Below are 118,008 nucleotides of genomic sequence, written 5' to 3' on the forward strand. Positions count from 1 at the left end.
TTGTTTTATATTCACATTTAGGCCTCTAATCACTTTCACAGTAATTTTTGTCTGCGGTGTGAGGTAAGGGTGATGATTCATGCTTTTTCCATATGGATGTCTGTCTGACCCTACACCACTTACTGAAAAAACCATCTTTCCCCCCACTGAATTTCAGTGACACAATCATTGACCATGCAAATGTGGGTCTGTTTCTGAACTGTATTCTAGTCACTGATCTCTTTGTTCATCCTTACACCACCAAAAAACCATCTTAATTACTGTATGTTTATAGAAACTCTCAGTATCTGGTAACGTAAGTCCTCCTACTTCACTTTTCTTTTTTAAGACCATTACAGCTATTTTAGGTCCTTTGCATTTCCGGATGAATTTAGAACCAACTTGGCAATTCCTACAACAAACTTGGAATTTTTATTGTTGTTGGATTGACTCTAGATCATTTTGGGCAGAATAACATGCTAACAATATTGCATCTTCTTTTTAAAAAAAAATTTTTGTGGGGGAGGGACAGAGGGAGAGAGAGAATCCCAAGCAGGCTCCCCACTGAGCGTGGAGCCTAACGCCGGGCTCGATCTCATGACACTGAGATCATGACCTGAGTCCAGATCAAGAGTCCAATGCTTTACCGACTGAGGCACCCAGGTTCCCAACAATATTTCATCTTCTAAGTGCCATGGTGTATCTCTCTGTTTATTTAGGTCTCCTTCAATGTCTCTTGAAAATGTTCTGTAGTTTTCAGTGTGTTTGGAAGCTGCAGCTGGGAGCGGGGTCCTGGGGAGCAGGCTCAGCTGTCCTGGCACAAATCAACCACCACTGTGTTACTTGTCACCTGCTGCCACATTGTGAGGCGATGAAGTCTTTGTTTCTCAGTGAAAGGTGGCCCCCAAAGAGGCCAGCTGCTAGCATGAAAGTCTGAGGAAAAAACAAAGGAAAGAGGGTGGTTTTTGTTCAGAAAGTGGCAATGGTAGATGGGGTAAAGCTTGAACCAGGGAGCTCAGCAGGGCTCGGCTCTCTGGGAGACTGTGCCCCCATGTACTCTGGTCTTTGGTGATTAGAAAGTGGTGGGACTGTCTTAGTACGGGCCTCCATCAGAAAGGGGTCATGGAGAGAAAGGCCAAACCTCAGAGAACGTGCAGGGATGAGAGGGGCCTGGGGGCTGGGTTATGACGGGCACCGGCTCTGGGGAGGAGTCATGAGGCTCCCAGCTTGCCTGCCAGGAGGGTCCCGTGGCGGGGCGTGTGTTTGTGTGTGTGCATGTGTGTGTGTGTGTGTGTGCACATGCAGGAGGCACGGGGACACGGGGCACATGCACAAGCGCTCCCTCTCACTTGTTCACATCTCTGCATCTCTGCGCTGGTTTTCCTTGATCACCATCGGTCCTGGGCACCTTCCACTCCCTGCTCTCCAGCCCCACCTGGCTTCTTTTCTTCTCTCTGACATTGTTCTGTGGCATTGCTTTGCCTTACTGGTCTCTCCTTAGAACATGAGCTCTAGCAGCACCGGACTGCACTCCTTCCTTCCTGTTCTAGCAGTGTGGAGCTCCCCACTCCCACCCCAGTGCCCCACAATATCTATGGAATGACTGTGGGAGTGAAAGGGCTTGAGGTCCCAGAGGCCTCTTGGCCAGGGTCTGGGCTCTAGCAGGAATTCCTCGCCTCCCCCCAGAACTTTCCCACAGGTTCCACCAACATCCCAACTACCAGGGGGTACCTCCCCACACACCACCTCAGTGGTCTTTGCTGAGGCTTTGCGTCTGGTCCAGGGCTGTGTGGAAACAACAGGCCCAGGCTCTACCAGCCCAAGACTCACAGCCCACAGGGGCAGAAGGGGCTCTAGCCCAAGTGTCTGGTTGAGAGGCATAGTCAAACCTGGGAGGTGAGGAATGGACTCCCAGAGCAGGCAATGCCAGAGGCGTGGGGTGGGGTTAGGGAAGGGCTCCCTGGAGAAGGGTCAGTATAAGCTAGTCCTGGAGAAGGTAGTCAGGATGGAAGAGCATTGGTGGGGTGAAGGAAATTGCATAAGCAGGGTGTGGACAAGACAGATGCCTTTAAACTAGAGAGCTGGTGCTGAAACTGGGACCGTAGAAGTTGGGGAGAGGGTCCTCAGCCACTGGTGACCTGGTCCAGCCCCTGCAGTGTGTAGAGAAGGAAGTCATGTACCCTAGGTCACAACATAAAAGTGACAAAACTGGGACTCAAACCTAAGCCTCCTGACTCCAAACCTGAGCTCAGCCTCCAGTCCTGAGATTAGAGGGAGGGAAGAACCCTGCCCCTGGTGGTAGGTTTAGCGCATCTGATGCTTTTGGTCTGTCCTTACCAAGGTTGTCTTAAAAAGCAGGGATGAAGAGTGCCTCCTCCTCCAGGAAGCGTTCCCTTCAGGTCCTATCTTCCCACAGCCCCTTCATGATCTCCTTCTCACTTTATTAGTCTGTAACATCTGTAAACCCCGTCTCCCTGGAGGGGACAGATCTGCCTGAGCCCTGGGTCCTCAGAGGTTGGCACCGTGCACGTTGGCGACCTGTCCTGCTGATTGGATGTTGCGCCAGACCTGAGCCTGCCTTGCTTGCAGCCCCAGGCCTGCCGAGGCTGCACACTCCCCCTTTAGCAACTGGCACTACTCCTTGATGAGGACATGCACTTCCAAAGTCACATCTGGCCCCACCTTTGGGTCCGGTTTGCAATCACCCTATGCCCCTTGCAGAGCCACCCTCAGGACACTCCCCAGGCATCAGTTCCACCACCATGCCTAGCTGGCATGGACACCGGACCCAGGCACGCTCATTCTCCCAGGGCAGGCCTTTGTAAAATGACTTGTGTTTGGGCTCAAGTGGGACCAGCAAGACAGAAGAGGCAAGAAGAGCTGGGGAGGGGTTTGCACTGCTGTCTCCTGAGGGTCTGGGGACACATCAGCCAGGCTGACACAAGGCCCCCCGCCCACCCCTCCCCACAGAACATGTACTGAGCAGTGGAAGGACTGAAGGACAAACTTTATTAGAAACGCTCCTCATTCATCGGTCGAATTCACATTAAAGTGGGGGGAGGCAGTGCCGTCTGGGGCTCTGGAATCCCCCTGCTGTGACAATTTCCAGTTAAAAATGGGTCTGGGCAGAGGGCTTCAGAAACACATGAGAGATTCCCAATGGCGGAGGTGGAGGCGGCGGCGGCAGCATCGTCTCCAGCAGGGGACCGGACTGGGAACAGGCGGAGAAGCTGCTGCCCATGGCCACCCTGCCAGCGACAGGGCTGCCCCTGCAGCCCCAAGCTGATAAATAAAGAGCACATCACACGCACACTGGAAACAGAAACTCGTACATGTCTCCCAAAGTGAAAAAATAATTCGCACAAATAAAGCTTTGTGGCCGCGAGGCACCTCCGGAATGGGCGGTTGCCTAGAGACCCCCAGCACCCCGGGAAGGCTCCCCAACCTGAGGACATCATCCATTTGTGTGGCACAATGCCCCAAATTCCCCCATTAGCACCTTTGGACTAAGTACTGCCCTCACCACATTCCTCTTTTAAAATGCAGCGTGACTCAAGATAATAATAACAATAATAATAATAATAATAAGGATACACTCTGTCCCTGGGGTGAATTAGTCAGACTCAGCTTCCCTGAGGTGCCTGGGGTAGCCAGAGAACTGGGGTAGAGGTGCCTGGGGTAGCCAGAGAACTGTGGGTCCGCGCAGGGGTGGGGTGCGTGGGGAACAGAAGGCGGTGACGGGGTTAAGTAAACAATGTTCCAAGAGGTAAGCTGGAAGGTGTGGAAACACAGCTCTGTCCACGTGCCAATTCCGCAGCTGGACAACCCTGGGTAAGAGTCTTGCAAAGGGGCACAAAGTCCTAAAGTGTCAAGGGGTGGGGACCCACAGGGGCACCCGCATCCGGCTGTTTTCGTCATTTATTATTCAGAGGCAATTTGCTCCCGGAGTTGGCCAGTTTCCCCCGGCCCTGTCTGCACCAGGACACGCAACAGAAGTCTCCTGCCCAGATGTTTTATTCATTCTCTTGACTAAGGAGACAGGCTTCCTGGTCAATACCGGTGGCCGCTGGGTCTCGGTCGGTGGGCAGGATCTCGGCCGCGTGCAGGTTCGGGGCTCTGCACGGCTTCCGAGGAGGTGCCTGACTTAGAAGGGCCGCCTTCAAGGCAGCGAATACTGTTGGCAAGAGATATTTCATTTTCCGAGGTGGGAACGCGTCCCCGTCCTTTCAAGGAACTGAGTGTCCTGGCGCTCTGGGGCGAGGAGGAGCACCCCTTCCTGAAGGTACCGCGTGACCAGGAGATGCCAGGCCCTGCTGTGTGTGCGTACCCACTGCTGCTCCGCAGCCTCACTGGTACTGCAGATAGTTTTTGAGAGACTGAGGCAGGGGCAGGGCGCCGATGTCCCGCAGGCGCTGGCGGCCCAGGGCCAGGCGGATGGATCTCCGGCACAGGTCCATCAGCGGCAGGGGCTCGGCTGCAACGAGAGGGGAATGGGTTAGTCTCGCTGGTGCCTTGCACACTTGCTCGCCCCCGCCTACCCTCTGCCCACCACTGGCGCACGGGCTCCTCACAGCTGAAGTTCAGGGCCTAGGGCTCCTCCTCCGAGAAGCCGCCTCTGGTTATATTAGCTGAGGGCTTAGAGCAGTGTTTTTCAAACTGTGGGAAACAACCGGTTAGACTAAAGAATGGTGAAATCAGTTCACTGGACGGTGACCAGCGAAAGAAGGAAGGAAGAAAGAAAGGAAGGAAGGAAGGAAGGAAGGAAGGAAAGACAAGAAAAAAGAAAAGAAAGAGTAAGTGGACAGCAATGACCATAACAAGGGTAAATATCATTCCATGAAAACTTTGTCTCTGATGTGGGTGCTCAGTGTGTCTCAATGGAAAAAATACCTTTCGTTGCAGGTCGTGGTAAAAATGAAATCTTCTGACCTAGGAGGGGATCTGCAGGGGGCTTCCTTTTAGAAACAGGTTAAGCTTAGGGAGACTGTTTGAAATTCCTCTGAACCCTCACACTTAACATCTTTTGATGATCAGCAGAGGGATGCATTTTCTTTTAATATCCAGTTCTGGAAAATTTCATGAATTAAAGACCACAAGCCATAGAACCTTTGGATGTAGGACCAAGTTTACTTAGTTTTACTGCAGACATGTTTATTAAGCTCTTAGTCTCTTCCATGCCCTCTGATTGGACCCAGGGATACAGAGATAACAAAGCCAAGGCCAGAGGCAGCCCTGGAAGCAGAGGAAGCCTGGTGGTCCCAAATTAAAATGGGTGAATAATCTGAGTAGAGTATAATATACGCAATAATTCTTAAATGCACAGGGGACAGAAACCAGGCAGTTCCTATGCAAGAACTGTTTGAAAGCTTTAAAGGAGAATAACTGAATGAAGTTTTGAAGGGTGAGTAGGAGCTTTATGTAATGTTAGGGAGGAGAGTGCTCTAGGCCAAGAGAATAGGCAGAGGGAGAGAGGCATAAGACAGGACAGGCCGAGAGATCTAGAGAGAGAGGAATGGTGCTGGTCTGCTGGATCAAGAATGAAGATGGAGGTGGTGACAGTTATCTCACCTGGCTTGCACAGGCTTGGTTTCCCCAAGCCTGCAGGAACATGCTAGAGGCCGGAAGCTGCATCTTCCCACTTTCTTTGGTAACAGAATAAGTGATAATTTAAAAGCATTCTATAATATACTAAGATGCAATTGAGCTGTAAGTAGCAAATAACTAACATAAGAGCTATGAGAGGAGTAATATCATAAGGGATGGAAAAGCAGTCAAGAGTGTGTTTATGGAAATTTTAATTTACTAGAGCTGCATAGTTCATATAGAGAGCCATTTAGAACTAAGGCAGGACTTGGCTGGTGCCCTGGAAGCCTCACCCTGAAGTGTGTCCGGCTCTCCTTCACTGGGGGCGAGGCTGCACGGTCGCATATCTGCACGGGGTATTGGTGGCTTTAAATATTCTCCCCTCAGTGCCCTCTTATCCTCATATAAACCCTCGCTGTTGGCCAGGGAGGACCAGGCATCCCGTTTTTCAGGCCCAGAAAGCAGATGGTCCCATAGTCACCACGCCCAGACCAATACTTGACACCCCTCCTGACGTGCCCCCCCCAGCCTCCCTCAGCTACACCCCTGTACCCAGCGCTCTTTCTCCCTGCCCCCAACCTGGTTCTGAGCCAAGCTTTGCACTGCCCTCCAGATCATGCCTCTGTGAACACCCCCTTCTCAAACCCAAATCCTCATGTCTGATTGTAAATTTTTGTTTATTTATATATTTTGTATTTAAGCATTGCTGACACACAATTTACATTAGTTTCAGGTTGACTGTAGTTACTCTTCTTTTTTTTAAATATTTTATTTATTTATTTGACAGAGAGAGAGAGAGATCACAAGCAAGCAGAGAGAGAGGGAAGGAAGCAGGCTCCCCACCGAGCAGAGAGCCCGACTCAGGGCTCGATCCCAGGACCCTGGGATCATGACCTGAGCCGAAGGCAGAGGCTTAACCAACTGAGCCACCCAGACGCCCCTGTAGTTACTCTTTATTGAAGACTTTTTATGGGGGCACCTGGGTAGCTCAGTTGGTTAAGCGTCTGGCTTTGGCTCAGGTCATGATCCCTAGGGCCCTGGGATGGAGCCCCGGGGTAGGTTCAGTGCCCAGCCAGGAGCCTGCCTGTCCCTTCCCCCTGCTTGTGCTCTCTCTCTGTCTCTCTCTCAAATAAATAAATAAAATCTTAAAAAAAAAAAAAAGACTTATTATGTGGTCAGGTGGTTTAGAACCAGGTGTTTAGAACCACCTGACCACATAATAAGTTTTTTTTTTTTTAAGATTTATGTATTTATTTTGTAGCTTTATTTGTAGCTGCTTGTACGCTTGTATGTGTCAAACTCATATCACAACGAAACTTTGGGGTAGGATTGCTTTATGACTATTACTCTTACCCCATTTTAAGGAGGAGGAAACTGAAGCACAAAGAGGGTGATTCACTTGCCCAAGGACACACAGCTGGCCTGAGCTAGAAGCTGGTCCCCACACGTGGCATGTCGGCAGGACACAGGTGGGCGCTGTGCCTAAGGTGTATGGAGCCAAAGTGTGCTCTCCTTCCAGTTGGACAGATGTGGCAAGGATGCTCTGTCCTATTCACTGAACAAGGAATGGGTACAAAGTGACTGTAAGCTTCTTAAAGGATGTGACCCTGACTCACCCGTCTTAGGATCTACAGCCCTCAGTCTGCTCCCATCACAGGTGAACGTCCCAGACACTGTTAAATGAACAAGTTGATGTTCTGTTCCTGGGCATGTCTTCTCCAGATGTTTCAAGCAATTGGAATGAATTACTTTTGCCTGGCAGCATTTCCATCTTAGCTCCCCACTTCCCTATAAATCCCTCAAGAACTGAGTAGGTTTTAATTGACAAGAGGCTTGTGGTGAGGAGTCAGTGAGCCAGTGTGACGCCCTTAGCACAGTGCCCAGCATATAGTAGGTGTTCACCGTAAGCCACTTCTACCTCCCTCCTTCCCATCCAGGCATTTTCGTGGTTGCCCTTGGGGACGATAAGCTTGAGGAGGGCTGGTAATGAGGTAGGCTCTGGCTGGGAGGCCAGAAGTTCCTTCCCTGAATGAGGGGAGATGGGCTTGCACTTTGCATCAGGAAAATTTTGAGTTGATCATCACTGCCAGACCTTGAGAGCTCTCTTAAATATTTTAAAGCTCTAGGCACACATTAGGTCCTCAGTGTCCAAAATGCTAAGCCTCATCAACAAACCCAATTCCCTGTGTGTTCCCTGCCTAGTTAGGGTCTGGGAGAAGGGAAGAACTCTGTTTATTGTTATTCCTCTGCAGTCACGGAGATCCATTCTAGAGCCCAACTCTCAAGGAAGTGACAAAGTGTTTGGGGTAGAGCCCAGGGGACATCGTTAGTGCTAAGTGTGATACAAATCATCTCTTCTCATTTCTTGAGGGACCTTTACACGGACAGCCACACAGCAGTGCCCAAGTGCACAGGGCAAGTCCTTGCAGTGGCTGTGAAACTCCCAAAGCTCAGGGGACGCCCTGTGGCAGCTGGGCCCACCCCCTGACTCCTCTTTGCTGACTCCCCTTGGCTTCAGAAGCCTTCTTCGAGCAGCCAAATGCCAGAAATGATCAACCAGGTGGCAAGAGAAACCTAGGATCTTTCAGCCTAGGAGTCATTTTCAGAAATGTTTTCCAACTAAAACAAAAATTTTTGAAAAAGGAATCCTTGTTCCCCAAAAGTGAATATCCAAATGGCCAATAAGTTCCTGAAAAAAATGCTTGACTTCATGACTCATCAGAGAAGTGCAGATTAGTGCCACGATGTGAGTCTGCTACACGCCAACCCGAACAGCCCAAATGCGAACAAGACAACAGCAAGTGCAGACAAGGATGTGGTGAAACAGGGACTCTCGTAACGCCGAGAACATGCAACCGGGCACAACTACTCCAGGCACCTAAAGCCGGGCCTCTTGCCTGCAGTTAAACTTCAGGTGCACCAGGGCTCCCAAATGCACATGCAGGAATGCTCACAGAAGCATTATTTGTAAGAGCACCGATCTGGAAACTACAGTTCTATGGTCTGCCAACAGGGGAACGCACACATAAACTGTGTCTGCATAGAGCAGAACACTAAGCAGCCACGAGAAGGAAGGACCCATGAGGACATGCAAACACGTGGATGCATCACAAACATATTCATGAGTGAAAGAGAGGCACATCATGTGTGACTTCACTTATAAGCTTCCAAAGCCAGGATGATGAAGCAAGGGCAGTGCCAATACTGGGCAGGAGGTGATAAGGGAGGCAGGAGGACACTCCTGGGAGGTAGACACTATCCTGTTGAGTTCTAGTTGTACTAGTGTGTTCAGCTGGTGAAAACCATCAAACTTAGTCCCCTGACTTTCTGTCTATTTATACTTAAAAAACACATGTACATTAAGAAAAATAAGTCACAGGCTGAGTTGGGGGTGGGGGCTCTACTCCCTGCTGGGTGGGTGTGGATCCAACACAAGCCAGGCATCCCCCACCCTGCCCCAACAGGGTAAAGTGGGGAGAAGAGGCCGGTGTGGAGTCCCTGCTCCTGCTCCCACCGCCATTGGGCAATGGCTGGCTCACCTTCTTAGACCCACATATTCCTCCTCTGTAAAGAAGGGGAGAGCAACACCTCCATCCGCGTGTTGCAGTGATGGTATGACACTGCACACTCTTTGCCTTAAAGATGTCTTATTTCAGGCCATCAGCCTAAAGGGTACCTTTAAAAATAGTAATAGTTTACTTACTGTAGTTCTAAAAATGCCTCGGTACCTTGTCCTAATTGACAGCAACACTTGGTTCTTGATGAAGATTTATTGGAGCTGGGGCTGAATGTCCCAAATATCCCAAGGCAATCATCTCCAAGGTTCTACAGTGACCTGAATTTTCCATAATTCTCTGCCACAAACCTCCTGTACGACCAACCCCAAGTAAGCCACGGAACTTCCCAGGGACTCTGTTTTGCTGGTAATAAAATGGGGGAAGTTAGATCAACTGGCTTAGATAGTCCATGTCTGTGATGGAAGTGTAGAGATTTTCCTCAGGGACTGGTGGCTGAAGCAGCTCTCCTGGGTCCCTTGACAGTCTCCTTTCCCTGCAGCAGAAGATGCCAAGATGTGAGTCACCAGACCCTACTCCCATCCCTATGTTTATATTTTGAAAAAAGAGCAACATTTTAAGGTCAGGAGGTGAAATTCTTTTGCAACTGTTTTAGACAATGGTCAGCAGATGGAGGAAGATTTGAGTGACAGCCGTGACATCTGAACTCAAGTAGACCTGGGTACCTTTTGTTTTCAGGAAAAGAAATGAGAAGACACACATGCAGACAAGCACACACACACACACACACACACACACACACACACGCACGCACACATCCATGTGCCGTACACTGTGCTAATAGCTTATCCATAGACTAAGGTTTTGGTGTTGGAAGACTTGGAGGATTGCCTGCAGGCCCCTGGGACTCCCCTCATGCTGCTTCTCCAGCTGGAAGACCCTCCCCTGCATCGCCTGCTAGAAACGTGCCTCCTCGGTAGGACCCCTACCAAGGGTCACCTCCTCCCCAAAGACTTGGCTCCCCTACCCTTGGCATCCACATCTGTCAGGTGTCACTCCACTCGGTTTATTACACCAATAGACAAATACATAATCACCTGCTCACTTCCAAAATATATGGCATCCCTATACCGACGACCCCTGTCATGGTCGACAGGGACCTAATCTCCACCTAGAAAGCATTTAGAATCTGGACTTTTCTCTTTGCAAGCTTCGCGGTCTCCCCAGCAAAAAGGGCTGTGACTACAGCTGGGACTAAGCAGTGTTTTCTGATGAACTCTGGGCCAGCAAGCGTCCCTGGCACAGATGGGCCCCACATTTTTCCCTGAGATAGAGAGTGAGTGAGTCCCCTTGTGAGCATAGGAGTGCCGCACAGCAGAGTGGTCCTAAATAATGCATGGCCCTCCCTAGCAACACTGCGGAGGGAGGACGTGGGAAACCTCCAAAGGGGAGAACCCAGGACAAAAAGTGCTAGAAAATGCCACCTGAACTGCATGGGACTGTGTTCCAGGGGGCAGCCTGGGCTGTGTGCTCATATCCATCCCAGCCCCGTCTCCCTGAAAGGGCAGAAGAAAGGTAGTTAGCAACCGAGATGTTCGGGTAAATTCCAGGAAGACACGGGCAGGTGGGACAGGTTGATGGGAAATTTAAACAGAACTGGTGGCCTTGTATGCCAGGGCTGGACGTGGTTCTCACCCGAGGAACCCTGGAGGAGCCCCGAGCTCCAGCAACAGAGGGCAGACTGGACACAGAGCAAACATCGGGGTACTCCCTTGAAGAACTCTGAGCTTGGCATCGGGGGCAGCTGAAGCCCAGGCCTGCGCTCGGGGTCAGGTGGACAGCCCAGGGAAAGCTCCTGCTCAGCACTGCGGTTGAATAGAGAGGTCCCGTGGAGCCCAAGCCAGTGGAGGGCACGGGGGCTGGTGGGAGGAGGCTTCCATCTGGATGAAGTCCCTGTGGGTCTGGCACGCCTTCCAGCTCCCTGGCCAGGACCCGGCCCAGCAGAACACACTCCCCCCACCAAGACTCCACAGTGCTCCCAGATGCAGGGGAATGGCCCCACATAGCACACAGGGATGAACTCCAGCAAAATGAAAAACGAATCCAACAAACAGGATGGTACGAGATTCCAGGACAAGAGAGGAGAAAAATAGAACATGGATGTGAAGGAAGGCAGAGCCATTGGATCCCCTGTCTATGGCCATCGCTTCTCTCAAGTGCCATCCTCCCCTTCATGCTCTGTGCCCCCTCGCCTCTCACCCCAGCCCTCAGCGAATCTCCCAGAGTCCCAGCTCTCTGGACTGCAGTTTTACAACAGAAAATTGCACCCTGACTTCTCTGAGACCTCCCCCCACTTCCTGCCTTAAGTGCATGGAGTCTTGTCCCCCAGACTCCCCTGAGGAGGCTGTCTGTACCTTCAGGCCCAGGAGGCGGGGCATGACTTTCTGCTCCCTCTTGCCACATCCGAAGCTCTGCACCCGCCATCTGCTTGTGAGAAGTCCCGGCTCCCCCGTGGCTCACAGCGCTGGGCTGACCTCTTGTCAGGGCTCTGGCCCGCACATGCACTGGCCACCCCTGACTGACGGACTCCCCCACGGACACAGCCTCTCATTGCTCAGGCTCCTGGTTCTGCACTGCCTCGTGCTCAGGACACTCTCCTCCACCCAGCTGCCCACCCCTGGGCCAGGCCAGGGAGCTCAGCCACATTCCTAAAAGCCCATTCCGGCACCCCAGTCTCTGACCCCTGGATCAGCCACCTGCACTGTGGCTACTCTTTCCTCTCCGAGAAGCCTCTGGGCCCTAGGACACTCTCCTTTTGTGCTCTATTCATCCACATCCCTTTCCTTCACTTTCCTCCTCCCCCAGCTGAATGACAAAGGGTATGGAGACAGGCTGAGAGGTGGGTAGCCAGGGAGTGGCTGGGGTCTGAGAACACACTGGAACAGGGAGCACCTTGTGACTGGTTCATCTCTGTTCAGTTCCTTTGCAGGCCCTCCTGGCCCTGACCCTGCTGTACAGTCGAGTGTGAAGTGCCTGAACAGCTGGCAGCCCAGGGCCCGACCTGGCCTCAGCCACCAGCTGGCAGAGCAGCTCTGCCTTCGGAGGGGGCCCAGGGTCCCTGCCCCTGTCAGCACGGCAAGGGGCTTGGCAAGAAGCCTTAGGGTCCCTTCCACCGCTGACGCTTGCTTGGCAGAACAGAAATCACACTGAATCCTGGCAGCGGAAGGACTAACTGAACCCACTGAGATTAGGCTTAAATGTACATGAACAAGTGAATGGCTGGGCTGGTGAAGCCTGTGAGATGAACGTTAGATGAGCCTCGGAGACCTAGGGCTGTGGCTCCCAGGCTGCTAGCACAGGCCGGGTGGGCTTCCTGGAGGAGGTGATACCTGGCTGGCCATAACCTGCCATATTATCAAAGGCAGGGCTGGCTGCTCAGAGGCTGCACTCCGGTTTACCAAGTGAGGCTTGTTTTAGCCGCAGGCTCACATTAGCACTGTCAAAGGAATGAAGAATCTGGTAACCTAAATCCTTCATCTGAGGGTCTTTCCTCCACAGGTGTCCTCTGCCCTCTTGGCTAAGATCTCAGCAGGGCTGGGGCTGTCTGCTCACTTCGCTGGTATGCCCTGGCCCCCCAAAGCCAGTGGATGGGTGTGAGTTGTGAGGAAGAATGAATGGCTCCGGGCAGGTGCTGGGGACTTGGGCCTCCCTGGGGGATCTGTGGCCTCAGCTCTTTTTGGGGCCCCCTCAGCTTCTAAGCAGATGCAGCCTGCAGAAACCTCTTTGTGTTTAGGCTGGGAAGGACTGGGGAGATGGGAAGGGGTCCCCTCACCTGCCCAGACTCAGAGCCTGGCAGCACTGTGGAGAGCTGTACCGGAGAGAAGGCCTAGCTTGGCTTCTACCCTAGTCCGAGGCCAAGGTCAGGCTCTATTGACAGCAAACTTGAAATCTCCCCAAGCAGTGTAAGACATCTTCACTGGCCCATTCTGCAGATGGGGAAATCAAAGCATGAGAACATCACTGTTTTAATCAACGTCTTCTTAACAAGGATTTGAAGGGGGGCGCCTGGGTGGCTTAGTCAATTAAGCATCTGCCCTCAGCTCAGGTCATGATCCCAGGGTTCTAGGATCCTGGGATCAAGTCCCACCTCAGGATCCTTGCTCAGCAAGGAGTCTGCTTCTCCCTCTGCCTGCCACTGCCACTGCTTCTGCTTGTGTTTTCCTTCTCTCTAATAAAAAAAAAGACAGGTTTGGAGGGATACCAGAGTCCCAGTGTCATTTTGTGGACTTTAAGGATAAAGTCTTGTTCCTCTGGTGCGATGAGGAGTCACACACACACGCAGTCATCGTACTTCTACTTACACATGTACTTTGCAAGACCTGAGCAGGGAGCTGGGCACCCAGGGGCTCAGAGGGCTACAGATAGAACAGAAAGACTGGAATAAATGGTGGAAACCCAGACAGGTTTGTGTTTACTGGCAGGAAATATAAGGGGAGTTGGAAGAGCCAAGAAGAGGATCACCTAACTCAGCCTGGGGGTACCTGGGATGGCTTCCTGGAGGAAGCAGCAGGTAAGAGAAGTTTTAGAAAATTAATGAGTTAGCTAGCTCTACCATGGAGTGAGGATGCTTATCGCCTCCAAAGGCTTATCTCTTAGAAATGTTCAAAGAATCTCATTTGTCCAACAATGGGAAAAGTTCATAGTTTTCTCAAATGATGCTTTGAGGAAACAAAATTCAATTGTGGAAGATCTAGTGTGTTAAAATAGAAAGTGTCCTCACCTCACTGTGAGCAGAGGCTGTACCCCTAGATCCTAGCCAAGTGTCCATACAGGTGACCATGCATGTCCCAGGGATGAAAGAGCACTGTGAAATGGTGTGTGCCTCACTCTTCTAATGAAAACATTTCCAAAAAGGCATGTGTCCCTTCCCAGTTTCATGTCCCGGAATTCTGACTGGAATGATCCATACGGGTATTCTGGTATTCCTGAAGACTGAGGTACTTTCATTTTAGAGGGGAACTAAAGTGACTACAGACCTCAACTCAGCAGGGACTGGGCACCTGCTATTACCCGAACCGGGGACAGTGTCCCACCACCTTACCCCAGCTCCAGTCTGGGACCCCAGTGAGCATCCACGAACCAGCAGCATCAGCTTCCCCCAGGAGCCTGTTGGGAATGGGGGATCTCAAGCCCACCCAGCACAACTCCATCAGAACCAGCAACTTCACAAGGTTCCCAGTGATTCCAATACAGTGGTCAGGCTTGGACCATGGGGTTGCTCCACACACATCCCAATGCCCAGCAGAGAAACCAAACACTTATCCCAGCCCATCTGCCTCACCGCTGTGCTTCTCTGGTGGGATCCCTGCCCTAGAGACCACGTCTTAGGCTCCCAAGCCCTCCTCCGCCCTCCCAATTGGCCTACCAGCAAGCCCTTCCATGCCTATCTTCTAAACATCTGTGACCCATCCTGACTTTCTACCTTCACCACCAGCCCGTTGTTCACTTCCTGGCTCCACCAGGAAAAGCAGCCTTGTGAGGGTCTCCCCGTGTCTGCCCTCTTGCCTTCCAGCATGGCTCCCTCTCTCTGGGGGATGAGATTCCCTCTTGTCCCCCAAATCGCCCTCCCCAGCAGAGGCCTTTGAGTGGTTCTCATCATTATGGTGACTCACCTGAGGAGTTTATGAGACAACCCCTGTCGGAAATATTCTGTCCTGCTGCCAGACATCATTGTCTAATTTTTAGATGGGGAAATGCGGTTTCTCTAACCCCCAACTGTGATAAATCTTGGACCACCCTGAATTGCTCTAGAATCATTTCCTGTTGTTGGTGCTGGCTTCACCCCTGTAGACTGTGGGCTCCCACAGGTAGGGACTGGCTCTTGTCCTTGCCACCCAGCCCTCATGGCCCTGCTCTGGACGTCATGGGTGCTTGGTCCGTGGGAATGAGCAGGCTGGCGTCTGGAGTAGAGGATGCAGCTGCTCTAAGTCTCATCTTTCAAATGAAATTGCAGCCCAGCTCTTCTGGTACGAGGAACGAATTTTAAAAAGCAGCCCCTTTACACTGCCCTAAGCCAGCTAAAGAACCCTCCAGCGAGGTCCCCACAGGCAGACAGAATTAGTAACACACTGCGCCAGTTCCTGGTCTGGTGGAGGGATGTTCCTGACTCAGCTGAAAAATTTCCCAGAAAATCTGCCTGTTTTCAACTTGGAGCTCGCCCTGGGGAGCAGCCTGATGGCTGGACATCCTGGCTTTGGCTGAGGATAGCCCCTGGGCATGCAGGGAGAGCCTCAGGGAGGTGGGGGGAGCTCTCTGGCCATTATCCACTCTGCACCATGCATCATCCCAATGTCTCCAGTCCTGGGAAAACCTGGTTACCCCTACGGATATTGGAAAAAACACACCCCACATGGGACGACCTCAGAAGGGAGCAGAATGGTCCTTCAGAGAGAGCTGGGACATGCCCCAATCAGGGCAGTGTTGGGGCCTTCAGGGATGGGCCCCTCTCCTCATGGTGTATGCTCTTCTAAAGAAGGAGGAGTGTGGGAGCGGCAGGACTTGCTGACCAGATAAAAAGACCTACTTAAAACTGTAGCAATGAATACAGAGTGGTATTGGAACAAAGTAGAAAGCTCAAGAACAACTAAATGAGTCATTCTTTAGCCATATAAGTAGAAAAATCTATAAGGCACAATAAACACAAAATTCAGAGAAGTGACGGTGGGCAGCTCTGAACCAGGGAAGGACACACAGGTATCAAACTGCCCATGTTCCAGTCCTTGGGTTGGGGGTGGATTCACGGTAACATTAAATTATAAAGAAGTAAATACCTAAATAAGTGAATTAGAATGAAAAAGGACTATGCGTGGGACCAAGGACGGTGTATTACAAGGAAGGATTATGTTGAATCCAATTCTGTGTGTCAGAGGTCCTGTCAAAAACAGAGAAGGAGAGTAAAAGTGAGAGAGAGAAGTTATGGACTGGCCCCTCTCTGGCCAGAAGACAGATCACATCTGAATGCTAGCTGCTGAGTAATAAAGGGGTCATTCTTGCCTGCCAGGAACTTAGCACTGCTCGGGGGAAGGCACCGCTGGTAGGAGAGGCAGCCCAGGCTGGGAGCTGACCGTTGGCTTTAAATGGCTGGCTGCTTCCTCCGCAGCATGGGGACAACGCCTGCATTGGGAGGCGTAGGGGCACAAGATGAGGGCCACGGGCTTAGGCCCTGGCGTTGCGGGGCCATTACTCGTGACAACTACTGTTGTTTCAGCTGCTCCTTTAGAACAAAGTGGAAATGGGCAGCGGGTGTGGAGAGCAGGACGGACACCCCCTGAAGGAGGTCTCTGTCTCAGTAAACAGATGATTCCAACCAGAGGTTGGAGGAGACCAGAGCAGCTTGGGCCCCAGGACGCCGGGGAGCGAGTCTAGCTCTGTGGAGTCCCACGCACCAGCCCAGCTCACCCACCCTTCTACTCTGGGGCTCTTCCTGCCCATCTTCTCATCAGAAGCAGAAGCGTGAGGAAAGTCCTGAGTGTGGATCTATTTACTTTCAAAGTCTGTCTTTGTGCCCTCCTGAGCTCTTTGGTAGATTTTTGGGAACAATAGCAATAAAAATGTAAACAGAGCAAGGATGCATATAGCACTTCTTAGGCCGGGGGATGGTCTGAGTTTTCCCATACTTACTCCTCACTGTGACTCAGTGAGGTAACTACTATTATGCATGCCCACTCCCCGGCTGAGGGAACTGAGGCACAGAGAGAAGTCAGGCAGCTTGCTTAGAGCCACAGCGAAGTGGTGAAATGGGGCTGCAACTGCAACTGGGACGCGCTTTCTGTTGGCAGACCCTCCTGGGGAGGTGGGGTGACAGGCACGGGGAAAGGAACCCAGCTCTGCTGATTGCCACCCAGCCTCGATGCCCCCACACCCCACCCCTCAGCCTCGCTCGCTGTGTGTGTGGGGTGGGTAGTTCTGTCTCCTTGCGTGGAGACCTCCAGATGGACTGGAGGTGAGCCCCTGGCCCAACACAGCCCTTGGCCAGCCGGCAAGTGGAGAGATTGGGCACAGACGAGGGACCCTATCCAGGAGCGGGCAACTACTAACGGGTCATCCAATCCACCTGGTTCCACCTGGGATTTGGCCTCAACAGTTTGGAAAAAAGAAAGCCAAAGCAGCCTGCACGCGGGGGCTTCTCCCCTCCAGGAGGAACGACCAGCACTACCGCCATCCCTTCCCAAAACAGCCCTGGGCCGTGCACCCTGCAACCATCGGGGCTAACTGGCACAGTTAACTCCTGTTTCCTAGCAAACAGCCGAGGTCAGGCAATCTTCCTTCCACTTGGGAAATGTCATCACTCTAGCCTCTCGCTGAACAGCATAAGCCCCGGGGGTTTAATATGAAGGCCTTCTAATGGATGTATTGAGTTTATTTGACCTTTCCAAGTGTGAGCTCAGAAACAGGCCCCGAGGAGGATGGTGGAAACTTGTTTTTCTTAAGTTAAGCAAAACTGATGAGTAAACTGAATTCTTGGATGGAGTCTGCCTAGTTTTCTCAGCCTGGCTCCCCGCTCCTTTAGTCAGAGGATCCAAGTAGCCCAAGAGGAGCCCCGTATTTAGGGGATGGCTTGGGAAGGGAAAAAGTGTCTAGTAAAAAGTGGGAAGTGATGAGGTCTGTAAATAAATATTTTCTGTGTGTAAAGAGCTGTGATACAGTATAATAGCTAACAAATTTGGAAACTACTGTCCTATTTCTGTTTCTCAAGGCCAATGGCTTCTTGCTTTAGGTAACTTTTAAAAAAAAAGTTAATGGTCAGTGGCTGAATGAAAACCACTTCCAGTATGACAGATATGTTTGGATTTTAGATCAGAGGCTGCAAACTCCAAGGCCTAGGGGCCAGGTGGGGTAACCTAAGTGACTGGCAAGAGCAGGTGTTAGCAGGGGGTGTGGGAGAGCTGGAGGGGGGTGGGGAGGAGGCTGTGGACACCAGAGGACAGACACAAGCTCTGGCATGGGCTCCAAGCAGGAAGGTGGACCTGGTGTCACAGATTTCTTGCTCTTTCCAAAAAACCTGAAATTCAGAATTTTATGGGAAATTTTGGGTTATTTTAATTTAGGACAGCTAAACATGACATTTTGAGGCCCAGACACAGACCCCAGCTAATAGGGTGGCCTCTCCCATGCAGGGATGCTCCTTCACCACCTTGCCAGAATTCACCAGCTGGGGGGCAGCCCGGCCTCACAAGCTGCTGGCAGGTCTGCGCCAGCCCTGGAGGCATAGACTCAGTGGGGTCCAGCGGTTGGCTCCCTGTGCTTCCGCAGTGAGGAGGACTCTAGCTGCAAGAGACCCGAACTGCCTGAACACCCATTCTCTCTCTCTCCATGATCACTCAGCATGGAATCTAGTGAGTATCCAGATTGGGAAAGACTGCACTCACTTGGACACCAAACATATCTACTCTTTCTTCACACCCGATTTTCCTTGTATGGACACCAGGTGGGTGAAATGTACAATGTGCTAGGCAGGGTTCTGATACCTGTGAGTCAAGGGGCACTGCAGGAACCAACACAGAGTAACAGTAATAACCACTGCCACTACCCCACCTGTGATAATCACAGCTAACACGGATCTCGTCCCAAGCACTAGACACCTGCCCTTTGGTAACTCATTCAGTCCTCACGGCATCCTACGGAAGCAGGCACCTTGTTTACCTTCATTTTAGAGACGAGAAACTCAGGCAGAGCGAGGTCGTGTGATTCCCAAGGTCACCTAGAAGCAAAGGGCAGAGCTGTCGGCTCCAGAGTCTGTTCCTCCCAAGACAATGTTCAATGCCTAGGACACTGATATATTTGATGTAAAATGCCCATATCTACTTTCCCATAAATTCAGACACCTTCTTATTTCTTATTTTACTCCAGACAAGGGATAGCAGATGGTGGAGGTTTATGAACAAAAACACATTAGTAGAGAAAAATGACAGACAAAATTAACTTTTTTTGCTAGCATGAGCTGGAAAAAGGCAGGAAAATATCTTAGTTCAGGCTGTGGCAAAACCAGCTTCCTGAAGGAACCTAGATGGAGAATCCTCTTGACCAATCTTTCAAGTGGCCAAGAGAATAGATCTTGAATATTCCCACCACCAAAGAGAACAGGTAATTAGGTGATGATGGAGGTGTCAGCTTACCCTGCAGAGGGAATACTTTTGCCATATGTAAGTGTATCAAATCCACATGCAGTTCACCTTGAACTTACACAACGTTATATGTCAATTATATCTCAATACAGCTGGGCAGGGGGAGGCTTGTTTCCCAATTTAAATAATAATAATAATAATAGTAATAATAATAAAACCACCACCACCTAAGGTGAGCAACTGCCCTCTGCTGGGCCCCACCTGCATGAGAGGCATCACCTCACTGGGCCAACAGAGCAAGTCCAGACACAGCACCGTCTTCCCGTGCTGTTTCTCAGGGAGGAAGACAAGCTGTGGGTCTGTCCCCGCAGACCCAGCGAGTGGCGGGTGGCACTGTTGTGTATTCAACTACGCCCCAGAGTTCCATGTCTCCTGAGGATCCGCTGTGTGCAAAGCCAGGTGCTGGGGAATCGGAAATGAGTCAGACACACTCAGTGTGGGGAGCACACAGTTTCCTGGGAGTCAGGGGGAATAAAGGAGCTCTCCAGAGCCAAGCTCAAGGGGAGTGAGTCCCCCCAGTGAACACATTCTGCATCAGCACAGTTGCCCTGTTGACTGAAGCCTGTGGACGGCTGCCTTGCAATAAATTTATTAATTTTTTAAGATTTTATTTATTTTTCTGACAGAGAGAGACACAACAAAAGAGGGAACACAAGCAGGGGGAGTGGGAGAGGGAGCCGGGAGCCTGATGCAGGCCTCGGTCCCAGAACCCTGGGATTATGGCCTGAGCTGAAGGCAGACGGCCAACGACTGAACCCCACCAGGTGCCCAGATAAATTTATTTTTTAATTGAAGGAAGGTTTAGATAACATAAAATTAACTGTTTTAACTATAATTCAATGGCATTTAATACATTCACAGTGTTGAACGACCGCTGTCTCTCTCAAGTTCCGAACATTTGTGATCACCCCAAAGGAGATCCTGTACCCATGAAGCAGTTACTCTCCCCTCCCCACATTCCTCCTTGCTCCAGGCTCTGGCAGCCACTAACTGCCTTCCTCCTCTATGGATTTATCTGTTTTGGATATCCCATATAAATGGCATCAGACAGTATATGGCCTCTCATATCTGGCTCCTTTCACTTAGCTACAATGTCCCCGGAACTCCTCCACGCTGCAGCAGGTATCAGACTTTCCTTCCTTTTTAGGGCTAAATAATATTCTGTTGTATTCATGCCCCACATTTTGCTTATCCATCTAGTGATGGACATTTCAGGTGATTTCTACTTTTTGGCTATTGTGAGCAGTGTGTCTGTGTATATTGGGGGACAAGTATTTGTTTGAATACCTACTTTCATTTTCTTGGGTATATAGCGAGGAGTGGAATTGCTGGGTCATATGTTGATTCTATGTTTAACATTTTGAGGAGACCCCAAACTTTTTTCCACGGTGGCTGCGTCATTTTCCATCCCCACCAGCAATTTCCTCATATCCTTGTCGACACTTATTTTCAGAAACGTGCATTTAGTTGGACAAGACCCCTGGAGTGAGAGACAGAAGACCCCAGTGTCAACTCTGCCACAAACTTTCTATGACATAATATGAATAGCAGCCCACGTCCCTAGTGTGCATGTGTGGCACCAGGCGCCACCTCAAGGCCTTTCCACAAATTAGCTCGATTAGTCCTCACAACCATCAGACGAGGAAAGGAAGTCACATGCAGCTCACAACCTGCCCAAGATCTCGCAGCTGGTGAGGGGCTGAGGAGGGATTCCAGCAGGGTCACCCAAGCGTCCAAGCACCGCATACTGTGCTCTCTGGGTTGGAGCTCTTTGTCTATGTGAAGGGAAAAGGCAGGACTCTGGGCAAAAGCAACAGAATTTCCTGTCAGATGAATTTTCAGGTAAAACTCCGGTCTATTTAGTGGGCAGAAGGGAAGATGTTCAGAGTGAAGACTGGGGTCTCGGGTTCTGCCTGAGGACTTCAGAGGAACAGGGTTTTGGAACTCCCTTCCAAGATCCACGATTCTGAGATGTGAATGATAAGACAAAAACTCAGGCTCTTGCCCAATCGTGCCTTATTTGATATATCTCACACTTACAAAATGTGTTGTTTCTTCTCTGAGGACCTTCACAAACATTTGCTATCAGGGTGAATCATTCCAAAATCACACTCAAGGATTTATGAGGCCCTAAAGAATGTCTGTTTCCTAGGATAGAATTTTCAGGAACCAGGGAGATCTGATTTCAGTGAAGGGCAAACCAGAGCATTCCCACTCTTTTCATGCTTTGGTTTCAGCTCCCGGGACCATCTCTCCCAAGCAGGCACCTCTTTCCTGTCCTGTCAGTTCGATCTTGGGACCTAGAATAATCAATTGGGACCAATGAATAATCAACCAATTATTTGAGCACTTACTACGCGCTGGGCCTAGTGCTCAGAATTTGTGACACATCATTTCCCGTAATCCTCACTGCAACCCCTGGAGGGAAGTGCTACAGATCCATGGTCCCTTATCCAAAACCCTGGGGCCAGACTATTCCAGAATTGAGAGAGTTCCAGAGTTTAGTAATGAAGTTGCTTATGCCAAGCACTGCATAATATCCCTGTGGTCTGGGGCCGTGCTTGCAATCAAATACATTAATATTTCTATAGTGAAACCTATGAATATTCACACTGAGTGAAAGAAGGAAGGACTATAAATGGCTCACACCCGTTCGGATTGAGTCTGGATGCCAAATGAGTTTGCCTCAAATTTAGGAATAAAGTTTTGGTTTTCAGATCACAGTACTGCACTAGGATTTTTATTTTACAGAGAAACGAGGCTCCGAGAGGCTACATGACTTGCTACCTGGGGTAACACAGCTAGTGAATACTGGAGATATAATTCGAGCCAGAAGTCTCTCTTTAGCACCTGTGTCTATAACCACTTTGTGATATGGGGAAAGAACCCAGAATTCTGGGGAAAACAGCGGAATGTTCAAATCTCTGCTCTGCTACTTAGGAGCTGTGGGCTCTGGGGAAATCACTCACCATTGACCCTGTTTTCAAATATTCCAGCTTTCCCTTTCTAGGCACGGGAACAGCTTTCCCCTTCCCTGCTCATTTGAAGGTAGGTGTGGCCATGCACGGACTTCGGCTAATGGCCAGTGCAGTGTGTCACCTCCAAGTGGAAGCTCGAGGACCCGGTATGTGCATTGCTGCCTTCTCTTTTCCCTTAGTAACCGCTCGAGGTTGTTCCTTTTGCCCTGGACCTGAAAGACACAGACCTTGCAGAATAGAGCCTCTAGCTGATCAGCGATGGGCATGCAGCAAGGGCAAAAACAAACCTCAGTTGTTCAGTCAGTGCAATTCAGATTTGTCTATTACAGCAGCGAGACTTGGCCTACCCTGACTGAAACAGGCTCCTCCTCTCTAGAAAACAAGGTGGAAGACCGAATGAGGTGGCATGCTGTGACACTCCAAGACAGTGCCTGGCAAGGAATGTTAGCTAATTCCTCTGCCATCCCTAGCCTGAATTCCCCGGCTGTGAGGAATGGGGCCCAAGAGTTCTCCTGCTCTGCTGGAAGGAGTAAAACTGCTTGTTAAAACCATGAGGCTTTAATGGAAAGGCTTCTGTGGATGTGTACTTACGTATTCAGTTATACATGTCCCTCACCCCACTCTGGTTTTGATGGAGAGGCCCGGGGAGGGGTGAGGAGGGGATGCTGGGGACAGAATCCCAGCCTGAGACAAATGGCCACCCAGGGACTTCAGGTTCCTGATGGAAATGACAGCTGGGGACCAAATATCCCCAGAGACGGGATTGCAATGGGCCCGCTTGTGTCAGGAGGAGGTCAGGAGGGCCAGGCAGTCTGCTGACAGCTGCTGAGCACAGAGAAGGCATGGTTCCCCCCAGGAGGGGCTGCCAGGCGAGCCCACTCAGGCCGACAGATGGAGGGAGAGAGGCTGCGGGGAGGAGATTCTCCGTGATGAAAATGTGCAGTTGCCACGGGCCTTGCATTAAGACCCCATTTAGCAACACCGATTAAGGAGCTATAAATAGCACCTGGGCTCTCTCACAGGCCATAAAACACACTTCCCTGCACTGCTCCCAGCCTGCGGCCTGCCCTGCTTAATTGGAGCTCAAAATAAAATACCTGGAAGGCCACTTTTGATGGAAGGCTCTTGTTGTCATAGTGACCGGTTGCTGGGCTAGGGATGGGCCAGAGGCTGGACACAGGGCCGCTGAGGCAAAGATGGGGAGGAGAAAGCTGAGCAGGAGGAAGGGGAAGAGAGGGAAAGGAGGAGGGGAGGAAAAGGGGGAGGGGAGGGAAGGATGACAAAGGTTACTATGGAAGTCAGGAAGAACACATCAAGAGGCCCGTGGCTACATCAGCCCAGTGCCCCAGTGACTATAAAAAATGGCTGGCTCACCCATCACCTTTTCCAACTGATGGCCTGACGATGAGGGCCATCAAGGCAAGGAAGTTGCCTGGCTGGCCTTGGGTACATATGAGAAACAGAAGACTTGAGTTTGAGTCCTGGCTCATTCACAGAACAGCTGGAAGATCTTGGGTGGGCTTCCTACTTCTCTGGGCTTCTGGTCTTTGCCACCAGCAACAAGGGACTGGATGAGAAGGTCTCTAAGCTCTTGATGCCCATATGGGACTCTACAGATGAACCCCCACCACTGTAAAGAAGAACGAAGAAGTCCTCTATGTGCTGAGTCACCTCCAAAATATATGAAGTGGAGGGGCACCTGGGTGGTTCAGTCAGTTAAGCGCCTTCAGCTCAGGTCATGATCTTGGGGTCCTGGGATTTAGCCCCATATCAGGCTCCCTGCTTTGTGGGGAGCCTAGTTCTCCCTTCCCCTTTAATCCCCCCCCCCCCCCACCGGCCAGGCCGGGCTCTCTCTCTCTTTTGTTACTCTCTCAAATAAAAAAAAAAAAAAAAAAAAAAAAATATATATATATATATATATATATATATATATATATATATATATATATATACACACACACACACACATATATACATATGTGTGTGTGTGTATTTATATATAGTGAAGAAAGCAAGGTGCACATCAGGGCATGAGGGGAATGCCACTGTTTGTGTATTTGTGAAAAATATCCTGGAAGAAAATGCAAGAATCCGACAGTCATGGCTACCTCTGGGGAGGGTGGCAGGGGAAAATGGTGGGCAGAGGACTTATCACGGTCATATTTTAATTCAACTTTGTAAGTGTATTTAATATAAATAAAATCTAAATAAAAAAAAATACAGGACTTCAGAAGGCCCATGTTTTAATGAATGAATAAATGACCAGCTAGACCAGTGGAGTCATCCTATGTGACTCCTGTCTGCTTCATGTGCTCCTTGAACTTGCAGTCTGCTCCTCTTAGCTGTGTGTTTTAATTGGGGGCCTTTGCACGTGCTCTACCCACCCCTGAAATGCCTTTCTCAGCCTTTCCACCTAGTAACATCTTTAAATCTTAACTCCGCTATCCCTCCTCTGTGAGCACATCCTAGACGCCAGGGCTTCCCCAAACACTTGTTACTCTCTCCACTGCACTTCTTAGAGCACTTGATTAATCTGATCTCACTGAATTACCATGATCTGTGTGGCTGCTCCAATAAACAAGGAGCTTCTTGAGGCTGCCCCCACGTCTGATTTCAGAGAGTATCCCAGGCGCTAGCACAGAACGCTGTTCAGTGCAACACTCTGCATCTCTGAGGGATGGAACAGACACAGAGCATCCATTCCAGATGATTGCCCGGGGTTTATCTGCTAAAAGTCAAGTCTCTGCTTTCACACCCCCTGCTCTCTTGGCCTCATTTGAATGTGCTAGGTAAGTTCATTTTTAACAGTATTTTTAAACAAAATACAACTGGGAAGTGTTGCTCCACAGCCAGAAACAATCGCAGTAGATGCACCCAGCCACAGCGAGGGCCTGCCCCACGCTTCTGCCTGACTGAAGAGAAATGATTTTGTGGAGTATTCAGGCCTTCACCTCGGCTGTCTTCCTGCCTGGTTACTCAGAGATCCCACGGTCATGAGGCAGCCACAGGAAGGGGCTCCCATGCACAGGGTCTTGGCTCTGCAACTTAACTGGCTGAGTGGCTTTGGCAAGCCCCCGACTCTCATTGGTCCCCATCTGCAGCATGAGGGCCTGCTCATTCGAAATCTCTATCCGGAATTTTCAACATCGGTCCAGGCAGGACAGCACAGTGAGTGGAACCTATTCCAGACAGACAAATAAAATCTCTGAGTGAACACCAGAGACCAGAGGAGGGGATGTGAGGATGTCCCAGTAGTTACAGGATGGTAACCCATGCAAGACACGCTCCCATGGGTAAACCCAGAAACCTCAAAAAATGCCTCCCTTTTTCCAGGTCTCTGAATTGAAGTCATCACTGAAATGCGCCTTCATCTGGCTGCCCCCTGCGGTTGTCTCTGTGGGGAGGTCGGGATCCCCTGGTATGGAGTGAAACCTCTGAGGCAACCAAGTGAGGTTATCAGAAGGATAGCTTTGATTATCACCCTGATCTGTTCGAAAGATCATTTATAAATTTTCATTCCATTAATCCTTGTTAGTTACTAATGAATCTTTGGTAGTTTTGCCTCCGGCATCTTTTCTTGCCTCTTCGAATTCCCTTGAGGATCCTGTGTGTTCCCAAGTCTACTCCATGTCTCCATGGGTGGAGACTGGGACGGGGTTGGGGGGGGGGGGGCCCTCAGCCAATCAGCGCATTCCAATCCAGTGACCACAGTGATTGGCTCAGGAGTGGGCATGTGACCCGAGCAGGGCCAATTAGAATGCATTCTAGGACGTGCTGGCAAGGCAGTTACAAACGTGCTGGCTCCTGCAAGATAAGGAGGGAGCCGGACCTTGCAATCATTCTGTTACTTGAGAAGGAAAACCCCAATTATGGGGCCTCTAGAATGCGTGTGTAGAAGGGGTGAAGGGTGGTGGTCTGTGGGATGGGAGATCTAGGGATCAGGGAGAATCATTGTCCTTATTTAGATTTCATGTAGCCTGAGAGTATGAGAACCTAAAGCCCCATGAAATACCCCTGAGGTGCCAATAGGCACAAGGGAAGAAGATCTGAGAAATGGAGAGAGAGAAACTTGATCCTGGCAATGGTGTTTGAACCCTGGATGTAGGTGACGCTGAAGCCTCATTTACCGAAGTACTAGTCAATGATAAAAGCATACACATTCCCTTTATTAACACAAGGTACTTTGGGTCAGGTTTGCTGTTCCTTACAAGAGAATACAACTAATAAACCACCCTTCCTGGGTTAGGCCTTCTCTAACCCTGGACTTGAGTTCCTGGACAATGATCAGAGTTAATTCCTGTTGGAGACACCACAGTGGGTGGGAAAGGATCTCTGGCCCAGTGAAGAAAGGCAGGGAGTGAGAATGGACCTTTAAGAGTCCAGGAGTCAGGGGCACCTGGATGGCTCAGTGGGTTAAGCCTCTGCCTTCGGCTCAGGTCATGATCTCAGGGTCCTGGGATAGAGCCCCGCCTCAGGTTCTCTGCTCAGCGGGGAGCCTGCTTCCCCCTCTATCTCTGCCTGCTGCTCTGCCTACTTGTGACCTCTCTCTCTGTGTCAAATAAATAAATAAAATCTTAAGGGAAAAAAAAAAAAAAAGAGCCCTGGAGTCAGAGAAGTTTCCAGAGAGGTATGAAACTCATTGTGGGCCAAGCCACACACTTGGAGGAGGGCTCTGGAAAGTCCTGCTTGCCCAACACCAGTTTTTCCACTGGTTCCTGAAAATCCACCTGAGCATTCATTTCTCCCTTGAGTTCAATGCAACCTAAGAGACAAGGAGTCCAGGAATGTACGTGTTAGAAGGGATCTCCAGGGATCCCAGTCCACCAGGTACTGCACAATCAAGGATCTGCTGCCCAGAGAGCTGAAGTGGCTGCCTCAGTGCCCACGTGGTCAGTCTAGGCCAGATTATAGGCCAGGACCCTGAGACATGGTGTCCCTTCCACTGACCCATAGCCAATGCCTAGTTCAGTCTTCGCTCGTCTCAAACTCTCTCCCCTGCTATGTGACAGTTCTGCCACCAGGTGGCGATGCGGAGTTACCGCATGCCTTGAGGCCTTGAGGTCGGTGGCCATCATGGATTTGCTTTTAAGAAAATGTATCTTTATGCATCTCAAAAGATAATTAGCATACAAAACTATGATTAATTTGAGCATAACTTCAAAGACAAACCAAAGAATTATAACTAAGGCTACATACATTGTTTCTTCTTTGCTAATTATTTGCCTTTTCTAACCTGGCCAGTGAGGGAGTAGAGAGAAGCCAGGCCCTGACTTCAGACTGGCCTGGCTTTCAAATGCAGCTCTGCCATAGAGTAGCTGCCTGTCTCTGGCAAGTCATTTTTCTTTTTCTTTTTTTTTTAAGATTTTATTTATTTATTTGTCAGAGTGAGAGAGGGAGAGAGAGCGAGCACAGGCAGACAGAATGGCAGGCAGAGGAAGAGGGAGAAGCAGGCTCCCCGCCAAGCAAGGAGTCCGATGCGGGACTCGATCCCAGGACGCTGGGATCATGACCTGGGCCGAAGGCAGCTGCTCAACCAACTGAGCCACCCAGGCGTCCAGCAAGTCATTTTTCTATGAGCTCAACTTATTCATCTGTAACAATGGGTTCACTGCTACTATAAGTAGTGCTCTTGTAAAGGAGACTTTCATCACCACGTTCTCAAGGGCCTGCATGTAGTAGGTTTTCAATAAGCCTCAGTTGAAGACAAGGACATGGTGCCTAATGAAGTGCTTGGCATAGAATAGCAAGTACCCAATGACACTTACTACTAGAGGCAAAAGGGATGTAGGTCTACCAACGAAATTCTAGGACATGGTCAGTAAGAATGGGAGCTTTGTAGGGGACATAGGAACTCACTGGGAAAGCTAGAAATCAGAGAATATTGGTGGCTGGCCACTTGCTTACTACGTAAAACTGATACTTTCCAACCTCTCTGTATAACATCCCCTCCTACCAGGGAGAAACCCTTCTAGAAACCTTGTGGCCTTGTGGGCAAGTTCTGCAGGAGAATGCCCATCTACCCTTCTCTGTGACCTCCCTGGCCTCACCTGTGAATAAGGGGCTAAACAGTCCCCAAAAGCCCAGTGCTAAAGAAGATTCTCGGGGAAATGGCTCTCTTCTTCTAACACCATCTCCCTGGCTGACTTTCCAGGCTTATGGCCTCATTCTCTCTATCTGCAAAACCTGCAGCTGACTTGGACGGTGCCCACATCCCCTCCAGAGGTGGGATCCTGGGAACACCCCTCCCCCTCAGGCTGACAGGCCTTCCCAGGGGTGCAGAATTCCCCTAACTTCAATCTTCCTCAGCTCTAACGGAGCAAATTATGTGACGCTTTATTTTTCCCAGCTTGAATGGGCAGAGCTAGCACCTCATAAAGTGACAGGGAAAATATTTGGCTGGTTTCGTAAACCAGGACCACAAAGGCTCACTTGTGATGGGCGGCTCTGCCCATCTGGGCAGTGAGGTCCGCAGACACCACTGCCCGCCTGACACCGGCCACCTGTGTGTAGACCACGAGGCCTGGCAGCCTCTCAGCCCCTCCAGGCCATCTCCTCCCACGCACTTCCCGACCCTGAGCTGCCAAAAACAACCCAGGCCCTCAGCTCTCTGCAGGGCATTCTCAGGGGCATGCCTGGGAGGCCCTCAAAGAAGCTTCTGTGGACCGGTCAGTGGCAGCCGCCGGGAGATGTGTGCAGTGTCCGGGTCACAGTCTGGCCCTGGCAGGCTCTGCTCAAGGAACCCACCCACAAACTTCCCTCCTGCAGACTGAGCGCTTTGCAGCCTTCCTGTCTGCGCTCCTGCCATTTAGCCTGCCTGCAGCACCTCTCCCGCCCTCTCTCTCCCGCCCTCTCTCTCCAGCGGGTTCCTACTGGCAGGTTCCTACTGTAGGTTGGCCAGGGCATCACTCCGGAACTCTGTGCCCCCGGGGCGATCCCTTTCCACAGGCCGACAACACTCATTGCTTGTGCCCTCATTAGAGAATTAATCACACCCTTCTCGGAGTGTCTATTATTTAATGCTGGCGTTACTTCACTGACAACTCATTTATTCGAAACAGGGAAAGAGCTTTTTCAACATCAGTGAATTCTTCTGATAAATTATCCTTTTAAGGACCAACATCCTTTTAGTTTGATCTCTTTGGGTGGGAATTTTTCTAAAACGCGTTACGCCTTCATCTTTAAAAACTGTCCAGTTTTACTGAGATATAATGAACATAGGACACTGCATAGGTTTAAGGTGAACCACCGTGACTTAATATACGCATAGCTCATGAGACGATATTCTGCCCCCCAATCTAAAGCCAGCCACCCTAAACATAATGGAATCCACTTTTGAGGATTCCGCTGGAAAAGAAAGCTCCCCTTTCGGTCCCGTGACTGTGGGTTTGTCCTGCTTGGCTGGGCGGATGGGGACTGCGTGCCCCAGTGCTGTGCTCTGAGACCCCGTGCTCCGGTCCTCTCTCCTAAGCACTTGATACGGAGATGGGGGCCCTGTTATGGGTGGTGGTCCAGGCTGCGGGCCGCGTTCTGGGAGGCACGTCTCCGCCTGCTCCTGCGCGGGGGGCCTCCAGCCTCACAGGCCTCACCTCCCACTCTCACGGCAAGCCCCTTGGAGGGGAATGGAGTGGGAGCTGACTACCAGGCTGATGTACACGCTACTGAGGTGTTGGGGAACAGAAAATAGGGTCTCAGATCTTTCTCTAAACTCCAAAACAGAAATGGGGTTCCTTTCAAGGCCCTTTCCATTTATTCTCGGGGGTGAGGTTGTGTGGAGCCAAGGACACCGAACACACGTGCGGTTCCTATGTGGCTGCGTCCTTCAGTTGAGGTGTGGGTTCTGCAGCACCCACTCTGTGTGTGGCCCCGAGTAGCTCGGGACTAAGACCCAGCTGACTTGCTCCGGAGGAGCTCAGTCCTTGCTTTAGAATTAACTGCGCCTGGAAAGGGCAGGCGGGCTCAGCCTCGTCAGTGCCTCAGAAGGGCCATGGCTGCAGGTGGCCGCGGCGGCTGGCTCCAGGGGATGATGCAGGGGACATTTCTAAATCCTCTGGAGTTACTTGTGTCTGGTCTCTGGTTGCTGGAAAACAGAGATGTCAGATAACTTTATATGGCATGCAGGACAGGCATGGCCGCCTACGGGCCCTTTCCTTTCTTGTAAGTTACCACAGCGGGTGTAGGTTGCAGAAAATCCTTTTTTTTAGGGCACATGAATGGAGGGGCTGGCTGGAGAGCGGGCTGGGCATGGTGGTGGCTACACATGCAGGATTCAGAGACGGTAGGAAGGAAGGATCTGGGAAGCTCTTGGAGTCCAGGTAGGAGGTGGAGGCAGACGGGTGGCCTCTTACCCACAGGCAGATGCCTGGCTGTCCTGAAACTTGGTGACTTCTGCCAAGGGTGTTCTCCTCCCAGGCGATGCTTCCCTTAGGCAGCCACTTGGACCAAGAGGCATCTCCAAGGTGCTGCTTGGCCATCTGGCCTTGGGCACTGTTCATGAGTTTGTAATCTCATCACACCCCAAATTATCCTCACTAAAAAGTCTTATAGATGCAAAGCTTTAGTTCCTGCTTGCTCCCTTTAACCTTCCCGAGACCCTGCCTGCCCCTCCAGCCTTATTTCCTGCCGTACTCCATGCCTGCCTCTTGTCTTCTTGGTCCCTAAATTATACCAAGTTCCTTCTCTCCTCAGGGCCTTTGCATATGTTGCTCCTTCTTCCTGGAATACCTTTTCCCTCACTCGCACCCTGCAATAGACACCTTGTTAGTTAATTCCTCCTCTAAACTTAGAGGTCCCTGAGATTGGCTGTTTCTGACTCCTAAGACACACCAGAGCCCACTCACACCATCTCCCAGCACTCTCTGCTTGCCCTGTGTGCCACCCAACACCACAGTAACCCCAGGATAATTTCTGTCATTGGCTGTGACATGTCTCCCTGCTGATTTCCCAGTTCCTGTTCCCTGGCTGTGCTGCTTAGCACCTAGCACAGGACCTGGCACATAGAACATGGTTAGGAAATATTTAATCAATCACTACACCCTCCACTCCAAACCTGGCCAAGCCGAGCTGCCCCCAGACCCAGAGCCCTCTCATGACCGCAATTTCTTGCTCTTTCTTCCTGGATACACCTTTCTCGCCTAGGTAATTCCTGCTCTTCGGTGAAGGAAGGAGCAAATCAATGAAAGCATGAACAAATGGACAAACTATTAGGATTTCAATTAATTTATATGGGAATCATGAGTCCTTCCACTGCACTGTAGAGGCTCTGAACGTGTGGCTGGAGAAGCATTCACAGAGGAAAGAGCCTGGAGTGGAAGTATGGCTCGTAACAAAGCAGAATGAGTTTACAAGCATCCCTGAAAATGCTTTCGGGAAATCCTAAAAAGTCTCTGGTGAGCAAGGGCTGGTGAGTGGAAATGAATAGTGCAGAACCTATTATGATTAATTTAAGATGAGCATGCGTCATTGATGCCTCTCATGTTTGGCGAGCTATCTGTTGTTCAGCTTAAGGGAAAGGAAATATTCGCAAGGTGGACAGAACTGAGGTGTCCATCAATCGGAGAGTATTATGCAGGTAATGATAATTCCCTGGCAGTGATCACTTCCACATGCCAGGGCCGTGCTGGGCAGTGTATATCCATTATATCATTTCACCCTCAGGAGAACTTGGACAGGAGGGAATCTATCTCCATTTTATAGATGAGAAGATGGAGGCTCAGAGAGGTTGAATAGGCTCCAGGCCCATCTCAGGGTTGCTGAGTCCTGGCATCCAGCATGCTCGCTTTCTGGGTTGTGCTACCCCCATGCCCCTCCTCACTCTCGGCCTTGCCTGTTGAAGCCATCGTCACGCATCCTTCTGAGCACATAGAGGCCTTTGCTTCATGTCGGTTGAACAGAGGAGCCTTTACCCTGTGCGTTTGTTTGCTCACTCTGCCAGAACACAGTGCCATGGACCAGGGAGGCTAAAGCCACAGAAATTCATTGTCTCACAGTTCTGGAGGCCATGGGTCCAAGATCAGGGCATCAGCAGGGAGGGCTCCCTCAGGGGCTATGAGGAGAATCTGTTCTTGGCCTCTCACCTAGCTTCTGGTGGTTTGCCAGCGATCTTTGGTGGTTCTTGGGTTGTAGACTTGCACCCTGACCCCACCACCTTCTTGTTCACATGGCCTTCTCCCAGTGTCCGCGTCTCTGTGTCTGAATTTCCCTTTGTATAAGGACACCAGTCATATTAGACTGGTGACCTTAGCTTAACTTACTATATCTTATTGCCAAATAAGCTCATATTCTGTGATTCTGGGGGTTAGGGCTTAAACATAAAAATTTTAGGGGAACACAATTAAGCCCATACCGCTGTGTTTACTTTCTGCAAGGACAGCTGAGGGCTACTCAGGAGGAACAAGACCGGCCCAGGGTCTGGCACCTCTGCAGAGCCAGGAAAGAGGGAGACATATGTACAAAGGACAGCACAGAGGGGCAGGGCCCCACAGCTGCTGTGTGGCAGACGATGACTTGGGCCACAGATCTGGGGCTTCTGGGGCCTAGGCAAGACCAGTCAGGACAATACTGGACACATGCCCAATGCTAGTGTAGTTTACAACAGTCCCCAGCAGAGGGGATTCTCAGAAGAAGGTAAATCTAGGCTCTGCAGCTCAGGGGACCCCCAAGAACCCAGACTTGGCCTCAGCATGAGCCCATTCTGATGCCACAATCTCTTGTTCTGAACTAAGCCTGAGTTGACTATGAAATGCCTTACCGACAGGCTGAATAGCCAACCTTACTTAGTATACATCCCCTCTAAGAAAATGGTCCCTTAGTCCTGAGATTCTGCAAGGCACTAGCTAGCGTTCGAAGCTTTCACATAGACACGTTTAATTAATCAGAGAAACCCTTTCTGGAAAACCCATTGGCACTCAGTATCCACAATCTCAGAAACAGTTCATACTCCTTGACCTATTATTTTTATTCCTAATGACCTACCATGCTGATATAAATGAAAAGGACAGCAGGTGTTAAACAAACTCATTCACTGCAATGTTACTTATAAGAGGGAAAAGTTGGAAACAACTAAATGTATACGATCGAGGGCAGTTAATTAAATTATGATATCATTAAATGGTGATGTACAATTTAGTTATTAAAAATTATGTCATCCTACCAACACCACTACTACTTATCACTGCTCTGGAAGTACCAGCCAAACAATTAGATAAGAGAAAGATGGCCAAGTTGTCATTTTCTGCAGACGGTTTGTTTGTATACCTATAACACCCAAGAGAACCAAAAGAGAAGCTTTGAGAGAAATAAGAATTCAGTGAGGCAGAAAATTACTGGTCATCAAAAATCAACAGCTTCCCTGTAGACATATAACAAGTTGGGAAATATAATGGAAGGTAGGGTTCCTTTCATAATAACAGCAAAAAAAAAAACAACCCAAAACTTAAGGGATAAACACAACAAGAAATGTGTAAGGCTTATAAGGGTGAAAATGTGAATCACACTAAAGGACATAACAGAAAACTTGAATAAATGCGTGGACCACAGTCTTCAATAACTCAAAGATGTAGATTGTCCCCTAAAATAATCTGTAAATGTAGTATGATCTCAATTAAAATACTGATGGAATTGGGGGGGGGAACTTTACCAAAATGATTAACTAAAGTTTATCTGGAAAAGTAAACACAAAAGAAGAAAGAGAAAAATACTAAAATAAAGAATAATGAGATGGGATACCATCCTACAGGCTATTAAAACAGGTATTTAATCATTGCATTACAGTAATGAAAACCAGTTGGCACTGGTGAAGGTCTAGGCAGACTGATGGTAAATACCTGCTACGGGGGGAGAAAGTGGGCTGGTGGGGAGACAAGGACAGGGCTCTGATACGCAGACAGACCTGGGCTGTCCTCCCAGCCTGTGTGGTCTCGGTTGCCTACGGTACCTGTTCTGAGCCTATGGTTTCACGGGAGTATGGGGAGAATTCAAGGTACTGTGAACTCAGAGTAGGGGCTCAGAGGTCAGGGGGCCTCACTGAAGGGCCACTATTATTACCAGTAATTTATTCTTTTTTATTTTAAAATTATTTTAATGATTGGGGGCAGCTGGGTGGCTCAGTTAAACAGCTGGCTCTTGATTTTTGGCTCAGGTTATGAGCTCAGGGTCCTGGGATTGAGCCCCACATCAGGCTCCACACTCAGAGGGGAATCTGAGATTCTCTCTCTCTCTCTGTCCTTCCCCACCACTTGCATGTTCTCTCTCTCTCTCTAAAATGAATAAATACATCCCTAAAAAATACAATTATTTTAATGATTGGATTACTTTAATTATTTTAAGTTACTGAATTTAACTTTGGATGGACCACGCTGCCACCCAGTCAGAGGCTCGCCAGCCGCATCCCAGCACCTCTGGTCCTCCCTTCTGGGTATGGCTACCTGCAAGCCCCCGTGCCTCTCCCTCCTCCTTTAACAGTGACAAGGCCAGTCTCTCTCTCCCGGGGGAGACAAGCAGAAAGTCAAAGTGGAGGCCTTAGGAGATATTCCCAAGAAAATACCAAGACTACAGGAAATGTGAGTCTTTGGAGAGAAATATGAGCAGCCTCAGAAACAGTCTCTATTGTTGGAAAGCTTCTGTTAGGGGCCCAGGATGATATTATTGAAGACCATCCCATTCCCAGGCTGAGAGAGACCAGGAGCAATGGTGGACATGAAGGAAGCAGCATGGGGGTCCAAGGGCCAATAAAAGCCCTGGCCTGACTTCAGGAATGGCCTGTGTTAAGGCAGAGGGGACCTTGGGTCACTCTAGAGCTGGGAGTGGGTGATGGAAAGGCCCCAAGCAGGCTGAGTGATCTGGCCTGGTTCTAGCTCCAACCCAGACTGTCAAGAAGGGTAGAACAAAAAGAAATGGCATTTCAGGGTGATGAGTCTGGAAACCATGTATAGAAGACGCCAGGTTGAGGACAGGGAACCGAGAGATAGGCAGTTCAGCTGGGAGGCTGATGCAGCTGACCTGGAAAGAGGGGGCGGAATGACAGGCCTGTTTTAACCATGCAGCATTCCAGGCACATGGCTCTCCATTACACATCGCCCCAGATCCTTAAAATATGTTTGAGATGGGGGTAGATTTATTGGTTCATTTATTGGTAAACTTATTTATTGAAAGAAGGATGCAAAATTAAAATTAATACATTTAATTAAGTATCTACCCTAGAAAAAAGAGCATTGTGTCAGGAAGTCAAGCACAGTACAACACAACTCAACTCACCATTACACCTTCATTATGTTTAGCAAAGGAGGTTGGATATTTTAATGTGTCTGTTGTAATGTTACCAAATATGTAAGAAGCACAAGCTAGAAATCATAGATGATACCCAGTATGGAATTAGAAATCCAAATGATCTGCACACTCTAGGAAATTTGGCATAGTGCAATAAGATGGAACCCATCAGGGTTTCCTATAAAGTCCTACTTTCAAGACTTGGAAATAAATCCAACTGGCAGGAAAGGAGAGCTGGCCTGGCAGTATATTCTGTGAAACAGAGTCATAAGCTCCCTGGGACTGGACAGTGTGAGCTGGGTGCTTAGTTAGCTGAGACTAATAGAGGCTGCATCAAAAGGAGTATGACGTCCAGATGAAAGGAGGTGAGGTCCCACTATAACCTGTGTTGAAGAGGCCCTGACTATCTACCATACCATCTACCTCCTTTGGACACTAAACTCACTTGCTGTCTTATGAACCCATTCAGCTGCTTCTGTGTATAGCCCTGGGGGGTCATCACCTCCCAGGTTTGGCTCCTCTTCCAGAGGCAAGCATAGACGGTGCCTCCACTTCTAACACTTAGGTGTTATTTCTACTTGTATGCCCTTCTTACGGTTTTTCCAAATCAGGTCTAGACTCCCAGCCCAGACTCAGTCACAGGGCTCTCGTGGCTGTCCACCAGTTTGGACCCAGGATCTCTATCATCTTGGGAGAGTCCCTCTGCCCACAGTGCCACCCCCACCCTGGTTAGCCCCCAGCCCAGCCTCCAGAGCAGAAGGCAATGGTGCAGATGACCTGAAACTTTCCAGGGGGAAGGGCACAAAGGATCCCTTGCCATCCCTGTGTTCCAGGCCCCAGCTGCTTGCCAGGAAGTCTGGGTGGACACGGGCCCTCCCCATTGATTCCCCTCATTTACAGAGGAAAGTGGAAATTCCCTCTTTTCCCCTGATGTCTGGGGCCTTGCCGACAACAGAGCCAGATGACACTGGGATTTATATGAGTTTTGACAACACCAAGTCCCAGAGAAGTCTCCGGGGAGCCGGGCAGGGAGCAGGTGGGGGAGCGAGGGATGAATAAGTCTGTTCTGAGCCCCAGGACTGCCTCTTCCATCATGCATTTGTATTCATCCCGTAGCCATGGCGCTCCAGGCAGCCGCCCAAACAGTACAGAGCGCACAGCTGTCGAGGAGCTTACAGTCTCAAATTTTCCGCCTCAGAGTAGCCCGGAAATCCTTTCCTGAACATGCCCTCCACAGTCTTGCCCAGAGTGCTCCTCCCCCTCACGCCCAGCAGCAGGGCCGCAGCCCCTGTGCCCTCGGAGCAGGCCCGAGAAGGGCCAGACGCCCTTCAAGTGGGGACATGACATACCAGTTACGCCCCACTGGGGAGCGGGCTACACGGCTGGATAGTCGGGACTTTCCTTAACACCTTTTCTCATCAAGGGCTTCCTGGGTGGCCCCCGAGGTGCTTCTAAATCCCCCGTGTTCTCTGAGGCCGACAGTGCAGCCACAGAGAAAACATGCAGCATAGGGGACAAGGGAATCACGGGCAGGTGGGCAGGGAAGGGACACTTGGGTGGGCTGTGTTCTTCGGCCAGCTCGCTGTGAAAGAAGGGGCGTACCCCAAGGAGCCAGAAGGCACCCTAAGAGTGATCCTACCTGAGGACAGGGAAGCTGGGGAGTCTCTACACCAACCTCCAGATGGTGACAGAGGGGTGTTCTCAGGAGCAATCAGGTGTCCAGTCAGCTCCACAGCGCCAGGACACCTTCGGTACTGGTGGGGACACTGAGGTTAGGCCATGGGGTGCAGAGAGTACGGGGCCAGTCAGCTCAGGCTCTGGGAGTGGTGACGGGTCCCAGACTAGAGTCTCAGTCCTAGCCTGTGACAGCTTCCTCCTCAGGGCGCAGTAGAGTGGTTTCGACTTCAAAGCTTTTTGTTACAGGACTTTTGGGGTTGGCTGAAAGAAAAAGGCCAGGAGCAAACGTAAGATCCGATTGGATCTGTGTTCATTTCAGGCCAACTCAAAAATTGCAGAGGTGTGTGTGGGAGGAATAGCTGCCCAGCTCGGCTTCCCCTCGAGGTGGGTGTGCAGGCGAGGAGCTGCCCGTAGGGGGATGCTGATGGACTCGCTCTGAGGACGCCCTGTGGTAGTCAGCACAGATCTGCGTGGAGCCAGAACACGAATTCGACCACTCCCCAAGTTTCCCAGCACCTACTGTGTGCCGTGCCATGGAGGACGGAGGAGGGATGGACGGTGCCTGGTCAGGTGGACACAGCTGAGGCAGGTGAAGAGGGGCTGCCGGGGGGAGCCACAGGAGGATGAGGAAGATGGACACGAGCTCCCTCTGCAGAGGCAGACTGCTGTACTCCTGCTGGCCCCAGGCAGCAAGACTGCCGCAAACACTATTCTGGAAACAGAATGAGCGTGCCCAGCTACTGATCACTAAAGAGAACCAGGCCAGGCCTGGGTGGCATTTGTTAAATGTCGACTGGGCGCTGGGCATGTGGCTGGCTTTTTTATAGACACCACCGCACTAAAAACACCCCTGTCATCCCAGAGGGAGATGCTGCTAGCCCCTCTTTCCCAGAAGAGGAAACTAAGGCCCAGAAGTTGGCAATGACTTGTACGAGGTCATATAGAATGTTTCTGTGGTGTTAGAGGAGGAGGCCGTTTGGCCGGAGTTCAGGGAGTGGGCACACGGCTCTTCATACCCAGCTGGTAAGGAAGACCCTTGGCTTCCAGTTTGAGTCCCTTGCAGAAGTTTGAGCTGCTCATAAAAATATATGTGAGTGTGATAAATATGTATGTGGAAGGAGGGAAGAAGGGAGCCCAGCCGGGCCCTGGCAGCTGGCACACAGCCCTTCTCCATCAGTGCCTGGTGGTAAGGTGGCTCTGGAGATCCGGAAGCTTCCCCAGCTGTGACTAATCCACTGTGGGCCTCACGCCCAGCTTAACCTCTCTGGGCCTCCTCTTTGTCCCTTAAGATCAAACATTCTGACGAATTAAATTATACCTCAGTTGGTATAACAGAAGGAGCATGTTTTTGAAATGAGACAGACTGGGTTTGGATCCTGGCTCTACCACTTATTAGCTGAGCGACCTTGGGCAAATTAAGTGACCTCTCTGAGTCCCAATTACCTCATCTACAAAGGAGAAAAGAAAATAGCGTCTACTCGGCAGATTTGCTGGGAAGATTTACAACGTGAAAAGTGCCTACCACAATATATGGCATTATTATGTATTTTATTATTGTTGTTGTCATTACAGCCAGCTGGCGTTTTTAGGTTCAGGTTCCAAGAAGCCTGGATTTCTCCCTACAGACTCTATTATGAGAAAGAACATTTCATTTCCCTGCATGGCCTCTGCTACTGTTCCCACATCACCGGGGCTGCCCTATCTTGTGCCTCCTCATCTCCGTTCCAAGTAGGGATCCTGGCACCTTTCATTTCATCTCCAGGCAGGTCAGGCTCAGCCCCACCACTGCGCCCTGCCCTGAGCCCATCGCTGAAACCCGCCCTGCAGGCCGGCAGCCCTGGTGTGGCCCACAACCCCCTCTGATGGCAAAGGGAGGGAGGCAGAGGAGAAAGAGCAGGAGCGCAAGCATCAGACTGGCCTTGAGACAACTGTGTGGTCACAGGCAAGTTGCTTCACCTCTCTGAGCCTCTTAAGATGGGAAGAGCAGCTGCTCTCTACAGTGGAGCAGGGGTGAAGGCATCTATAAGTGTATGCTGGACACAGGAAGGGGTCCCTCCCAGTGGAAGTGGAGGGAGGCATGGCCCCCTCTCTCTCCTTGCCTTGAGACCATGCCCAGGCTGTGTCCCCATCCTTAGCTTCCCTCCCTGCTCTCCCCGTGTCAGGGTGCTGAGGGCTGGAGTCCCACTCTAATGCGATCAGCAAGCTTGAGAGGCCCTTGGAGCCGGAGGCTGAGCTCCCTTGTGGGTCATTTCCCCCAGAGGGCCAGCTCATGGGCAGGACAGCGGTCAAGCCAGCAGCTGGCTCCCTGCTTCCAGCTCCACTCCTGGGGCCCAGCGGCACACAGGTATCGGCCGCATCAGTGACGGAGGCTTTGATTGTAGAGGATTCCAGTCAGTACCTCTTGTTTGATCTATTGTTGATAGCAGAGAACAGCAGCTGTGGTTAGTGAAGGAAAAGGGCTCTGGTTCAATGTAGGTAGGTTGATTTCCCCCTGAACGTTTTCATTTTGTTGGCTGATAGTGCCAATGCTAATAATAATCATCATACCACCACCTTCTATTTATCAAGCTCTGTTGCGTGCCACTCACTCTACATGTTATTTCTAGTCCCTAAACATGCTGGGAACCAAGGGTGACCCCCCACCCCCCCACCTGACAGAAGAGAGAGCAGAAGCTCAAAGAGGTCAAATAACTTGTACCAGGTCCCCAGCGGGGAATCAAGGAAGTTGAGATCTGAACCCAGCTCAGCTTGACTCAAGGCCAAACCCAGCCTCCCCACAAACCTCCCAGGCTGTGGAGTCTGGGTTCACAGCCTCTCTGAGTTCGTCGGCTGCTGCGTCGGGCGATGCACTGACTGCTAAGAAAAGCAGCATCAGCCGGCCTGGCTCTGCTTCTCGCCGGTTTTGCTGAATAGAGCTAGAATGGGAATGAGCTCTACGGCTTCGGCTGCTTCCTGAGGCACCCTGCCCTGTCACTGTCTCTGTAGGCTTTAGCCTGTGTGCCCGGCCATGGAGCATGAACCTGGGCCACTGGTACCACCACGGGGAGTCCTGCCGTTGGGGCTCGTCCTGAGGAAAGCTGCCATCCACACTCTCACTGGCAAGCAGGATCTGTGCTGCTGGATCGAGTCGTTTGTCAGCCTTGGTTTCTAAGCATGGTGGTGACCAAGGGCGTGGTCCTGGGACCCCTTGCCTTAGCAGCTGCTCTCATTCCCTGGGGAACTTCACACTGTGTTGTGGCTATAAGAGCCACCTGTATGTTGGACCTGTCCCCTGCACCCCAGAGACACCTGCTACGTAGCACCTCCTCTTGAATGCCCTATGGGCATCCTAACACCCACATGTCCAAGGTCAGGCTCCTGATTGCTACCCCAACCTGGGGCATCCTTATCTCAGTTAATGGCACCTCTACCCTTCCAGTTGCTCGGAGCCAAAACCTGGGGTTGTCCCTGACTACTTGACCCCCTTCTCTTTCTCTCACCCACTCCAGCAAATGCTTCTGGGATTTTCCCAAAATATATCCAGCATTCGGCTTCTTCTCATCACCTGTTACCTTCCTGATCCAGGCCACCAACCTCTCTCACTTGTACTGCAGTAGCCTCTGAAGTGATCTCCACTTGTGTACCCTGCCCACCCTGCAGTCTATTCTCAAGACCACAGTTAAAGTGATTCCACTAGCACCTAAGGCAAATCACGTCGCACCCCCCTTCCCAGGAGTCTATAGTGACGCTGCACCTCACTCAGAGAAAAGGCCAAATGTCATACCTGATCTGCCTATCCCTGTGTCTATCCCCTCTCTGGCTTTATACCCTACTCCTGTACCCTTCCCAGCACATGTGCCTCAGGGCATTTGCACTTGCTGTTACTGCTGCCTGGATGACCCTTCCCAGATACACCCACAAGGCTCACTGCTGCTCCTGTTTCAGGTTCTTGGCTCACATGTCTCTTCCTCAGCAAGGCCTCCTCCAACACATTCTTACCCTTCCTCTACCTTATTTTTCTCCACAGCACTTATCACTAGCTAACATTTTATTCATTTATTGCCTGATTGTCTATCTCCACCACTAAAATATAAGCTTCACAAGGACAGAGTTTTTTTCTGTTTTGCCTCTGCTGTTGTATCCCAAGTACCTACTAGTAACTGTCACATAGTAGGTGCTCAATTAATATGTGCAGAATCAACGAATTTTTAAAAAATGACTTGTGCAGGGTCACATGGTGGTAGAGTTGGGGTTTAAATTCTGGGCTGATCCTAATGTGTATTCCCAATCTGGGAGGCAGCGGGAAAGAGAGAGAGAGAAAAAAAAAAGAGAGAGACAACTCTTCTGCTTATCCCTTAGTTCATAAGCAGTCTGGAAGGGGGGGCAGGAGCTGAAAGAAGGGGTGGGTAGCCAGCATCATCTCAGACAAGTATTCATGAATGTCCCCCGCCTCCCTCCCCAACACACAAACAGCTACACTCAGATTCGGTCAGCTGTGTTTGAAAAAGCAAAAAGGCTCTAAAGTGACTTCCCCAGGGTCACCTAGCTGATTAGCGGCAGAGCTGTCAACACTCACAAATTCTGGAATGATTTCTGTAAAATCCCTGAAAATTGGTTTTTCAAAGATAACTGGCTTTTGACAAATTCCCCAAAGAATGAAGGAAGGGCTTCTGTCCAAACGCGTCCATCATCCCCTCTGTTCCTGACCCCAAGGCTGCTGGCAGACACAGGCCTGCTTGTGAAAGTCAAGGGAAAGGATAGGCTGAGTCATGAGAAACACCACATCTGCTCCCTGTCCTACCTCCCCCACACCTTCTTTCTTGCCTTCATACCTTGGCCTGCCTCGCTCTTTCAGGCTCTACTGCGCCTGGTGGACACCCAGACTTCGGGACTCAGAGGTCCCTTCCTCCGCAGAACTCTCCTTTATCTGCCATCTGTGCCCCTGGAGTGCCCTTTCTGCACTGAGGTCTCTGGGAACCTGTGGCTCCCACCACACTGTTCTGCTTCTGCTGGACAAATAGGGAGGACCATGTGGGCCCATCTTTGCAGCTGCAAAGCCCAGCCCGGATCTGGCCTGGGGGAGGTAGAGAAGATGCAGTCAGTGTTCGGACAGTGACTACTGACCTGCTGGATGAGGACAAGGCTGTGTCACACCTCCCTCTCCTTGAGGACCTGTAAACTCTAGCTGGGATTGGTCCCATCCTTGGGGGACGTGGGTGCCCACGGAGAGCTGGATCAAGGCCGCCCGGAAGGGCTGCTAGGTGCGTCAGCCAGCACCTGAAATCCCACTGCGGTGTGGCCCTGAGTCACCAAGGAAGCAAGCTGCAGAGTGGTAGGGACCATCTGGACCCAGTTGTGCTTTGTGAGAAAGTAGGTGGGCATGTTCGTGTTTAGATATGGATACAGATGTGCTTGTATTGCCCTAGATTGTGATCTATAAGACATTGGTCAGAGTGGGCTTGGCTTAGTTGGGGAGCCCCTGAGATGAGGCTTTGGAAGCAGACAGTCAGGGGGGAGATGATCTCTGAAAATGCCAAGGAGAGAGCAGAGCACGCAAGGGATGGGAAGAAGACAAGCGGGGGTATGTTAACGAGCTGACACAGATGGGGCAACAGGGCTTATCCTCTTAGGAGCCTCTGAGCAATGGTGTAAAACGTAACTCAGAACCGTCTTGGAGGCTGGGGAGCTGGGGGCCTTTATCTACTGCCCCTCTCTGCACAATGGTTGAGAGATACCCCCAGGTTGTAGCTGCATCCTGCAGAGTGGACGCCTACAGTTGGGGATGGAACAGCGTGGGCCAAAACAGTTGGCCTGGGGACTGCCTGCACCAGGAGCTCTAGAACAGGGGCACAGGGGATGAGGTGCAGACACCCCAAGAATCTGCTAGGAAGCAGGCATAGATGGGGCGTACCTTTTATATCCCTGTGGGCATGATGATGTGCAGGGTACATTAAGCACAAAGAAGCAGGAAACTCAGCTCTCCTCTTGCCCACCTAGAAGTAACCTTCGATAACCTGTTTGGAGAAGAATGCTCTAGCATTGTTTTTTATAGTCTGGATTTGCACATATTTATTTAGCACTTGTGCATCTATGTATGTATAATCCTGTGCCCTTTCTATGTTCTCTGTGTAATAACACTGGCAACACCTTCCCTTGAAGCCGGTGCTAATGGCCCCTGCAGTCCCGGGGAGTGGGTGGCTGGCCACCCCATCCCCTTCTAAGTTGGGCTGGCAGGAGGTTTGCTTCCCGATGGATGGAACGCAGAGAGCTGGGAGACCCCAGGAGGCCCAGTCCCCACCTCCCGGCACAGAGCGGATTTATCGCTCTGACGCTGGGCTCCCAAGCTATTAAACACAGCTGCCTAAACGGCCAACAGGGCTTTAAATCTCTGCTCCAGGGTCACTTCCATTTTCCTGCTCACTGAGCACAACCAAACTTTTGCTTCCTAAAGAAAAGTCTATTCCTTAAGGTTGTAAACATAGAAGTGTCCCCGTCCCCCCCCGCCACCTCTACCGCCATGGCAGACCGGGCAGCAGCTCTTCACTTGGCACAGTCCGGTCCCACTCTGCCTTGCCCCCTCCTCGGGGAAGGCGGCCTGGGAGGGGAGCGGGGAGTGCAGGGCCAGGCCCTTTGTACTCGGCTCTGGGTCCAGCTCAGCTATGCCCAGGCTGTGCAACCTCAGGCCAGCCACTTTACCTCCTGAGCCTCTGCTTACTCATCTGGAAATTGGGTATGTCACACTCACTTCCCAGCACTATTTGAGGATCAAACGAGATCACTCTATAAAGCAGCCGTCATAGGTCCTGACATGGTTGGGAACCCAGAAACTGGGGCTCCACCAGCATACCCTACATTTTTCCCCTCCTGCTGGATCTGTCCTCTTGGGGTAACTCCCCGAGTGGCCTACCCCTCCTCCACCCTCCTCTCCAATCTTGTCTGCCCGGAGTCCACAGTGCCTGCTACCCCTCCACATACTGCGAATCCTCCAGAAATATGGCTTTCTTCATGCTCCTCCAGCTCCTCCTGTTTAGCTAAAGTCTAAATGTAGCTGAGAGGTCCAGGCCTGCCTTAGCCCCGCCTCTTTGCCTTTCATGCCTGTCACCCACCGCAGCCACGCTGCTGTCCACACTGCCCTTCGCACGAGGCCTGCAAGGACAGCCCTCTTCTGAGCCAGGCCCAGGGAGCTTGTCCTCTGAGCCAGGGTCAAGGCCCTGTGTGCAAATCTGACTACAACGGCTCGTCTCCGGAGCCTTGGTCCTCTGCTGTGTGTCCCCTCAGGGGTAGCTGTCCCTGAAGCTCTGGGCCTTCTCCACCCCCAGCCCTTCCCCACTTAAACCCAGGGCTGCTGCTTTCACATTCCCAAGGAGAACAATATAGGCTCTACGTCAGTTCACCCAGGGAGTCAAATTTCAACTTCGTTTCTCACCAGTCGTGTGACCTTGGGCAAGTCCCTAGACTCAGTTGCTCCCGGAATAATGTTAAGAGCAGCCTACTTCTCAAGTGTTTTTAGGCAGAGGAGCTATTGACAGAGGGGGGCACATAGTATCATTATTAAAATCTTCCCAGGTGTTCTGACTTGTCAGGTGTTCTGTGTGTTGCTTTATAGCTATTCTGTCATAAACCCTCATGCTGCAAGACAGGTCGTGTTACCCTTTCTTTACAAATGAGGAAAGAGCAAAGAGAAGTAATTTACCCAGAATCAAAGCCCAGCCCTCCCCCACCATCCCACAGTTGCTGTTCTTCTGAGACAGAACCTCTTATACGCATATACCATGTGCTGCACTCTAAGCCCTTTATGTATATTATCATATGTGGGAGTCTTACAACAGCTTGGCAAGGTGGGTACTATTATTAGCATCCCCATTTCACAAAAGGAAACCAAGGTACAGAGAAGTTAAGTCACATAGGCAAGGCCACCCAGTAACCACCAGCAGAGCCAGGATTGGAACCCAGGCAGTTGGAGGCCAGAGCTCCTAACTGTTATCCTCTGTGTCTCTTCCCTGCTGTGCCCTCTCTTATTCCATGTGATTCTCCCCACCACCCCTCAAGGTAGGTGGTATTAGCCCCATTCCACAGCTAAAGGGAGTGGGGTTCTAACACTCAGCAGGTGTGAAATTAAACCAGGAGACAAGGCATTTCCAGCTGTGAAAATAAAATGGCTTCAAACTTCCCTCAGATTCCTTCTGTATTATTACATCCTGGAAGACCTCGCACTGAGGGAGGAGGCTTCGGGGATTTACCGACACTGTATCTCTTTCTTGTCTTCCTAGTCCGGGCTCTAACTATACAGACCATTCTGCGCAGACTCCAGGCTTGCAGAAGGGCAATGGGTATGTTAAGGGGGAGGGAGGTCAGAAACAAAATCAGGCTGCAAAACACCCAGAAAACTTGCCTGGAATTTCTGCTGAGCTTTGGGGCTTTGGAGAAGGACTGACCAAATGCCTGGCTGTTTGCAGGAACTGCACCAAACATCTTGGGGATCCCTGGGGAGAGGACCTTCTGGTAGGAGACCAGCAAGACAAGATCAGGGCTGTGTGTTGTTGGCTCCATGCCCACAGCGAAGGGCGGCATTGCTAACTGAGCAGAGTTCTTTCCCACAGAGGCAAGGCAGGGCCTCAGGATCCTTTGCAGAAGAACAGTGTTACAAGCTGCACCTACTGATAAGAACTACAGTTCTCATCTTCCTTGCAGCTAAGAACGGTATACGATCACATTTTGGCCATTAAACTATAACACTGAAGCATGGTGTGGTGTTTCAGAGACATCTTTTGTAAAGGAAACACTGTGCCCTCCTTTTCTTCTGTCCTACTGCCTGAAGTGTGGGTGCAAAAGCTGGAGCTCTGGCAGCCCTTCTGGACCATAAGGTACCTTTGGGAATGGAAGTCACAAGCTGGGAAGGTAGAATAACAGGAAGAAGGAACCTGGAGCATTGATCACCTCATGGAGCCTCACAACATCCTTGGACTGCCTACTTCTTGATGCCTCTTAAAAGAGAAAGAAATGAACCTCTCTTCTTGTTGAAGCCTATCTTACTGGGAATTTTTGGTCCCAGACGACCAGACCTAATTTGTACCGATACACATCTAGCCTCCACTAACTCCCCCAGGTGTACTTCCAGCAGGCTCTCCAATTTGTCGGCCCCTGAATCTATCACACTGCTTCACACCCTGTGCCTGCCCCTGCCATGTGCTGGTCTTCCTCTCTTGGAAACGCACTCCCTTTTGTTTGGCAAACACCAACTCATCCAAAACTCAACTTGAGTGTTCCTCCCTGGGAAGCTGTCCTAGATTCCAAGGCGTACCACAGTAGAGCCACCTTCAGAGTTCTCCTGGTGCTCTGCGTCATGCTCAACTGTAGCCCCTAATACCTGGTCCTGTAATGACCCCCGACTGTCTCTGGGTGCTCTGGCAAGGGCAGTGTCCACACTTCCCTGTGGGCCCGGGCAGAGGAAGCACGGTAAATGTCAAAGGAATGAACAACGTATGAAGGAGTGCCTGGGGTTGGGGCAGGGGGGACATTCTATACCATCGAAGCTGCAGTAGCTGCTGCAGCCAGGGAAGGCTTCCTGGAGGAGGGGTAAACAGTGGCACAGAGTATACCAGCTCTGGCTATTGGGCCAAGCTCCTGGCTGTGGCACAGAAAGTAGGCACCACAAACCCTTTAGAGATCTTTATATGGCTCCATGTAATGTCTTTAAGACAGGTCACCGCCCCCAGCTTGAGCTCGGATCACGGATGGGGAGTGATTGACAGGGCAGCTGCAAGGAGCTCCAGGGCCCTGGGTCAGGCAGGGGAGGGGTCAAGCATTGTTGGAAGCTGAGCTTACTCTGTGCTGTCTTTGTATGGCCATCTGGTTTGGGTCAGAGGTCTCCAGGGACAGGTTTGATTTATAGGCCACTGCAGTGGCCTGAGCGGCATGGATAGGAGGGCACAGAGAGGCCAGGGAAGGGGTGTGGGGGAAGAGGAGGGGAGGGCCAGGCAGAAGCCTCCTCCAAGACTGAGCAAGCACGGGGCTTCTGCTCTGGGCCTTGGAAGGCCTCAGGCTGCTTTTAATGGAGAAACATTACAAAAGAAAGTACTGAAAAAAACCGAGAAGTCTTTATTGTGTGCCCACTATCTGCCTGGGACTATATCACGTGCTGTTACGGTCTGCAGGAAGACACAAATCCACACGAACTCCATCCAGTGATGCCGGCCTCGGACACTGTGCTAGGCTTTTCACATTGGTGAGCTCCCCGGCCGCTCTCTGCCACCCTCCAGCAGGCCATTATTAGCCCATTTTACAGACGACAACAACCAAGCAAAAGTGCAGAGTCCCACAGCCTGGAATGGCCTAGGTAGGATTCATCCTGGAGCTTTCTGCCCAATTCAGAGCCTTTACCCTCTGCCCTGAGGGGCCTCGGGGGTTCTGGAGTTAGTGGAGGAAGAGGTAACAGGGGCAAGAGTCCAGCAAAGAGGAGCCCCAGAGAAAAGCTGTCTGAAGATTAGTCACAAAGAAGGTGGCAGCGCAGGTTACACACCCTTGCAGACTCCCTCTGTCCAGCCACATGTGCCCAAGAGCACACAATGGAGTGGTTACTGTGGACCGAGATCACCAGAGAGGACCTAAAAAACGAAACTGGCATCTCTCTGAGTCTGGAGAAAGGCTAACTTAGGCAGATGGAGAAGTGGGGCTGGCATCCAGGCAGGGGCGTAGCAGAAACAAAGGTGTAGGGCCGAAATGTACCTGGTGAGGTGTGGATGCTGGTCTGAGGACTGGGGGCCCTACTCTGGTGCTGGAGGTTCAAGGGGCCTTCCTGAGGGAGGCCACGCCCAGGGCACATCTCCTTGGGCCGCCCTGGAGAAAGGGGCGCACCTAAGACCCCCTCTCTGTCTGCTTTCTGGGGCAGAGCCAGCTGGAGCTCCCTCCTGGCAGGAGGCTCAGAACATGGGCCCCATGCCTGTCCCGTGTCCTCGGCAGGACATGTCCTGAATGAAGAGGGCCAGCACCCAGGGTTCTATTTGGGGTGTGGGGGGTTGGGTAGCAGAGGGACACCAGAGAAGCCACAGAGCACAGTTCCATGGGCCCTCCAAACCAGCTGGGGGAAGCCACGGACGTGTGCACTACCCCTCTAGCCCCTTGCACATGCATGGTGTCCTCGCTGTCCAGTGAGGACACATGAGGCTCGGGGGGGGGGGTCCCTGTAGCTGGCCAAGGTGACACAGCTCAGCAAAACCTGGCCTTAAACGTGCATCTAGAGACATTCAGATCATCAAGCTGAGGCTAAGCAAGGAAAACAGGGCTGCCATTGGGCATATCAGTTGGTTTAAAGACCCTGCTACAGCTCACTGTGATCAGCAGAAAGATATCAGGAACAAGAAAGGAGGCCTTTGGGACATCCGGAAAGGGAGGCTTCGAACTTGGAGTCAGATAAGGCTCCAATTCCAGCCCTAGGCCTGTGATCTTTTAGGTCTCCCAGCCTCAGTTTTGTCATCTAGGAAATGGGTATTTAACATCACCCACATGGGGCCAAAAGGATTGAACGCATATATATATGCATGTATGTAAAACACTGTTTGGAGCAGGGAGATGTTTATCAAATGGTTCTCTGACTTATCTTCACTGCCACTCTTGTTGGAAAGCACCCTGGTTCGGTGGCAGGAAAGGTGGCTCTGCCGGGACTCGAGCTTGCCTCTCTGTGTTCTGCATGTCCACAAAGCAAATTTCACGAAAAGCCAGAGCCAGCCCAAGCAATGAAGCTCCCCAGGGCTGGTGTGTAGCAGGCCATCCGTCATCAACAAGCCAGCTAGAAGTGTCACCTCCCAGCTAGGAATGCAGATGAAAAGTTGATTTCTGTGTGGGGAGGGGCCCCCGAGATGAAACCAGACACCAGGCTCCTTCCTCCAAGAGGGCTATGTGAGGTGGGGGCAAAGCCCGGCTCTGGTCTTTGACCTCTGCCCTTGGTTTGTTTACACACTGTGGGGCGGGGGTCAGAGCCTGAGATTTGCGGTGGGTTTGGAAAAGGACAACCAGAGCTAGTCAGATGTGCATACATGTCAGGGACAAGGAAAGTGTTCAACAACTCTCGAAGCATGACTGTGTGCTGGTGAGAGGCCACTGGTTCGGGAGCAAGGAGGCCAAGCCTGCACGGCCCCCGGCGTTGTGGCCACCAGTGTCCTTGTGTTCTATTGTGTGAAGGGAGAGCGCCAGCGTGTGTGGGGGGAGGGGATGCGCGGAGAACGTGCTACTTCCCTTCTCCGAAAAGCCCACTGTCCAGTTGGAAAGGCAGGACAGATGGCCCGAACCTTAAAATCGCACCTTAGGCCAGTCTACGATTACAAGTCAGCAGGGAGAGTCCACAGTGCTCTCCCTGGAAAGCAGTCTCCGACATGATTTGGCCTTAGCATTTACAGTGGGCTTTTGAGAGTCTGGTGTTATTTCATCTCCATAAAATCCTTCCCTTATTTCTCCCCTTTCACCCATGAGGAAGTGGAGGCTCTGTGGGCCCAGGAATTGGCCCAAGGACACAGACCTAGCAAGGGGTGCAGCTGCTACCTGATCCTGAACCCAGGGGCAGGGGGCTGGGCTTTGGCCTTCAGCCTTCTTGCAGCAGCCGCCCCTCCCCAGATGGGGCTCCTGGCTGCTGCTGTCCCCAGGCCCTCCTCTCTGGCATTCCTGGCATACCTCCCGTTACGGCCCCACCTCTTGGCCCTCTCCACCCAGGACCTGTTCCCTTCTCTAAGGCTTCCTGGGTGTGACAACACTCTGGAGGGGCATCTGTGCTGAATCCTCTTCCCACGCTCACCCTGCTCAAGCCAGGCCCAGAGAACTGAACCCCCCTCCCGGCACTGACTCCAGAATTTCCCATGATGGACACAGGGGCCTGCAACCCGCCATTATGTTCCCCAGTCCTCCCCAGGGGCCCCACGGCAGCGCTGACCACTAGAACTTTGGGCAATAATGGAAATGTTCTGCATTTGCATGTCCAACGTGGTAGCCACTGGCTGCATGGTGCTAGGGAGCACTTGAATGTGGCTGAATTTTTCATCGAACTTTAATTCATTTAAACTTAAATGTAAGTAGCCGCGTGTGGCTAGTGGCTGCTCTGCCGGACAGCACGGCAGTGTGAAATGTTTGTCATCCAAAAAATCTGATGTGCAGAGTCTCTGAGTATTAGCACAGACTAATGGAGATCTTTTGAGGTCATCTTGTCTAATCCCCTCCTTCCTGCAGTGGAGAAATAAAGGCACAGAGACAGGAGATGACTTGCCTAAGGTCACACATGGCTGGTGGCCAAACTGGAATGGGCTGAGCCAGCTTTTCTGGCTCCAAGTCTGGCATTTTTTTCCAGAACCTGACCCCTTTCTTCCCTCTTTTCCATCCAACACCAGACTCTGGGTTAATCAAGTCAGTCCAGCTCAAGAATGTTTTTTCAACTCTCACATATCTGAATAATCCATTTTGCCACAACACCTTGAAGAGCTGAGAGAAGCCAATGGGGCCAGCCAAAAGGGAAACAGAGTCCCCCACCTGCTGTGTACCTCCTGGATGGCTCACCCAGCCTGAAGTGACAAATGCCCAAGCCAACAGATACCTGTCAAAACCCTGGGGCTCTACCATGTCAAGGGAGTGAAGAGAAGGCAGAGTCCACCGGCCCAGAACCCACCCACATGTCCCCCTTCCCAGGATGCAGCCAAAGACATGAAGAAGTCATAGCATAGTGGATAGTGGCTGGCCCAGACCTTGGCCATGGTGGTGGGGTGGGCTCCAAGCCCTCGGTCACCCACCCACCGACCACCCAGAGAGGGAAGACTGTGAACCACAAATCCCCAGCCATGGTTCACTCAACAACATGAAGGAACAAAAGAACCATGTGGGATGGACACTTGCCCAGGCCCACATGGTTTTCCCTGCACCATGGAGGCCACTTCTCTTGGCTGACCAGCCAGATGGCTCTTAATAGACTCATGGAGTCCAATTGTGTTCAGACACACACACACACACACACACACACACACACACACACCCTAGAATCTGCTTCTGGAGCAGTGACAATGTGGAAAAATTATAGATGGGGTTCAAATCAGTTCCCCCACTCACAGTGCGACCCCGGCAAGGCTCCTAAACTTTCTGAACCTCAGTCAACCATCTGTAAAATGGAAATAGCAATACCCACCTCAATCAAAGGCCACCTTCACCAAAGTTCCAACAACGGGTCATTTGGTAGAACCAGGAGGCCTGTCCCAGTGGAAAAGGAACTTTAAATATTGCTTCTTTAGAATAAGGCTGTTTACAACTTTTTAAAAAACAGTGAATCATCTGAGTCTGTAGGAGAGAAGAAAATGCCACAGCCGGCAGGCCCCCAAGCCCGGCCTCGGCCAACCCTTACATGCCACAGTCTTCACTCCCCCTGCACCGTGCCCAGCCTTGCCCTACCCACCAATTCAGTGTTCCCCAGATCTTCCTAGGGCTGTCTCCACCTTACCATATAGGTCTCCAGTGCCCCTCTCTGGCAGCAGCCTGGAGACACCCCTCCTTCCCTATCACAGTCTCCTGTTTTGCTCATTTCGTTACATTTCTCTATATCTAGATTTATCATAGATTTGTTTTCTTCTGTTTCTGTCTCTCCTCCTAAGTTGTCATCACAGTAACCCCCGTGCCTGGTGCATAGGAGATTTTAAAAAAATAGTCGTGGACTGATTGGCTGAGTGTTACAAAGCCTCTCTCATTGTGACCATGGCCGTTCGGCGGACTGTGGCTCCTTGGAGAGTGGAAAGTGGGCCTGCCTTGCTCTCCAATGCAGCCCAGCTCCTGGCCCAGGTCAGCACAGGTCAGGCTCTTCACAAACACCGAGTGGAAGGATAAATCACCTCCTTACACTGCGGGGCAGACTGGCCCACGAAGGACCATTTGTGGTTGAGGGAAGAGCAATGGCTTATTTATACCGAGATCAAATTAGCGGCTATGGGCAGAGTGCGACTAATTCCAGTTTACTATTCTTGGCTAATTGGAAAGTTCTTAGGATTCCCTTCCCCGAAGGTTCAACGGGAAGCCTGTGAACTCTTTCTTCTGTGCAGAGGCTGTAGAAAGAATGTGCTCTTTCTCTGGGCCTTGTTCTCCCCCTGAAGCTGTGGTGTTTTTCACCCTGCCATGTGGGCCTGAGGTATCCAGTCACTCATTCAGTAGATGGTCACTGAGAACCCACCCTGTGCCAGACACTGGGACACAAGGGCAGAGGGGATGGGATGATCTGGCCTCCACCAGTGGGGGGAGAGCAGCAATGACCCGGGAGGTCACAATGCACCTCGGCCCTCCCACACCCATGGGAACACTGCCCCTCCTGGGCCCCGGCTGAGAGGCTGACTGGGGCCGTGCCTCCCCACGATGCACGGATCAAACCTGATGTCCCTTGGGATACCCCAGGAGGAAAACAGGGGAGTAAAGCAACCTCTCCAAACTCCAGCCCCCAGTACTGACACTTTGGCTGCATGAACTGAACATCTTATTCCTTGGTGCCGGAGCCAATACGAATGATCTTCAGGTGTCCCATGCCCGTGCCAGCTAAGACTTGGAGCCCATCACCTGCTTTTGGCTTGGACCAGTTCCTATAAGTCTGGGGCATCACTGCTTGTCTAATGTAGCACATTCTCTCTCTAAGTGACCTGACACCCTCCCACCACTGCACCCCAGTAGTCTCCTGCCAGCCAGGCTTCCCAAGCAGCTGACTTCTAACTAGTGCTAGACTGGTGGCATAATCAGGTGGGAGGTTGGTGTCATGCACACACACAGACACACACATAGACACACACACACACACACACACACACACACACACACACACACACGCACTCCTGGATCCACTGATGTTACAGAGGAGGGACAGCTGAAATCTGTGTTTTTACATGACCCCTGAGGGATGCTGATGTCCAGGCAAGCGTGCTAGTGACCAGCTCCAGGACTCTCTGCAGCTAAGGCAGGACCCCACCCAGCAACAGCCAATCAGGGGGCCGGGGGGGACCCTCTCCCTACACCTGAAGAGAAGCGCCGGACCAATCGGACCCCCTCAGGATTTTAAAAGAAGACCTGGGAAAACATGGTGCCAGCTAGGGTGAGGCACATGAGTCAGGTCAGGGTCTGAGTCAGCCTACACCAAGAGGTGCCTGAGTTATGAGGGAACCAGAAAAGACGCTGGAGAGGTTGGGAACAGGTGGGTGGGAGGGAGCCTAGGGCAGATGTGCAGTTGAGACAGCAGCAGGGTTCCTGAACCTCTCAGTCTTCACACAGCACCACACTCAGCCCGTTCCCAAGACAACCTGGGTCTTCTGAACTCCAGAGGAGTTGGACTAAACGTCCCACCCCCACTTGGCACCCAGCCTCCAGGTGAGCCCTGTGAGTGGCCGTCCGCTGTGACGCTGGTCCCTCACCCAGAGGTGGCCGTGCTTAGGGAGAATAACGGGATTCCCCATGCCCCTCTGAGTCAGGCCCCAATACTGGGCAGAGAGCTGTCCTCCACCTTACTGAATACCAGAAGCAAATCTGCCCTCACTGGGACACCTTGTGAAATGCATCTTGAGGGAGAAACATCAGCAGGGCGAAGCGAGATCCAGAACAAGGCTGGAGCTCCAAACGGATCAACTCAGACACTTCTACTTAAATGTTTCCAAAGCCAAGGCGACAATGTCTTTGATGGCAGCTCTGGCCCCTTGCGGCTCCCCAGTGGGGTCCCCCCCACCTCGGGGTATCAGGTGTCTCACTGGCTTAGGTCCCAGAGGATGACAGGGCAGCCGGTGCCCACTGGGGCCCCCGGCAGAAGGGTCACGAGGCGGGGCTCACAGCTCTATTTATAGAAGCGGCCGCCACTGAGGAGGAAGAACTGGGGAGAACCAGCACGGCAGTATTTTCCAAGCTCACGCTGTCTCGGCTTAATTTCATCCCAAGCAAATAAATCATTAAGGAGGCACCGAGTCTTGGAGGATCTGATGAAGAAGGGCCATTAAACGGCACAGCCTTAACTTGAATTATGGAAAGCTTCAGACAAGCAGCCTTATTAGTGTCTGGCTGGGCTGTAAGTCATGCTAACGGCCCCCTTGCCTTAACCGGGGGACACGACTGGGAGGTGCGGCAAACATGGTGCTGCCAGCCAGCGAGGCTGTTTGCCCTCCCCATCCTGCAAGTCTGCTGACCCGGTTTCTTGCCAGCCCTGCAGCCCCCACACCATGGCTGCGCCATTCTCAGGGGGCACTGGTGAGAAGGAGCTCAGCCTGGCTGTCCTGCATCTGGGGTATGGAAATGCTGTGGCAGCCAGACTGCTGATGCCGGCTTCAGTAAACCCTTCTGCTAGGGCCCGAGACCACTGGCAAAGCTGGAGGAAAAGCTGGAGGAAGACTCGCCGTGACCTGATGGGCCCTGAGGTTAGAGGTGGGGATGCCGCTGGCCACCTGGATCGCTGGCCACCTGGATCCCTGTGCGGATGGCTGCCTCCAAGTTCGTGCCAGGAGCCAGCTCTCTGCCCTCCTTGGCCTCAGGCTCCTGGTGTGGAGAGTAGGGGACACTACCTTGTCCTCATCTGTGGGGATTAAATGAGCTGCTGCGTCTAGGGCACCTTATGAGCATTTGTATGGGACTGTGGGGATTTAAATGAGACAATGAGACGCATGAGCAGCTCCAAGCGGTGTTTGGCCTTTTGTAGGTGCTCAATCGATGACTGTTAAACAAAGAGCTGTTTCTATTTGCAGTAATCCTTTCCCAAACAAAGTTGGCCGCAAGGAAAAGTCATGGATTTTCTTGTGTGTACCTTGCTGGCAACTGGGTGAATTTGGGCTCCAGGACAGGGAAACTGAATCACGTGGTGGCTGGGGAGGATGAGAACAAGAGGAAAGTGGGGCTGGATGGGAAAGGGAGGAAGGCACAGCTGGACAGTGGGAGGGTGGGGAGATAGGCGGGAAGGTGCGGGAACGGCCCTCAGGTCAGCCAGGCAGGACAGCTGGTGGGCAGAGCCAGGCTTGGTCACAGCAGGCTTTGTTGGGTGGCAGGGAGGAAACAGGCCATTTCCAACAAAGACGTTAGCACAGAGCAAGGCATGGAGGAGTAAGCAGTCTGGCTTGGCTGCAGGATCAGAGTGGGGGTTAGAGAGGTGGAAGGTGGGAGCAGGGGACTCCCTGCTTTGTGGTCTGAGCAGGGTGGAGACGGGGCTCCAACATGCAGGAGGCCCAGGGAAGCCATGGAGGGTCTCAACACTGCCCAAGCTGCCCAGGCCACTTCTTAGGAAAGCATCATTCTCCTCCTAAACTCCTATGTCCTCTGTCCTCGATGTCAGGGGTTTTCAACACAAGCTTACAGACTGCATTGAATTCTCACTGTCTTGTTTCTGGCGAGGTGCATTTCAAGGAGGATTGGAGGCAAGGTTAGGTCTGGTTCTGCTGCTAATTAGCCGGTGACCTTGGGCAAGTCCTCCCAGCTCTCTGGTCCATTCAGCTCCCACCTGTAAAATGAGGGTCCAGCCCCAGCCACCAGACAGCATCTGTTCCCACTCCATTGCCTGGGGCCTGCCCTCAGCCTCCTGCCAGCTCCTCTTGGCCACCTCTTGCCCCTTCCCTTTCCTCCAAGGGTCCAGCAGGGGCTAGCCACAGCCGGGCCTAGTGGCCATCTGTTCAGAGGCAGATGGTGCCCCTCAGGCCCGGCCTCTCAGCAGCTCGTCCCCACTGACGACACACGTGGGCCACAGCTGGGGAGGAGCCCATTTATTTGGACATCCTTGCTGAGCACACGTTCACCAAGCAAGTCACCACCAGAAACTACAAAACACTTAAACCAGACGCTTAGCTGGAAACCTTTGAAACTGCTCGTGGGGAAGGCTCAACATTCCCAGCTCATTTATGACAAACTCACAGTGGTCTCTGAACCTCAGGTGGCATTTCCATCAAGTATCTGAAAGAGAAAGGAAACAAAAACCTCCCCCAAACCAACATATTCCCTTAGGTGAGATCCCTCAGACCAAAATTAATAACCATAATTATTTCCACATTTAATAACACTAACAGTAATTTTACCAATCTACGGGAGCTGTGACAGTCATGATTGGCGCTTTTTTAAACCTACATTTTCCAGTATCTTCTATGGGCCAGGCACACCCACAATCCCGACGCCTGTGGCATAGTATGTTTCTATTACTACTACAGATAAAGAAACTGAGGCTCCAGAGTGAGCTGACTTGCTCAGGGTCACAGCTCATGAGCAGCCCAGTCAGGAGTGAGCCCCAGCTCTTCCCATGAGGCCCCATGGAGGCCCTCTGAGAGGAAGAAGGCAGGTGCAAATTGTTTCCAGTGCCCCTGTGTGTGACTCCGCTGTGGCCCACTGCAGACACTCTCCAGACTGAGCCCGAGTTTCAAAGAACCCTTCCTGCAGGCAGGACTTCCAAGAGTCAACCTCCTGACTGTTCAAATGTGAACCGCCCCCCCACCCCCCCACACTCAGAGCAAGGCCACAAAAACTGCTTTCAGCTGAAAGTCTGTTCCTTTTTGTGGCAAACAAAGGGTAGGGGCCAATTTCTGAATGTCAAGATTCTGAATTGAATGGCCCAGCCCATCGCAGAGCCTGGGCCCTGGTCGAGTGTGAGTTCAGATGTGCTGTGCTCGACACACAATGAGAGGTGGGACTGGGTCATCCTAGGGTCAGGCTTCAAGGGGGTGGCCTCTCCTAGCCAGCCTCCCTCTGTTCCAGCCAACTGTGACTCGGTCCCCCTGAGGAAGGGAACAGAAAAGCTCAGTAGGTGATGGGAGGCCAGCAGATTCGTAGGCACTTTCTGAGTGCCTACTCTGTGCTCAGTTTCAAGAGGTGTCACGGAGGGAGTCCCTGACTCAAAGAGCTATCAGCCTCGGCCCTGGCAAGAGCAGCAACAGCAGCCCACCCCCATTATAGAGGTGCCCCACACAGGTAAGCAGTAAGGGGACTCTGCGTGCTGACATGTGCCCCACGTAAGGACTCAGCAGATTCTACAATTCAAATGCTCCTAGTCCAGTGCTGTGTTTGAAGCCTCCATCACGGCAAATTAATGTGGTTCTACTGTACTTTAAACTAGAAACCAAACCATTCACAAGATTCATCAAGGGACCCAGATGTGCTCAGCATGGGACATGGCACAGGTGATGCTGGGTAAACACAGTCAGACCCAGAGTGCCCTCCAGCACACACCCCTACTCTGAGCCGCACACTGGACTGCACTTCATTTCTGCTTCATTTCTAATCCTCACTGCAACTACACAAGGCACACATAATTATTCCCACTGCACAGAGAGGAAAACAAAGGCTCGGGGATGTTAATTAGCCAGAAGGGGGCAGAAATGAAATGTAAATTGTTTATTCTTAAAGATTATGTCAAAAAAATGGAGGTCTGAATAAAATAAATTGTGATACAACCATACCAAGAAAACCCACACAGCTATTAACAAAGAATGAGACAACTCTACAGTAATCATATTAAATAATTGCCAAAATCTATGAGGGGGGAAGTGAGATACAGAGCAATGTTTACAGCATGATCACATTCAGGCAAAATTTCTTTGTCATAAATTTCTGTAAGGACACACGAGAAACTATTAAGGTGGCTGCCAGCAGGGTGAGGAGTTAGGGAGCTAATGGGTGGGAGGGTATTTCATTGTAACATTTAAATTTGTTGCTATGTGCACAGTTTGCCTTTCAAAAGTAAATGTGCACATTTTTTTTTTTTTTTTTAAAGATTTTATTTATTTGTCAGAGAGAGAGGGAGAGAGAGCGAGCACAGGCAGACAGAATGGCAGGCAGAGGCAGAGGGAGAAGCAGGCTCCCTGCCGAGCAAGGAGCAGGATGTGGGACTCGATCCCAGGACGCTGGGATCATGACCTGAGCCGAAGGCAGCTGCTCAACCAACTGAGCCACCCAGGCGTCCCATAAATGTGCACATTTTTAAAAAAGATTTTATCTATTTGAGGGGCACCTGGGTGGCTCAGTCGTTAAGCATCTGACTTTGGCTCAGGTCATGATCCCACATTGGGCTCCCTGCTTGGCGGGAAGGCTGCTTCTCCCTCTGCCTCTCCCCTTGCTTGTGTTCTCTCTCTGTCAAATAAATAAATATCTTAAAAAAAATTTTTTTAAAAGATTTTATCCATTTAAGAGAGAGAGAGATTGCAAGAGAGAGCATGAGCTGGGGGGTGGGGGGGTGCTCAGGGCAGAATGACAGAGCAGAGGGGTGAAGGGGAGACCAGGTCTGGGGCTGGAGGGCCAAGGAGCTGGAGGGCCAAGGTGCTGCTTCTAGACATTAGGGAGGTTGGGAGGACCACAGCACCTGGGAGACACAGGGGAGTCGAGCAAAGCTGTTGAGTTCAGCGCTGACTGGAGGATGGCTCTGGCAAGGGGATGGTGTCCTTGTACTCAGCCTGGTTGAAGACTCTCGCTGGCCTTCATCAATACCAGAAGCCTTGGCTGACTGCCGGCCTCTTCCGCTGAGCCGCTGCGCCAATAAATACTGTTGGCAGGTCAATTAAACCATCTAGGAACATCTGTAAATACAGCTTCCCCGGCTCGATGCAGGTGGACAAGCCCTCCCTGCCAGTTAGGCCTGAGGTCCCAGGTTTCCCACTCTCCGCCCTCCCAGAAAAGGAGCCCCTGTGCCGACACCTGCCCCATGGAATCAGGTCCGACGTGGTGGGCAAAATGGAGTCAGAGCTGGCCTAGGCGGCAGGAGGCCAGGCACGGGGTGCCGATGATGGACTGGGGTGAAGCACAGCCTTCCTACTTGCTACCTGCTTGGCCTTGAACAAGTTCATGAATTCTTTACCTCCCCAAGATTCCATTTTCCCATCTACAAAATGGAAATAACAGCAACATCGCCTCAAAGCTTATTGTATGGGTTAAGAAAAAAGAGAGAGAGAGAGAAAAGAACACTTGGCCCAGAGTACAAAACATGGGTGGCATAAAATGAAGTATAATTGTAATAACCCTGAAATCACAGCCACGAGGGCTCCCAACCCGCCTGTCTCTGTCTGGGGCTCCTCTCCACTTCCTGTGTCGCTCATGCACCACTCACCACCCAAGATCTCCAAGACAGGAGACAAAGCTGTTCTGTCAACCCTCCTGGCCTCCACCATGGGGCAGGCGGGGCTGGGGAGCAGAGGAGCGATTCCGGAAGCCACCCTGAAGCCGATTCCAAAGGCCCAGCCCACCTCACAGTAGTGGGGCCAAACCTCACAGCGGTTGGGACATTTTCAGTGACATTTTCCTGTTAGCGACCAAAGCATGCCTGATTCATGGACACTGCTGGGGCTGTCTTGCTTTTCAGAATACCCTTTGGAGCTCTGTGCTGAGCCAAGAGCTTTGAGGGCTGGAAATGAAGGCGGGAGGGAAGAGAATGGTTGGAACAGCATCTCAGGGTCTCCCCCTGATCTGCCACTGAAGGAAAGGTCCTGTGGCTGTGTGGCCACCCAGCCTAGTAGAGCCGACTCTCCTTTTCCTTCCCTTCTTGCCCCTTCTGCAAACATCTCCACAAGGGGCCCGTTGGGCCAGTGTGCCTCAGTTTGAGTCTCCTGATTCCCCTGCTTACTGTGCGACCTCGAGCAACTGACTCAAGCTGTCTGGGCTGCAATGTCTTCATTGTAAAAGGAGATAATACAGGCATTCGCTGAAAGAGTAGTTGCAAGGATTAAATGAGTGACAATGTGTGAAGTGCCTAGAATAGAGGCCAGCACAGGCTAAGCACCTCGTGAGAGGTAGTTATGGATGGTGTATTATTACCACTGTTATCACTTGGGCTGTGGGCCGGGTCATCTGGAGACAGCTTGCTTGCTTGCCTGGTCTCGGTCCCAGGCTTTCAGATGGCAGAGCCCCTGGGCATCCTACAGTTCTTCTCAGTAAGTCCTGAGAGGTGAAGCTGCTTCACTCCATGCTGTGGCTGAAGAATGTATTTGCAACCAGAAAACACGCTTCTAGAAGTTCTACCCCCAATGAACACAAACTCCTAGAAGCTCTACCTCCAATGAACACCAGTTCTAGAAGCTCTACCCCTGACGAATACATGCTTCTAGAAGCTCTTTACCCCTGACGAAAACATGCTTCTAGAAGCTCTACCCCCAATGAACACAAGCTTCTAGAAGCTCTACCCCCAATGAACACCAACTTCTAGAAGCTCTACCCTTGGTGAATACATGCTTCTAGAAGCTCTCTACCCCTGATGAAAACATGCTTCTAGAAACTCTACCCCCGACAAACACAAGCTTCTAGAAGCTCTACCCCCAAATGAACACAAGCTAATAGAAGATCTGCCCCTAATGAACATATGCTTCTAGAAGCTCTACCCGCCAACGAACACATGCTTCTAGAAGCTCTACCCCTAATAAACACATGCTTCATCATTAAATATGGTTAGTCCTTTTTGAGTCTTGCTTTCATAGTCATAAAAACTCAAACACTGAGAAAAGGAGATCCATCAACTTACTTCTGTCACACTAGAGAAGAAGCTTCTCTATTCAGGCCACTTTTGTTGTAATCCATAGGTGAACCCAGGACCTGGCTTGGCTCGCCTAGTTAATGGAAGCCATAAGCACCCATTGCTGTGTGTCTGCTCTGTGCCTGCAAGCTTTATCATGTTCATTTTACAGAGAACAACACCAAGGTTCAGAGACATGAGGTCATCTTTATGCCCAGCCTTCTGGTGAGCACTGGGGCCAGAGTCAAACAGTCTGTGAGGGGCCTCGGGCACCCTTCTCTCCCCAGTGATCTTCTGGGGAAGCAATCCCAGAGAGAAGCCCTGCCTTTCTGTTCCAGAGTCTGTCTCTGATTGTGCTTCCCCATGTCCCTGTTGGGTCTGAGTGTGGAGGCCTGACATCGTGTGCACAATCAACATTGGTTCAGAATTCTTGTGTACAGAACCCCACCTGGGTCATTCCCTGCCCAGGGACTCCCTAGGGCCAAATCCTTCCTGGTCCCAGGGGATACCCCTGGGAGACATCAGCCCAGGTCACTAGCTACAGGCATCACATAGTCCCCTCCCAACCAGCTCCATCAGACTCCATGGCAGCACGTCCTGTGGGTCACTCTGTAGTCAGGACTTGTCCTAGGCTGACCATGACCTTTCAAAGCCCAGAAAAGCTGAGGTCCCCCTTTCTGCCATCATATCCTGCCCATAATAGAGAACATTTACCCCTGTCTGGAGAACAGACCAGTGCGACAGCAGACAAGCCAATACTGACACGGAACGACAGATGCTACAGGCTTGCATCACATGACATCTTGGCCTTCTCTTGCCTTCTGATGAGCATTCCAGCTTCAGCCAACCTCAAAAATCACTGCCAGTGGGGAGGAGGATGAAACAGGCCAAGTTTCGGATGCACCAAGCTTTTCCAGCCACCTGAAGTATCCAAGAGCTCAGAATGCCTCGAGAACAGCTGTCCTTTCCCACCAGCTCCCCACCAACATTGCACCGAGGATACCAGGGCTCGACTGCTCCCGATCCTAACATGCATGGGGGAGCCACCGGCTACAGCCTCGTTAGAACCTTAGCTTTGTACCCAAAAACCGAGCAACAGGTAATAGCTGAGTGTGAACCAATACCCAATACCCAAGGGAAAGCCCACCTTGGAGGCCCAACTGTTGGCTCAAGGAACTCCTGCTGTCTATCAGTGTCAGCCTGTAATCCCAGCCACCATATAATTGGTACTACCATACCAATCTCACTGCAGCTATGAAAGGGACCTGATACTGTCCCATTTTACTGATAAACAAAATGAGTTGTAAAGCATTAGAATGACTCACCAGAGTCACAAAACCATTGAGCACTGGGGAGGCAGTCGGCACTAAGGCACATCAGCCTCCAAAGACTTGTATGCCAAGTCCAATCTTCTGCTCCCAAGATAAATTCTGGCAAGTAAATTTTCCAGTTCTGCTTGAAAAGAGTGTTTGTTGCTGCTGTTGGTTTTCTTAGTACAGGGGTTTGCCTGGTCCCCATGTCTATGAGGGTTCCAGACATTCTCCATGAGGCACTGGGATGATTAAACTAGCCCTTCTCAGGACACACTCATCTGCTCCTGGATCCAACTGGTTAATCAGAGAAAACAGAACAACACTTCACCATGAATGGCAATCTTCGTCTAACAACCATGAAGATGAAGTCTGAGCAAGAATGTCCCCTGTTACACCGGAGAGCTGAGCACACCAGCCACTTTCTGCAGGCCTGCCGCCCTTGAAAACAGCCAACCTACCCTACACTTGAGGTAAACATAAACTTTACTTGAGTAAAATGTCGCTCTTGATTTCTTTTCTGGGATGTTACTCTCAGTCCCTCAACTGAAGGGAGAGGGAGGGAGCTTGGGAAAAGAATAGGCCTCAGAGGCAGACTTAGTGGGGGGCTAGTTCTCTGTAGCTCTGCTCTTCCATTCTCTCCTCTCTGAAATGGGAGCAATTAGAGCTCTCGTCTGATGTGAATAAATGGGAATGTTGGCTATAAGCCCCTGCCTCTGTGAGCTTCATCAGGGGGTGTGGCAGGAAGTGTCCTGTGTGGACAAGGAGAGGATGAGCCCGCAAGGCTCCACGGAGTGGGCGGCCATGGACGCCTCCCTGCCTCCCTGAGCAACTCCCTCCTGAAACCATAACCAATGTTGTTGCCATGATTTTGAAGCTGCCTCACAGCATCACGTGCATGTTAAATGAGAAGAGGCCTCAGAGCTGCCAGGGATCACCTCCGGGAGTCTGGGGGCTTGTCTATAGCCTGCAAGGGGGTTTCATTTGCCCACATGGTGTTCTCAGCAGTGGCCAGCTTCAAAAACGGAGCTCTTTCACACAAATCTAGATTTGTGGGTCCTCTTAGAAAAAATCAAAAGATTCTACGACTTCCGGCTCTCATTCCCAAGAGACAATAATCAGATAGAGATGAGGGGGAGGTGACCCCTTTTAACAGACAGTTCACCTGGGAGAGCTGGAAATTGGGTGTTCAGTCCCTGCCTTCAGTAGTCGGTCAGTAAATGATAGTTGTTATTACCAGCACTTACTATTTATCAGTAGCTCAGAGTACAGGGCATTCAAGTGCGGGCACTATGCCTCCTACTGCCACTCTCCTCCTGCTGTGAGCTTAAGGCCCGGCACACAGAGACATCATTTTCCATGACCCTTATGCAGACGGCAACATTCACCATTAGCATCAAGGCAGGAAGCCCTTATTAGATGCCAGTCATTGGCCTACGCACGTCACCTACATTATGATCTTAGTTGATCCTCACAACAACCCTGACCAAGATTACCATCCTTGTGCCACCTTTGCAGATGGGAAAACTGAGGCACAGCACAAGACCACTAAGCCAGTGAATGAGAGAGTCCCAGTGTCCAGGTCCTCTAGGCGGCAGGGTCATCCCAAGTGACAATGGAGGGCGGGGCCTCCCCTGCTCACTGCCGCCCTCCCCAAGGCCTCCGGTGACAGGCAGCCTCTGGAACCCCCAGTGTCCCCCGCCCAACTCAGCACTTACGGTCAAGGCCATTGATGTAGCGCATGGTAACTTCGCAGTGGCCCCACACGGCACTCACCACCGGGTACAGCTTCTTGCCCTTGAGGCCGCGGAAAGCCACGCCCAGATACTGGCCATCCACGACGAAGCTGAGGGTGCCCTCATCCATGTCCAGCACCACGAGCAGCGAGTCTGGCAGCGCGAAGGCCTCCTCGGGCCCCAGGAAGGCAGGGTAGGCCACTCCGGGCCTGTTCTTCCCATCATGGTAGAGGCGGCTGCGGCCCAGGTCCCAGCCCCATGACTCGGCGTCGCTGCCCACCAGTGCCGTGTAGCCCACCGAGTGCAGGGGAGCCCGAGCCGTGGCCACACCAACTACGGCATGGGTGCCCCGCTGCCGCGCCGGCCAGTGGATCTGCCAGGCATGCAGGCCGCGGGCATGGCCCACCTTGCCGCGGATGCCGTCCGTACTCTGGGCCACCGGGTGCCGGTGGAAGGTGAGCCGGTCGTCATCCTTGACGAAGACATTGAGCGAGCGGTCCTCGGGGTTCCACGCATGCCGCAGCTGCACTGCAGGCCCTGCGGCGGGCATGTCCAGCAGCTGGTCTAGCCGTGCGGGCCGCCCCGGCTCAGCCCCCTGCAGCTCCCGCTTGGCCGGCCGCAGTGCCGGCTCCCGCACCTCCACTGACTTTAGGCTCCCCGAGAGCTTCTGGCCCATGGTTCACTGCCGGGAGGGGGCCGCCGCGGGCCACCGCTACCTTGTGGGAGCTTCCGCTCCCCACAACCAGGGATGGGCTGCCGGGCTGGGTACCAGATTTCTGCACCGTATACCTCCGCAGCCTCTACCGGGCTGGGGCAGAGGCCCAAGCTCCTGGAAGAAAGCAAAGGGCACCGGTTATGACAACAGCATAAACAGCTGTTTATGCCCAGAGGCTGGGTTCTTTGCATGCATTAATAATACCAATTAAGTACTATAACAACATCTGGCATTAATCTAGTACTTTCCATATGCCAGACACTGTTTCAAACAGTCTACATTATCATTTAATCCTTAAGTCCTCCCTCTGAGACATGTACATTATTACTTCCATTTTGTAGCTGTGAAAACTAGAGAAGAGAAAGGATAAGGAATTAGCTGAAGTCCCACAGCTAATAATGGGCTGAGCTCAGATTCACACTGAGATCATCTGGCTTCAGAGTCTATGTTCTACTCTTCCAGCAATCATAGACAATTTTATTTTAGAAATAAGGACTGAGCCTAGAGAAGTACAGTGATTTACCCAAGACCACAGAGCCTGGAGAAGAACCCAGGTGTATTTGGTCCCAGGGGACAAGGTCTGTGCCATGGCTGAGGGGAGACAGGGCCCAGGACACAGGGATGTAGAAGTATAAGGTGTGGCCCTTTGGTTCCCACCCTGGCTTCCCTGGGGAGCTTAAATAGTATCTAAAGTGTAGCCAGGCTCAAGAAGGAAGATACACAGTTAGGATCCAGCAAATTCACCCAGAGGCATGAGCATGGACACAAGATAACCATCTGAGGATTGGGTGGAGTCTCCATGGCAAGATGAGTGGGAGGCAGGGAAATAAGGAGGCTACTGTCCAGGCTCTGGAGCCAGATAGACCTGAATCCAAATCCCTGTCTCCATCACTAAACTGTTTGTCCAAATAAAGGTCTTTTAGCCTCTCTTAGACTCTAGTTTCCTCACCTGTAAAATGGGGAAAAGTAGTGCCCTCGGGTAGTGTGGTAATCTGTGAGACAGTAATATAAAGGGCAAAGCCTGAGACTCTGTGGGCAAGGTTTTCCTCTCTGGCTCTGTCCCCGGACATCCCACAAGTACCCCTTCCCTTCGGATGGGTATGCTCTTTCTTTGGGGACACAAACACTGGTTAACAGCACTGACCCCGGACAACCTCCTCTGAGGCAGGATACTGGTTTTCAGGGAGGAGGACTTGGCCACCATCTCTAGGAGGCCAGCCAGAACCCAGGGTGCCTGCGCTGCTTGGAAAGCCCTGGATGTGGGGGAGGATGGAGAGGTGAGCCCCACAGCCAGTCCAGAGCAGAGGTATGTGCCCTTCCCTCTGGTGGAAGAGCTGCTGGGCTCTGAACAACATTCCCCGAGGCAAACCAAGAGGCGGGCCTGTTTCATGCCCTGGCCTGTCTGGCCACCTCCTCCCATCCAAACAGTGGCACACTCCCAGCCACAGTCCAAGTGGAGAAGGAAAGGACACTGTTGCCGCCCAGCACACCAGGGATACCATGGATTCCTTGTTAACTCTCCTAGTTTATTCTCCACTCCCATTTCCTTTCTATTTGCAGACCCCAGCTCCAGTGCATGCCAACCCTATCCCCAGAGCTCTGGCTAATGTTTAATCTGGTGGAAACCTGAGCACATAAAAATGTGCAACACTAGACAGTTCTAAGATAGCAGAATACAGTTACTCCTTTTCATATCCCAAATCACCTAAAATAAAAGAGAAAGAGCAAGAGAAATGTAAATGTTATCTTCGGCGAAACTAGAACACATTTGTAACCCGAAGCACAACTTCTAGGGAAAGACTGCCAAGAACAGTAAAGGGCTGCCAAAAACGGAGAAGATCCAATGGGGGGCGAGAGAGCACCTGTGGCCACAGATCTGGGATAAAACTGGCAGAGCCGACCAGGAGCTGGCACTACCTGATGGAAAAAACCCAACAGTTCCCAAACAGAAGCCCGAGAGCTGCCTCAGGCACCCTGAGGAGAAAGGATGACGGGACTAGCAAAGGAAACCACCAGCTGCCATCAGCCATCATCGCAAGAAGCAGTGTGTCCATGAGGCAGAACAGGAGGTGGGGCCTGCACTGGGAGAAGCCCAGGGCTACAGATCTCGGCCACCTGGATAGAAGCAAGGCCAAAAGAAATCATGGCAACAGTCCTGGGAATGAAATTATCATGAACCAGGGAGCGATCCTGTTCTCCTAAGATACTTCCTGGCCTTTCCTCTACATAAATTCACTGCAAAATGTCGATCTAAAGAAGCTTCTCCTCTTCCAAAGAGGAACAAGCATAGTGTAGAGTCAAAGATGCTAACAGGCGGGGCGCCTGGGTGGCTCAGTGGGTTAAGCCGCTGCCTTCGGCTCAGGTCATGATCTCAGAGTCCTGGGATCGAGCCCCGCATCGGGCTCTCTGCTCTCTAGGGGAGCCTGCTTCCTCCTCTCTCTCTGCCTGCTTGTGATCTCTCTGTCAAATAAATAAATAAAAAAAAAAAAAAAAAATCTTTAATAAAAAAAAAAAAATAAAAAAAAATAAAAAGATGCTAACAGGAGAAATAAAGGAGGAAAAGGGAAAAACAAAAAAACAAAAAACAAGGCAACCAAGAAAATTCACCAGAAAAAAAGCTATCACAAAGCATAAAAATTGTGATGAAATTTGTAAACTAATTTTGTGATCACTTATTTCAGAAGGGAGACAACTAGAACAGTCTTAAAAAAAAACTAAAATGCATCTTACATAGTTATAAACCTCCAAAAGAACTGAAAAAACACAAACCTTCCAGATTGTCAGAAAGAACACAACACAAAATAAAACAGACCACACAGTGAAAGAGTTTGGTGTGAGGAACAAGAGAAACAATAACACAAAGACATAAAATATGATAATAAAACTAAGCCAGAAAGACTAGTTATGTCAATGAATGGCCATGGTAAACTACAATAATAACAATAATAAAAAAAAAAAATCTAAGATTGGAAATCAAGACAAAACGCCAACTGTACGCTACATATAAGAGATATATCCAAAGCAGGGAGACTCAACAGTATTAAAGATCTAACACACCAAGTAACAGCATCAAAATTTACTGCAAAAGCTACAGCAAATACAAGGAGAGATACACAGTAAAGGAAGAAAACTTTTTCTAGCTTATGACAGGTCAATGAACCAAATTAAGTAAAGACATAAAAAAATCAAAATTCCATAACTAATAAGACAGATCATGACCTGAGCCAAAGACAGATGCTTAACTGACTGAGCCACCCAGGCATCCCTTCAATATTTTTTAAAACTCTTTTCTAAACAACTTAAAAAAACCCAACAAAACAAAAAACTATATAGAATTTGCAGAATATAGAAAGAGTGAGAATAACAAAACATATTCCATATCTTAGAGTCTATGGGAGCCTACTAAAGTAGATCATGGCTGGTGTATTTATACTAATAAATATTAAAAAATGAAAATACATGAATTAAGCATAATAAAATAGAAAAATAATAGAATAAAAAAGTCTGAGAACTAGTTCTTTGGGGAAAATAATACCACAAAACCAAACCAAACCAATAAAACATAAAAACTCTCCAATGCAATCATTTAATCTACCATATTATCTATTATAATGTTATTAATTATTATATCATTATCATTTTAGTGTGTCGTGAAATGACATAATATGATGTAATGAAACAGTACTTTATCTCTATGGTCTTCTACCCCAAAGCCCATAACCCCAGTCTAATCATAACGAAAACACAGGACAAATTCTAATGGGGGGCATCCAGCAAAAGGCCTGACCAATACGCCTCACCACTGTTAAGGCCATTGAAGACAAGGAACATCTGAGAAACTGTCACAGCCAAGAGAAGCCTACCAACAACTAAATTTAATATGGTGTCCTGGAACAGAGAAACAATGCTAGGTGAAAACTAAAGAAATCTGAATAAAGCCTAGCCTTCGGGTAATCGGATATCAATACTGGTTCATTAGCTAAGATAAATGTACTATACTAATGGAAGATGTTAATAATAGGGAAAACTAGGTGTGAGTTTATGGGAACTCTACCTACTTTCTATGTAGTTTTTCTATAAATCTAAAACTACTCTAAAAATTAAAGTCTAGGGGCACCTGAGTGGCTCAGTGGGTTAAGCTTCTGCTTTCAGCTCAGGTCATGATCTCAGGGTCCTGGGATCAAGCCCCACATCGGGCTCTCTGCTCAGCAGGGAGCCTGCTTCTTCCTTCCCGCTGTCTTCCTCTCTACCTACTTGTGATCTCTTTCTGTCAAATAAATAAATAAAAATCTTTTAAAATTACAATCTATTAATTAGAAAACACTAAAACAATTTTTAAATTCTAGAAAATTCAAAAAATGTACAAAACTTAAAAATCACTGCCTGTCTCATTAACCAGATGTTAAACACTATTAGCATTTGAATTCTTTCATTTTATCTTTTTTTAATCTACAAAAAAATATTTTCTACAAAATTTTCTTTTTATTTATATGTTGGCTAATTGAATTTAAATTAAAAAAAATTTTTAAATGGCAGGGCGCCTGGGTGGCTCAGTGGGTTAAAGCCTCTGCCTTCAGCTCAGGTCATGATCCCAGGGTTCTGGGATCGAGCCCCACATCGGGCTCTCTGCTCAGCAGGGAGCCTGCTTCCTCCTCTCTCTCTCTGCCTGCCTCTCTGCCTACTTGTGATCTCTGTCTGTCAAATAAATAAATAAAATCTTTAAAAAAAATTTTTTTTAATGGTATCATGAGCCTTTCTTTATTCAGGTTATTTCACCTAAAATTAAGTAATTAACATTTTCAGATGTTACTAAATATATTTTAAATGTAGCACTTCAATGACTAAAATAAAGAAACCATAAAACATATGAACCACTTAATCTGATCATTTAAGGGGGAGAGAAGACCCAAACATAAGAAATAAGAAATGAAAATGGGAAGTAACCAAATGGCATAGTAAAAAGCACTCATAAAAGAGATTAGACTAGCTTGTTGTTTTAATATGGAGAAATACTTAAGACACAAATTACAAATATATGACAAACTACTATAAATTGGTAAGAGAAGACCAATCCACATACAGAATGTGAAAGATACCACAAATAGTTCACACAAAAAGAAAAACAAATGGCTCTTTGGAGAAGACGTTCTACCAAATGCATACTAAAAGAGAAACAAGTTAGAACTACAATGAAATGCCGGTTTTGTCTATCAGATTAGCAAAGCTCAAAAAATTAGATAACACCTTTCTGGAGAAGCAGACAGGCTCATACATTGCTAACCTGAAGGTAAAATGGCGTAACCTCAGTGGAGGATGAATTAACACCTTTTCTCAGAATTGCAAATGCACATTCCCTTTGACCTAGCAGTTCCACTTCCGGTGTTTATTCAGTATTAAATGTGCAGAGCTAAATACATACATATAATACATCACACACATATATTATGTATTATATATAAAATAATACACGTGTATATCAAATATTATATATAATATATATAATATATATTATATATATATATATATATATATATAACACATATACATAGGCAGCATTGTTTGTAATAGCAAAATATTGGAAAAAACCCAAACTAAGGCTAAATAGATTTCAGTAAATCATATGATGGAATACTATGCAGCTGGAGAAAAAAATGTGTTGACATGAGAGATGAAGGCGAACAAACAATGTCCAAAACATTCTGTGTGGTGTGCTGCCATTAATGTGGGGAGTGGGGGAGGAGCAAGAGGGCAGAGGTGGGGGAGTGAGGTGGGGGTAGGGTATTTAACCCAAAGGGTCCAGATGGAAAAGAGAACCAGCTGTGTCTACAAGAAAGCTGGACACTGCCGTTCAGTTAACAAGACAACTTGCTTTTTGCTCTGTTCACCTTGGAGCTTCATAGCAACCTTCACCCAGCCCTTGAGCCTCAACCAATTATGAGAAATAAGCGAGACAATCTGTGAGAGGTGCGGGGTACGTATGGGGATTCAATTAATAGAACCAACACTCATCCAGAGTCATCTCGGTAAGTCTGTACTGTCTGCCCTAGTGCATCTGACTGCGAGGGCGTTGGAATCTGCCACTTTTATAATTCAATTAAAGGCACCTTGTAGTCCCATTCTAATAGACTGGGAAACTGAGGCAGCAAGAGGCAGCAGCCTGAGCAAAGTGGCTAAAAGCAGATCTGTTCCCATCCTGAACCCCAAGTCCACACAACATATGCTCCTGTGTCTTTCTCCATCACTAACTGTAGGTATCTGCACTCACTCTGTGCCAGGTGGCAGGACAGCTGCTTCACAGGAACTGGAAGGCATGTGCCTCTTTATCCAAAAGAAGAAACAGGTGCAGAGAGGTTTCTAGCAAGTGGCAGGACTGAGACAAACCCCAGGGCCATGGTAGGTCAAGCCCCTGCTCTCCCACCTTCTCTACACTGCTAAGGATGAGGCCTGTGCACAAAGGCAGGAGTGATCAGTGCTGTGTGGCCTGCACAGGACGTGTCTAAGGGCAACTGCTTTACCCTTGTACACAACCAGGCCAGCTTTGGAGTTGTTGCTGTTGAAGACACCTTTAATGTGTTTGAAAGCAACAGTCAAGCCACATCCCCAGAGGAGACCCACACTGAGTCCCTGGGGAGCTCAGGGCCTCTGCCCCATCAGTAGCAGGTACAGAACCCAAAAGCTGGCCACACTGTGGGTGAAGCAAGGCTTCTAACAGATGGTCCCTTTGCTGCTCACCCCATGGAAGGGTCCGCCTGGAGTGCTCATGTCCACTAATGGAAAACTTGTGACCATGCAATAGAACAAAGGGCAGGATTTGAATGCCCAGCTGCCCACTGGGCCCTGGGCCAGAATGTGACCTCTCTGAGACTCACCTAAAAAGTGCTGCTAACTCCGTGCTAACCTTGCCTGCCTTTGCAAGGGTGTCTGTAAAGTCTGGAATGGTGCAGGGCCCATTCAGGGTCCTGGCCCATTCAGCTCCCTGGTTCAGGAGCTACCCAGAAAATGTGAAGTGATCCTTTAAACTGTGTACGTTCTCTGACATGGCCATTTCCTGAATGCATCCTAAAGAAAAGATCCTGGGTGTGCACTAGGATTCTGCTACAGAACAAAGGGTAAAGTGGTTCAGAGGAGCAAAGAATGGAGGTCAGTGCACATTCTCAACAACAGGGGACTAGGTCTTAGCTTCTAGCCTCGCTCCTGGTCTGCAGTGCGGGCTCTATTCTGCCCTTACCTTCCCTGTACCCAAGTGGGACTCCCTGCCCCTGCAGGCCTCACCCTAGGGAAGTCCCAGCTCCTATGGGCCCCTTTAACTGGTCACTGAATAGCAACTGAGTAAAAGAGGGCCTAAATATTTTGGATTTAATCCCATGGAAACTGTCAAAGGGCATGGTTAGGATCAGAATCGAGGGACAGAATGGCCAGCTGACTCCAGGGTAGAGCTGGGAGGAAGGAAATTAGTAATAGAACCCCAGATCCTAAACCTGGCCTACAGGTCCATTTTCAAGTCTTCGTCCAGGTGGGTAGAGTCCCTAGCCTTTCCTTCATGTCCCCAATCCGGTCTGACAGCTCCACCTTTTCCAAGAAGACTGCCCTGATCTACCAGGCTTCAAGGAACCTGCTGGCCTGGGCAATCTGGTCTGGCTGATCTGCATTTCTTTCTGCCTTGAGGGGTGTTCCTCTGAGCACAGAATCTTTCCCCGGGGCTTCCCTGCTCCCCCCGGCACAGACAGGCACCATGCTTTAAAGACAGGGTAGAGTATGTGTATGAGTGTGGGGAGGTAGCACTGAGCTACAGAGGTCTCAGCTTCTGTTCTTTTTAGAGGATGTAGTCAGGAGATGGGGACACGGGGCCTAGTTCTGTCACTAACACTGTCCTTTCCTCTGAGCAGCTGTAGATATTCGTGAGCACGCTGCTTCAGCACTTATTTACTCACTCAACAAACAGAGGATATCTGCCACGTGCTGGGCCCTGGGCTGCTGGGAGCCAGGGAGAGAGCAGGAGCACCATCAGACTCAGTCCCCTCAGTCCCTGCCTTCTCTCTTCAGCCTTCAGCCAGAAGGAATGGGTCCCTGTCGCATTTCTCTTCTTGTCTCCATCACAGACCCTGGCACTGGGCCAGGCACAGAGGATCTACAACAAAGTCCAAATCCCTGCTAGGAATCACACCATCTCTCAACCCAGTAAGAAGAGGGCACACTGCATACTGCTTAATGGGGCCTTTGTTGTCCCATTCCCCCCAAACCACACTTCATCTCTTAGTCTTTGCTTGGATGGGATGCTTAATGACATTATCCGGCAGGGTCTGCCCCAGGGCTTCAGTGACAGCTGAGCAAGAAAACAAAAATCCAAATTGCCAATTGCCCTTCTGGGGACCCTGGAGGGGTGTTGCAACACAACAGAGAAATGAGGAAACGTGAAATGTGGAGGCTGGCCAGGGAAGAAGCCTCAGCAGTTTGCAAAACGTGACGCTCAAGCTTCAGAAGAGTGGTACCAGAAACCCCATTCTCAGAGGCCCAGCTGGCTGGGCAAACCCAGGCATGGGGTTGGCCGTGGGATGGACGCTGCAGGAATTGGTAATGACTGGGTGAGCTGCCTTCCCCTCAGGGTGGCCTCTGGCTTCAGACTCAGGGGTGGGTATGGATTTCCTTTCTTCTTTTAGCCAACAGTAATGCTGCCTCCCTGGGGATCTGAGGCTACAGGAAGGTCTAAAACCAGATCGCTTCCCTCTAGGGAGAGCTCACACCAAAGAGGTCATACCCAGTGACAGGTCTGAATAATGGCAAGGGCTGTAAAAAAACAGCACAGTCTGATACCATTTGAATTCCTTTAATAGACTCCCATTGCTTTCAAATACATACTATAGTATTTGTAAAATGCATAGTTAATTGAATCAGACCCCTGCTTATAATCCTTCACAGCAGGATAAAGGGCAGACCCCTAACCCTAACCTCCCCAAGAGCTCCCCTGACCCACCCTCCTCCACAAAACCCTTCACTGCATTCCCACCAACCTGCCAGAACTTTCCAACAGGCACACGTAAGCCCACACATCCTTGTCCTACCACGCTGCTGCCTTCGTCCTCCTCTCTCCCTGCACACCCCCGAGTGCATACATCTGGGTAATTCAGCTTGGGGATCAACACCTCTGGGGAGCCCCCACCCCAGCTCTCAAAGGACTTGTCTCCTGTGATAAGGCTGCTGGACTTGTCTCCACCAGCCTTATCGCAGGAGGCCGTGCATCTCCTTAGCTGCCTCCCTCCTGCCCACTGGGAGACAACTTGAGAGCGGGGCTGGGTCTCCTCACTGCAGCCCCAGGACTCCTAAACGGTGCCAGTGCAGAGCAAGTGCTAGGCCAACATCTCCACAACACCCAAGCCTGAGCAAATGAGCCAAAGAAGCCTCCGCGGAGGCATGAGCTGGAGGTACAGAGAGCCATGAGCCCAGCCAATCCATTTACCATCATCATTCCTTCGTTTTTTGCCTCCAGACAATGGCGCTAATGATACCTACTGGACCCTGGTTCGACTGGGATGTTTTTAAGATTTTCTTAGCACAAATATTAAGTGGGGGGCTGTTTTATTAAAAGAAGCTCATTCAGCATGAAACCACCAATGACGAATGAACTGAAGAACCTCCAAGGTGTTGCCCCAAACGCCCATTATCTTTTTCCCTCTCTATGCATGCATGGAGCTCATGCTACAATGGGCTGGGCAAGTCCTTTCTTCCCCAGAGCTCACAAAGAGAGCCATCTGTCCAGTTCCAGGTGGAAACGTCTCACGCCTGCCTTCCTAGAGTGCAAATCAATGAGGCTTCCCCGAGCCTCTCCTTCTTGTGGGGTTTCCATGGGAATCCTCCCACGCGTGACTGAGCCAGGAGCCCCCAAGGCAGAAGCTCAGGCAGTCAGCCAGCAAGGAGAGCCAAGGATAGGATGAAGAAGTTTGCTGGGCGGAGACCAGGCCAGCGTGCTCTATCTACAAGGTCATTTGAAAGAGACACACCTCCAAGGCAGCAAGGCCGGAGGCCAGGTCACATTGCCCCTGTGCCCAGAGGGGGTTCCCAGGCACATGTGGCTTGTTCTAGGGGGCAGGTGGCCACTGTGAGGCCCAGCATGGCTCAGGCTAGAGCAGAGCTGGAACATGGGTGGGGGAGGGCACTACACACTGGGACCCTCCTGGGGAACATTCTATGAGAGAAACACAATAATCTTCATGTCCAACCCCTCATTTATCTCCCATTTATTCGATATAACTGGTTGTGGGAAAATTCAGGATGCCCGAAAGAAAAGCAGATTTATTCATGCCTCGGGCTTGATCCAGGAGATCATGATAGGCACCTGCTGGGATTTCTGAGCGTCCCTCTATGAAACCTGAGATATCTCTGGGAGCATTTTTGAGAGACCAGACAGTGGACAAGAGAGGAGAAGGGACTGGTGAGGAAGCAGGAGAAATAGGGAGACCTGGAGAGAGAGGAGAAGGCAGGCCAGGTGGGAGGGGGCCCCTGGCCCCAGGAATGTGTGTGATTAACCTATCTACTGGTCTGTGGCTGAGAAGGAAGACATCTCTGTGGCCTGGCTAACTAGAACAATCTCGCCTCCCTCCTGGAGAAGGCAGGCCTCCGGGTTCACCATCAATGGCATTTCCTAGCACTAAGCCAGATGGGTGACTTGGGAATTGCTCTGGGCCTCTCCCTCTGTGCATGCATGGAGGTCCAGAGCTCATGGCAGCTTTCTGTCACCTCCTGGCTCCAGGACATACCTTTACTGCCCCATAAATGGGGCGACCCCTAGGTCGCTCCTCTCATTTCTGGCCTCTACAGATTCTTCCAAACTGGGTCTCTAGCCCTGCCTTCTCTCCTCTGCACCAGGACCCTCTTTCTGGAAACCTCTAACCATCATCAGATTGGGTGCTCCTTCAAATAACCTTGTAAAGCCAGCTGGCCTCTTTCTACCACAAGCCTCCCCCCAGGGAGTTGGGGAGGGGTGTGCTCACCCCAGATGTCAGAAATCTGGGGACCCACTGGTGCCTCAGAATCTACATGTCCAGAGCTGAACCTCCGTTTCTTCCCTCTCCAGCATACCAAGTTCCTCTCTGCACACCCCCAATTCTGCCGTGGATCCCCCCATCCCTCTGTCTCTCTCACTGAGTGCCTTCAGCTCTCCCTTAGCTCAGCTGTTGCCTGGATTACTGCAATGGTCTCCTAACGGGGCTCCTTGACTCAGTCTGTGTCCTCTAACAACCCTTCCAAGGTGCCAAGGGGTGAATCTGACCAAGCCACCACCCGTCTTCCCAGTCACCAATCCAGGTGGCTTCTCAGGGGGAAGCGGCACCCCATAGCTTGGCAAACAGTCCCCGAGACCTGTTCCTGTTTAGTTCTGCCACACTGCCTCCCAGCACGGCCTAGGTCAGAGTGGCCAGGCTGGACTTCCCCAAGCACTACATCTCATCCATACCTTGCTGTCCTGGGAGTCTTCCCACTCTCCCTTGCCTGGCTGATTTCTCCCTGCAAGCAGGCTGGGCAGCCTCTGTGCCAGCCCTCCATCTCCCTGCATCCCCGTCCTTGTTGTCTTCTGCACGGCATGCTGCATTGCTTGTTGGCAGAGCCAGCACCCAACTCTCCCCTACCTCCTGCCGGCATCCAGCCAGCACCCACTACCTCTGGCTAGGTGAGAAACCACCCTTTGGGTTGAAGAAGGGATATCTACTCCACATCTCTTGTACAGCTTGCATTTTTAACAATGAGTATTTTTTTTCCTCATAATTAAAGTACACATGTGAAATGGGAATTGAGTTCTAAACTCAATATGTGAAACAAAAACCACATGCAGTCAACACTGCCCAGAAAGGTCCACAAGGCCCACGACATCTGATTTGGGTTCACCATCTTCTTTCCCAACGGGTTCAGTACAGACAAGTGTTTTTCCCACAGCCTCCAGATTTCTTTCTTTTTTTTTTTTTTAAGATTTTATTTATTTATTTGACACACAGAGAGAGATCACAAGTAGGCAGAGAGGCAGATGGGGGGAGGGGGGAGCAGGCTCCCCGCTTAGCAGAGAGCCTGATGCGGGGCTCGATCCCAGGACCCTGAGATCATGACCTAAGCCGAAGGCAGAGGCTCAACCCACTGAGCCACCCAGGCGCCCAGCCTCTGGATTTCTTGAGCTGAGTAGCAGCAGATAAACTAGCTGACTTATTTAAGTACCATGTTTTATTTAAAAATGTGTTGATATTTTATGTATTTTTTGCTATGGATCTTCTTTACCAAATATCTATGGTTATGGTCACATAAGTTAAGTGCAGATATTTATGTACTTTTTTTTTTTTTAAGATTCTACTTATTTTAGAGAGAGATTTAGATAGTGAGCAGGGGGAGGGGCAGAGAGAAAATCTCAAGCAGACTCCATGCTGAGCACACAGCCAAATGTGGGGCTCGATCCTACAACCCAGGAGATCATGACCCTAGCCAAAACCAAAACTCTTGGTTGAGCCAAGAGTCAGAGGCTCAACTGACTAAGCCACCCAGGTGCCCCTATGTACTTACTTTTTTAAATGACTGTGAAGCAGAAACTTCTGATCATTTTACTCCAGGTCCCACCACCCCCCAGATTTTCCACATTGAATGGCCTGTTCCAGCCAGAGAATTGTCTGAGACCCTTCGTTCTTCTACCTACAGAGAAGAGACCCTTCATGAGCCTGGCTATGTGAAAACAGGCCAGGCAACTCAGGGAGAATTAAGGAGCCCCCATATGTTAAGTTAACTGGGTGTCTTCACAGAGGGATGAGGAACTCTGTACTGGCCTAAGTCTTGCCCATTTCCTGGGAAGACGAATGAAGGAGCCAGTCTTAAGAAAAGGGAAGAGGGGCATCTGGGTGGCTCAGTCGGCTAAGAAACTAACTCTTGATTTCTGCCTGGGTCGCTGTCTCCGGATTGTGAGATCAAGCCCCCCTCAGCACTTAGTCTGCTTGAGTCTCTCTCTCTCTCCTCTATCCCTGCCTTGCAACACACACTCACACTCTTTCTCTTAAAAAAGAAAGAAAGAAAGAAAAGAGAAGACAAAAAGCAGGGGAACAGCAAATGAATTCCTTCGAGTGTTGCAGCAAAACCAGAAAGGCCAGGAATGGAAGGCAATGAGATAAGAAAACAATGACAAAGGGAGAAGTGGGCAGTAACCAGACCTGGAAGACCCTGGGGTGTCTAGAGTTTACTGAAGGACAGCCTTATGGGGGTTCTAAGATAGAGAGGGCTTTGATTGTTGGATTGATTAATTTTTTTCAGGTAGGCTGGTGTTGGAGCCCAGCATGGGGCTTGAACTCACAATCCTGAAATCAAGACCTGACCTAATAACAAGACTCAGAGGGGCACCTGGGTGCCTCAGTGGGTTAAAGCCTCTGCCTTCGGCTCAGGTCATGATCCCAGGGTCCTGGGATAGAGCCCTGCATCGAGCCCCGAATCGAGCCCCGCATCAGGCTCTCTGCTCAGCAGGGAGCCTGCTTCCTCCTCTCTCTCTGCCTGCCTCTCTGCCTACTTGTAATCTCTGTCTGTCAAATAAATAAACAAAATCTTAAAAAAAAAAAAATAACAAGACTCAGATGCTTAACCAACTAAGCCACTTAGTTGTCCCAATTCACTTATATTTTTATTTTTTAAAATTTTATTTATATATTTGACAGAGAGAGACACAGTGAGAGAGAGAACACAAGCAGGGGGAGTGGGAGAGGGAGAAGCAGGCCTCCTGCTGAGCAGGGAGCCCAATGCGGATCTCCACGCCAGGACCCCAGTATCATGACCTGAGCTGAAGGCAGACGCTTAATGACTGAGCCACCACGGCATCCCTCACTTATATTTTTAAAAGATGTTTCTGATAAATGCTTATTACTCCTATCTGCTAATCTGATAGGTGAAAAAAAATGTATCTTATTGTAGTTTTATCTTGCATTCTTCTTACTGAGGAAGGTAGGGCATCTTGTCATATGTTTAAGTATCATTTTGATTTCATTTTGTGTATGTGGACTGTTAATGGTTTTTGTCCAGTTTTGGTGTTTTGCTTATTGACTAGAGAAACCTTTTATATATTAAAGAGATGAGCCCTTTGTGATAGGAGTGACAATTCTCCCCCCAGTTTGTCCTATGTCTCTTGACTATTTATAGTGATTTCTTTCCCTTGCAGTTTCTTTTTATATAATTGAATTTATCAATCTTTGAAAGAAAACAGAAATACAAATTGGAGAGAGATTTGAGTGAGATGGCCGGCCAGTTGAGTTTTGTTGTTTGCCAAAGGTCGCTTAAATTCCTTTTATTACTACTATTTAAATAAGTTTTAAAAATTGAATCAATCAGAGGGTATGTGTTTCAGAGGAATATGCCCTTTTGTAAAGCAAGCTTAGATCATCCTGTTGACACTCTGTCTTTCCACAAACTCCTCCATTAATCTGCAGAGCTTTAGAAACAAATGAAGGTTTGGGGGGATGAGGAGGCGTCCGCATTAGACTGCGTGACAGAAGCTGCAGGATTTGGTTGGAGGATAGAGGTGAGAAGGTGGGGAAGCAGGGAAAGAGAGACTGAGAGAGATTTAGTGCACTGATCTCTTCCCATGGTGCTGTGACCGGCGGGGAAGAGGGTGGGCAGATCCTGGATTCTCCTTTTAATAGCGTTTCCCTGAGGCTCAGGCATAACATTTCACGTCTTCCGGATTTAGGCTCATCGGATTGCGGGGAGGGGCAGAAGGTGGGTAGAAGATGGGGGCTCGGATTCCTAGAGAGGAGAAAACTCCTATCTTCACCCCCGCAACCGCCCCCAGCACAGGATGTGGCCGACGAGGAGACTGAGCAGGGAGAGATCAGAGTACTGGCCCAAGGTCACACCGAGGGCTGATGGTGGAGGCGGAATTCGAACTCTAGCCTCACTCCAGAGCCCAGAGTTCCCCACCTCTTCGCGGCAGCGGTGCAGAAACGCCCTCCTCTCCGTTCTAGTCCTCAATCGTCCACGCTCGGCCCTTAGAGAGGCTGGAGCGGCCACTTCTCAGTTTATCCCACCAGGGAGAGGTCCTGGGCTCAGAGTCCCCTCCTGGCTCGGAGCCCGTGGCGCTACCGGGGCGGACACATTTGCCGCTCTCCAGGCTCTGCCCTCCTCCCTCCTTCCCAGGCCCGACCTCCTACCCCTGCCTGTTACTCGCGGAGCCCGCGACGCCCTCGCTTCCTGAGCATCACCAAGTTTGTCTCCAAGCAAGGCCACAAGCTGCCCCGAACAGCTCTCGGGCCGGGAGACCAGCCTCACTACCCCAGCGTCTAGAGAAAGCGGTAACACCAGCCACCACTTCATCACTGCCTGCTGCGTGCCAGGCCCTTGATTTCCACCGCTCCGAATCCCCTCCCCCACCTCACCCCGACGAGCACACCCCCAGAATTTATTCAGTTCCCATTGTATAGACGAGGGAGCTGCTACAGCTCCGGAAAGTTGTGAAACGCTTGGGCTCACACACCTAATAATAATGCTAGCTAGCGTTGGACGGAGTAGTTCCTATGTGCCAGGCACAGGTCTGCATACGTTACAAGCATCGCCTCATAGATCCTGCCAATACACTTATAAAACAGGTACCATGATCATCCCCATCCTACGGATGAGGAAACTGAGGTTTGGCGCCTTGCCCAAGGTCACTCAGCGAGTGAATTACGGATCTCGCACCCAAACCCAAGCAGGGCGGCTCGGGTGGCAGTCTTTCACGCTGTCTCCATTACACAGAGAAGCAGTAGGCTTCGAACCTTTGGCACCAGGGGCCAGCCCCAAATGCTCCAAGCCTGCACACAGACCAGCCAGTTGGGACTGCCACAGCTTCCAGAGAGGAATTCCCAGGAACCCAGACAGGACCCATGCCAGGAGCTCCCGTTGTGGTGAGTTCCGGCCGGCACGAGGTCCGCGCTGCCAGATCTTGGCGCCCGGCTCCCGCGCGCCCAAGGACGCCCCTCACTAGAAGCCAGACGATACTCACCATAAAAGAGAGGGCGAGCGCCTGCCGGGAGGAATCGCGGGGCTGGCAGGTCCTGCACTCAGCCAAGAGCTGTCCGTTGCCGCCGCTGCCGCCCACTCAGGGGCGCCCGAGCGACCCCGAAGATGCCGGCTGGCTCCCCAGGGCCAGGGGCGCGTCCTCACCGCTGGTGCCCAGCAGCAGCGCCCCCTCTGCCCCGCAGGGTGGCCTGGAGTTGGAGCGTTCTTGGGGAAGTTGGCGCTCGGGCACGGCGGGAGGGCGCGAGAGGTCGGGTGGGAGTGGGGCAGCGCCTTCCTGCACGGATCCGGGGGGCGCGCCAAGGCCCGCAATCTAGCCGTGCCGAAGATCTGCGCGGGACCGAGAGGGCGGCGAGTCCCAAGCTCAGGGCTCACGGGCCGCGCCTCGGCCGCTGTCCCCCGGCGCGCCCCGCTTCTTCCCCCGCGCCCTGGGCGCACGCAGTGGTAGCTGGAGCTGCTGTCCGGGCTCTGGCTGCGGTGCGCTCATCGCCCTCCCCACGGGCTAGGCGCCTTTGTGCGCGGGGCGCGCCGGCGGCCGCGGCCGGCTCTGGATGCTGCAGCCGCCGCCGCCTCCCCCTCCTCCTCCTCCGCCACCCGCTCCCCGCCTTCCCGGCCGGCCCGGAGGCTGCAGCTGAAAGCCGATCCGGCTGAGCTCATCCCTGAAGGCCACTAATCCAATAGCCGCGGAAGGCGCGGCCGCCGGGAACGCCCCTTCCCCCACCATCCCGCGCCCCGGCCCGTCCCAGCTCGGGCCGCTGCCGGCGCCACCACCTTCCCTAGGCCACCAGCTGGCGGGAGAGGGAAGTGGAGCCCGCGCCCGCGCCCCTGTGCCGAGTCGGCGCGGTCGCCATTCACCCGCCCGCTTGCCCGCGCACTCCCTCACTCCCGCACTCATTCATGTGCACGGGTCCTCCCCCATTCATTCAAGCGCGCGGGGAGCTCCGGGGTGGGTGCCCCTGAGAGGGAGGAGACACCCACGGTCACTCGGCAGTTTTGGTGTTTCTTCCCAACGCACGTGGGAAGTAGCAGCCAGGGAAAGAGGATGGTTTAATATTCTCTCCCTTAGACACGTGTCTACATTTTATTTTTAAAGAGCAGGCTTCAACTCATCTTTTAAAATTCCAATTTCATACTGCACCTGCTTCACGGAGCCTTCCCCGCCCACCCGAGGCGCAGGGAGGTGAACCTCCCTGCTCTGCGGGCTACTATAGAGCTGAGGGTGGGCTGCTTCCCAGCTAGCCCGAGATAAGGAAGAGGGCGTGGCCAGAGCGGAGGCCCTGAGGGTGCGTCCAAGCGTCTGTGCTTCCTCGGGGAAATTGAAAGTTCCTGGTCTGAGTGTCCCCCTCTGTGCTCCCGGGGCTGACTTCCATATCCTTCCACAGTCATTTGGTCTGACCCCAGCCCTCTCTGTGCCAGGCACCAAAAAGCCTACATGCAGAGGGCCCATGTCGTCAAGGACACAGGTGAAGACAATTCAAACCCGTGAAGGAAATGTTTTGATGGAGGTTCTGGGGCTCCTTTCCCGGACCAGGAAGGGCAGCCTGGGGACGTTTCCTGGTGAAGGTGGTTACACGAATTAGCTCCTGGAGGCAGGGGGTGGAAGGGAGGGGGAGGCGGGAGGGTCACCTGGCTAGGTGCCTATCCCAGCCCAAAGCCTATAGCATAACTGGAGTGTAGCTAAATGTGGTAAGATGAAGCTGGCGAGACAGACAGTGGTTAGGCTACTTGGGGACAGTCCACGTACTTCCCCTGTACTGCCAGAGCTGTCTTCATAAAGTCAATGTCATGTCATCTCCCTTCCCTCCCTTCTCTTCAGGGTATCCCATGGCCTACAGGATGGTTTCCCACTTCTTCTTCTTCTTTTTTTTTTTTAAAGATTATTTATTTATTTGACAGAGATTACAAGTAGGCAGAGAGGCAGTCAGAGAGAGGAGGAAGCAGGCTCCCCGCTGAGCAGAGAGCCCGATGAGGGGCTCGATCCCAATCAGGACCCGAGCCGAAGGCAGAGGCCTTATCCCACTGAGCCACCCAGGTTTCCCACTTCTTAGCTGACTCTGACCCCAGCCCTCTAGTCTCCATGTTCTGCAGCGTTGCTCTGGAGCTGAGACCCTGGGAGCAGCACCAGCAAATCAAGCTCTCTCTCCCTGACACAGGCCCTTGCACACTCTGACCTTTGTCCTTGGTACAGCCTGACCCCATGTAACTCCAATTCACCCTTCAACTCTCTGCCTGTAAGCCTGTCATCTACTCCAGGGAGTCTTCTTGGCACCCACATTTATTTCTGTGTTTATTCACAATATAACGAATACCCATGATCCCACCATCCAACCCCAGGCACGTACATCTCCCTATGTGCTCCTCTCTTAGAGCATCTTTTTGCCTCTGCTGTTCATAAAACCACTATTCTGATTGTTAACGTTTATCATTTCCTTGGAAATGATATATACAGGCACTCGAAAAAAGCTATGTGTATATATATCTATATATATATACACATATAATATACATATATGTATATAATATATATGCCTAAACACTATTATTATTTTATTTAGTTTTATGTACTTGTGTTTGAACCTTTATTAATGCTATACTGTACCTTGTTTTCTAGGGCTTGCTATTTTGACTCAACAAGATTTATCCACACCAATGCATGCAACTGTAGCTCCTTCCTTTTCATGGCTTATAATAATTCACTGGGGGAACAAACACGATGTTAAAAAAAATATTCTTGACACTTCTTAAAGACCTTAAGACTTTGTTCTAGGGGGGCTACTACAATGGGGTTTTGTTGCGGGGGAGAGAGATTAGGCTCAGCTCTGAACTCAAGGACATATGGGAATTTATAGCCAAGGAGCTGGGGTCAGGGGCAGTGGATAGAGAATTACTAAGAACACACAACAAGGGTGAGGAGGATTCTTGCTGGACAGACTTAATTTGGTTCTTGCTGAAGGCAGACCAGGGGGAGGGACCAGGGATTTGTTCAGATATTGAGGGTGGTCAGATACCCGAGTGGGAGAATTTCACTGAGTTCCCAAGATTCTGATTCTTTTTTCTTTCTTTCTTTCTTTCTTTCTTTTTCTTCCTTCCTTCCTTCCTTCCTTCCTTCCTTCCTTCCTTCCTTCCTTCCTTCCTTTCTTTCTTTTCTTTCTTTCTCTCTTTCTTTCTTTATTTCTTTTTTATGCAGGTTCTACCTCAATTGCTAAACTGTGTCAGCCCAACTGTATATTTAATCATAACTCCTCCGAGTCTGTGAAAAGAATATCTGTTTAGAAGTTTGGCTTTATACTTGAAAACAGATGGGATTTTTTCTAATCAAATGTATTCTCAGCACCAATAATTTCTACTAGTTTCAAAGCATCTTTTTTAAAAAAAAAAGTATTTTTGTAATAACTGATTTAAGAGATTACATTACATCTACCACATTCCATTAAAACATTTAATTTCTTTTCAGACTCAATAACAAGATTCCTACAGAATACTATCGAATGTATTTAATGATGAGCCTTTCCAAGGAGTCAGAAATGACCGAAAGTACTATTTTATATTGATTGTCAGTGTATGGTGTACTATATGCACAAAAATATAAGTGACTCTTTGTTTTAATTACCAAATATTGAAGTTCATTTAGACAACGTGGAAAGATGCATGCTCATACACTGAGAATACAATAGTAGATTTAAAGTTAAAAGTAGTAAAATAGAACATGGGCACTGTCTTTGTTTATAACTATGGCTGGAGATTTACTTATTTTTTTCTCTTTTTTACCCTCTTCACCTGTTTCTTTCACCTCCATTCACCACTTCTGACAACCACTAGTCTGTTCTATATAGAAGCTTGTTTTATTTTTATTTTTATTTTTTTAGGTTCCATGTATTTAAAAAGATCATAGAGTATTTGTCTTTCTTTGGCTCATTTCACGTAACATAAGCCCTCTACGTCCAGCCATGTTGTCATAAATGACAAGATTTCTTTTTTTTATGGCTGAATACTATCCCATTATATATATATATATATATATATATATATATATTACAATGTCTTTATCCATTCCTTCATCAGTGGATGCTTGGGTTGTTTCCACATCTTGACTATCACAGATAATGCTGCAGTAAACATGGGGTGCAAATATCTTTTTTGAGTTAGTGGTTTCATTTTTTCCAGATTAATACCCAGAATTGGAATTCCTGGATTGTGTGGTAGTCCTATTTTTAGTTTTTGGAGGAACTTCCATCCTGTTTTCTATTGTGGCTGCACCAACTTATATTCCCATGAACAGCACACAAGGGTTCCCTTTTCTACACATCCTTGCCAACACTTACTTATCTCTTAACTTTTTTATAATAGCCGTTCTCACAGGACTGCAAGGACACCTCATTGTGATTTCGATTTGGATTTCTCTGATTATTAGTGATGCTGAACATCTTCTCACATGCCTGTTGGACATCTATTTGTCTTCTTTGGGAAAATATCTATCCAGGTCTTCTGGCTATTTTTTATTTTTTTTAAAGATTTTATTTATTTATTTGACACAGAGAGAGAGATCACAAGCAGGCAGAGAGGCAGGCAGAGAAAGAGGGGGGGAAGCAAACTCCCCGCTGAGCAGAGAACCTGATGCAGGGCTTAATCCCAGGACCCTGAGATCATGACCTGAGCTGAAGGCAGAGGCTTAACCCACTGAGCCGCCCAGGCGACCCCAGATCTTCCGGCTATTTTTAAAAATTTTTTTTGAGATTTTTTTTTTTTTAAACTTCTGCCTATCTTTAAATAGGATTGTATTTTGCTGTTGAGCTGAATGAGTTCTTTATAGATTTTGGATATTAGCCCTTTAGCAAACACGATTTGTCAATACTTTCTCCCATTCTATAGATTGCCTTTTCATTTTGTTGATGCTTTCTGTTGTTGTGCCTAAGTTTTTTAGTATGATGTAGTCCCACTTACTCATTTTACTTTTGTTGCTTTTACTTTTGATGTCAGATTCAGAAAATCACCACCAAGACCTAAGTCGAGGGTTTTACTCCCACTGTTTTCTTCTAGGAGTTTTATGTTTTCATGTTTTATATTCAAGTCATTAACCATTTTGAGTGATTTTTTGTGTGTATACTGTAAGATAGTGGTCAAGTTTCATTCTTTTACATGTGGCTGTCCAGTTTTCCCAGCACTGTTTATTAAAGAGACTGTCCTTTCCCCACTGTGTATTTTTGGCTCCTTTGTTGTACGTTAATTGACCATATATACATGGGTTTACTTCTTGGCTCTCTATTCTGTTCCTTTTATCTAGGTGTTTTTGTGACAATACCATACTATTTCAATTATTGTAGCTTTGTAATATAGTTTGAAATCAGGGAGTGTGATACCTCCAGCTTTGCTCTTCTTTCTTAAGATTGTTTTGGCTACTTAGTGTCTTTTGGGGTTCCTTACACATTTTAGGATCATTTGTTTTATTTCAATGAAAAATGCCTTTGGAATTTTGGTAGGGGTTGCATTAATTCTTCAGACTGCTTTTACTAATATTGATTTCTTCAGTCCATGAGCACAGAAGATCCTTCCATTTATTTGTGTCTCTTCAATTCCTTTTACTAATGTCTTATAATTGTCAATATACAGGTCTTTTGTCTCTTTGGTTAAATTCACTCCTAGGTATTTTGTTCTTTTTTTTTTAAAGATTTTATTTATTTATTTGACAGACAGATCACAAGTAGGCAGAGAGAGGCAGGCAGAGAGAGAGGAGGAAGCAGGCTCCCCGCTGAGCAGAGAGCCTGACGTGGGGCTCGATCCCAGGACCCTGGGATCATGACCTGAGCCGAAGACAGAGGCTTTAACCCACTGAGCCACCCAGGCACCCAGGTATTTTGTTCTTTTTGATGCAAAAAGGTTTTTCTTACTTTCTTACTTACTTACTTTCTTACTTACAAAAAGGTTTTTCTTCCTTTCTCTGATAGTTCCTTGTGTGTAGAAATGCAGCAGATGTTTGTATACTGCTTTTGCTTCCTGCACCTATACTGGGTTCACTTATTAGTTCTAACAGTTTTTTATGGAATCTTTAGGGTTTTCTCTATAAAATATGTCATCTGCAAATATTGACAGTTTTACTTCTTCCTTTCCAATCTGGATAGTTTTTTTTTTTTCTTGCCTATTTGCTGTAGCTAGGACTTCCAATATTATGTTGAATAAGTGTCAAGAGTAGGCGTCCTTGTCTTGTTCCTGATCTTAGAGGAGAGGCTTTCACTTTTCACCATTGAGTGTGAAACTGCAGGCTTATCCTATTTGGCCTTTATTATGTTGAGGTACATTCCCTCTATACCCACTCTTGGTTGAGAATTTTTATTGTAAGTAGATGTTGAGGGGCACCTGGGTGGCTCAGTCAGTTAAGTGTCTGTGTTTGGCTCAGGTCATGATCTCGGGGTCCTGGGATCAGGCTGTGTTGGACTCCCTGCTCAGCTAGGAGCCTGCTTCTTCCTCTGCCCCTCGCTGCTGCTTGTGCTCTCTCTCTCTCTTAAATAAAGAGATAAAATCTTGGGGTGCCAATCTCTGCCTGCCTCTCTGCCTACTTGTGATCTCTGTCTGTCAAATAAATAAAAAATTTAAAAAAATTAAAAAAAAAGAGATAAAATCTTAAAAAAAATAAATGTTGAATTTTGTCAAATGAGTTTTCTGCATCTACTAAGATGATCATATGATTTTCATCCTTCATTTTGTTAAAGTGGTGTATCACAACGACTGATTTGCAGATACTGAACCATCCTCCTATCCCTGAAATAAATCCCACTTGATCATGATGTATATAGTCCTTTTAATATATTGTTGAATTCGGTTTGCTAATATTTTGTTAAGGATTTTTTTTAAAGTTTTTAAGTGGTTTTGTTTTGTTTGTTTTTTGTTTTTTGGTTTGTTTTTTTTTTTGACAGAGATCACAAGTAGGCAGAGAGGTATAGGCAAAGAGGGAGGGGGAAGCAGGCTCCCTGCTGAACAGAGAGCCCCATGTGGGGCTCGATCCCAGGACCCTGGGATCATGACCTGAGCTGAAGGCAGAGGCTTTAACCCACTGAGTCACCCAGGTGTCCCATTTTGTTAAGGATTTTGCATCTATGTTCATCGGAGATATTGGCCTATAATTCTCTTTTCTTGTGGTGTCATATCTAGTTTTGCTATCAGGATAACGCTGGTCTCATAAAATAAGTTTAGAAGAATTCTTTTTTTTTTTTTTTTAAGAGAGAGAGAGTGGGAGTGGGGAGGGGCAAAGGAAAAGGGAGAGAGAAACTTAAGCAGGTTCCACACCAAGTGCAGAGCCCATCTGGGGCTCAATCTCATGACCTGAGATCATGACCCAGGCCAAAATCAAGAGTCAGTCACTCAGCCAGCTGAGTCACGCAGGTACCCCCCACTCTGACATTTTTTGAAAGAGTTTGAGAATGTTTTGGATGTTTGGGAGAATTTCCCAGGGAATCCCTCTGCTGCCGGGCTTTTATTTGTTGGGAGGTTTTTAATAACTGACTCAATTTCCTTATTAGTCATTGGTCTGTTCAAATCTTTTACTTTCATCATGATTCAGTCTCAGTAAGTTGTATGTTTCTAGGAATTTATCCATTTCTTCTAGACTATCCAGTTTGTTGGTGTGTAATTCTTCATAGTCGACCCTTATGATCCTTTAGTATTTCTGTGATACCGGTTGTAACATCTTCTTTTTCAAATCTGATTTTGTTTATTTGAGTCATCCCTCTTTTTTTCTTGGTGAGTCTAGCTATAGGCTTATCAATTTTGTTTATCTTTTCACAACCAATTTAGTTTCACTGATCTTTTTTATTGTCTTCTTAGTCTCTATTTTATTTATTTCTGCTCTAGTGTTGTTATTTCCCTTCTACTAACTTTGTGCTTCATTTGTTCTTCTGTTTCTAGTTCCTTGAGGTACAAAGAGGTTATTTAAGACTTTTCTTTATTTTAGGTGGCTCAGTAGGTTGAATGTGCAGCTCTTGGTTTCAGCTTATGACACGAACCCAGGGCCCTGGGATTGTAGCCTCGCTCCTCCTCCTCATTCAGTGGGGGAGTCTGTTTCTCCCTTTCACTCTGCCCATCCCCCACTTGCATGTGTACACAGGCCACTCTCTCAAATAAATAATAATAATAAAGTATTTTTTTAAATGACTTCTTTTTTAGGGGCGCCTGGGTGGCTCAGTGGGTTAAAGCTTCTGCCTTCCGCTCGGGTCATGATCCCAGGGTCCTGGGATCGAGCCCCGCATCGGGCTCTCTGCTTAGCGGGGAGCCTGCTTCCTCCTCTCTCTGCCTGTCTCTCTGCCTACTTGTGATCTCCGTCTGTCAAATAAATAAATAAAAATCTTTAAAATGACTTATTTTTTCTTGAGGTAGGCATTTATTACTATGAACTTCCCTCTTAGAACTGCTTTTCCTGCATCCCACAGATTTTGATATATTTCTATTTTTGTTTGTCTTAAGACTATTTCTGTATTTCTCCTTTGCTTTCTTCTCTGACACCATCGGTTGTTCAGTAACTTGTGTTTAAGCTCAACATATTCATGAATTTTCCAGTTTTCTGCGTGTAATTATATTCTTGTTTCATACATTGTGGTAAAAAAAATTCCTCCTATGATTTCAGTCCTCTTCAATGTATTAAGACTTGTTTTGTGGCCTAACATATGATCTACCTGGGAAAATGTTTCATGAGCAGTTAAGAAAATGTGTATTCTGTTGTGTTTGGATGCAGTGTTATGTATATTATCTGTCAGTACATCTGGTCTTACATGTCATTTAAGGCTAATGTTTCCTAATTGATTTTTTTTTTTACAATACAGTATCCTTTATTATCCCTATTTTAAGAATTTTTTTTACACTAATTGATTTTCTGTCTGAGTGATCTATCCACTGATGTAAGTAGAGTATTAAAACCCCCTACTATTATTGTATTGCTGTCTATTTCTCCTTTCATGTCTGATAATGTTCACTTCATATATTTAGGTGGTCCTATGTTGGGTGCACTAATATTTACAAATGTTGGTTGTAAATATTGCTGGTTTGACCCCTTTATCATAATATAACACCCATCTTTTCTCTTATTACACTTTTGTTTTAAAGGCTATTTTGCATGATTTAAGTGTAGCTACTCCAACTCCTTTTGGTTTCCATGTGCATGAAATACCTTTTTCCATCCCTTCGCTTTCAGCCCATGTGTATCCTTACATCTAAAGTGTATATCTTATGGGTAGCATATAGATGAGGCTTTTTTTTTTATCCATTCAGCCACTCTGTGTCTTTTGGTTGGAAAATTTAGTCCATTTACATTTAAAATAATTATTGACAGGTATGTACTCATTGCCATATTGTTAATTGCTTATTAGCTCTTTTTGTAGTTCCTCTCAGCTCCTTTCTTCTCTTGCTCTCTTCCTTTGTGGTTTGATGACTTTCTTTAGTGGTGCACTTAGAATTCTTTCTCTTCACCTTTTGTTGTATTTACTACAGGTTTTGCTTTGTGGTTACCATGAGGCTTATATATAACAGCTTATATCTTTAACAATCTATTTAAGTTGATAATAACTTAAGTCTGATCCCATTCTAAAGCTCAGCATTTTTACTGTCCCCTCTCATTTTACGTTTTTGATGTCACATTTTACATCTTTTTATCTTGTGTATCCCTTAATTAATTATTATAATTACAGTTATTTTTACTACTTTTGTCTTTTAACTTTTGTATTAGCAGTATAAGTGATTAATCCATTACCTCTACTATATATTTACCTTTCCAGTGAGATTTATTCTTTCATATGTTTACTTATGATTGATTAGTGCCCTTTCTTTTCAGTTTAAAAGAAATCCCTTTAACATTTTTTATAAGGCCAGCCTAGTGATGATGAACTCCTTATGTTTTGCTTGTCTGAAAAAACTCTTTCCTTCCTCCAATTCTTTTTTTTTTTTAAGATTTTATTTATTGATTTGACAGACAGAGATCACAAGTAGGCAGAGAGGCAGGCAGGTAGGGGATAGTAGGGGGAAGCAGGCTCACTGCCGAGCAGAGAGCCCTATGCGGGCTCGATCCCAGGATTCTGAGATCATGACCTGAGCAGAAGGCAGAGGCTCAACCCACTGAGCCACCTAGGCAGCACCCTTCCTTCAATTCTTTTTTTTTTTTTAATATTTTATTTATTTTATAAGTAGGCAGAGAGGCAGGCAGAGAGAGAGAGAGAGAGGAGGAAGCAGGCTCCCTGCTGAGCAGAGAGTCTGATGTGGGGCTCAATCCCAGGACCCTGAGATCATGACCTGAGCTGAAGGCAGAGGCTTTAACTCACTGAGCCACCCAGGTGCCCCCTTCCTTCAATTCTTAATAATAACTTTGCCAGATAGAGTATTCTTGGTTGGAAGTTTTTTCTTTCAGTGCTTTGAATATATTGCAGGCCACTCCTTTCTGGCCTACAGTTTCTGGTGAATAATCTACTGATAGTTTTATGGAGGTTCCCTTGTACATAAAAGTTGTTTTTCTCTTGCTGCTTTCAATATTCTCTCCTTGCTTTTAACTTCAAACATTTAAATTATAATGTGTTTTCATGTGGACCTCTTTAAGTTCAGCTTATTTGGAACATTACCAAGAATGATCCTAGGGAAAATTGTGGACTTTGGGTGACACTAATGTGTCAACGTAGGTTTATCAGTTGTAATAAATATACCCCTCAGTGGGGGATGTCAACCATGGGGAAGGCTATGCATGTTCTGCAACAGTGGGTTCCTGAAAACTCTGCTCAATTTTGCTGTGCCCCTACAACTGCTCTAAAAAATAAAGTCTATTAAAAAAAAAAAAAAAAACTGTTTCAATCTAGCCACAGAGGGTCACATGAACCAAAAATATTTTGCATCATTTACAGGAGAGAAAGATTGACTCAGGGATCCCAAACACCATTTCCTTGGAATAATTTGCATACAAATAAATGATTTACATACTGACAGAGCTACAGATCCCAGGACATCCCATGCTCCATCCCATTACCCTTTATTTCTTAGACAATTAGAGCTAGTGGGGCCCTAGAGACTCTAGAATACACATGAGTTAGTGTAAGAAGAGATGAGATGTAGTGACAGAGACATCCAAATTTATCCAACAAACATTGACCTTGGTGCAGGACAAGATAGTAAGGGCACACAAACACATGCAAGTACATACCTACAACCAGAGGCCTGGAGAGTTCTGTTGTCATAGAACACCTTGGTACACTGGGATAAGGTGGTGGGATAGAAGGCAGATCACAGCAAGGTCACACCGCAGGACTTTTAGCTTCTTAATTGATTTCCATAATCCTCATTTTTATTCTTATATAAAATGGGATGATCGTAACTACCACAGAGAGTTGTGAAGACTAAGGGAGGTGACATCTATAGGGGTTTGACCAATTTTTGTATGTCAAACTGTGATCTTGTACAAGTTACCAAATGTCTGGGAAGCTCAGTTTCCAATCTGTAAAATGGAAGTAATAGAAACGCCTTTCTCTAGCGCTTTTCCATTGGTCACTTTTGGAAGTCTAGCAGCAGAACTACCTTCCTAAACTTGAGGAACTTCCCTCTACATAAAGGAGGGAAGTTCCTTCCTTATGGATAGGAAGCAGAGTTAACTTCTCACCAGGGGGAAAAAAAACCAGCACTCAGTCGTGGCTCTCAGATCCCTTGCAAACCCTCCTCACATTTTATTTTTGGTAAAACCAAACAAAACCCCTTCATTTCCTAGCCTCCCTCACCACTAAATATGGATATAATCTTAATTCTGTCAAATAGACACACCAGTCTGATTCAGAAGTGAGCTACTTGAAGAAACTGTCTGGGCCTAAGACATTCATTCTGGTTGGTACTTCTGGGGAAGTAGAGGCTGCTCTTTCCTGGGACTGGGGGCAAGCATGGCAGCTTCCTAGTCTCAACTGTGGCAGGATCTCCCTTACCGGGCCCTGTGTCGTTGCAGGTATTTTCCCAAAAGCTCGGTCCACAGCCTAGTTTTCAACAATCCCAATGATTCTGTGAGCTATTTAATCTGCCTTACTAAGTCCCCAGCTGCATCAGTTGGTGGCATGGATTCCATTGTTGGCAACTAAGAACCTCTTCTGTTACCTTGTCTTTTCCAGTCTTCTTGACAGCTTGGCCAATCAGAACCTCGCTCCTGGGTCTTCAAAGCTGGAACCAGCCATTCAAAGAAGCAGGGATGGTGGAGAACGCATTCTGATGGAAGCTTAGCAGCCGCAACATCCAGCCCCCAGTGAAGACATTAGCCATGGTGCCCACCCCTGTGTCCAGTGACCTGGCAGGGGCAGAAGTGTCCACAACAGATTATATTTGGGGCATGATTCCAGCTGTCGTTCTGCTCCCCTTTGTTGTTGTTGTTGTTCCTGCCTGTGTTTTTCTGGATCTCCTCCAGACTTCCCAGTCATTCTGTGACTTACCGATTTCCTTTTTTTTTTGAGTCTGGTCATACAGTGAATTACATACTGAATTGTGTATGTGTACTAGCTTTGCATTCTGGGGATAAATCCCACTTGGCCATAATGTATGACCCTTTTAAGACATTGCAGGGTCTCATTTACATCTATGTTTATGAGGGATACTGGTCTGAGCTTTTTTCCCCCTTGTTATCGCTTCCTGGCTTTGGCATCAAATTCATGCTGACCTTCAAAAGTGAGTTAAGGTTTTCCCTTTTCTTCTATTTCTCCTATTTTCTGCAACAGTGTATGTAATATTGGTATTATTTCCTCTTTAAACGCTTCATAGAATCCATTGGTGAAGTAATCTGGCCTTGGAGTTTTCTTCGTGAAGAGATTTTTAAATAGAAATTCAATTACTTCAATAGATACAGACCTATTTTCTCTCTTTTTTTAGTGAACTGTGGTTGTTAATATCTTTCAAGAGATTTGTTATTTCTTCTAATTGTTTTAAATATTGGCATTAAGTTTTCTATAACATTTCTTTTTTTTTTTTAAAGATTGTTTAAATTTATTTGAGATTGAGAGAGAGAGAGTGTGTGAGAGAGAGCATGAGAGGGGAAAGGGTCAGACAGACAGGCAGACTCCCTGTCAAGCAGGGAGCCCGATGAGGGACTCGATCCCGGGACTCCAGGATCAGGACCTGAGCTGAAGACAGTTGCCCAACCACCTGAGCCACCCAGGTGCCCTGTAATATTTCCTTATCATTCTTTTAATACATGTGGACTCCATAGTGGTCGCACCTCTTGTGTTTCTGATAGTGGTAATTTGGGCCTTCTCTTTCCTTTTTTGCCTATTCAGTCTGGCCAGCAGTTTATCAATTTCATCAATCTTCCCAAAGAACCAGCCTTTAGTTTTATGTATTTTCTTGCTTTGATTCCACTGATTTTTGCTCTGATCATTAACTGCGTCCTTTCTTCTGCTTACTTTTGCATCCACTTCTTCTCTTTTTCTAGTTTCTTTTCTTTTTTTTTTTTAAGATTTATTTTATTTATTTATTTATTTATTTGACAGACAGAGATCACAAGTTGGCAAGAGGCAGGCAGAGAGAGAAGAGGAAGCAGGCTCCCCGCAGAGCAGAGAGCCCGATGCGGGGCTCGATCCCAGGATCCTGGGATCATGACCTGAGCTGAAGGCAGCGGCTTAATCCACTGAGCCACCCAGGCGCCCCTTTTTCTGGTTTCCTAAGGCGAAGGTTAAGCTCACTGATGTGCTACCGCTTGTCTTGTCTGATGTAGGCCTTTAGTGCTGTCAACACTGAAAGTGCTGGTAGAGCTGCATCTTGGACATTTGGACAGCTTTTTCATCTTCAGGCAATTCAGAATGTTTTGTTCCTTTAAGATACTTTTTTCCTCTGACTCATAAATTACTTAGAATCATGCTATTTTGTTTCCAAGTATATGGAGATTTCCTAGTCATTATTCCATATCAAATTCTAATTTAATTCCATTGCCCTCAAATTGACAGTTCTCACCATCCACTTGTCTGAGTGGCCTCGCAGCCCACCATGAACAAGTCAACCCTCCTCCTGCCTTGACCAGAGTCCACTGGGCAATGTCCAAGTGGAGGACAGATCTATGCCTAGGATAAAGGAAATGCTAATGGACAGGCACATGCTCAGCCTAATACTTCTAACCAAAGTGTGGCTTTGAACAGAAAGGTACAGGGAGCTTTGCTTACAGGAGAGGATGTTAACAGCAATTGGCTTAGGTGACGTTACTTCCCCCACTGGGTCCCAGAATGAGAAAGCCTGGTGCTGGAGGTGAGTCAAGCACAGCTGAGTCATGACAGACAGCGGTAAGGAGACCAACAGACGAGTAGACACATTAGTTGGAAATGGCTGTTATTTTAAGTCTCTGAGATGTGGCTGTTTGTTGCACAGCAAAACTGACTAGTGCATCAACATCAGCTGAACGCTTGCCTGTAAGGCACCGTCCTGAGCATTTACAGGTCTTCTCCCAGTAGATCCTCACACTAACCGTGCAAGGCCCTGTTTCAGCCAGGGTTTTCCATCATAAACACCAGAAAGTTACTCTGCACACAAAAGCAAGTACCAAAGGAAGTCTTCTGCTTCTAGCCAAGATGGAACTAGAGTCTGGATGTGCCCTCCCATCTGAAAGAATGCGTGGCACTGGGTGGATAAATGAATGGCTTTCTCCAGTCTTCAGGATGCCATTTTGTCTTAGGGGCCCGAGTCTTATTCCTTATCATCGGTGCAGGAAACATGGCTTCCATGACACATCTGAGAAAATCAACCCGTCTTTGGGGATGCTAGTCCCTTTCCTTCTTCGTCCAAGAATCTACCCCACTTACCCCAGCTGGAATGGTTCTGCTCTTCAGTGAGCTCTAGCAGCGTTTATTTCAGGGCATTTCACTTGGCAATGAATTGTAGGCTGTCTCATAATACGTCTTCTGTTACATTATTTAACTACTATGTGCTTTGACGATAAAGGAACTTAGATTACCCATGTGCCTACTCTGTGCATCTACATGTAGTAGTTTTCCTAAAGCTGGGGATGACCTCATGATGTAGGGACTGGTGGCTCTGTTTTCCAGGTGAGGAAGTAGAGGTACGAAGAGGTAAAGTGACTATTCAGGGTCAGGGTCACATAGCTAATGAGTGCAGCGCTGGGACTTGAATCCAGGTCTGTCTGCAATGCCTTGTGCTTATTTTGGGTCCTCAGTGGGACTTTATGGTCCTGGAAAACAGGGACCATGTCTTACCTCTCTTTGTATCATCCACAAAATCCAATACAGAGACTGAGCACCGGGTAGGTGTTTAAAAACATTAACTTTTCTTTTTAAAGAGAGAAGCATGTGACTGAGGGGTCCTGAGTCCCACAGAAGTACGGGGTGTGGTATGGGAGGACGCACGTGTCCTCTGGGCTCTCATCTTCAGAGCTGACTGCTGGTACACTACACTAGGGCTCCTGGTGGCTGAGAGGGGATGTGGTGTATAAATCGGGCTTTGCTGGGCCACAAAAGTAAATCCATGAAAGTTGCTAAGGGAGAAGGGAACTCTCACTTACCGAGTGTCCGTGTGCTTGGCTTTCATTGCTCATGACCTTCTCAAAGGTGTATAATATCTTCCGTGGTCAGGATTTCCGACGTTTAACAGCCCAGCATTATACAGCAATAAACAACAGAGCTGGAAGATGAATACAGGTCTGGCTGCCTCCAAAGCCTTGATTGTTGCCACTACCCTTCACTACTGACATGGGGAGCACCCCTTCTGCTGAGTAGAAGCCAGGTCAGGCTACCACTGAGGATGGCTGGCCTTGAGCCAACAGGGAATTAATAATTTGGAATATATTCCACCCACGCAGCTGAAAGATACCTATTCTGCCCCACCTGATCTATATTGCCACTTGAGTTCTTTTCTCTCTCTCTCTCTTTTTTTTTTTTTGATCAGCTAATACCTGAGTGGTAGTCAAGCATTTCATCTTTTTCATTGAATTATCTTATTACGTTCTTGACAGAGTCTCTCATTCCCTCTGAAAATAAAGTGGTTTAAGATGAAAACTGCAATTACAATGCCATCTATTAAAAGGATTTCGGGATTCCTGTAGTGTTAAAAGGAATTATGTAATTGCCAATTAAAGAAAAGCATGCTACTGGCCAAAACCGTTGATTAGAAGCATATTTAGAAACATTCTCAGCAACATCATGGACAGGCTCACACCCTTTCTCTGAAAGGAAAGTGACCTGTGTGAGGCTCAGGGAGGTTAAGAACTTGTCCAGGGTCACAAGACTAGTATTCTCTTGACACTGAAGAGTGAACATTTGAAATGCATTATCTGGGGAGCTGGTACAGACCAGAGTATATAAGATTCTAGAAGGCCCCAGTGGATTTCACGGACAGCATGCCTCTAGTAGGCTTCCCTGGCTCAGGCCTTTAGCATCTCTTCCCTGGACCTTGGCAGTCCAATCTCCTCTCTGCACTGCATTCCCTTCCCACAGCGTTTACCAGATAGCACACTGAGTGACTGCCAGCAATAATTATTGGTTGCCCACCAAAACACCTTCCCCAGCCTTTCTACATGAACAGAACGGTAATTTTCATTCAGTGGCAACGTACCCAGCCTCAGGGACAAATCTGACAGGTTTCAGCCACTCCTGGCAACTGCATAAGTAAATATAGAAGACTCGTATTTCACTTAATAGATTTGGTTTTCTGTAGTAGCATGAGTATAAGAATTCTGGAACTATTTTCTATGTTTTTAGGTCCAAATAAATAAGCAGATATACTTATGTTGGGAATCAGATCACCCCTGCAAGAAAGGAGAGACACCCATGAAATGGACAAACCAGGCAAACCCTACAGAGTTAGCTTGGAATTAGAGACCCCAGGGTTTCTAGCTTCATCCATGGAAAGGGCTGGAGACACCAAGGCAGCTGGCAATGAGCACACTCTAGCAGGTAAGATTTTCGGTTCTTAAAAATCATTCCTTGCTAAAAGGAACCAGAGACCCTTAAGAAATGGCTGATTCAAGGACAGGCACAGGGAAAGTACAAGATGAGTCTGGAACATCGGACTGTGACCGAATAAGAAATATTAGGAATCAAAATTACACAGGAAACACCTGAAGGCATGAAGCATCCAAATAGATACCAATAATGGGTTATAATCAGCTGAGAATCACAAGAATTGGTAAGTCTGTACAAATGTGTACATCCATACTCAAAGGACCGCTCTTCCTTACTGTAGAATGCCAACATACAGCATAAATGCAGAGGAAAACCACCATCCTATAAGGAAGCCAGGCAAGAGTCTTCAAGGATTACAAAAACATGTGACTGGAAGTCTGTTGAGGAACAAGATATTTACTGTCTCAACAGATCTCTCTAAAAAATAATTATTAATTAGAAAAGGAAGGTAGAAACTTGGCAGACACCATTTTAATAAACCAACCAATGTCAGTGTCACCAGTGATGGGACAAATGGATACCGTTGCCTCCCAATATGTTGCCCTGAGAAGAACGTAACATTACTTCTGTAGCATTCTGGCCAGAAGGACACAATGTAAAGTTGATAATGAGGAAATATGCGACCCAAACTGAGGGACATTCTACAAAGCAACTGGCATGACTCTACTCTCCAACCTGTCAAAGTTAAGAAAGAAAAAGAAGGGATGTCTCAGATTAAAGGAGATGACAGAGCTCTGGAGGCCTGATAACTTAGTGTAACACAGGACTCTGGACTGGATCCCAGACCAGAAAAACATTTGTTATAAATTGCTTTATTTGGCTTTAAAATTTTTTTTTTTTGCTTTATTTGGACCCTCCCTGTTTTTGTGGTTGGGGAGGTGGGCTGGGAAAAGCAGTGGGCCATAGACCAGGTGGGCATACCCTGTGGTTGTGTGTGTGTGTGTGTGTGTGTGTGTGTGTGTGCACGCGTGCGCACGCATTGTGGGACATCCTGAGTTGTGGGAAGGCCAAGATGCTGAGAAACCATCTTTGTTGTGGCTGGCTGGTTGTCCTGTGTGTCTGTCTCCCCTTCCTCACTCAGGCCTCCTCCCTGGCTCTGTCTCAGTATGCACGACAGCTCTCCTGCCCTTGTCTCTGGCCACCTTGGCCAACTCATCTCACCTTTTCCTCTTCTTGCTCTGTAGAGCCATCATGGTCAGCCACCTGGTCTCATTCAGAGTGGTCGCATTTGGTTACATTTCTCCCCTTCTCTGTGTGGGAGAGCCTGGAGCCCTGGTGGGCCAGGCCGAGAACACCCTTGCACCGGCTAAAACATGTAACAGGGCTCCCAGGCTGAGGCTGAATGAGAAGCAGCACTCGTACAGAGACCGGCTCCTCTTTGCACTTTGAACAATTTGTCCCTACCTAGCCTCTCACTGGAGGCTTAGGGCCACCTGTACAGTGGGAGGAGTAGTAGCCTCACTTCACAGGGAAGGAGACTCAGGCTCCCATGGCCTTCCCCTCTGCCCTTCAGTGAGCAGGAAAGACAGCCCCTTGCTCACAGGACACTGGAGGTCTCACAGGAGACTGGTGACTTGGCCTCTGCCACTTGCCAGCTGTGTGACATTAGTCAAATCATTTGCCCTCTCTGAGCTTCCATTTCCAGGGCCCGGCTGTGATATTTCCTGCCTCACTGGGTCATTAATGATGTTCAGATACACAACAAAGGTAAGATTCTTCTACAAGGCACTCATTTGATTTCTTTAGCTGTGAAAACAGATCTGCCCGTTGGTGATTTTTCTTTCTGAATGTCTTTACTAACCCATTTATTTTGAAATATTAAAACCTAAATATTCAAAGCCTCATGTTATATGTATAAATACAAAAGGAACTATTTCTCCCCAATTATTTGAAACTAGTCTTCTCCTCCTCCATTTCTCCTACTTCCCTTCCTCTATGTATGATCACACACCCTCAGTTCGTGAGTCCTCCCTGTGCTTGAGTCTAACTTGGAAAAAATCCACAGAATGGAACCCTGGTGCACTGTGGGCAATGCAAACTGGTGCAGGCACTGTGGGAAACAGCATGGAGTTTCCTCAAAAAATTAACAATAGAACTTCCATGTGATCCAGCAGTTCCATTTCTGAGTATTTAGCCAAAGGAAAAGAAAACACTATCTCAAAGACATCTGCACCCCCATGTTGATTGCAACATTTTTATCTACGAGACATGGAGACAAGTGAATAAAGAACATGTGGTATGTACACACACAGTGGAGGACTATCCAGCCCAAGAAGGAAATCCTGTCATTTGCAACATGGGTGAACCTTGAGATCATTATGCTGAGTATCAAGTCAGATAGAGAAAGACAAATACTGTATGATCTCATTTCTAAGTAGAATGTAAAAAAGCTGAACTCATGGCGAGGGGGCTGGGGCGATGGTGAAATAGGTGAAGGGGTTTAAGAGGACACTTGGGTGATGAGCAAGGAGTCATGGATGGAGATGGAATTGTTAAATCACTAGATTGTACATCTGAAACAAATAACACACTGTATGTCTATGATACTTCAATTAAAAATCAAGTTAAAATTTTAAAAAAATTTTTTAAACCTGAACTCACAAAAGTAGGGAATAGAATGGAAGTTACCAGGGGCTAGGGGTGGGGGAAATGGGGATATATTGGTCAAAGGGTACAAATTCCCAGGTTTAAGATAAGTAAGTTCCAGGGAGCAAAGGAATGGCATGGCGGCTGTAATTAACAGAGACATATTGTGTAATGCTTGTTAAGGGAGTAGATTTCAAATGTTATCACCACCCCCCAAAAATGGCAATCCTGTGAAAGCATGAAGGTGTTAATCATTTTGAATATGATTGGGTATCAAATCATCACATTGTACACCTGAAACTTGCTGTAGGTTTCATGTCAATGTCTCGGTAAAGCTGAGGGAAAAAGGAAGAAATCCACAGAGTCACGGCAAGGAAATTCTGTGAGAGAGAGAATTTGATTAATGAATGCCACCTAAGTGTATTACACGGACTGATGTCCAGAAAGGAGGAAGAAGAAGAAGAAGATTTCACAGAAGACAATTAACTTTGCATAAAGTTCTCATAAATCCAGACACACTTGTGCCCTGGGCCTGGTCAGTCCACACCCAAACTCAGAGCTCTCCCTGTTGAGGAAACAGTACCAAGGCCAGCGTGGGCGGCAGGGGAGTTTAGGAGGTTGCATGTCCCTGGGGCCATCCTGTCCTCTGTCCTCTGCAGTCCTGTCCCTACAGCCCCCCTTCAACGGTCTCCACAGGGGGCTGGCTATGGGCCCATCTGGGCTGGGCTGGGTGGGAAAGAGGCCGCCAGGCAGACACAAAGCAGGGGCCTGACCTGGGCCCCAGAAGGCATCCCTGCATTGTTCTGAGGGAGGCCCAGGGCTGCCCTGAGGCCGGGGCTAGGGAACGGGAGCAGGCTGGGCTCTGATGGCAGGCGGCATCCCTGGCCAGACAGATGGTGAGAAGGGGGGGCGGTTACACAAAAGATACAAAGGCACCAGGGCAGTCTCCACCCAGAGCCTGGACCTCAGACTGGCTTGACACAGCAGGGAGGAGGGGGTGGGGGTGCCTTTTGCTCTTGCCTGTGTGAGCTGGGAACAAACCAGTGTCCTCACTGCAATTTCACAGCAAAATTCTAAGTCTCATTTTACAGATGAGGAAACTGGGTCTAAGAGATACTTGTCTGAGGTCACACACTCGGAGTTGAACCAAGCAGTCTGTTTCCAAAGCCTATCTTTTTGATCTTGTTCACCGATTCTTTCTATATGGTAAATATTGCGCTCTTGGCCACCTGCACAGGGCTTCTATCCAAGATCACAAAGACAAAACACTAAAAATTCCTTAACCTGTGTTCTCAAAACCCAGGAAACATCAGAATTCCCAAGGGGGACAAATGAACCAAGCTGCCAAAAGGCTTGACTTAGAGACATTCGTATCACAATAAGTGTGTGTTTTCAGATGTTTGAAACAATTGTTTTTTAAAGGGAGAGCATTTGGGACCACACATAGTTGTGCTGAAGCACGACCAATCTGAACAATGGAGGGCTCCATTCAACAGATCTTGCAAATATCTAGAGGTGGCCCAACCCATCGCTCGTGGCACTCCTCTCCAGGGTTTTTGCCAATTCTAGGCAAAATTCAAGGGCTCCCCAGTACCACCCAGAAGGATGAATGGGGACATGAGGTGGCTGTCAAACGGCACACACATGCTGACTCAAGGGGTGCCTGTCACTCCGTCTCCACGGAAAGGAGTAGAAATAGATCCTTCAGAGTGGGGAGAACACCTGCGTTTGTCATATTACTGTTTCGGGACTTTGCGGACCTCACTGACTGCTCAGGTGGGCCGCATCAACTCCGCTTTGCAGGTGAGGAATGGGGGCTGGAGATGGGGAATTGATGAAGGGATAGGTGCTTTCTCTGTCAAGAATCCTGTCCCCCTTCAGGCAATAGCAGCCCAGTTGCCCCTTCCCCACTCACAGTCTACTCTGAGTGGGTGAGGCTGCTGGGCTCCTAGGATGCACACCTCATCTAGCCAGGCCCCTCCCTGTGTTCAGTTCCTAGGACTCAGTGACTGGCTCAGGGGTGTGCAGGAGACCCAAGTCAGCCAAGGAGATTCAATCCAGGGGGGTTCTGTTGGTCTCCTGGACAAGCAGAGCCCTCTCTCCACTGGAATGCAGAAAGGACGGGTAGATAGTTGGCCTCAAGAGGTTTTGGGCATCTGTGAAGATGAGCCTTCCTGAGACTGAACCAGAAAGAGTAGGAGCAGCAGATGAGTGAGATCCTGTCCCAAGGTCCTCTGAGTTATGGCCTGAAGCTTTCAGGGATGTGAGCAAAGCAACACCAATTTTGACTAGGACCATTTTCTTTTTCTGTTTTTTTCCTGTTACTTCCTTAGTTTTCTTTCTCTTCTTTTTAACATCAGGTACAGATGGTGGAGCTAATTATACTCCTCAGTTATAACCCATTGTCATCCGTCATTGGACGACCCCAGCAGGCAGAAAACCGGCAGTCGGGAAGACATACTTCCCAGCCTCCCTTGCAGGGACTAGGGTGTGTGACTGAGTTCTGGCCATTCTTCTTTCCTCTATCCTATCTCTATCCACTCACATTTCTTCCACCCCCCATCATTCTAAATTAAATTCTAGGCATCTTATCATTTTACCCTCAGGTAACGAGTTTTAAAAACATTACCACAATACCATTATCACACGCACAAAAATTATAGTAATTTCTTAGAATCATCTGATACCCGATCCAAGTTCCTGTTTCTTCAGTTGTGTTCAAATGTCTTTTTATAGTTGGTTTGTCCAAATCACAATCCAGTTATGTTCCTTTTGCATATGCCTTACATCTCTTAATGTCTTTTAATTATATTTTAATTTACAATAATATGTTTTTTCATTCTTTACCCCACATCATTTACTGGAGAAACAGAGTCATTCATTTATCCTGTAGAATTTCCAACATTCTGGATTTGGTGCATTATATCCTCATAGTTTGCCCACCCTTCCTTCCTTCCTTTCCTTCCTTCCTTCCTTCTTTCCTTCCTTCCTTCTTTCCTTCCTTCCTTTCTTCCTTCTGATTTTATTTATTTATTTGAGAGAGAGAGAGAGAAAGTGTGAGCAGGGGGGAGGGGCAGAGGAGAGGGAGAAGCAGACTCCCTGCTGAGCAAAGAGCCCAATGCGGGGCTCCATCCCAGGACCCTGAGATCATGACCTGAGCTGAAGGTAGGCACTTAACCAACTGAGCCACCCAGGCGCCCTCTTTTTTTTTTTTTAAGATTTTATTATTTATCTGAGAGAGAGTATGAGAGAATGAGGAGGGGGAGGGGCAGAGGGAGAGAGAAAATCTTCAGCAGACTCCCTGCTCAGCACCAAGCCCAATGTGGGCTGACACTGGATGGATCCCAGGACCCTGAGATCAGGACCTGAGCCAAAGTCAGACGCTTCATTGACTGAGCCCCCCAGGCACCCCTTGCAGTGTTTCTTAATACCTCCAGCCATTGTGTTTTCTGTCTAGTAGCTGGAAGATCTAGAGGCGTAGTTTGACTCAGGGTCAATTCTGAGGGGACAAGAATCCTTCAGAGAGGTGCTGTGTATTTGCTACAGGCCCTGTCTGGAGGCACATCACGTGGGGGTGCTCTACGTTGGGCGATGTTGACATTTCTCTGGGGGTTCAGGTATCAATCTGATTTACCCACTTTATAGTTTCAGTAGCATTGATGACTGTGGTTTAGATCCATAATCCCAATCTGGTTGGAAAATGGAAGTTTTCTAGTTCATTCGTGTTTCTTTGCTCTTAACTAGCCAAGATTCTTCCATAAAGGTGAACTTTTCTCTATCAACTCTTTGATCACTCTGGACTGTAGTCCATCCGGCAAAGACAGGACAAATGGTTGTTTCTCTCCTTTTATTTACCTGTTTTCAGAATAATGATTTATTCCCTACCAAACAAACACATAAAAGCCCACCATAAGTTTCTGATGAGTTTCATGTAAAGAGGATTTAGAGTATATATGATATGTCAGTGATTTGTAATCATTTTTCTGTTGGATGCTCAAACCGTCTCCTCTTTGGCCCCAGCAAGTCCCCTCAAACTGGACTCCATTTCCTTTCCACAGGTCCTGGTAGCCCTGATGGCTTCCTCGATTTCTGACACAAGATGTCCTAAGCTTATCTTGCCCATATCCTGAGCCAGAGCTCTGCAGTCAGTCATTTCTCCATGGAGCCTTGGTTACTTTGATGGTAAATGGTGTTTCAAAGAACACAATCATTTTAAAAGCCCTTCCCTGTGGAAGTGAAGCAGACAAGCAGTTCCCATAATCACTGGTCAGATCTTTTCTGGAGCAACCAGAGGTGACAGATGCTGCAAAGCAACCTCACCACGTTCAAGATTTTGGCCTCTGGCTGGCTCTACCGGAAGGGACCATGGAGAAAAGCCCAGAAAAACCCAGCCCAGCTGTCTTCGCATCCTTCCCGCAGAGCAACTGGCCAAGAGTTGGCAGGTGTGAGGCGAGTGTTTTCCTGAGACCTGGGGCCTCTGCTGACCAAGCTGATGTCTGAAGTGAAGTGTGACTGGAGACTTCCCCACGGAGTCCCCTGCCCTAGTGCTACTGCTCCTAGTGTGACTGGGCATGTGTGGGAGGAGGGGAAGGTTGGACGGTTTTAGGGGCTTGTGGTAAGGCCTTCCCAAATAATTTAAGCCTCACAGCTACCCAAGTTGTTAAGTACCATTTGTATCCTCATTGTACAGATGAGGAACGTGAGGCCCATGGTGGTTAAGGTCACCACATAACAGGTAAGTGGACACACAGTATCATAACCAGGGTGTCTGGGACTTTGTGGTCGTGAAGCTCCCTAAGCCTGGGGAGGGGGGTACGTCTACAGTCAAAATCCCTAGCAGCAGCAGCAGCAGCAGCACCAAATGAAATTTTTAAACACCACCCTGATGTCAATTCTCCTCTTCTTGCTTTCAGAACTCTGATTTTATTCTGGAGAATGATGCATACATTAGAGGACTACATTTCTCAGTCTCCTTACATGCCCCCAGCTGAGGGCAGCCAGTCAGATGGAAGAAGCTGTCTGATGGGCCGTCTGGGTGCTCCTCATCAGGGGACAGGCAGCTTTGGGGTGCCCCATTGCCCTTGTCTCATTCCTAGCTCCCTTCCTACACTGTGGCCAAGATGCCTGGAGCTCCAGTGTCCTCTTGGATCATAGAACAGGTCTGAATATGGAAGGCTGGCACCAAGAATAAGGGAACAGAAAAATAGAAGGAGACTGGGTCCCTGAGGACTGAGAAATTGCCATGCCTGCCTGCCTGTGACCACAGTTCTCTCCTGGTTCTCACATTAATCATGAATCTCTATGTTCTCTTTCCAACCAGGCCCTGACTTTCAAGCTCCCATAGCCACCTCCACATGGTCCAGTTTTAGCTAGAATCTTGCTAAGTCCATATAGCAGAACCCAAACCACCCCCATCCTCAATATCTGATCCCCTCGATATCTGATCAGCTTTCTGATCCCACCTTCCTCCAGGGGATGTCTGGTCCCCCTGGCCTGCCTTCAGCCAGAAACCCGTTAGATCAGTGAAAGCAGAATCCTCCTCACTCCCAATGTGTGCTCTTAGCAATTTTCCATCCACTGCCCTCTACCTTGCTCCTTGGCTGTAAAGTCGCACTTGTCCTCATTGCATTCAGAGTTGAGCCTGGTCTCCCTCCTCTACAACCAAATACAGGAATGGAGTTGTCACTGGTGTTGTGACTTCTGAAATAGCAAACGTTTCCAGGTAAAGTTTCAATAATAATGAAACAAAGCATAACCCTACCCTGATTTGCAGAGTTGGATGAGTTTCCAGAAAACACGAGACTAAAAACCACACAAAATTCTTTACATATAAAACAGGAGTTCTTGGGTGAACTATTTACGAACAGCTTTTTCATTGACATCAATTCCTGGTAGGACACTGAGAATTTGTGTGGGGTATAGGACAGCTCTATTGGATGGCGCTGGCCCACACATTGCAGGGGACAACCAAAGACCCTCCAGCCACTGCTCTCCAGTCAACCTAAACACTGAGCACAGCTCAGACTTCCTCAGCGCCCCCTAGTGAGTGGGAGTGTCCTGGCTGGAAACTTCTGGCAGAATGCAGCTCTCTGAAGGGCAGTCATCAACACAGCAGCTCCAGAATGGGAGCAGAGTCACCACAGGGAGATTGCCTTCTACTTCATGCACTTTCGGGATCCCAGGGGTGACTCTGGAGGGCGGATAGCACTGTCCCCCTTTGCAGGATGAATAAGCAGAAGACATGGGGAAATTCTTGATGCTAACAGAGCTGTGCTTCGAGTCCCTCAATGACTTAAATTCCAAATTGCTAAGAGATCTAAGAGTAAGGAAAGAATTATCGACACAACTGTTTCTGTTTTATAAATGAACACCTAGCCAACACTGCACGTTTTTCTTGTAAGACACTTGCCACTTGAACTTGGGTTGGTTAATTAACCCTTGGAGGCTATGATATTATCATCTAATGATGCTCTGCTTGCATTGTAAGAATAGAGAGAAAATGCCTTTGTGGCAGATCCCCACTAATGACCATTCAGCCCGAAAGGCAATACCGACGAGCAGGAACTCTCTTTAGATTCAGTCCTACAGCCAGCCATTGGCCGGTACTCTGTTGCAAGAAGGAACTTATTACAGCAGTTCCCCAAAACAATGACATGGGAAGTATCGATATGAAACACACAAAAACTCATATTTCCTCTACAAAAAAAAAAAAAAAAAAATCGACCAGCTTATTTTCTCTTCCAGCACCAGCTTGGCTTCACAGAACTTTGGGCATGGTGAATTTGCACTGTGATTTCTTTCCTTCAGTAGACACTGGGTGAACACTCGAGTCCTGACATATTCCCTCTTGTTTTCATACTGTATTTTCTTATTTTGGAATAAAGAAAAATGCTTTCTTTATCCAATTCTTCCCTTTCCAAGTTTTTGCCTTTTTTTTTCTTTCTAGAGACAATGAAGAATTAGGCTGGTGGAAGTTTCTCGAAGCATAGGTCAGACAGAGCACGGGTTTAAACGGAAGTGCAGTTGACTGCTCTTCTCTGGGTGGAACGAGGATCCAACGGGTACTGCACACATTCTGGCCTTTTGTGCAGCAGGGCTTTCACAAGTGTTTACCAAGCGTAATGCTCAAAGCCTAGTTGGGGTAGGTCTCATAATTCTCTTTTTATAGCCGGGAAAAACCAGAGAAGATGATTTGTTCAACTTCCCAGAGCAGGTGCCGGACTCAGGATTTGAACCCAGATCTGTGTGAGCCAGGGAATCATGGTGATTCTATCACACTCTTGGATCATCACCTGTTGGAACAAATTTGCCCTCCTCCACCACCTCACAAGGCAGGGAATTGTTCACTGCCCCATTGAACATAAGCAAGTGGCAAACTGAGCTGGACTTTCTGCCCTGGGAATCGGTCTCAATCCCCATATCTGAATGTCTAGGAATGCAATTGTAAACGCAAATTCTACCTACAAAGTCCTCTGCAAAGCAGCTCTCTCTCCTTCCAGTTCTGTCTCTCCCATGAATAGAACTGAGTACAATTATATTGGTCTTTCACTATAAACAATGAAGAACTGTTGAAGGAAGTTCTAAATTCCAGTGAGCTCTGCCAGGATTTCTCTGTAACTCAGTAAACATTTGCTGAATATGAATAAACAAAAAAACAAGGAAACTGATGAGTGTGTTCTGTGCTTCCGCAGACTGAGAACACACTTTTAGGGAAGGAGACAGAGGGTGGGGCCGGGACAGCCTAGGGCGGTCATGGACGCTCCCCTGCATCCCACCTGCTTTAAAGTGAAACCCTCTGGGAACAAAGAGGAAATTGCACCAATAAACACAATATTACTTTAAATCCTTGATTTCCTATATGGCATAGCAGAGTATTTACTCCAATGCCCACTAAAGGCAACATGAAATCCCATCCCCAAAAAGGAGAGGGGCTAGAGGACGATAAAAGAGGGCATTTATCACAACTGCAATTAGAATCAGAGTTAGACAGTTTTAAAGATACAATGTCAATATTTTGCAGACTATTCCCCTATGGGGCAAAGAATCCGGGAGTACCCAGCTGCTGTTTGCAACTTCATAATCTCATTCTGTCTAAATTATCTCATTAAACCATAAAGTGATTAATATGCAACCCACGTTTGCACATATACACCAGTACCAAAAAGTATTTTAGAGGACAAGTAGCTAATGGTGAATATATTTATTCAAATTACATTTAATTTGCCTTCTATCATCACAAAAGACAATAAAACCATTCTTTATTTCTTTGCATGTTTTAATGCCTGTAATTTATCAGGCCCTTAGGCATCTCCCAGACTTTCCTAAATTATTAATGTTACGAACTTTCAGGGGGTACTCCTCTATGGGTAGATGCTGTTTCCAAGTTTTGAGGGCTCTGGGCGCCAGCTGTGGCGCGCTGAAGGAAAGAGCCCGCTGAGGACCAGGGAGACAGACCCGTTGCAAGCCCCACAGCAGCTGCGGGCGCCCCCTAGAGCTTCCGAAGCTTCCGAACGCCTTATTTCCGTGAAAATCTTAAGCAAATTCTATTCTTAAAGCCTTTCAATTAGGAAAGTTTGGATTGAGAGTAACATTGGAGTGGACTTTTTCCTAAGCTGTTTTTCACGTAAATTAAAAATCGGACTGCAGGGGCGCCTGGGTGACTCAGTCGTTAAGCGTCTGCCTTCAGCTCAGTTCAGGATCCCAGGGTCCCTGAATCAAGCCCTACATTGGGCTCCCTGCTCCTCAGGAAGCCTGCTTCTTCCTCTCCCACTCCCCCTGCTCATGTTCCTTCTCTCACTGTCTCTCTCTCTGTCAAATAAATAAATAAAATCTTTAAAAAAAATTGGACTGCACTGGTAATTTTCTAGATGTTTCAGAAATAGAATTTTCAGATCTTTAAACGTGTATCATCTTCCTTCCCAAAGGACATAAACTCATCGTAATCATAAGGAGAAATTAAGACAAACTCACATTAAGGATCATCCTACCAAAGAATTGTACTTTGAAATCTTTACTTTCAAATCTGTACTTTGAAAAATATTGGTGTCTTGAGTGCAAAGTTGAGAATTGCTTCAGAGTGAACAGGTCTAAAGCACAAGAGGGGGAGGGTCAAAGGGAGAAGCAGACTCCCTGCTTAGCTGGGATCCTGATGTAGGACTTGATCCTGGGACTCCAGGATCATGACCTGAGCAGAAAGCAGTGGCTTAACCAGGTGAGCCATCTAGGCACCCAAGTTGAAAGAGACTGGACAGTGACATGCAACGTGTGACTCTTGAACTGGAGCTTTTTGCTATAAAGGGCCCTATGGGGGCCACTAGCGATATTTGAGCATGCGCTTGTACATTAGAAAATAATACTGTGTAAATATTACTTTTTCCGAATTTGATCATTGTACTCCATTGTATGAGAGTGTCCTTGATGTCTGAAACTTACTCTTACCTGAAAAGAAAACTAAACTTAGAAAAAATGAAATGGGAATGTGTATGTGATATGCACATTATAGTAGTTTCCTATTGCTGCTTTGACAAATTACCAGTGGCTTTAAATAACACAAATTTATTGTCTTACAGTTCTAGAAGTCAGAAGTCTGAAATAGGTCTCACCAGGCTAAAATCAAGGTGTCTGCTGGGCTGTATTACTTTCTGGTGAACCGAGGGGAGAATGTGTTTTCTGGCCTTTTCCAGCTTCTGGAAGTTGCCCACACTCCTTGGCTTATCATGACACCCTTCCTTCTTCAGAGTCCTGGGTGGCTGGTCGAGTCTTTAATTCCCATGCCATCTTTTTGTTTCTGACTTTTGGCCCTCTTCTCCCCATTTATAAGAACTGTTGTGATTACATTGGGGTCAGCTGGATAACTCAGGACAATCTCTTTAGTATCAGTTCAGCTGATTTGCAATTTTAATGTCATCTTCAACCTTAATATCCCCTTGTTGTATATACACTTATCGGTTCCAGGAATTAAGATGTGGACATCTTTAGGACCATTATTCTGCCAACACACACACACACACACACACACACACACACCCACAAGAGAGAAAGCAAGTGTGTTAAGATGTAAACAAGTTGGGGCGCCTGGGTGGCTCAGTGGGTTAAGCCGCTGCCTTCGGCTCAGGTCATGATCTCAGAGTCCTGGGATCGAGCCCCGCATCGGGCTCTCTGCTCTCTAGGGGAGCCTGCTTCCTCCTCTCTCTCTGCCTCTCTGCCTGCTTGTGATCTCTCTGTCAAATAAATAAATAAAATCTTTAAAAAAAAAAAAAAAAAAAAAAGATGTAAACAAGTTAACAATAAATGAAGAGTATATGAAAATTAATTGCAATATTCTTGCAACTTTTTTTTATTCTTTTTTTTTTTAATTCTTGCAACTTCTGGTCGGTTTGAAATTTTTTCAAAATAAAAGGTTTAATTAAAAAACAAAAACACCTTCCAGGCACCTGGCTGGCTCAGTTGGTTTAGCATCTGCCTTCAGCTCAGGTTATGATCCTAGGGTCCTGGGATCGAGTCCTGCATCTGACTACAGGGAGTGGGCTTCTCCCTTTGCCCCTCCTCCCCACTTGTCCTCGCTCGCTCTTTCTCTCTCGCAAAAATAAATGAAATCTTAAAAAATTAAAAAAAAAAAAACACCTTCCAACAGTGCTTGATGTTTCAAGCAAACATAAGCTCACAATCCCTTATCTGATATGTAAGAAGCTCTGATAACGGACAGTTTTTTCATCACTCCTGTGGCTTCAAAGGCTCACCTGAACAGTCACGAGGCTCTTCACAGCGTCTGGTTACGCTGTGCTGTATGGCTCCTCAGCGTCCCTTCCCTCTGTCTGCACTGTTTCTCTAGGGGGGCTGGTGGGCTGGGCAGGGCACTGCCCTCTGAGCGTCCCGAGACAAGGAGGCAAACTCCACAGTTGCGGAGAGGGGAAAAGAACCCAAGCTGGGCCTGAGGATGGGGAGAAGAGCCAGAGCAGCCATGGGTTCTGGCCGGAGGTGGGGCACGTGGGGAAAGGAGTAGAGAAGGCCCATGAGGAAAAGACCCCCTCTGCGGGAGCAGTGTGGGGAATGCTTGGAGACTGGAGAGCACGGTAGCTTTGAGAAGCCCAAGTCAGTCATTCTGACCGGACAAACAGTGGAGGTTGGAGGGAGACAAAGCCAGACCGTGAAGGGGCCTTCTGGGCAGGGAATGACCATAGTAAGGAAATGATTTTGATCCTGAGGTCTCTGAGGAGGCCCCAGAGGGGTTTTTATTACAGAATATTTAATAGAGAACAAGCACACACCCTACTGTATGTTGTAGCAGCTTTCAGTGGTTCCTGCCCGCTGAGGTTCCTGGTCTTGTGTAACCCCCCGGAGCCACGCTGCGTCGAGACTTCACAGGTGTACAATACAGCAGTGAAGCGAATACGGGGGAAATAATTAGTTGACACTTCTGAGATCGCTTTATAGAGACTGGCTTCCTTCTTGCTCACCTCTTTTGCTTCCACTCCCTCTGGGAAGCCAGCTGCCAGGCTGTGAGCTGCCCTATGGAGAGGCCCACGTGTGGAGGAAACAAGGGAGGACTTTGGCCAAGGGCTGTCAAGGATCTGAGGCCCTTGGTCCAACAACCCGTGAGAAACCGGATCTTGCCAGCAATCCTGTGAGTGAGCCTGGAAGCATATACTTCCTATGGGGCCTAGAGTGGTCTGCAGCCCCCAGCCGACACATCGCAGCCTCTGAGCCTCCCTGAGATGGGGAACTCAGGTGCACAGAAACTGAGATGATAAATATTTGTTGTTTTAAGTTGTTAAATTTTGCGGTAATTTGTCATGCACTGATAGACCAGAAAACTTTTTGAAAATCATCTGACCCATCAGCTGCTCGAAGAAGTGTTGGCTCCTTCAAAGCCTCCGTTGTGCCTTTTCCTACCCCCTTTCTCCTGCCAGAGGTAACCAGATATTTTTTCATTACTACTTTCAAATTTTTTTTCTCATTTTAACACATGTAATGTTTGCCTAAACAAATTTTGTTGACTTTGCAGGTTTTTGAATGTTATATAAACAGAATCGCTCTATACGTATATGCTTCTGTGATTTGCTTTTCTGATTCAAAATTAAGTTCCTGAGATTGAGCCCTGTTGATCACGTGGGTCACTCATTTTCACTTGATTCCCATTTCACAACTGATGCCCATTTCTCCGTTCTCCTGTCCTTGGACACTTAGAAGGTTTTCAGTGTTTTGTTTTGGCAACCAGGCTCCAACGAACATTCTTATGCATGACTCTTGGAACACGTGAGCCAGTGTTTCTCCTGGGTATACATCTAGGAGTGGACATTCCAGCTTACATGGTATAAGCATTTTCAATTATATAGGATAGTTGAATTTTTATAGTGCAATTTTTCCCCAAAGCGATGATACCACAATATGTCTTCAGCTGGAGTACACAAGAATTCCTTTGTCTTACATGCACCTGAGATGATCTGATTTACATGTTTTTGCCCTTTTCATGGTTGCAAAATGACATCTTCTGATTTTCATTTGCAGGTTCCTAATTATTACTAAGATGAACATTTTTTCACATGCATATTGCATGTTAGGTTTTATTATCCTGTGAATTGCTTATTTATGACTTTTGTCTAGGTTATACTGGGTTGGTTCTTAACTGATTGATTCACAGCAGTTCTTTATATATTCTGATACTATACCTTGTCAGTTATGTGTGTTGCAAATTTATTCTTCTAATTTTCGGATGATTTTTCATTCTTTTTGAAGTATTTTGAGTAAAAGAAATTTAAAAGTTTATTTATTTTTATTCCTTTGAATTTGATTGGGATGCCTGGGTGGCTCAGTTGGTTAAGCGGCTGCCTTCAGCTCAGGTGATGATCCCAGGGTCCTGGCTCTAGTCCCACATTGGGCTCCTTGCTCAGCGGGGAGCTTGCTTCTCTCTCTCCCTCTGCCTGCTTATGCTCTCTTTCTCTGTGAAATAAATAAATAAAATCTTTAAAAAAAAGAAAAAGAAAGATTTTATTTATTTATTTGACAGAGAGAGAGAGAGAGAGAGAGAGCACAAGCATGGAGAGCAGCAGGCAGAGGGAAAAGCAAACTTCCTACTGAGCAAGGAGCCCAATGTGGGACTAGAGCCAGGATCCTGGGATCATCACCTGAACTGAAGGCAAATGCATTAACTGACTGAGCTACTCCAGCATCCTGAAATTTAAAACTTTAATGTAGTCTAATTTGTCAATTATTTCCTGTATAAAGTACATTTGTAGTGTCTTGCTTAAGAAAATATTTTACTCTCACAAGTTTGCAAAAAATTTCTCCTGCGTTTTCTTTTTAATGCTTAAGAAAATTCACATTTAAATCTACTCCATCTGAAATGAATTCTTTTGGTATGGTATAGGGTATCCACTAGTTGGATGAGAATTTCCAGTTTCATAATTTTTCAAATGGATAACCTTGAACGAGTAGCATGTTCAGTGATCCATCCAGTTCCCACTGATCTGCAATGCTATCTCTGACAGGATCAAATTTCTGTGAGAGTTGTGTCTGTGTCTGGGCTCTTCTTGTGTTCCATTGTTCTAATTGTATATTCCTGTACCAAAAACCTATGTCTTAATTACTCTAATTGATAATAATGTTACTGTATCCTTCCTTAGAAGCATCAAGGTTATTGTGGTCCCTTATTTTACCATGTACATTTTGCAATTATTTTAATTAAATTCTAAGAAGAATGCTGCTGAGTTTAAAACTGTATAGAATCCTTGGATCTATTGGAGGTAATTGGTATTATTCTACAACTAAGTTTTCCTGCCCATGACATGTTGTATCTCTCCAGTTATTTGGGACTTTAATGATTTTCCAAAAGAATTTTATTGTTTAATCCATGTTTTCTGAGCTCTAGGTTCAGCACATTGTTTTTCACTTGCTATTATAAAGGTATTATTTATAATTTATATTTCTTATTGCTTCCATGAAACACAATTATTGCTGTATATCCAGCAACATTATTAAACATACATTAACTCTAATAACTGACCTATAGATTGTTTTGAATTTTGCATGTGCACAGTCAAAATGTTCTTTCCTCTAATCATTTCTGACTAGGATCTTAAGTACAATGTTATGTAAAAGTGGTAATAGCAGGCATTCTTGACTTGTTTTTGATTTTAGAAGAGGAACTGTAACATTTCACTTATAAATGTGATATTCACTACAGGTTTAATGAAGATTGTTTTTTATCAGGTTAAAAAACTCTCCTTTGGACACCTGGCTGGCTCAGTCTGTGGAGTACTCAAATCTCAATCTCCAGGTCACGAGTTAGAGTCCCACATAAATAGAGATTACTCAAATCAAAACGAAGAGGAAAACTCTCTCCTTCTATTCCTAGCTTATGATGAGTTTTATCATGAATGAATATTAAATTGCACTGAATGCTTTTCCATATCTGTGATGCTCACATGATTTTTCTTCACTGATCTGTGATATGGTAAAATCACGTTAACAAATTCTTTTTTTTTTTTAAGATTTTATTTATTTATTTGACAGACAGAGATCACAAGTAGGCAGAGAGGCAGGCAGAGAAAGGGGGAAGCAGGCTTCCCGGAGAGCAGAGAGCCTGACATGGGGCTCTATCCCAGGACCCCGGGATCATGACCTGAGCTGAAGGCAGTAGCTTAACCCACTGAACCACGCAGGTGCCCCTGACAAATTCTTTAATGTTAAACTAACCTTATGTTGTTGGGATTAATCCAATTGGGTCATAATCTACTATCTTTTTTAAAACAATAGTATCAATTAATGTGGGTTGAGTTTACAAAATCCATGAGTGAGATTGGCCTGCCATTTTTCTTACTGTACTCTTGTTGGCTGCTTTTCCAATCAAAGTGTAGTAACTCAAAAAAATGAATTAGAGAGTAAACACTTGTTTTCTTTTCTCTGGAAAAATATATGTAAACTTAAAATTATCTAATCCTTAAGTAATTGATAAAGACCTTTTAGGATTTTTGTGTGCTATAAAAATTTTTTTAAAAGATTTTATTTATTTATTTGACACAGAGAGAGAGAGATCACAAGTAGGCAGAGAGGCAGGTAGAGAGAGAGGAGGAAGCAGGCTCCCCGCTGAGCAGAGAGCCGGATGTGGGGCTTGATCCCGGGACCCTGGGACCATGACCTGAGCCGAAGGCAGAGGCTCTAACCCACTCAGCCACCCAGGAGCCCCTGCTATAAAATTTTTTTTTAACTTTTAACAATAGATTAAGTTTCTTTCCATAAGTCCTTTTTGATAGCTTTGGCAAATGGTTATTATAAATTTGTTCATTTCATAGAATTTGCAAATTTGTTAGCATAACATTTTCAAAACCATAGAGTTAAGAACTACATGTTTCTGTAACAAAAATGCAAAATCTAGTAGCTTTAATGAAGCAGGCTTTGTTTTTCTCATGTGATGATAAAAGCAATGGTTGGCCAAGGTGGTTCTGGTTCCCACAATGCCACCCGGGGCTTAGATTCTCTTGTCTTTCGCTTAATCACATACTCTATGCTTGTAACTGGCTTGTCACAAGTTGGTTACCCCCAAGCATGATGACTGCATTCCAGGCAGGATGAAGTGAAAGGTAAAGGGACCAAGACACAGTCTATATGGAGATGGACACCCAGCACAAGGTTTCCATTCCACTGTGAACACTGTGGAAGTGAACAGTGTACTATATGATGCATTGGACAAACACGGAGGAACTAATAACCAGAAGGAAATGGAAATGTGTGCCTTTTGCTAAGCTCTACTGCAGCTCTAGAAAAGACAATTAACAGAAGGCTAAGGGTGATTAACCTGTAATTAAAAGCCAGAGGGCTTCCTTGGCAGCACACAAAGAAGGATTTATCTTTGCAGTGGGACAGCAGAGAAGCCCAGGCCCAGGCCCAGGACTTCATCATCAGAGTAGTCCAGCTCCCAAGAAGACTGAATTCCCAACCAAGGCAGATCTGCCATCCCCAGGGTAGGGCTGTGACTGGGAAAGAGGGAGACCTTGACACGTCTCTCTAGGATTCTCTGGGTTGATGCCTCCAAGAATGGGCCCTTCCTTATCAAGGCTGATCTAGCTACTCCTGCCACCAAGTGCCCAACATTCCAGTAACAGAGACCAATGCTGATTGCCCAACATGGCAGCATCCCATGAGAGAACCAAACAACCACCAAATGGGAAGTCAAATCTAGTTGGTGTCTTGCATTTGGGAAAAGCCAGCAACTTGTTCTGACAGGCCTAGATGCATACTTCAGCTGTGAGTTTGTCTTTCTTGCCTGTAAGCCTCACCAGCTCCGCCATCTGAGAATGTACAGAGTTTGATGACCAGGCACATCATGCCAGGCCAGAGGCCCCAATTTCCAGTGAAGGAGTGTGGGAGTGGGTCCATGATCATGGAGTTTACTGGTCATTATCAGGTGCCACACCACTCAAGAGCTCCCGGCCCTATTGAGCATGGTGTTGGCCTGCTGATGTCACCACTGAAGCTGCAGTTCTCAGGTAAGATTTTTATCTTTTTATTTTTATCTTGGATTGGGTACCAAGCATCCTCATGGGTCCAAAGGGGGAGATCCCACTTAACATCACTCACAGCTGGTGAGTCTCATGTTCTCACAATTCTGGGCTCTGCGTACTTAGAGGTCCTGATCCCCAAAGGGAGGTACACTTCTGTCAGCATATACAGCAAAACTCCATTTGAGGTATAAGCTGCACCTGCCAGCAGGGCACTTCAGGTTCTTTGTAGCTCAGGACCAACGGGCAAAAGGAGTCACCATTTTTGGTGGAATATTGTCAAGGGATATTGACTCTAATCATTAGGAGAGGTGGGGTTTCTGTTGCATGAGGAAGGCAGGGAGAACTATGAGGAGGACCCAGACTTACTCAGGTGCCTCTTGGCTCTCCCTTACCCAATTTTGATGGCACTTGGACAAGTATAGCAAACCTTTCCTGAAAAGGACATGCTCACCACAGACCCAGTCCCTTTAGAGATGAGAGTCTGGGTCGAGCCACCACATAACCCACTGAGACCAACAAAAGTGTGACTTGAAGTGAAGAAAATCTAGAATGGATGGAACAATGAGTATTTGTTGCAGTTCCAAGACCAGCTGCAGTGCTGGGGGCTGGAAATCACCTCACTAACCTTCCCATTAAGTTTTCCCCAGGAAGAGCAGCCCTGGTATTCTGGAGCTGCTTTCAGAACATGGGGCCAAATGGATCTGAGGACATAAAGCATAATGGACAGAGAGATGCATCACACATTCTCATTTCAAGGAATGGAGTCACGTTGTCTAAGCTGTTGCATTTACTTGGCATATGTTTTTTATAATGTCTTATTATGCTTTCAGTAGCTTAGTCCTTGTAGGATAACTCTGCTTTAGAGGTGCCTGAGTGGCTCACCTGGTTAAGTGTCTGCCTTGGCTCAGGTCATGATCCCAGGGTCCTGGGATCAAACCTCACATCCAGCTTGCTGCTCAGCAGGAAACCTATCTCTCTCTGCCTGCCCCTCCCCCTGCTTATGCTCACTCTTTCTCTCTTTCCGTCTGTCAAATAAACAAATAAAATCTTTTTAAAAAGGATAGCTTTGCTCTACTTCTAGTATCACTTATTTGTGTCTTATTCTTTTCTTTTAGTCTAACTAGAGTTTTATTAATCTTATATTGATTTTTTTTAAACCAGCTTTTGTTTTCATCGATGTTTTCCATTTTCCATCATCATTTCTTGATACTCTTGCCAAAACTGCATAACGTGACTACACGGGAAGAAATGTCAGATGGGCCCAAACTGAGAGAAGTTTACAAAATAACCAGCCAGGACTTTTCACCAGTGTCAAGGTCATGAATAAGAAATACTAAAGAACCATCCAAGACTATAGGTAGCGAAGAGACATGATAAGTAAATGCAATGTGGCATCCTAGATTAAATTCTGGGCCAGAGAAGTAACATTAATGAGACAAGTGCCAAAATTTGAATAAGGCCTATAAATTAGTAAATAATGTTGTTTCAATGTTTACTTCCCAGTTTTGATAATTGTACAGTATGTTACCTTTTGGGGAAGGTAGATGAAAGTATATGGGAATTCCTTATTCTATTTTTTCAAGTTTTTTGTAAGTATATTATTTCAAAATCAAAAGGGTTTTTTTTAAAGATTTTCTTCTTCTTTCTTTCTTTCTTTCTTTCTTTCTTTCTTTCTTTCTTTCTTTCTTTCT

At 48.3% G+C, this 118,008-nt stretch overlaps 1 protein-coding gene across 1 annotated transcript; it reads right to left on the bottom strand.

Moving 5' to 3' along the window:
• Positions 1-4,325: 4,325 nt before the first annotated feature.
• LOC111152284 (splA/ryanodine receptor domain and SOCS box containing 4) lies at positions 4,326-64,314 on the bottom strand. Its single transcript, XM_022510760.1, has 2 exons — positions 63,621-64,314; positions 4,326-4,453 (listed from the first exon to the last, which is right to left on the bottom strand). Exons 1-2 carry the CDS (start codon positions 64,312-64,314, stop codon positions 4,326-4,328), a joined length of 822 nt encoding a protein of 273 aa, XP_022366468.1.
• Positions 64,315-118,008: the final 53,694 nt, after the last annotated feature.

Source organism: Enhydra lutris, unplaced genomic scaffold, assembly GCF_002288905.1.
Source record: "Enhydra lutris kenyoni isolate GAN:26980312 unplaced genomic scaffold, ASM228890v2 scaffoldscaffold2, whole genome shotgun sequence".
NCBI lineage: Eukaryota > Metazoa > Chordata > Mammalia > Carnivora > Mustelidae > Enhydra > Enhydra lutris.

Coding starts and splice junctions, on each gene's coding strand:
- LOC111152284 (XM_022510760.1), bottom strand. CDS start 64,314: ATGGGCCAGAAGCTCTCGGGGAGCCTAAAGTCAGTGGAGGTGCGGGAG. Junction 4,454..63,620: donor CTACATCAATGGCCTTGACC/GTAAGTGCTGAG, acceptor CTCTCGTTGCAG/CCGAGCCCCTGCCGCTGATG.